The 139,125-nt window shown below is 46.7% G+C and overlaps 9 protein-coding genes and 1 long non-coding RNA gene across 18 annotated transcripts in view; 7 read left to right on the forward strand and 3 right to left on the reverse strand.

Moving 5' to 3' along the window:
* The first annotated feature begins 8,622 nt into the window (after positions 1–8,622).
* On the forward strand, positions 8,623–13,575 carry ZNF428 (zinc finger protein 428). 2 transcript variants are annotated; one of them, XM_081016363.1, is made up of 4 exons: positions 8,623–8,778; positions 9,232–9,345; positions 11,626–11,724; positions 12,211–13,575. In XM_081016363.1, the coding sequence occupies exons 2-4, from the start codon at positions 9,258–9,260 to the stop codon at positions 12,774–12,776; spliced, it is 753 nt and encodes a 250-aa protein (XP_080872489.1). In that variant the 5' UTR covers positions 8,623–8,778; positions 9,232–9,257; the 3' UTR covers positions 12,777–13,575. The 2 variants fall into 2 exon arrangements, with proteins under 2 accessions (XP_080872489.1, XP_080872490.1); XM_081016364.1 differs by lacking the exon at positions 9,232–9,345 and having other exon boundaries at positions 8,625–8,778.
* Positions 13,576–16,017: 2,442 nt separating this feature from the next.
* On the forward strand, positions 16,018–24,591 carry ZNF576 (zinc finger protein 576). Of its 4 annotated transcripts, none has more exons than XR_013989906.1 (4): positions 16,018–16,241; positions 17,148–17,373; positions 18,269–22,355; positions 22,876–24,591. XR_013989906.1 is itself a non-coding variant. In XM_081019309.1 (3 exons), the coding sequence occupies exons 2-3, from the start codon at positions 17,154–17,156 to the stop codon at positions 18,784–18,786; spliced, it is 738 nt and encodes a 245-aa protein (XP_080875435.1). In that variant the 5' UTR covers positions 16,018–16,241; positions 17,148–17,153; the 3' UTR covers positions 18,787–24,591. The 4 variants fall into 4 exon arrangements, 2 of the variants coding, with proteins under 2 accessions (XP_080875435.1, XP_080875436.1); XR_013989907.1 differs by having other exon boundaries at positions 18,269–19,662; positions 19,703–24,591; XM_081019309.1 differs by having other exon boundaries at positions 18,269–24,591.
* LOC308484178 (interferon-gamma-inducible GTPase 10-like) lies at positions 22,953–31,963 on the reverse strand. The gene is made up of 3 exons (XM_081018877.1): positions 31,773–31,963; positions 26,862–27,564; positions 22,953–26,131 (listed from the first exon to the last, which is right to left on the reverse strand). The coding sequence occupies exons 2-3, from the start codon at positions 27,554–27,556 to the stop codon at positions 24,964–24,966; spliced, it is 1,863 nt and encodes a 620-aa protein (XP_080875003.1). The 5' UTR covers positions 27,557–27,564; positions 31,773–31,963; the 3' UTR covers positions 22,953–24,963.
* Positions 31,952–37,315, forward strand: LOC308484168 (interferon-inducible GTPase 5-like). The gene is made up of 3 exons (XM_081018860.1): positions 31,952–32,080; positions 32,831–33,458; positions 35,054–37,315. Exons 1-3 carry the CDS (start codon positions 31,966–31,968, stop codon positions 36,255–36,257), a joined length of 1,947 nt encoding a protein of 648 aa, XP_080874986.1. The 5' UTR covers positions 31,952–31,965; the 3' UTR covers positions 36,258–37,315.
* A 5,628-nt stretch (positions 37,316–42,943) lies between these two features.
* Positions 42,944–54,482, forward strand: LOC308484333 (phospholipase A2 inhibitor NAI-like). Of its 2 annotated transcripts, XM_081019186.1 has the most exons (7): positions 42,944–43,173; positions 44,545–44,664; positions 46,369–46,503; positions 48,501–48,641; positions 49,662–49,805; positions 50,824–50,961; positions 53,632–54,482. In XM_081019186.1, exons 1-7 carry the CDS (start codon positions 43,125–43,127, stop codon positions 53,835–53,837), a joined length of 933 nt encoding a protein of 310 aa, XP_080875312.1. In that variant the 5' UTR covers positions 42,944–43,124; the 3' UTR covers positions 53,838–54,482. The 2 variants fall into 2 exon arrangements, with proteins under 2 accessions (XP_080875312.1, XP_080875313.1); XM_081019187.1 differs by lacking the exon at positions 46,369–46,503.
* Positions 54,483–57,266: 2,784 nt separating this feature from the next.
* On the forward strand, positions 57,267–87,395 carry LOC308484305 (urokinase plasminogen activator surface receptor-like). 3 transcript variants are annotated; one of them, XM_081019124.1, is made up of 9 exons: positions 57,267–57,558; positions 74,949–75,405; positions 77,169–77,282; positions 77,992–78,027; positions 78,326–78,472; positions 79,504–79,641; positions 80,790–80,966; positions 81,895–82,026; positions 85,968–87,395. In XM_081019124.1, the coding sequence occupies exons 2-9, from the start codon at positions 75,315–75,317 to the stop codon at positions 86,168–86,170; spliced, it is 1,038 nt and encodes a 345-aa protein (XP_080875250.1). In that variant the 5' UTR covers positions 57,267–57,558; positions 74,949–75,314; the 3' UTR covers positions 86,171–87,395. The 3 variants fall into 3 exon arrangements, with proteins under 3 accessions (XP_080875250.1, XP_080875251.1, XP_080875252.1); XM_081019125.1 differs by lacking the exon at positions 57,267–57,558 and adding an exon at positions 70,260–70,378; XM_081019126.1 differs by lacking the exon at positions 57,267–57,558 and adding an exon at positions 73,202–73,223.
* Positions 60,606–73,184, reverse strand: LOC308484326 (urokinase plasminogen activator surface receptor-like). The gene is made up of 7 exons (XM_081019173.1): positions 72,044–73,184; positions 68,828–68,956; positions 66,575–66,712; positions 65,365–65,508; positions 64,013–64,159; positions 63,008–63,139; positions 60,606–60,889 (listed from the first exon to the last, which is right to left on the reverse strand). The coding sequence occupies exons 1-7, from the start codon at positions 72,090–72,092 to the stop codon at positions 60,672–60,674; spliced, it is 957 nt and encodes a 318-aa protein (XP_080875299.1). The 5' UTR covers positions 72,093–73,184; the 3' UTR covers positions 60,606–60,671.
* A 4,440-nt stretch (positions 87,396–91,835) lies between the features above and the next one.
* LOC308484364 (protein RoBo-1-like) lies at positions 91,836–108,856 on the forward strand. 2 transcript variants are annotated; one of them, XM_081019259.1, is made up of 5 exons: positions 91,836–92,370; positions 103,186–103,305; positions 103,958–104,113; positions 105,636–105,779; positions 106,859–108,856. In XM_081019259.1, the coding sequence occupies exons 1-5, from the start codon at positions 92,181–92,183 to the stop codon at positions 107,059–107,061; spliced, it is 813 nt and encodes a 270-aa protein (XP_080875385.1). In that variant the 5' UTR covers positions 91,836–92,180; the 3' UTR covers positions 107,062–108,856. The 2 variants fall into 2 exon arrangements, with proteins under 2 accessions (XP_080875385.1, XP_080875386.1); XM_081019260.1 differs by lacking the exon at positions 91,836–92,370 and adding an exon at positions 96,241–96,620.
* An 11,721-nt stretch (positions 108,857–120,577) lies between these two features.
* Positions 120,578–128,367, forward strand: LOC308484582. The gene is made up of 3 exons (XR_013990010.1): positions 120,578–120,684; positions 127,277–127,430; positions 128,136–128,367. It is a non-coding gene; the product is annotated as an uncharacterized lncRNA (long non-coding RNA).
* Positions 128,368–136,535: 8,168 nt separating this feature from the next.
* Positions 136,536–139,125, reverse strand: part of LOC308484504 (phospholipase A2 inhibitor and Ly6/PLAUR domain-containing protein-like) — a 6,108-nt gene continuing 3,518 nt past the window's right edge. Inside the window, exons 2-3 of the mRNA XM_081019524.1 lie at positions 139,040–139,125; positions 136,536–136,904 (exon numbers count right to left, since the gene is read on the reverse strand). The exon at positions 139,040–139,125 is cut by the window's right edge and continues 61 nt beyond it. Coding sequence (XP_080875650.1) covers positions 136,753–136,904; positions 139,040–139,125 — 238 coding nt within the window. The 3' untranslated portion in view covers positions 136,536–136,752. The remainder of the gene's footprint in view (positions 136,905–139,039) is intronic.

The following is a 139,125-nucleotide window of genomic DNA, read 5'->3' on the forward strand; positions in this document are numbered from 1 at the left end:
CCCCCCCCACAAGTCACAAGTTAGTAATGCCGTGCAAATGACTTAAGCTGCGGATTTATGACTGTGTGGAGATAATTTTCTAACCAAAGCATGTTTCAAGAAGATCATGGAAAGTATAAGAGCTTTGGAATGACGCAGTAAAAAATACCGTTGCCATGTTGGCAAGTTCTGTCGGAAGACTTAAGTCTGGGAGGAGGAACAGAGCTGTTTTTATATTGTGGGAGAGACTCCTCAGAGGGACTTAAGAGCGACAGTTTTGTGAGATTAATGATGGAAAGAGTGATGTTATTTATGAAAGCGATGATATATGGAAACCATCGTGATATGAGGACTGGACGAACGGAAAATTCACACAGGATTATAATCGGTGTTTATCTGCTTAAGGAGATTATCAGAAGAGATCATAAAGGAAAAAAAGAAAAAATATAAGATGAGATGTGGAAACAGCAAGATAAGACTGGATAGAATTATGAACATTATTTGGACTGATTTGTGGATATTAACGCAGTAGCAAGAAGATGATCGGAATCCCCCTTCGGAACTTGAAATATGGGTCCCCTCAACAAAAACTTAAAATTCGGCTTTGTAATTCAGAATTTATGTGATGTGATTTGATTTGATTGGTCGGTTAATAAAAATTATTTTTTAAAAAAGTGGCTATCTCGCACCTGGGGGGGCACCATCCGTGCCCCCCGCCCCCCTTGGGAGTGCGTCCGCCCTGGGTAGCATGGGCATAAGCTCTGCCCCACTTTCTTGTTCTTTCTGTACATCTTCTCTGGAGTGGCCCCAGGAGCCAATCCCCAGTGGCTAACTCACCTCCTTTCACTCTGATTGGCTCTGATCAGATGATGAGAATACCACTTCTTCAGTGGCTAAAAATGCTCCCCTTTCATGATGATTGGGTGACTCTAGGATGCTGGAGGCAGGGACCATGCTGCAGATGCTGGACCACTGTAGCTCTTGAGTGGGAGTCTGGGCTCATCACAGTCTTTTAGCCTAACCTACCTTGCAATATTGTTCTGAAAATGAAGCACATTAAAAACCCCAACCAGTTTAGTGTATGTTTGTAACAGTTCCATCATCCCATTGTTTTGGAAGAAGCTGGATCTTGTACGTCAGAAAAACCCATTTGCGGTGAAAGGTGAACGATAGTGCGTTTGACACAACACTAGCAGTATGCAGAGTATGGCTCTGCCATTAACATCAGTCCATTGATTATAATGGATCTACTCTGAGTAGCGCTGAGTTGGATGCCACACGCTGTCAGCAGTGTGAAATCTTAGCTGGTCCCTAACAGCCTCTTGGGCAACATCAGCAGGAAAAGGCTGGAGATGCAATTCAAATTGTTTGAAGATTAAACTTCCCTGAGTCCTTCGGAATCCCCTCCCACGCCTTCTGCCTGCTTCATAGCAGAAATGTGAGTGGCCTATAGAAAACAATGAAAAGAAATCCAGGATCTGAGCACAAGCTGTGTTCGAGCTTCCGAGTATTCTTTGCCTCTTCCAAAACAAAACAAAAGTAGAATAAACCGAAACACTTCACAAAGACAGAATACAGAAATGTGAGCTTATGCTGGCAGGTATGATTTAAAGAAAGTTCTTAAGCAATTATCATCATCATCATCATCATCATCATTATTATTATCATCATCATTATTATTATCTGCTGTTCACCAGAAGGTCCTAGGGCAGGTTACAGCAATATAAAATGCAGCATTAAAAGAGGTGGTTTTTGTGTTTTTTTTAAATGACTGTCATTTAAAACTAGAACAGATCCTAAAAATGTATAATCTTAAGTGTCAAAGGCCAGGAGAAAGGCCTGTATCTTCAGGATACATCAAAAGCTGTACAATGAAGGTGCTGATAGACTTATTAGTCACTTGCTATTCTAGTCCATTTCCCCCACGATGCAGGTTAAAAAAGAAACTTGAGGCCAATAGCCCCACATGATGCGCCCTCTGTCTCTGCAGTGATTTGAATTTGGGGTCTAGCACTGATTCTGCCTTAGGTGCTGCTTACACTGGCCGATGCAGAGACCCAATTCTTACACACTGTAGTTTCACAAGCATGTATTTTAAAGCAACAAAACAAAGAGTCTTCTGGCACCTTAAAGACTGGGCTATAAGTAACAAAGCTGTTGTTGTTGTATCTGTGGCGCAATGAATCAGTGTGTCTGGCTGCCAACCAGAAGGTTGGTACTGTAGTTTGAGCCTGCTCAGGGATGGCTGTGGGCAGGATTCCCTCACTGCAGGAGGTTGAACTAGATGACCCTCTGGGTCCCTTCCAATTCTATGATTTTCTGAGTGTGCAATAATAGTGGGGTCAAATGGCCATGCCGAGTGAACTGCGGCAGTTCAATTAAACCTTAAATATTTGCAAAATAAACACAGTGACCATTCACAACAGCAGTGCTTGGTTGTTCTTGATTTGCCGTGTTAATTAATCTCTAATGGGATACAAAGCCATCGCCTCTATTCAAGCCCAAACAGATAGAATAAAACTCTGTGCTACATTCTAATTCGGCTCTTTTGCACTGGAATGTTTCCCTTTAAAATTCCTCCGGCAGACAAGGGCAATGTTCTAGTCTGCTGTGGAATGTCCTCTTGGGAAACTGAAATGCTCCCCCACTGATTTCTAAATGTAGACATTCCTTGTATCATTTTTGTGCCTGCCTGTCCTTTTTTGAACAGAGAGACCAACATGTTTTGTCATGAGCATTGCTGGCAGGTGACAGAGGAAGATGAGCAGCTGGACGAGTCCTTGATGTCATGGCTTTAGTTGCTGGGTCTTGTAATCATACTACCCAATATGGGGGGGGGGGGGAGGGCAAGGCAGGCTCCAGTTAGTTGAATCTTCCGTGGTTGCGTTTCTGTTGTTGCTGATAAGTAGCTGTTTTTGATTAGGACAAAATCTGTAGACAAGGACAGATCTCCTAATCCCTCTCCAGTCTCCACCACAAGGCCTATAAGAGAGAATTATTGTTGAGGGTGGGCAAAGATGTCCACTGGAATGCATTTAACTGGGATGTGGACTTAAGAACAAATGATGTTTTGTCACACCCCCACAAAGCCCCATCTGCACTTTACGCTTCAAGTACAGTGGTACCTCGGGTTACATACTTAATTCGTTCCAGAGGTCCGTTCTTAACCTGAAACTGTTCTTAACCTGAAGCACCACTTTAGCTAATGGGGCCTCCTGCTGCTGCCACGCTGCCGGAGCACGATTTCTGTTCTCATCCTGAAGCAAAGTTCTTAACCTGAGGTACTATTTCTGGGTTAGCGGAGTCTGTAACCTGAAACATATGTAACCTGAAGCATATGTAACCCGAGGTACCACTGTTTCATACCACTTTAAACCGTCACAGCTCCCCCCCCAAAGAATCCTGGGGACCATAGTTTTTTTTAAGGGGGCTGAGAGTTAGTTAGGAGACTCCCCACCCCTCACAGACTACCATTCCCAGATTTCCCTGGAAAGAGGGACTGAATAATAGAGCTGGAAGTGACCACAAGTCCAGCACTCTGCAATGCAGAAATCTTTCACGCAATGTGGAACTCGAACCCTGGACCCTGAGATTAAGAGTCTCGTGCTCTACTGAGCTATCCCTCAAGGGGATTGTCAAACCACTCTGGAATTTATAACAGGGATGGCAATACACTGGTCTCCTAACAACGCCCTTAACAAATTACAGTTCCCGAGATTAATTGGGGAACAGCTATGATTATTTATAGTAATATAATACTACTTCGTCGGTATAGTGCATATGGGATCACAAAGCCGGTTCCTGGTACTTTTCATGTTATGTTATAAAATAATACCCTTTTCTGATTATAGGGCAGCTGAGAATTGTTAGGAGACCCTTTATCCCCGCACAGAGCTATAGTACCCACAGTTTCCTAAGAAGACGAAGTGATTGTTAAACCGCTCCGATAGCTAGTAAATTAGCACATGCGAAGTGTATGCAAATTCCAGCCCCGGGCCTGTGCCCCTCCTCCCTCCCAGCCCTTGAAGGACCTAGGACTAGGTAAAGAAGGAGCTGCTTGGATCTTAACCTTACACCGAAAAGTGAAAAGCGCGCTGGAGAAAACTCCCCGGGCGGACCTGGGTCAGCGCGAACCAAAGCGCCTGCTCGGGGCCGGCACTGTCAGCTCTGAACTCGGCTTGTTAAGAGATCAATGGCTTCGGCCGGCTCGCAGGCAAAGTGCCCGGGGAAGCGCGCAGGAGCTCCTTGGAGAGGCCGGGCGGGACAAGCGTGGACAAGACGGGATGAAAGCGCTGGAGACGCGGTGCAGGTGTGAGCGCGCGTCGGAGAGCCTTTTGCACGCACCGCTGGCTGTTCCTTTGGCACGGAGGCGCAAAGCTCTCCTGGCTGGGCTGGGGCAAGTCGTAACTCTGGGCCCGCGCGCGTCACTGGGTAGCCAATTTTAAGGCGTCCCTTTTCCTGTTCCTGGCGGAAAGGAGCGCTTCTAAAGAATGCTTTGCTTCTGTGTCGCATGGTTCAATTCTTCAAAGCGCTTCACAGCTCTTGTATAAATCATTCACCTCGGCTTTTTCTTCATCTTCTTTCATTAAAAAAACACAAAAACTCAAACGGATCCCTGGAAGACGGATGGGCTGGTGTCAATGGCAGATGGGTGCCAGTGAGAAACGAGAGTTCACGTGGAGGAGATGACGCAGAAGGGATGTGTGTTTGTGTGTGTGTGTGGTGCCCGTCACCCCGCACCCCATATGCAATTCAAAATAAAAATAATTCTAAACTGTAAAATAACTTTTTGTTTTTTGAAATGATGCAAAACTTAAAGATATGCTGATATTAATATAACTTCTTTCCGGATGTCTACTTGGATGCTTAGAAAATAATAATCAAGCGTCGTTCTTTTTTTATTAAAAAAACCCTTTTTTGTGTACATGCCTTTTTGTGTGTGTGTGTGTGTACATGCCTTTGCTTTCTGGGTGCCCTAAGCACGTGCTTCAACTGCCTACTGAGTAGTCCTGTTGGTGCTGATGTAGTGAAGGCCACCGATGACTTGGAAGGTGGAAAAGGCAAATTCAAGATGCAACATGCCTTCCTCCTCTAAAAAGGAATTATTTTGAGGCCCGAGTTTATCTGTGATGAGGAGGAATAGCCAAATTTCGGGGACTGTACTGCAAAAATTTTGCTCATTGCAAAAATGCTGCTATCGCTAAGAAGCAACCAGCTATATCACGGCCTCCTGCCCTCTCCCCGCCATCTGTTGTAATAAATGTCAGACATATCAATTAGGCACCCACAGCGTACATTTAAAGGACTCTTATACCGCTTTAAAAGTCATGGAGAGAATTCTGGGCATTGTAGTTTAAGGATACTTGGAACTGTAGGCGTGTAAGCTCAACACCAGGCTTCCTCAACTTGGCCCTCCAGATGTTTTGAGACTACAATTCCCATCACCCCTGATCACTGGTCCTGCTAGCTAGGGATCATGGGAGTTGTAGGCCAAAAACATCCGGAAGGCTGAGTTTGAGGAAGCCTGCTCAACACCCTTCACAAACTGCATCTCCCAGGATTCTTTGGGGGGAAGTCAGGATTGTTAAAGTGGTAGAAGAATGCTTTAAATGTATGGTGTAAATGTGGAGTTATACCTAGCCGGATGGGTGGGGTATAAACAATAAATGTTGTTGTTGTTGTTGTTGTTGTTGTTGTTGTTGTTGTTGTATTTGCGCAGCAGGGGAGAGAGCGCAACTCCATGGAAAATAGGGATGGGAAGCTGCTAAAAATAAAAGAAAAGACGAAATTCTCTTTCGCTTGTATATGTTAAAAATGTTAAAACTTAATAAAACGTAATGGGGGGGGGGGGGAGAGAAAACATCGCTCGACATGTCAGAGCATGTGGGTGCTGCCCTCCCAGATCAGGGAACAAGATCTAGCTCAGGCTCTGTGACCCTAAATGATGTTGGAACTGTTGGTACCATCACCGCAGACCGGCATTGGCTCCCTGCGCCTGATCTAGCTCCTCCCGGTCCATCACTGGATCACCTTCCCCACCATCTAGCAGCTGGCTGGAACTCTGCGCAGTCCTGCAAAACCTTCCCTCCGCCCAGAGGACTCGCTCCAGTGAGACGTTGCATGAGCCCTGACAGTTTTAAAGTATCTGCAACACGAGAGAGACGCAGCAGCCCAAGCGGAAAGCTCCCATAGGTGGATTGCATTCCATGCCTCCGCTGGGGGGATAAAATAAAAATAAATCTGACTTCATTCAGTAGCAATCAGCAGCCCCACGTGACCCCCCCAGGAAGATGACATCACCCTCATTCTAACCGCTCTCTCTCCCCACTTCCCCGTTATTTTAAAGGGGCAGCGGGAAATTGCGTCCTCCTCTCTGTTTACTTTAGGAGGTATTTTGCTGCTATTTCACGGGCTGGATTCAGTCACATACCGGCAAACTCCAGGCGAAGAACTACAGTGGATTTAGTGCTCCTGAGAAGCGAAGTCGCTTCCCTCCAACAGATCAGACTTTTTATTTTGGCGATAAGGAGTGCCATGAGAAAAATGCACTGGAAAGCGATGTCCTATTATAATATATAGTCTCCCTGAATGAATGTTTCAATAAACGTCGTCGGGACAGCGGGTGGCATCCAACTAAGCTCGCCTCAGAGTAGATCCATAATAATTAAGGTCCCATTTCAGACACAACCCCCGCCCCAGGCCACGCACCTGCCTACTGCAAGCCCCAACGCGCTTACCAGTGGTGCGCGCTGCCTCCCTTGAAGCGTAAAAGCAGCGCCATGCAGCCGCGCTCCCCCCCCCCCCCCAAGGCTGGATTTCTCATTCAGCTGTCTTAATACACGAGCTCCCTCTCGTGGCTGCTGCCTGCCTTTTCTAACCCACCATGAGCCCCTTACTATCTCGATTTTTGCCCGCAAAACCCAGGCAGGAGAGCGTCTCACTAAGCACCCCCATTGCAAACCTCTAGCAAAAGGGACCAGAGAGGGGCTCGTCGTCCTGCGCTTTTGACAAATATACCCGACTGGGAGAGCAATAAACAGGTGATGGAGGCGACCTGTGGCTTTCTGTTGATCTCCAACTCCCATTTCCCTCTGCCGATATGGACACCACAACCACCAGGGGCAATTGCTTTGAATAATAGAGGTGGCTTCACAGCAATTCTGGGGAGCTGAGAATGACAGGCCCCGCCTTCCACCCCCTTTCTTTTCTACATTGCTTTCCTCCCTCTCATGCAGACGTTGCAACTACAACTCCATCGTCCCTGGCTGTTGTCAGTGTTAGTTGGGGCTGATGGGAGTTGTAGGTCTAATAACACCTGGAAGGCTGCAGGTTTCTCATCCTTCAAATTATTGCTAGATGCAGCCTCGAGGACTCCCGAGTTTCATACCGTTAAAAAAGCTGAGCGCCACCCGCACTCTCTGCCGAGTGGTAGCAAAAATCCCAGGTGGTTCCAGGGGTCTGTGCTCCTTCGGAGAACTGAAGATGCAGCGGAGGTGTCGTAGTTTAAAGAAATATGATTTATTCACGTATTTTGACTTTCAGTCTGCATGGAGGGAGTCTAGAACTTACAGCATGGTCGTCTCAAGAGGAGCTTGCAATGCAGGGATCTTTTGCCCAATGTGGTCAACACCTCCGTACCATTCCGTTGTCAGCTGGGCGGAGAAAACGCAGGATGGTTGGGATCACGGATGGGGAAAATCTGTGGTCCCTCCAGATGTTAAGGGGAGGAAAGCAACGTTGAAAGGAAAGTATCCTTAACAAATGAGGGAAGACAGGCGACCTCTATTAGTGATGAATAGAGCGAACAACCTTGGAGGCGGGGAAGGAAGGAGATGGTCCTTAGGGTCTGTGGCCTCACTGGTATTCCTCGCGGTTGCAAAACGCTAAAGTAGCCCTGGCTGTCGACCCTCCAGGTGTTGTTGGACTACAACTCCCATCAGCCCCAGCAGGCGGTTGGTCAAAGCTCACGGATGATGGGATTGTAGATTGTAGATAAAACCACATGGGGCGGTTTGCAAAAAAGCTAAACCAATAAAATCATCACGCACAAAAAATTGCAACCATAATTTAAAAACCGTACAGAAAGTTTAAAACCACAATAAAATTAGACCAAAACGAATGAAAACTCGTGCAATTTTTCTAAGCATCCGGGCACGCTTTATTAAATAAGAATATTTTCGGCATGCGCCGAAAAATGTGCAGTAGAGGAGCCTGCCTCCTATCAATGGGCAGGGAGTTCCAAAGTCCAGGTGCTTGGAGCCTTACCGCACATCTGGAGGGCTGGGTAAGGCTGCGCCAAGACAAGTAGGAAAGTTCACTTAGTCCTATGTAAGTAATCCTACATTGCGCATGGGCCATTGAATTTCATGGGGCCTTGAACCTCAGTGCGCACGTTCAGGGCTGCGCTGCAAAATCCACATTTATTTACTTATTTCTTCCTCCTTCCCCTTCCCCGCATCGAATGGGTTAATTACTACGCGCATGCGCAAGGCCTCCCCACGGCGCGGCAGCTGCCTTTCTTACGCAAGCGCGGCAACACGACTGGGAAAAGCCGCCCAGGCCGCGGCTTGCTAGACGGGCATGCGCGGCGCGCCGGCCGCCGAGCCCCTTCTCCGTCACCCGCCCATGCGCAGAGCCCATGCGCAGAGCCTTCGCTGTCGAGGCCCTAACGGCGCACGCGCAAGGGGGGACGAGCGCTGAGCGGGCAGGCCCCGCCTGCTTTCCCTGTCTGCGCTTGCGCAGCGAGGGTCCTGTGGCTAGAGGGGACCGGGCTGCCCCTCCCCAAATCCGGAGGAACCGGTGAGTGTTAGGTGTGCGTGTGTGCGCCCGCCCGGTGCATTATGGGAAAGGGGCAGATTTTTTTGCTTGTTTGCCTGCCCTCCCCCCATGGTCCTTAATACCCCCCCACCCCACTAGTCGCAGTGCAGCATGGGATTGTGGGCTCCTCTTGAGGTCCATGAAGCCCCAGAGCATTATGGGGACTGAACTCAGCTCTGTTCCATACCTGGGGCGAGGGGCTGACCTCTGCTCTCCCAGAGCATTATGGGAGCGGTCCATACAGTGTCAGCCCCAGGGCATTGTGGGATGAAGTCTCCCCTTGATCCTCCACTCTTTCCCTCCTCCTCCTGTGCTCTCTGGGGGTCTCTCTTTCTCCCCACCCCACAAATCCCCCAGGCCCCCAGTGCCTCCATCCATGTTGCAAGCCGAGGAGCCTGTGCCAGACATTTATAACTAGTTCTGCTCCTCTTCCAGGTTTGGGCTGCTGGCGTTAAGGGGTGATGTCTGAAGTACCCAAGCATGTGGAAGCTGGGAGCTCAGAGGACATTGGCTTTGAGGAGGAGAAGGAGGAGGAGGGGACTTCGACCGGTGAGCAAAGTGTAGTGAGCTGCAAGGGAGAACTCCCGTTTGCTTTGAGGGGGTGGGAGGGTAGGGTATGGGGGTGCTTGAGTTTCCCTCCCTCCTGCCAGTAGGCCTGTGTGGTCAGGTAGAGGGCGCCTTGGTTTGTACGTAGGTGCTAGACCCACTGCGCTAGGGGGATTGGGAGCATAATATAATTCTTCCCTGCCAACTCGCAGATCTGCTGGCCCGCCTAAGCAGAGCAACAGTTGATTTACGTCCAAGGGCTGCCCTGAGAGTAGTAAGTCTCCGTTCGCATGAGAGGGCTGGATGTTAGCATCCTGTAGAGCTAGGCTGCATAGGGTTTGGTGTTACCGTTAACTTTCCCACTGGCTGCAGTTGTTTCAGCAGGGCACTAGGGGGTGGTATCCTACAAGAAAGGGCGCAGGCAGCTGCAGAACTTTTAGGAGAACATTTGTCCCACTCTCCTAACCACAGTACTGCTGAGGACTAAGCATTGGTTTGTTTTCATCGTAGGTATGATCCACACACACACACACGCACACCCCACCTGTTGTTAGTGGGCTATTCTTGGATTGGCTCCCAAGAGCTGAGTAGCACAGCTGTTTAAATAAGCCCATTGAAGCTACTAGTATTTTGTTAGTAATCTACTGGAGTGCTTTGTGTCTCCATTCTGGCTGTAGAGCAGAGGAGGTGCCTTCTTTTGCAGGCAGCATGGAAAGTGCAGAATAGTAGCTTCTTAGCAGACTGCGGGGCATGGGGGGGGGCTGCGGGGGAAAGAAAAGCCTTCTACCAAGTGGGTTCGTGGAGAAGGGGCAGAGTATAAGGCTGTCAGAGGTAGTATCCATCCCACTTGCAAGAAACCTTGGAAGGGGAGAGTGCTCTTGTGCTTGGATCCTTCTCCCTGGTTTCCCATAGCCATGTGGTAGGCCATTGTGAGAACAGGATATTGGGCTAGATGGGCTCTCTGTATATTATATTCTCTCAGTCTATAGACCTCATGGCCTTGAAATCCCAGTTCCCAGTTGAAAGGTGACATTTGTGGAGCAGGAGTAGGCACTGAGGAGGAGATACTTGTCTTTATGGTGATCTCTTCTGGATGGCTGGCAGTGGTGCCATGTGTTCATGGCAGTGCTCAATTTGTGGCCAGCCTCTATAGCATACAGATGTATGATCTGCTTCGTTCATTGTGAGCTCTCTTTGACCAAAATCATCATTTTGATTCATTATTTAGGCATATTATATTACCATGGAGCTTAGGGTGGGCTTAGAAAAGAAATGTATGCAATAACCCAACAACAAACTTGCAAAGGAAAGTGTAAGTGAATGAAGTTTCACAGATGATGAGGGTTTTGAACTTGGGTCTCTCTCTCTCTCTTCCCCCCTTCTCCTCCCATTCTAAACACAGCAGTTGAGCCACACTGTCTGCTCATCCATCCTATGTCAGGGACCCAGTTCAGACACCTAGAACTTGTAAAAAGGCAGTTGCAGAATATACATTTTTCTCCTGGAAACTTGTGCAAGCCTGAGCATCATTCAGAAGCGGAAAACTCTTGTGAGACCTTTTGATGGGCTTTCATTTATGATGGCTAGCCTTTTAGTGGAATGAGAGTTCAGGCAAGGTTGTGTGTCTTTCTTAGTTCTGCACAAGCACATGGAAAGTGTGACAATGGGAACTAGATACAGATTTTAGTGTTCTCAGTCTTGGCTTTATTCTTTCCATTTTTAAAAAGAAGAAGAGGAACAAATATCTAGTCCCTTAGGTTGAGAACATGGCCTTGGAAGTGTCTTTTGTCCTGGGGAGCCCTGCCTTAAAATCTCAGCTCACAAAATGGTCTCAGCCTCAGTTTGCCACCTGCAAAATAGGCATGGGTGTAGCCAGAGTTGATTCAAGGGCTGTTGAGTATCTTGACTACTTACTTATTTTGGTCAATATCCTACTTCATTGTAAAGGTGGGCAATGTGTTACACAAAGGAGCTGCATTTTTAAGAATATATTTTGAAGGTACAGCATTTCAAATGAGACCTTTGGTGGATAAAGGTGCATTATATCTATATAAATAGGTGCATGAAACATATTTGAGGTTTCAAAAGAGTAGTTATTCATGAGGGATGTGGAGCTATGTGTGTGGAAAGGAGAGGGAAGGTGGAGATAGAAAATCATTAATGGATTGGGATATTTGGGATGAGTCCTTACTTTTGAATGCATCTGTATTCAAGCCTCCTCCTCTGATGAACTAGCCTAGAGCTGTCTGAGGCTCTGCCAGTTATGGACTGTGATTCTTCTAGGTGTCTCTACCATGCACGAGGAAGAGGATGAATCTGAAGCTACATCCGTATCTTCTGGAGACAGCAGCCCCCCTACCCCATCAGCCCAAAGCCTTCCAGGTACAAGGACATGAAAACGTCATATCACAAAGCAAGCTTTCCCTGTAGCAAAATGGCTAGACTGTTAAAGGGGGGGTCTTGTGTTGGAGCTGGGGCTCAATTTGACTCTGGATTTAGCCACCCATTCGCCGTGCCAGGGATTCAGCTCAGCAGCCTCATGTTAGTCATGAAGAAAGCACCTCTGAGCATTTCAGGAGTGCATTTCCAACACCGCTAACTGTAGCCCTTGCCATCCTTCCACATTTTAGAGGAGTTAGCAGAATTTCTGGATTACAGGGTGCGGCTTTCAGGCTGCCTTTGAGCCCCAGAACTTCCCCAGCCCCAGGATTTGACTTCCCCCACCCGCTTTGAATGACAGAAGCTGATATGCAAAATAAATAAAATAAATATTAGGCAGATGGGAAGAACTTGCTGTAACTCCGAAACCTGGAGGTGTTGTTGTTTGTACCTCACTGCATTTCCCCCTTCCTCTGCCTCTTTTATTAGGCCCCCGGAGCAAAGAGCCGCAGGCGACAGTTGGGGAACTGGTGGAAGATGGCGGAGAGGCTGGGCAGGATCAGCTGAGCTCCTCGCTGGCTCCCAGCCCTGAGTGGCATGAATGCCCCGAATGCGGCCGTGGCTTCGGCACTTCACGCGCCCTGAAGGTGCACCGCAGCTACCACGAGGGGCGCAAGCGGCCACACAGCGGCTCCTCTTCCTCCAAACAGCCACCGCCTCTGATCCTGCCCAGTAACCCCAACAACCAGGAAGGGCGAGCAGCCCCCACCTCTGGCCGGGGCAGAGTTTTTCACTACATATGTGCCGAGTGTGGCCTGGGCTTTGCCTCCCCGGCCACCCTGGAGGGCCATCGCTGCGAACACGGCTGGTGCTGGAGCCCCCCGCCCGCTCCCCATAACAAGCTCCCCCCCTCCCCCACCCTGAGGGAGGCCAACGGGGACCAGGACACAGATGGGGCCGACGGACCGTACCACTGCACCGAGTGCCCGGGGGAGTTTGGCTTGGTGTCAGAACTTCACGAGCACTACATGCTCCATGCCCGAGGAGAGCTGTAGATCACATCTTTTCTGCCCCTCCCCAATCCCACTTCCTAATCTAATCAGTGGCGCCCGCCAGGACTCTGGGAGAGAAGTGAAGCCTCCTTCATTTTTTTATTTTTTGAGGTCCTCTTTTAGTTTCATTCTATTTTTCTAAAATGAATTTAGCAGGAGGGGAGGAGAGTTGGGAGGGTACGCGGTTGCTTCGGAGCAATCCCTCCTGCATGCCCTGCCTCCTCAGAGTAAGTGTAGCAAACGCAGGAGCCCCCTGCCCACCTGCAGGGAAGGGAGCTGTTGCCTTCTCCCTGCCCCCAGAGAGAGGAGCTATCTACGGGTCTGGCGCCTGTAGGTCCTAGCTAATTATTCCCCAAAGGGAGCCCATGTCAATGGGCTTTTTGCAATGGAAGCACGAAGCAGTATTGGGCGTGTTGCTCATCTTTAAACAATTGAACCAGGAGAGATTTTATTCCAGGCCTATCTCAAGGTTGAGGGAGGAGGAAGGGGCTGGGTTAGAACGGCATGTCCTGTGCACGAGGGTCCTGCATCCCTGCTGCCCACCCTCTTACTGTGTAGACAGTCCCCTTCCCAATTTAGGTGCCCATCCTCTCGCTTGTCACCATCTTTGGCACCTGGGTGGTCCATGCTGAACCGAAGCTGTGTTCCGTCTGTCTCTGTGTGTGCGTGTGCGTGTGTTTGGCTTTTTAAAGAGAGCGGCTTCTAGAGACGGCATCCATTCAGCATCAATCATGAATATTAACAACCTCTCTTCGCAGTAGCTGGGAGAGTCGGTTTAATAAAAGTGATTCTGTATGTGTGACTTCTCACTGTGCCCATCTCTCTCTTCGTGAATGGGGGAAGCTCAATGGCACTGGATTTGGCTGGCTGCAGAGATGGATGAGGGGCTATTTCAGTTGCAGGGGAACTCTTTGACCCTCCAGGTGTTGGCTGAATGGCAACTCTCATCAGCCCCAGCAAGCATAGCCAGGGATGAAGATAGTTGTAATCATCCCTTTCCACTGGCCATTCTGGCTGGGGCTGATGGGAATTGGAGTCCAACACTATTTAGAGGTCCCCAGTCCCTGCTAGAGAAACAACTAGAGCACCATGCAGCCTTAACATCCAGTTCCTGTTTGAAAGCTGCTTTTGGAGTAGCCAAAAGTACAGGGAGAAGACACAGAAGCAAAGGGAAGTTTACATACCACCAGTAAAAATGCTACCATCAATGCATGGAATCTAAGTGACAGAACACAAAAAGGAAAAGAGATGGGGACAGAAGAGGAACAATTTCAACTCACACACCAATTATTAAGTTAAATAGCTGGAATTGGGAACAGAAGAGCCAAATGGAACTGGTCTCCCAGCAGAGCTGATGGAGGAGCCCTCATTCCCTTTATTCCATCTGCTGCAGCCTGATGGCATAGCTGCTGCCAGGTGACAGTTGAGGGAGAAGCTAAATAGATCTGTAGTATAGCTTAGGAGCTACAATTCTGCCATATGTGTGGTGGTTTAGCTCTGTTAGGAAAGATGAACGCACTTGTCTCATGCACTTGAAGCACATATTAGGAAATAGCTGTGTTGCTTTGGCATAGTTCCCAGGTAGCTCTTGATACAGAATGAACGTACTCCTTTATTTTTAAGTTTTAAAAAAAGCACTGAAACTGTTGGGCAAACATTTCCTTCTGTCAGAATCTGTTAATTCAGATGCACATATTTACAGCTCTGTTGGGTGGCAAATCCCTTCACTAAATGCTATATCCTTAAATACTTTAATACTATATCCTATATACTTCCTGTCAAGCAAGTCCCAGTATGTGGGATTTCACAAGTAAATTTGCATAGCTAGGGATGATGGGAGTTGTAGGCTTTCCTCCTCCCTGCTCTATAGCTATACCTTGAAAGTTTGCAAGGCTGTCTCAAGAGTGATTTGTTTCTCCTGATTACCCAGATTTTCATGAGACTTCCATCATTCCAGTTCCTTATTCTAGACAGCAACTTCAGTTTTCAGGATAGGTATGACAAACAAAATACCACTCACAATATTAGTTTTTATTGTTTAAAAAACATTGCTTTTTGGAGCTGCCTCCAATTGTTTTTAACAAAGAACCAAACCATGTGTTGTTAAACGTGAACCAAAACGGATTTAAATCTGCTCAGTTCTGCCTTCATTATAAAACATGTTCTGGTTTCACCCATTGCTGGGTAGAACAAACAGCTAGCTGCAGGCTTACATGAAGAGCCACGCGGTTGACCACAGTGAGAACAGGATGCTGGGCTCCGATGGACCATTTGCCTGATCCAGCAGAGCTCTTCTGTTAGGAAGTGGACTCTGGCTCCTGGAAGCTCATGCCACAATAAAAAAACACTTGTTGGTCTTTTAAGGCACAACAAGACTTGTTGATTTTGGTGCCAACAGTCCTAACACATCTAACCCCTCTGGAAATTGTTTACCATGTAAGAAGGGGTATAATGATGAGGACGACTATTAAATACTTTTCTACTTGCTCCCGAAACGAGCAATCATGCAATTTGTGGAAAGTATGAGAACCCTCATCATGATCTCACGGTCCGCCCCCCCTGTGTGTGTGTGTGAATGAAAACAAGGAAAACGGGGGCTAAAATAAGAGAAAGTTGCATGGTAGAGCTTGCCCTGGCTTTGGCACGGCAGTAGGAACAACCAGGCAGAATTTCAGCCGGTGAAGATTTCCTTCCTATCCGCAGCTTTGGGCAAAGCTTCACCTGCTGAACATCTTCCCGTTATGCTTGCTATTAAAAGCGCAGAGCTGGCCTCGGCTGATCAAGCCAGCGCATGCGCCCCGCCATCTCAGCCCTCCACTTCGCGGCTGGGATCGGAAGCAGCAAAGAGCATGCGCATAAGCCCCCTTTTTCAACAAAGCGACGAAATCTATGGTCGTCACCATAGACTGTCTTAGACGAATCGGAGGCGACCTCATTGAGGAGGCTGCGCTTGCCCCATAACTCTATGGTAAAAGAGCCTTTCCACCTATCGTCAACGTCTTATTTGGACGCATCGCGCCCCTTACGTCACATCAGGGCTGCCTAAAATATTGCCTGAAAAAATAATCACGGAGTGTGCCCGTCTAGGGACCACAGAGGGGTAAACGCTTGAAGACTCCCCAGTCCCAGTCTATTCCTGTATCAATGCTACGAATAAAAAGCTGCGGCGGCAACGAGATAAAAGTATGCGCATGGGTAGTAGTCAGGCGGATGTGTAGACATCACTCTACAGGAAATTGGCGAGGAGGAGGAAGGGCCAACACAGTGTGGGGGAAAAAAATGTAGAGAAAGGTGACGGTTGAGATGTGTATTTTTATTTTTTTGCGTTGACAGGGATTGACAGGGGAGCCGAGCGTGCCTTTTCGAGAAAGGCTTTTCGTTGTTTCTTAAGGGCCGGGAGTGGAGAGATGGCAGAGGGAAGTGCCTGAGGAGGAGCTGGAACAGTCGAGGGACTGGCGAGAGGCGAAGGTGGGAGACCTGACCGCGGGCGGAGGGAGGAAGAGAGGCTGCTCTAGGCCGAGCCGCCGCGTAGGGGGGGAGGGGGCGCCGCTAGCCTAGAGGAGGGGCTCGGAGCCTATGGTTCCCACAGCAGGCCATTCGGGGACTCTAGCTCCCGGCGGCGGCAGCCAGCGGGACCCATGGCTGGGGATTGTGGGAGTTGTAGTCCCACGAGGGCTCTCCTCCTCCCGGCTTGGTGGAGGTGATATTGTGGGGCTAGAGGTGAGGTGGGCGGGAGGGAGGGAGGAGGCTCTTCTTAGGAAACGGTCAGCGAGGAGGAAATGTTGGGGGGCGGGCCCAGATGTATAGCACTTTATTAGTTAAAACAACCTTTCAAGCCACGTTGGGTGGTGGTGGTTGTGTTTATTAGCATGTTATATATTTTCACATTTTCGGTTCGTAAAGCACCATGTGATCCTTGGATGTTATAGAAATATAATAAATAATACAATGGTGATGATGATTACCAAAAATCTGGTAAGCTGGTCCATAAAACAAGTGGTAATAGCTTCTTAGAATGTCCGCATATACTTTTGCTAGCACAACAGCGGTCTTAAAAAAGCAACAACTGTATGCTTGTGCATGTATTTTTCCTTGGAAGACAACACTTTGAGTAACGTTTGCACAGAAACAGCAACAACAAGAGTCCGCCTGTCTTCTGGTTTACAGGTGCCTCTTCACTTGGTTGACCTGAAACAGTATGTTGAAAAAAGCTGCTTCGCTAACTGCTCTTTACATTTCCTGGAAGCAGAAGCTATGAGGAGCATCTCCTTTAAAAAGGAGTGCATCACACATGGGCATAACCTGAGTTGTGTATGAGGAAGGGAGCCAAGCGGGATTGGGGTTTTTGCTCACAACTTGGTTTCATTCTTACAGGTAGCAATGGCTGACTCTTCTGCAGTCGGTACGCCACTGTTGACTGAGCATCTTCTTACAAAGGTGTCGGACTGCAATGGGCTTGATGTTTCAATAGCCCAGGAGCATCCAACAATCTGTAAGCCAGAGCCTATCTGTGTAGAGGAGGTGAGCTCCACAATGCTGCCCCCTGTCTGCCCAGGCACAAATGACAGAGAAAAAGGACCCCCTAGCAATAGTACAATCTGTGAGTACTGTGGTTTTGTTCTTGCTTTTAGAATTTAAACAATTCTCCAGCTGGTGAAAGAGAGGTTCTAGCACCCTGTTATAAACAATTATTAAAAATTTGCATTAGAAGTCATAATCTTCTTCCTTTTATCATGTTTCTCTGCCAGCATTCTGAAATATGAACAAGGATGTGACTGCATGGCATCATGAAACACAGGTTTTCTGAATGGCACCATTTGCAGTGCAGACAGCCAGCTCTAGGTCTATGCATGCAACCCAATGTATTGCCCAGGTTCTGCAGTTTCCTAGCTTTCATTAAAAAACGAGGGGAAAGCTTCTAGCTCTCATGACTATAGAGGAAAATCTTAAAAACTGCTACTTAATTTAATGCTCACTTTCAGGTAAGTAACCACCGCCTCTAGGTGAGGAATGCCTGTCCACTTTTATTGCCATGTCACTTGCATCCTGATAGTTTGCATGTGAGTCCCTTCTCCTGATCAACTTTTCATTCTCCCTTTATCCCTGCCGGGGAACAGCCAAAGTGTTCCACAGTGATTACTTGACTGGAGAAACACAACAGTGTGTGAAGGCAGCTGCTGCTTGGTATCTCCCGTCTTCCCACTTCTGCTATCAGATGTCACACTTCATCAACAGCTGATGAAGGAGAGTGTAGCTTATGCAACCACCTCCTCAGTAGTTTGTGTACAATGCTGACTTAAGCCCACATAGCTTGCGTAGTCCAAAGGTTGTGAGAATGAATAGTGTCCTGCTGATGAAAAACTGATTGCCAGAAAGGCAGACTTTTCATGACATTCTCTCCACCTGTTTCTCCTTCTCTTCAGGGAGGTTCTGCAAAGTAAGCTGCAGGTTCTGCCAGGCCCTGCTTGATTCCCTCTGTTTCTCTTCATCTCCAGACAGCCTGGGTGCCAATCAGTGTTTTCACTGCCTGATCACCTTCCCAGATGAGAAATTCAAGGAGCGGCACATGAAGCGGGAACACCCGGAGGACTTCGTTCAGGCCAATCTGCGTGATGCTCTTTTTGTCTGCTTCATATGTAACAAGGCCTTTGAGAGTTCACGTGCGCTCATCTGCCACCAGCGGGGCCATGCGCCAGCCCCGCCCTCCGACCCAACTGACTCCTTGCGCCCTACCTTTGACTGCCATGATTGTGGCTGCCGCTTCAGCCAGTTGGCCAACTACCAGCGTCACCGCCTGGGCCATGCCGCGGGCCACAGCTTGCCTCACCAGTGTCCGGACTGTGGCAAGAGCTTCCGACAGCTTTCAAACTTGCGTCGGCACCAGGCTTTCCACCAGCAGACCCAGGAGTTGCTGCCCTCCCTCCCCTATTCCTGCATGGACTGCGGGGAGAGCTTTAACCAGGAGGCTGGGCTGCATGAACACTACATCCGCCATGCCCGCGGGGAGCTCTAATATAAGCTATAGCTTTGTATCTATTCCCTGGATCCAGATGGAGACAGGAAGATGACAGGCATTGCAGTGTGAGATGCAGAGCCAGAATGAGACAAAGAACAGGATTAATGGGTCCTTTCTGGTTCAGAAACAGAAGGGGGAAGCCGCTATTTTCAGGAGGTGTCACATCTGGTTTTGCTGCAGTCAGGAAGAATAGTTGGTACAGGGATATATGCAAAGCTGTATTTTCCTTAGAGGAAATGCTGTCTCCACAGAGTGAGGATAACTGAAGGACCGAGGATGGGAATAGTCTCTTTTAGGAGATGCTGACTTCCACCTAGTTCATGGCAAGATTTGCTACTGGTCAAAGGGGAGGGAAGCTTCCATCAGTATTTTGCCTTTTCTAGATGCTCGGCTGTCATGAAGGGCACACTTTTTGCACTCCCACCTGCCCAAGCTTGGAATTTCTGGGTAGCCTTGCAGAGAACCTGCTTGCTTCCTGCAGAAGGTTGGGAAAAGTTAAATGTTTGAGGGTGCAGAGTAGAAGTTAAGTCAGCTGATTAAACCCTACAAGTGCTTTTTTATAGGGAAAGGAGAATTCAAGTGAGAATATTCTCTTGCTTTTTAAACCTGAACTACACACAGCTTTGGATTTGAGCCAACCCCTTCAGCTGTGAGTATCCTGATTGGATTCTCTACTTGTGAGAGTAAGGCTGATTGGGAGGCAGAATACCAGTGCTTTTCTTCCCTGGGGGTACTTGAGGGTACACAGTACCGGCACCTTTTCTTTTCCTAGAAGAAAAGCAGTGGTTAAAAACATGGCACTTACTGTAACAACTTCATGGTGAATACTGACACCTTAAGAGGAAAAGCACTGCAGAAGACAATATAAATTACGTTCCACAGCTCTGTGTACAATGCCAGAAGCACCTCTTAGGCTCTCAGTAGGCCATCAGTGGAGAATCTTTTTCCTGTTGATGGCTGCATTCCCTTGAGGGAGGGAGGCAGAGTCAAAAGTGGGCAGGGCCACCTCTCTTCTCTCCTTCCTTTTCCTTCCCCACCCAGCAGGCTGCTGGGGGAAGTACATTGTGCTTCCCAGAGATCTGAGCCAGTGTCTTGCAGAGTCTCTCTGCTACCTCCATCCATTTCAGCCTTCCTTCTGTATTTTTCCCCTTCCTGCCCTCTTTCCCCAGACATTAGGCTGCATGATACTCTGCTGAAGTCCGCCGATTACCCACTCTGGCAGGAAGGTAAACGGCGTTTCTGTGCGCTGCTCAGGTTCACCAGAAGCGGCTTAGTCATGCTGGCCACATGACCTGGAAGCTGTACGCCGGTTCCCTTGGCCAGTAAAGCAAGATGAGCGCCGCAACCCCAGAGTCATCCGTGACTGGACCTAATGGTCAGAGGTCCCTTTACCTTTTACCCTTTCTCCATCCCCCTCCTTGTCCCTTGTTACAGACTCCGCTAACCCAGAAATAGTACCTCGGGTTAAGAACTTTGCTTCAGGATGAGAACAGAAATCGTGCTCCGGCGGCGCGGCGGCAGCAGCGGGAGGCCCCATTAGCTAAAGTGGTGCTTCAGGTTAAGAACAGTTTCAGGTTAAGAACAGACCTCCGGAACGAATTAAGTACTTAACCTGAGGTACCACTGTAGTTCTTACACTCCAGTTTGTTTGCTACTCAAGCATGGAACAGATTACGCTGGCTCTTCTGGCCAGTGCGATGTGTTAGAAATGTGACAGCCCTATGCTGTCCACTTGGTGGCACTGCCAGCTAGAAATTGAAAGCATAGTCTCCATTCCAAGGCACCTAACACTAACAAATAAATCTACTTTGTACTGAGTCACTATATATACTGAGTCATTGGTCTGCTTGGTCCAGTACTGTTTTTGCCACCTGACATTTGAGAACATTCTCAAATCCCAGATCCTTTTAAACTGGTGATGTTGCAGATGGAACATGAGACCTTGCGTTCTCCCAAAACTGAGCTGTGAACACTGCTAAACCATGCTGGATCACATGGAATGGCTTTTGCTTGCCCAAATAGGCACTTAGGCCCCTCCTGCACTACAACCTGCTGTGTTATACAGCTTTAAATTGTCATGGCTTTACCCCAAAGGATCCTGGGAACTGTTGTTTGTTATGGGTGCTGTGAGTTGTCAGGAGATCTCTAATCCCGTCACAGAGCTACATTTCCTAGAGTTGACTAGGGAAAGGGATTGATTGTTAAACCACTCTGGGAACTATAGCTTTGTGAAGGGAATAGGGGTCTCCTCACAGCTCTCGGAATCCTTAACCAAGTAGGATGTTTTGGAGAAGAGCTATGACCGTTTATAGTAGTATAATACTGCTTATGGCACCTCAGATTCAGCTCCTGGCCCTTTTCATTTTATAATTTCCACCCTGGATAATAAAAGCAGCCCACGATTTCTTTCTTTCCTCACTAATGCAACTCTAGTAGTAGTAGTAATAGTAGTAGTAGTAGTAGTAGTTAAAAATGGCTCTTCCCATTAAAATTAATTGTGTGGCTGTCTTGAGAGAGCTGTATCCCCATTTACAGCTTGTCATTGTCATTATTCATATATTGCTACAGGGCTATACAAGTACTGCTGTGCTAGAGGAGCACAGCAGAAAGCTCAGCATCTGAATTCACAAAATAAAACTGAAAAACGTTAACAATGATTTGCGTTCACATGTCTAATGTGGGATAATGAGTTGTTGCTCTTTACTCATTGATAACACAGGCACTAGCCAATAGGTGCCTGCCATACTCGCTCAGCCACATTCCACCCAGCACACAATGGATATTTTAGCGGAAGGAGGAAAATTGCTTAGCAATGAAATGTGTCTTAAAAGCAGGGAAGTATGCTGTACCCATAAATAGTAGGGCTACTAGAAGTGTCTGGGTGCATGTCCCAGGTTCTGTCTTCATCCATCTTCAGGTAGGGCTTGGAGAAAGCCCTGTCTGAAATCCTGGAGAGCTGTTTCCCATCCATCTAGGCAAGACTTAACCGAGATGGGCCATTGGTTCTGACTCTGTAGAAGGCAGCTTCCTATGCTCTCCATATTTGCCTGCGTGGGACTGTTTTGTTCTCCTTCCGCATGAACGAACAAGCCAGGAAGTCACAGTTAGACACACACACACACACACACACACACACACACATTCCTTTCCAGATCAAAGCACACACAACCTGTTTTTTAACGTGCTTCCTTGATGGCACGCATAGCTAATCACAAGTATTTAAATAGAACCTAGATCTTCTCTGGAAATAAATAATTTATGTTCGCCAACAAGAAAATAATGTTTGGATTTGTGTTGTGTCACATTAGTGTTGTAGGAAAAGAAGAGTCTAGCATGCTTTGGGAGGGAGATGGATGGGTAGAAAGTCACCAATATCCTGCTCCTATCTGAGCCAAGAGTTACAGTAAGTTTCCGCAAAGTCTTATGGCAATATTGTGAACTTTTAAATAATAGTGGCTTCTGAGATGTATAAATATAGCTACTGGTTTTTTTAAGTTAAGGGGGCAGAAACATTACTCAGGACAACAATGGATTTGTTCTGGAAGTAATCCAAAGTTGACCGGGGGGTGGGGCGTCCCTTCCAATTCTACAATTCTATGATTTGCTATCTCAATACAGTGGTACCTCTAGTTGTGGACACGATCCGTTTTGGGGTGCCATTCGCATCCCTAAAAGTCCACAACTAGAGTGGAGTTTCTGTGCAAGCACAGAGCGCGATAGAGTGGTTCTGCGCATGCATGTGGGGAGAAACCTGCAAGTATACACTTCCGGGTTTGCTGCGTTCACAAGCCGAAAAGACACAACATGAACCTAACGCAACACGAGGTATAACTGTACAGCAATGAAAATGTTGCCCGGATTGGTCAGCAAGGCAGGGATGGGGAACCTGGGACTAGACTACATCTCCCATAATTACACACCAGTGGCCATGGCAGGTCAAAGGTAGATACCACCCTGTATATAGTAGGTGGAGAACAAGGTTTCCCAAACTTGGGTCTCTAGCTATTTTTGGACTACAACTACATCCCTAGCTAGCAGGACCAGTGGTTAGGGATGATGGGAATTGCCATCCAAAAACAGCTGGAGACCCAAGTTTGGGAAACCCTGGTGTAAGATTAATAACCAAGTAAAGATTTCAATCTCACCTTCATATAACGTCAACATTTCCCACCATTTCACAACTTTATTTATCATATAGGTAACAGCAAGCGATGCCACATAAACAACAGTTCTTGCATTGAGCTGAGCAAGTGCCGGATGAGAGACTTGCGAATAAACAGCTGTTTGGGCTCCACCCCAGCATCAGCATCCTATTACTGAGCAAGCAATTAATAAGGAATGGCAGGCTGTTCTAGCAGCATCTTGCAGCATGACTTAACAAATACATAACATGCCATAGATAATGAGTGGCTGACTAATAACTCTTCCTTGTGCCCATCAACAACTTGTGTTTGCCTTTTAAAAAAAACCAGTTAGTTTGAACAACACAAAGCCTCTGAGGCTCCATTCCCAATACAGGCACAGTGGCTCTTCGGTTCCTTGAAAGAACAAATACTTCTGAAAAGAAAGAGCACATGTCAATCCCTCTGGGTGCATAGATCAGGGTCCCAGAAGAAAAGAAAAGATGCACACCTAGTTTTGTGCAAACAAAGAGGCTTTGCACTTTCATTCTCCCTCCCACCTCCACTCCCTGTCTGCCATTCAAAGCCAAGCAAGGGTTGGGCTGTGATTTAAGGTATTTGTTTGTTTCTAAACCAAGGGTTTCTAAACCAAGGCCAAGCAGTGCTCCTAAGGCAACTTGCTTTTTGCATGTTGAAAGTTACTCTCAATCAGAACAATTAGTCAAAAGTTGCTCTTCGGAGGGTTCTTGAATTCACAAGTAAGTTGTGGCTGATGGTGCCCACTGGGGATGGAAGGCAGCGAGACCAGCAGTAGATGGAGCCTGAGCCAATGAGCACCAAATAAAATTGTCTTCCTCCTCCTCCCTTTGTTGTGTTACGCAAAGCCAACACTGAAACTGAGGAGAAGGAAGCTGGCAGCCATGGACCGCTTGAAAAGGAGGTGGCAGGCAGGTGGGTGCACTCAACGTTGGTGAGGCAGTGCTCCCACCTGTGCCAGCCTCCACTGTAATAAGATTATTGAAACAAGATCACACAATAAGCAACCAAAGACAAGGAAATACAAGGAGAGGTGGTAGGGAGGGAACAGGAACCCAGCTGGCTCTGCCCTGTGGCTGAGGCTAATATGTGCAACATTTCTGCCTACTTGGTTTGAACTGGGCAGCAAGGAGCGTTTGGACAATCTTACCCTCTTCCATTCATTTCAGTCCTAAAACGAGAACCGGCACCCTTTCAGGGGGACATTTTCAAGGTGAGACCAGTGTGAGCCCAATGGATCGGTAGGCACTGCAAAAGGGCAATGAATGACTCTCACAGGCAATGCTTAACAATGCATGAGCTGAGTTCAAAAAGGATCTGTTTTGAACTGGCTCCGTTAAAAAAAAAATCATGTAAGATGGTAAAGTTGTCCTTGTGCTAGGCTTGCCATATGTCACGAACATTCCAGACATGTCCTGGTTTTCAGGTGTAAAAGTGGCAAAAATCTTGAATCTGCAAAATGTCAGGGAAAACCTGGATGTATGACAATGCAACGCAATAAACAGCAAAAACAGCTCAAAAAGCATAAAATTGCTATCTTCGGGGGAGGTTTCCCCAAAGAAGCTCAACAATTCTGGGGTCTCAACAACTTTGTGCACACTATACCACTGGGGGCTTACAGAACTGACTCTTCATCCCCACCCCTCCCAACAGAAGGCTGGTGTTGTCAAGAAATTAGCATAGCTGCCTCAGCAGATAGTTGCGGTGAATCGTGTGACACCCCTGTCTTCCCTGGCTAAAGTGATGCAACCCAGTGTGTCTCTTCTCATCTCAGCGACAAATAGACCCCCCCCCCCCTCATAGCCAAGTTCTGCCACAAGTCTTGGTCTCAGATGGTCATGATGGTATATAACCAAGACAGTTGGACGCTTTACTTTTTAAAATCCATCATAATGCCACTCTCCTTGGAGAGCCTTGGTCTTGTTCCATCTCGTCCTCCTTATGGTCTACGTTGATAGGTTATATTGTTAAGGGTGGTGTTCAGCGTCGCACCCTCTAAATCAGTTCCTACCCAGTTCTATTTCTCTGTGTAGGCCAGTAGCAGCACCGCCTCTGCATTCTCAGACAGTTCCACCACAGCTCGCCTCAACATCTGGTAGGTGGACTCAAAGGAGATTTCGGGCTCCATCTTGACACCCCGCCCCAAATAGGGCACATAGCTCCATGCCCAGCTGGTCAGGGAGGTCGGCTTGGTGATGAGGCTGAGCACGTACGCAGGGTCCAGTGGTTTAGCAAAGGGGCTTTGGATCACTGCCTGAAGCAGCCGGCGGGTTGTGCCGGTAGCCTGGGCAGTGTACTCTAAGGAGGCCTCATCCAGGCCAAACTCTATGCAGAAGCTGGCAATGGTGGTGGTGAGGCTGTCGACCACGTCCGGTTGGGGATGCTCCACACAGAAGAGGCAGCTCTGAAGGGCCTTCCCCCACACATCTTTCATCAACATTTTGGCTTTCCGCCTAACCACTCGGGACAGGACGGTTGGCAGGGCTTTCCTCAGAGCTTTCTTCTTCAAGTCCGGAGCGTTGCTGCTGAGGGCTCCCAGGAGGAGCGGCAAGTCGAAGGCATCTGGCTTGAGGCAGGAGACCAGGAAGACCTGTGGGGAGTCCACGCCGTCCTTCTTCAGAGCTTCCTCGCAGCTCTTCCGCACCTGACTCTGCACTTCCTCTTTGGCGACAGGTTGGCTCCCAGGCCGGGTCTCCACATCCACATCTATCTTGCTCCTCACAAAGAAGAACTGCTTCCCTGCTGAGGTGATGGCTCTGGCCAGGCAGCTGTGGGTGTGCTTATAGCGCTCAGAGGCCACCAGCAGGAAGAAGTCGTAGCGGCTGAGATCCAGGTGGCTCACGTCTTCCTCTGTCAGCCCCACTCCTGGCAAGTCCCAAAGGTAAAGGTTGGGGACAGCTGGGAGCAGGTAGGGCACGGCTTTCTTCGTCATCTCGGTCACCCCAGTGGGGGCCGCATCTGGTTCCCCACAGCCCACCCCTCTCAGAACATTAACCAGCGAGGACTTCCCTGAGCCAACTTCACCTATCACGGCGACGTCCAGTCGTATTTGTGTGGGGTCCGTCAAAACGGATGAGATCACAGTTGGGACTTCTGACAAGGTGCCGTCCTGGCAGATCGCGTACAGCTCCTTGATCTTCTTCTGGCTCACTTTGTTCAAATCTTCCAGGCTTCCATCGTGAGTTCTAGAGAGAACAGAATAATAAATATCCACAGTCTGGGGCTGCATTTCCTCAGGAGTTGCACGTTGGCAGTTGGCAAGGCCGAAGCCAGTGGTGTAGTGGTCTGGGGTCAGAGGGGATGGCCGACCCATTGGTATTTCTGCAGCAGAGTCCCAGCACTCTCCCTGTCTCCAGCTTCCTAGGGCCACCCAATGAGAAGGAAAGGGGAGCTTTTTAGCTACGGTATGCTCCAAAGCGAAGCACTTAGGAACACTGAAAAGGTAAGGTGCTCCCATTTCAAGAGAATGGGCTGCAAGTACAATGGGACTTTGAGGAAAACACAACTCCAAAAGAAGATATTGGAGGACTCCAAATCACTGCCCGTGTAAATAGTGGATCTAGCTAAAAGGCAACACATAGGAGTTCTGCATTGATTGTTGCAATGCATCCCTAATTATGATTATTATTGTAAAATAATTATAAGATGGGGGCATAGTCTTAGAAGAGAGCATGGCTGTGAGGGGCCATCTTCAAATATCTAATGGCTGTGACATAGAAGAAGATGGAGCAAGCTTGTTTGGAGCAAGTTAAATAAAAAAAAATCATTTTTTGAAAAAACCCATACTTGGTTGTTCTTGCACTCTTTTTATTTTAGCTGTTTTTAAGGATATCTCTGTAAATTGCTTTGGAGCGTAGATATTGGTGGCAACTCACAAATAAATAAGTGAATCAAGAGATTCACTTCCCGACTCACCTCTTCAAATTGAGCACCTCTCCTTCCAGGCTGTCTTCAAAGCGTGCAAACTCATATCTGTCCGTCTCCAGCCCTGACACCAGGAATACCTTCTTGGGGTCCATCCCATGCTTGGTCAAAACACCTGCCAGTTCCTTCCGGATTAGCCCCAGCTGCTCGGACGGATTGTACCTGGATCTGAGCCGCCGCTCGGCTGTGTGCAGGTCCAAGTCCACCTTGGTGCGTGCCAGGATGAGGCCTTTCCCCTTCTGCTTGATGGCCTTGAGGACTTGGAGGTGGCTGTCCCTCAAGCCTCCAGCCCCGACCACCACCACAAAGCAGCTGAATTTGCTCAGGTCGCCCAAGCGTTTGAGGTAGGCAGACGGCTTCTCCGATGCCTCAAAGCCCGGCAGGTCGTGCAGGGTGAGGTCGGGGTAGATGGGGTGAGCATGGACAACCGGCTGCTTCGTGGTCTCAGGGGCCTCTCGGAGATAAGCCCATGGATCCGTCACCCGGCGGGGCTTGTCCAGGAGAGCCCCGACCAGAGTGCTCACCCCTGAGCCACGCTCTCCCAGGATCCCGACCTGGATCTTGAGGGTGTTCACACAGTCCACCAGAGCCTGGATTTGGGAAGCGGCACCGCTGGCGCTCTGGGCCTCATACTGGGCCTTCAGGATCTTCAGGTGCGATTCGTCCAGGACGGAGGAACCGGCCATGGCTGGAGCTGCAAAGAGGACGTGGGAGATTACAAGGGGTCAAAAAAAATGGATGTACTGTGCTATATTAGAAGCAAAAAAAAATGTTTTGGTGAATTGGAAGAGCCGCAAAAAGATTCCTTTGAGCACATGGATTGATAATATGGACAGATTACCATATTTTTCGCTCTATAGGACGCACCTTGTTTTGGGGGGGAGAACAAGAAAAAAAATTCTCCCCCCTCTGCTCAGCGCCCCTTCAGCGAAGCGGCAGGAGAAACGGAGCCCCTTCCATTTCTCCTCCCGCTTGGCTGAAGGGGCGCTGCGCAGCTCTCCCTCTCTGCTGAAGCCAGGAGAGTCTTGCTCTCCCGGCTTCAGCGAAAGGAACCTGAAGCCTGCGGAGCGCAGCGGGAACTCGCGCTGTGCTCCGAAGGCTTCAGGCAGCTATCCCTGAAGCCTCCAGAGCGCAGAGGGGTCGGTGCACACCGACCCCTCTCGCTCTCCAGGCTTCAGCGAAAGCAACGCGAAGCCTCCAGAGCGCAGAGGGAGCGATCCCTCTGCGCTTCGGAGGCTTCGCGTTGCTATCGCTGAATCCAAGGAGCCTGTTTTTGCTCCATAGGACGTACACACATTTCCCCTTAATTTTTTGGAGGGGATAGAAGCTACAAACATGAGTCCGACCAAACTGCGGGAGGCAGTGGAAGACAGGAGTGCCTGGCGTGCTCTGGTCCATGGGGTCACGAAGAGTCGGACACAACTAAACAACTAAACAACAAATAGAGCGAAAAATACAGTAGCTACATACGAACGAATTGCATGTCGACGCAAATTAAAAATGGATAAATATGAAGAAATCTGGAAGGAATATTTTAGCGATAAGGCGGATAGTGGTGGGAAGTAGGGGGAGGAGAGAGTGGTGGGAAAATATTGTTTAAAAGGTTTAGTCATAGGTATATCAGTGTATTCAAATCTGAATTGTCAAATTGTGTTATTAGTATTATTATGGTTTTTGTTGTATGTGTCTTTTGCGTTTGTTGTTTGTATTGAAAAATGATTAAATAATATTTTTTTAAAAAAGAGGATGGAGGGAAAAAAAGAGAATGCTAACTGCAGTTCTCAGTGTGCTCTTTAGGGATGCATGGGCAGATGCTTATCTCTGCCTGCCTCCCTCCTTCCTTCCCTCTCTCACATATATATGTATTGACCATCCATACAGTGAGTTGAGGAAGTGGGGGGCCATCCATTTGTGATCTATCTCAGAGCCACTTCCTTGGTTACCTTAATGGCCCATGCTTTGAGGGCCATTACCTCACCAGGAAACTAGCCTGGGCTATTCCAGGAAATGAATGCCGTGCTGGATCCAGGAATTAGGAGGGCGCTCAAGCACATATCCTACCCTACGCCCCCAAAGGAAAAAATCATAATATATGCTTATGTTTGTAGTATGGTTAGATTCCTCTTTGTAGAGTGCTCTCCCCAAGGAGGCTCACCTGGCACCTTCGTTCCATATCTTTAGGTGCCAAGCAAATAACGTTCCTGTACAAGGTAAAGGACTCCTGGATGGTTAAGTCCAGTCAAAGGCGGCTATGGGGTTGCGGTGCTCATCTTGCTTTCAGGCCGAGGGAGCCGGTGTTTGTCCACAGACCGTTTTCTGGGTCATGTGGCCAGCATGACTAAACTGCTTCTGGCACAACAGGACACCGTGACGGAAACCAGAGTGCATGGAAACGCCATTTACCTTCCCGCCACAGCAGTACCTATTTATCTACTTGCACTGGTGTGCTTTCGAACTGCTAGGTTGGCAAGAGGTGGGACAGAGCAACAGGAGCTCACACCATCACGGGGATTTGAACCGCCAACCTTCTGATCAGCAAGCCCTAGGCTCTGTGGTTTAGACCACAGCGCCACCTACGTCCCTGTACAACCAGGCCTTTGGCTAATTAAACAATCTATGGTCTTTAAAACTGTGAGGGGAATCTATTGTTTTTGCTTGTTGCTATGTTATGTATTTGTTGGTGTTTTCATATTGTAAGCTGCCCTGTAGTCCTCGGATGAAGGAGAGGAAGAAAGGCAAATTTATATAAGTGACAATAACAACAACAACAACAACAACAACAACAACAGAGAGTTGCTAGGCACTGTCTGCAGTTAAAAGCTCTGCCAGCAAGCTTATAATCTAATAGCAACCAGAGTCAAAAGGGAGGAAACTGGATAGTAAGGGATGCACCAGTCCCCAAACGACAGGGGAAAAGTGCCTAGAAAAAGAACCCAGTAAGTCAGCCTATATAAAGAAAGACGACTTTGGCTCCAGCATCAGACCACTAAAAATATGTCCCAGTCAGGAGTCCTGTTTCCAAAGCAAAGCCACCTCTGTCCACTTTAAACAAACAAAGCCAGCCCACGAGCCCAACAGAGAAAAATCAAATATTTGGTTTCTTTCTTCCTGTCAAAAACTAAGGGCTGCATCCAACCTCTACGCAGAGCAGTTCCGATGAAATCAGTGGGCCTCAGTTAGCCACATCCCATTAATTTCAATGGGTCTCCTTCTGAGCAAACCAGCACTGGATAGAACTCTAAATTTTGTTAAAGGAACACTCCTTAGCCCCTGGGGGAAACCTAGAGGTTGTAAGAGAAGAACTAAGAACCACTCTCCTGGATCAGACCATGAAAGGCCTACCTTGTCCAGAAGCCTGTTCCCACATTGGCCAACCAGACACCAAAGGGAAGTGTGCAAGAGTGAAGTGAGAGCAATAAGAATGGACCTTCTCAGTTGTGGCTCCCCAGTTATGGAACACTCTCCCCATCATTACCTATATTTAGGCAACAGGCCACAAACCTTTCTTTTCTGCCTGGTCTTCAGCTTTTAATTATCCGATGCATATTATATATAATATGTACGTGTTTTCAGCTTAAAGGGGGTTAATCAAATTAATGGAGGAGAAAACTCTCAGTGGTCACAATAGTTATATGCAACTTTCAGGATCAGCAGCAGAATATCAGTTCTATGAGGGATTATTATTATTAATCCTTTATTTAGTTATCGAACTTATCGGTCACTTAAAAAACAACAAATGAAAAGCAACTCAAAAAGCCACTTAAACATTAAACCAAAACAGCCCCTAAAAGCCTGATTTCTTAACTAGTGCAAACAGAGTGTTATGTCACTTGGCACCTGCAAGAGTGCCAGTTCTGCAGATCAAAGCATTTATGGGATGAGGTTGATCCTGCAGGTAAACTGGCCCCAAGCAGTTATGGGGCTTTATGTGCTAACAGTAACATGTCAAAACTAACCAGTAGCAAACTGGCCGCCAGTGCAGATCACAGAGCAGAGGAGTTATAGGCTGACAGGGTCTCACTCCTGTCAGGAAACATGTCACAACTTTCTGAGTTGGTGGCCAAATCACGCTCCGAGCTGTTGGTTCATAGCTCTGAAGCGCCTACACTGACTGGCAGCAGCTATCTAGAGGACATTCCCAGGCCTACCTGAAGATGTTGCCAGGCATTGAACCTAGGAATTTCTGCCTGCAAAGCAGATGCTCTACCAGCTGAGCTACAAGCCCTTCCCCGTGACAGCAAATGCCATAAGAACAGGTGTGTTTTGCTGGAGGCAGATCCGGGGAATTGCTAGACTTTCCCAAACATGGGGGTCAGCCGACGGCTTCTTTGTCACAGAATCCTGGTTGTAACCCAAGACCTTCAAAGAGACGTTTAATAATCAAAACAAGCCTGCCGGCCTCCATCTTGATAGATGAGGGCCTTTCTGAGCACAACACACCGTCAGTAATTGCCCTTGTTCTTTAACTGCTCTCTTTCCGTTTGTTTTTGAACATCAAGCCTGATGCGGAAGAACGCCGAAGAGCTCAAAAGCTTGCTCACTATTTTGTGATCTTTTGCGGGATTGGTCCTAATACAAATAAAGTAAAATCCAAGTGAGGATTTTGGATCCTGGAGAAACGTGGCTAAGATTTTTATATTTTAATTTATTTTTTAAAAAACAGCTTTAATTAGGCGCTGTGTGCATAAATATGCTCTCTTTTGCGTGTCCCGGATCCCCACCCCCGACTCCGGTTCTGGTCTTACAGGACAGCCTACTACAAAAGCAAAAACACCAACTTCTCCGTTTCCCCGTTTCCCTCCGACAAAAGGAACCCAGGAGTCCTGGATGGCTGCCAGCCAGCCAACCCCACCCGGCCGCCCCCCGAAATGAAAAGGGAGGCGTCCCAGGGGCAAGACCTACCCGTTCGTCTCCGCCTCTCCGGGTCTTCCGTGCGCGGCGAGGCTTTGGATGCTTCTGCGCCCCTGCGCCCTGGCTCCAGATGACGCGCAAAGCAAAAGCTGGGAAATAGAAACCTATTGGAGGGGGCGGAGACGGCGGATCCTCCCGGCTGGCTGTGCTTGTCAGGCGGAAAGGCTCGTCTGACGTCTCTGGGATGCGCAGGGAAAACAGATCAGAGCAACGGCAGGCGGGTGGGAAGAGGAAGCAGCCAAAGGGGGACAACGCCAGGGAAGCCGAGCGAGCGGTCCCGGGGCGCAGCCTTGTAGCGGGTAAGCAAGCCCAGGCCGGCGGGTGTCTCCCCATCTTCTTCAGCTTCCAAAAAACGAAGTGTCAGACGGCGGGTCGTTCTGGCTGCCTGAAGATCTTCTCCCCGGCCTGGTGGAAAAGGCAAAAATACTCTCCGGCCTCTTTCCGTATTAGTGCGCCACTGTGTCCGCCAGATCGCTTAATCAACCTATTTTCTTGCCTAAGAACCAGCAGCCCTCTTATGCCATAGGCTCAACCCTTACACCAAAACTAGGATAGGAGAAGGGTCGCGTCTTTTGCTGGCGGGGGGTGACCGATTTAAGGGGCTGGTGATTTCAAGGCTGGATTACTGCAATGCTCTTTTTGTGGGGCTTCTCTTGCAACTTGATCTGGAAGCTGCAGAATTCTCCAGGAGTGAGGCCCTGTTAGCATATAGCACTCCTGCTCAGAGATCTGCACCGGCTGCCCGTTTGGGGTGAAACCGCCCCCCCCCGCCAGCATATAACACCTTGCTTGCGGGGGTTGTACTGCTTGCCGATCTGCTACCCAGGTTCAAGATTATACCAGCTCATACCATTCAGGTCCAGGTTACCTGGGAGATAACACCATGGCTGTGGTCCTCAGCTTGAGGCCAGGCTCATTCCATTTTGGTGGTTTATGTGTGTGTGGACTTAAATTATATACAGCCAAGTTCCTTGTGTTTAATCACAGCCTCTGAGTAACGTTGTTTTTCTCTCTCCTTCCATCTCTCCCCTTTCCTTATGTTTCCACAGCATCCCTCAAGAAGCCCTGTTTCCCTGCACCCAACATGGCTCTAAAGACCCCCCAGGGCTCTGCGCTGAGCTCCCCAGAGCAAGGGGATGTCTCTGTGGTCCTTGTGGGAAAATCCGGCATAGGAAAATCGGCCCTCCTCAATGCCTTGCGTGGGGTGACCGAAAACGATGTCGGATGTGCCCCGCTGGAGGCCCCGCCTAAATCCGGGGGGCCTGTCATGTACCCCGACCCATCCCACCCCAATTTACTGATATGGGAACTAGCTCTGGATTGTGAGGGGCAGGCCGACCGGTGGCTGAAGGAGGCTGACGTTTTTGTTGTGGCGACAGATGGCAAGTTTGACGAGACTCATGCCCACCTGGCCGGGGAGGCCCGGGCGGCTGGCAAGAAGGTCTATTTTGCCCGCACCAAGGCTGATTTGGATCTTCATACCCTCAAGCGGTTGATGGGGGAGCGCTACAACCGACCCGAGGCCCTGCAGGCCTTGCGGGGTGTCTGTGCTGAGTCGCTGGGGGCCCACGGTCTCGGGGAGCCCTTTGTCTTCCTGATCTCTGCTTTTGAACCCTACGCTCTGGACTGCCCCCAGCTGCGAAAAGTGTTGCTGGAGGACGTCCACACATATGAGAGGTAAGTCAGGCAAACCAGCTTAAGCGAACCGTAGGAACATAGAATCATTATCAATAAATGAACATGACTAAGATTCATGACGATGATAATAATATTGCGGAGCTAGAAAAGGGTTGCCGAAGCGATCAAGGGGACGAAGCCACTCCGCTATGAGGGTCGGGGCTTTTCAGTTTAGAAAAAAAGGTGATTAAAGGGAGAGGACATGATAGAGGTGAGTAAAATTAAGTGTGACACAGATAAAGTGGATAGTCATAATACAGTCGTATCTTGGTTGTCAAACGCCTTGGTACTCGGACGTTTTGGCTCCTGAACGCCGCAAGTGTTCCATTTTGCGAGCGTTTTTTGGAAGCCGAACGTCCGTTTCGACTTTTGGCATTGTTTCCGGGGCCAATCAGCCAATCGGATCCAGCAAGGCTCTTAGGTTCTTAAGTTTAATGGAAGAAGACCTAGAGAGACTTCGTGAACAGAGTTTTGAGGCCAGGTGCCTGCGGGGATGGGCACGTCGCTCATAAGGACAAGGGCCTCTGGCTGATGTTCTTGTAGTGTGACAGGCAATGTAAATTACAGCCACAGGCCGATATTTATATCCTGGCGGCCTTTGCTTGAGTGTCATCAGGACTTTTGCTCGGAGCAAAGCAACCAGAGAAGTGGCCTTGTTGGTCTCTGTTTGTGCCTCCCCTGTGGAGAAAACAGTGTTTGTTTACAAGCAACAACCCCCACCCCCAAGATGCTCCTGTTACCCAGAGTTGTAATCGAACGAAGCTGTGCAAATCCGGTGTAGTGTAGTGTTAACTTTCTCGGAATTAGAAAGGCGTCCACTGGTCCAAAAAGGGTGGCAACTTTTTACAAGTCCACCACATGTGAAATAACATTCCCTCTACCTTTTTGGACCTGTAAAATGGTAAAAGAGTATTGGGAAAGGATCCATAATGAATTTTAAAAAATGTTTCAAAGTATTTCCCCCCCCCAACCCCCCCCCCCAATTATCCTGTCGGGGATAATTCAGACTGAAATTCCCAGATTTATTAAGGTTATTTATGGATGCAACAACTGCGGCCCATGTTTTGTTAGCTCCCAAGTGGCAAATGAGTGAGGTCCCAGCCAAAGAAGAATGGCAACTTAAGTTGGCAGAATATGCACAACTTGTGTAGCTGAAAATGCTGACAGCATTAAGATAAATTCAACAGTGTAAATAAGTTTCAATGGATGCAATAATGGAATACTGAATGGTATAGTTTTTGTAAAATATGCAGGGATTTATGATATGTAAAATGAACCAGGGAAGAAGGGAAGTCATTGATATCTTAAGGATGTAAAAATGAGTGTTTAAAATTGTAAAATGGAAAATTTAACAAAAATTATATACCCAAAACAAAAAGGATGGCAACCTCTAATGAGCTTAATTGCTGTGGAATTCCTGCTGACCAATGGGAAATGGAATGGAGCACTCCACAATACAACATTAATTTCATATGATATTAATTCTAGTCATTGGATACTGATGATGTTAATATAATAGGAGATCAATTACAGTTAACAGTATTAATCCCAGTTCTTCCTCCCTATCCCTTGCCATGTCCTGTTTACCCCCACAGGGTCCTAAAGCCCACTCGCTTGGACTACGAGGTGATCAGCGAGCAGGAGATTGCAGAGATCCAGGAGGCCTATGAGCTGGGAGGCCTCTCGGAAGTGGTGACCCGCATTCAGTGCAGCTTGGAGACCCTCTGGAATGCCCAACTTGACATTGGCGTCACGGGGGAGTCGGGTGCTGGGAAATCCACCTTTGTCAACGCCTTGAGGGGTGTGGGCGATGAGGAGGAGGGAGCCGCGGAGACGGGCGTGACGGAGACCACAGCCCAGCCTACGCCATATCCTTACCCCGGCCACCCCAACGTCATCCTGTGGGATCTCCCTGGCATTGGCACGCCCAACTTCCAGGCTGAAAGCTACCTAGAAGCGGTGGAGTTTTCTCGCTACGACTTCTTCATCATCCTGGCCTCGGAGAGGTTTAAGGAGAACCACGTCCATTTGGCCAAGGCCATTGTCAAAGAAGGCAAGCGGTTCTATTTTGTGCGCACAAAGCTGGACAACGACCTGGAGTCCATGAAGAGGCGGAAGAACCCTCCAACTGAAGAGGAAGTCCTGGAGGAGATACGGACTGACTGCCGGGAGAAGCTTGCCAAGGCCGGGCTGGCAGACACCAAGGTTTTCTTGCTCAGCAGCTTCGAGATTGACAAGTTTGACTTCCAAGTCTTCGAGGAAACCCTGGAGCAAGAACTTCCGAGCCACAAGCGCCACGCCTTCCTGCTGTCGCTGCCCAATGTCTCCTCGCTCATCATTGATAAGAAGAGGCAGCTCCTTCACCAGGAGGTTTGGAAGGTAGCTCTGATCTCCAGCTTGGTGGCCGCCGTCCCTTTGCCAGGCCTGGCCTTCACCTGTGATGTCTCCATTTTGCTGAGGAAGCTGTCCACCTACCGCCAGGACTTTGGCCTCGACGCAGCGTCCTTGACCCGTCTGGCCGAGCGGTCGGGGAAACCGCTGGAGGTCCTGAGGGCCGAAGTCCACAGCACTCTAGGCCGGAGCATCAACAGGGATGTGGTCATTGGGCTGCTGGGGAAGGCCACCGGGACAGGCTTGGTGGTGGCCAATTTCTTCATCCACCGGATCCCGATTTACGGAGCCCTGGCTTCCGGCGGGATTTCCTTCCACACCACTTACTACATGTTGAGCCAGTGCTTGGAAGAGCTGGCCAATGACTCCCAAAGGGTCCTCATGAAGGCCTTTGAAAGCGAAGTCTGAGGCAGCTGGAATAAGGCGGCAGTCCCTAGGCGCCTCTGTGACTCCTCTTCAGATGCCTTAGCACTGTTACGTTCCTGCTTTAGCTTCATCATGGCTGATCTACTTGTTGATGTTTATGGAGTCATGGGACCATGATCTTGTTTTGGAACCTGGTTTTGACGAATGGGAGTTGCATGAGGCCACCATCCCTCATTGCAACGAGAGCAAGATTTAGACGAACAATTTCTGTGCAGTGTCCCAGAAGGTTCCACAGTTCCCTGTTACTCAGGGGCGGCCAACCCTTCCAAATGTTGCTGATCACCGCTGCATGTAAGCCAGGGTTTCCCAAACTTGGGCCTCCTGCTGTTTTTGGACTACAACACCCATCATCCCTTGCCAGCAGGACCAGTGGTCAGGCATAATGGGAATTGTAGTCCAACACTGCTGGAGACCCAGGTTTGGGAAACCCTGGTGTAAGCCATGATGACTTGGGCTGATGGGAGCTGTAACCCAACGCCTGGAAGGCAATTGGTTCCCCGTCCTGTTTTATGATAAATGTTACATGACTAACCTGTGGCCTTCTGGATGCTGCTGAACCACAACTCCCATCTTCCCTTTCTATTGGCCATGTTGACTTGGGGTGATGTAAGTTATAGTCCTTTAACACTGTAGTCCACCAACATCTGGAGGACCAAAGACTTGACTGTTCTGTGCTGTTAAGCATTCAGTGGCAGGTTTAGTAAGAGATGTGGTAGCTTCAGCTTTTGGAAACCATAGCTCACTTTGCCTCAGATACGTGACATAATTTGGAATGTTTCCTAGAGATATATCCACGGACATAGGTGGAGAAGGGCGTGTAGGAAAGGAAACTAACGTATTATCAAACTTTCTACACCGTCTCATGCAGCTGATGGAATCGGACTCTGGCCCTCACATGCATTTTTCCTGGCCACAATAAAACGTGTTAAGTGCTGTGATGCTGCTATGTTTTTAGCTATTCTTACTTTTGTCTGTAAGCTGCCTTGAGTCCCCGTCAGGGGAAAAGGTGGAGTATAAATAAACATACAACAAAAACGATACTTTTTGCAGGTTTCAAAAGCGGCAAACGTCACACTGCTAACGCTTTTGGGATTTTCCCACGCGGTTGTCCTTATAAATGCGCATGATTGAAACAGGGGCAGAAGTTAAGCCTGGTGGAGTTGGAGGGATGCGGCCTGGCCCTTTAAGAACAAAGGGCTGGTGTCTTATGTTCTTTGCTTCCTTTGAAGCAGTGGAGTCAGAGCGCCACCTGGTGGAGGGGAGCTCCGTGGCACTTGAGACAATGTGGTGTATTTCAGCAGCCCAGTCCACTTGCTGGTGGAATCGAAAGAGCGGCTTGATGCAAGTATCGAACCTCATGAAGCCTGGTCAGTTAGGGTGACTGGCACACTGCCCTGCTCACCTCAAATCAGCACCCTGCTGGTCACCTCCTTACTTATTATTTATTTATTTATTTATTAAATTTGTTCACCGTCGATCTCAGGGCAGTTCACAGCACAGTCTATCAGGTGACGCTGGCTGTCAGCTGCCTCCCCTTTAGTTTTCAGGGGTTCCCTGGTGCAACTCAGCAGAGAGGTTGGTGTGGGTCAGACCTGGGATTAGTTGGCTCCACCTCATCTGGATAGCTCAGTTGGTTAGAGCGTGGTGCCGATAACACCGAGGTTGCAGGTTTGATTCCCCGTAAGGGACAGCTGCCTATTCCTGCATTGCAGGGGGATGGACCTCGGGGGTCCCTTCGAGCTCTGTGATTCTATGAAAATAAGCTGTGCACATGTTTCTTATTAGGAACCTGCTACAGGCTCTGGCTTTGCCTCCTGTTGGGTTCCCTTCCTCCTGCCCTACCAATCCCAGTCACTACTGGATGGATCAATCTGTCTCTCCTCCATCTGCCTGGTCACTCGATCTGCATGGAATTCCCGGTCACTTGCGGCAACCAGGCTAGCACTGAATTATAAGGCTGGGCTAGAAGATCCTGGGAAGCGGAGCTTCCAGTGGCCTCTGTCTTAAGACCTTGCAAAGGAGCTACCCATTGGGGTAGCTAGTGGCCCATATGGTTGGAGTCCAGCTCTCATTATCCCTGACCACTTAACTGGGGTCGCAAGTCTAACAATGAAGTCATCTTAGCTCGGTAGAGCACGCGACTCTTAACCTCGGGGCTGAGGGTTTGAGCCCCACGTTGGGTGAAAGATTCCTGCATCGCAGTGGGTTGGACTAGATGATCCTGTTGATATTTCCATTCCACCTTAAGGAGCAGACGTGTGGCATTGTTGCGTGTCACATGTCTGTTTACATTCCAGTACAGCTTGCTTGGAACTTCCCTTGCGTATAGCTTTTGCTTTTTTCTCTGAGATGACGAGAGAGAGAGACGACATGTTTCTTTGTCCTGATCTATGATTAATAAATCTGTAGTTTTGTATGCTTCCACAAGCCTCACACCTATTCTGTTTTCACAGTTCGATCCGCTGATAGTGTGCCCTGGCTCAGAAGCCCGGGTCGCTGATTTACGTCGGAGCAGAGGTGATGGCAGCAGGACGGCTGGAAGGAGATGGCCCAGCCGGGGCTTGCCAGCTGGCCTCCCGGCCCTCTGCATGCCGACAGATCCTCGTGGTCCCTTCCAAATCTACCCTTATGATTCTATGATCTTGGTGGGCCCACAGACCGCTGGCTGCAAGTGATGGACATCGTCGGAAAGCAGTTCATTTTACAGTGTGCAAGGAGGTGAGGGAAAGGGAGGGCAAAATACTTACCTGGACCATGAGGGAAAATCCCATATGATCATTTCAGAATCCAATCCAAGGCATGGGCTGGAGGTTGGGGAGGAATGTTGTGCCTCTAACAGCAGTTTCCCCAGCGTGCCACTAGAGGGCAGGGCCATGCAGTTTCTGGAATAACACCTGCAAAATTTGTACTTGCAATCCTTTTGCTTCATTGGAAGGAGAGGGAAAGGGGAGAGTGTGTTTGTACGTGAGAAAATGCATGTTGAGGAAATTGCCAAATCAGGCAGTTTCTAATTACGTAGCTCCCCCTTCCCCATTTTCTCCCGTGGTGTAACACTCATATTTCCCTGCTACCATTAATAAAGTTGTTAAGGCATTATCTGTTGTCCTCATGCTTATTTGTGAAGTCTCTTGACTATTTCTTTGGAGCTGTTTAGGTGTGCAAAGCTTTTCTAAAACCCTCAGTTACGAATAGCCATTTATAACCAAGCAACACACTTTAGCCTGTGAATAAGTCCGTGAAAGTTAGTAGCTGACAGCAAAACATAATGCTTAGAATTGAGCCAGTTTGGGGTGTGCTGATTTCAAGGAGGGGGGGGGGAATCCAATGAGAATCACATCAGCCATAAACTGGGAGGGTTGCAGATCAGTGTGAAAATGTTCACCTATTCAAAGTGTGGATAGAAAGCATGGCTTGCTCTTCTGATCTGATTTGGTGATGCTGTCATATTGCAAACCCTAATGGGTTACATGATTCCTGACTTAGTAAAGAAGAATTTTTCTTTTAAAAAATGTACACAAAGCAATTATTGAGAGAGGCAGCCAAACGAGTGAAAATGAAATAAATGCAGGACTTTTTTTTTTGTTCAGGGAGAGCATTCAAGGTTCCTGTAACACCCTATTCTGGCATTGAAAACGCCCCTGGAAACTTGGCTAGGCTCCAGTTATTTACCTGCCTATGCTGAATCAGTGGCCTCAAAGAATCACCTACAATTTCCATAGTTCCCTTCATGGAGGAATTCATGGTTAAACTGCTTGGGGCATGGGAAACGGGTATCTCCTGACAACTCTTGGCACTCATAACAAACTACAAGTCCCATGATTCTTTGGGGAAAGCCATGTCTGCTTAAAAGTGGTGTGATAATGCTTTAACTGTAAGATGTGGATGTGGGCTGAGATTCAACTGCCAGCCCACTCTGCTTCAGTCTGAGGAATTCAGGCAAGGCACTATTTTGTCCTTCACCTCAGATACCAAATAGTTCTGCAAAGGCCCTGTTCATCGCAGATGAGCTAAACACACTACTTTTTGCTGTAATTTATTTGTAGATGATGTAGGACACACAAACCAAAAGTTATTAAGAACGTCTTTCACAAATTGATTTATTGGTGTTACGTGATCTGCGCTACCTGCACCAGGGGCCTCCTTCCCAGCTTACATTTTTTGGGGACTTTACTTCTGCCTCTGCTTTAGTACCGTCGGCACTGACGAGGCCCTAATTTTAGACACAATTAACCACTAGAGCAAAAACTGTGATGGTGATACAAGCACTTATATGGCCACCTTGCCCCAATTTCCTTGCTCTGAGGAACCCATTGCTCCTACCTAGAGCAGGGGAGGAGCTGGAGGTGGAGGGCCTCACCTCTGGATTAAATTTTCTGTTTTTCAATTTCAAATACTCATTTTACATGCTTAAGATATCAATGGCATCGCTTCTTTTCGTTCCATGGTTCATTTTACATATCTTAAATCCTTGCATAATTTACAAACACTATACCAATCAGTTTTCCATTACTGCATCCATCAAAACTTATTTACACTGTTTAATTTATCTTAATGCTGCCAGCAATTTCAGCTGTACACAATTATTTTCCATATATTCAATAAATGTTTTTCAATCTTCTCTAAACGCATGTTCCTCTTGTTCTCTTATTCTATATGTTAAGTCTGCAAGTTGTGCATATTCTGTCAACTTAAGTTGCCATTCTTCTTTGGTTGGGACCTCACTCGTTTTCCATTTTGGGGCTAACAAACACAGGACACAGTTGTTGCATCCATAAATAACCTTTTTTGACACCTAGGGGATTTTAGTCTGAATTATCCCCAAAGTATTATTTTTTTTGGGAAAGTACTTTTAAACATTTTCCCCAATTCATTATAGATCATTTCCCAATACCCTTTTACCCTTTTACATGTCCACCCCACTGCCTGAGGTCTTTGGCTCAGTCTGCCTAATAGAAGGGCCGGCCAGCTTCTGTAATCCTGCAACACCATGAGGGCCAAACTGGGCCCCTGACCTGAGTTTACATTTTAAGGCTGCTAGAAAGAGAGTTGGATAATTAGTGACTGTTAGTCTGTGGCTGCTAAACAGAAACTGTTCTGATGAGGTTTTTCAAGATTGCCCAGACTTCCCAATCCTCTTGTGTTGGCCAAGTGGCGGCACATGTCGCAACAATCCAGTTCCTCAGAAATGACATGTTCCAACTTGGTGCAGTGAACTCGGTCATATTTGGATATGATAAACGTTCTTGATTCATGGAAGTGCAGGAGTGGCATTGATGACGGGGAGGAAGGGGTGTGGGCCAGATGGCCAGGCCCCTGTGTGGATGGGAGGCAGAAGATAAGGCAAGGAGATGGGTTTGGGATAAGCACTTAACAGCATATGAACCACAAGGTAATGAGACTGACCTGCAGGGAGATCCATTTGTGCCTCTGCAAAAATCAACCAATCAAACTGGTAAGTGTTGGGGTGGAGCTGATCAGCGATTAAGTCATTTTCAGTAGCATTGGGTGGTATCCTGTTAAGTTTTACTCAGAGCAGACCACTGAAATTAATTTGCATGATTATATTAAGCCCATTAATTTCAATGGGTCTGTTCTGGATAAAACTTAGAAGAAATCACCTTCTTCATTTAATTTAAACTGTGTAAGTGGGGATAGGCAAGCTGGCCAATTACAGTTTCCCGTTTCCCCACTCTTAAATTCAGTTCTCCGTATTTCTACAACAGTCTGCAATTAGAAAACCCAGCAGCATTTTAGTATGTTAGCTTCACTAATAAGCGCATTAGTGAATGTACACTTTAGCATATGCATTGTAAAATTAGAATGTGGAAGGGTGATTGGTTTTTGGAATGCATATTGTTTCAAAGGGCGTGATTAGTTTTGCCTTCAGATGCAAACTGAATCCAATTTTCTCCTCTTCCCAAAGTCTTAAGTGAACAGGTACCACCTGAGTCTGAAACGGAAGGTGTTGCTCAATGTCTCTTATATGAGATAGCAACTGCTGGGAACTTTCTCTACCCCAAGTTCTGTAAGGAGGGTGAGGAAAATTAGCTGGGAAACTGGATTTCCCTGTTGGGGGTGCTGTTAGAGGGTGACCCCCTGGGTCACTTCCATGGACCCTCCCTGTTGTAAAATGTAAAAAATAGAAAGCTTTATTTTGCTTACAGAGTGTCTGGGGGCACTGCAGATATGCAAGACCTCAGCAATCCGGCACCTTAATTTGCCCAGATGCATCTATGCATCTAAAAGGCCCTTTACAGTGGTGGTTCCTCAGTTGTGGAATGACCCCCCTAGTGCAGTGTACCTTGTCTCCATTATTACTGACTTCCAGGAGGAATCTGAAAACAGTCCTGTTTACCCAGGCATTTGGTGGCTGAAGAATACTATTCCTGGCAACCTTGAGATCATTGATTGGAAGCATGTTTTTAATTGTAACTGCTTTGATATATTTTTAACTGCAGTTGTTTTTAGAATGTCACCCACTGTTCTAAAATGTTTTTTGCATTGTTTTTAAATTGTATATCTGTTTGCCACCCTGGGCTCCTTGGATTGGAAGAGCAGGATATAATTGCACTCAGTAAATCGGTGCTTGAATGCAAATTTGTATCATTCGCTTACGGACAGAGTCATCTGTGCATCTTTGCAGCGCTCTTCCTTCCCACAATAAAAGACCTAAAGTGCCGGTTTCCCCCTGTTCTTTCCAGCTCTTCCCTTCATCATCTCCTGTTCTGAAGGTTTCAAACACATCCTTGCCCAAGCTTCATTCTATGTTCCTGAAGTGAGCTCCCTGACAAGCCCTCACCTCTGAAGCAAGCCAGGTTTGCTCCTCCTCATCTGAACATCAAAGCTGCCATGAAGTTTCAGGTGTCCCTTGTGATCTTCATATTCTGCCTTGGCGCAGGTAAGTCTCAGATGCACCTGGCTGCATGTGCACATTGTGTGATGTGGGAACTGAGTGGGTTGATCTATTGATCTATTGGGCCAAGCCCTGCTAACTTCAGCCAGGCTTGCATAGAGGGCAATTCAGGTGGATGGGGACTAAAATCTCTGAAAGATAATGCAGCTATGCAATATATTGCAATTAATTCTCTAGCCCTCTAGAAGTGGACTTTTGTGGTACCTAGATTACAAGGGAAGGGGCAGAATAGCTTCATCCGCCTTACCTTTTGTGTTGTCTCGCTTAGGTTGAAATCCTATATACACTGAAATGAGTGTATGTCCCATTGAACTCAATAGGACTTCCTGTGTCACCAGCTATAGGAGGGGGTCATAAATATGGCTAAAACTTATGGGCTGGAGAAAGGGGCCATTGGATTTTATTAAGGGCTCCTCTATTCCGGCTCTCCCCACCCCCCACAAAATTTGATCTTTCAACTTTAGTTTGCAAAAGCCACAGTAAATTTGTTCGACCGCTATATAGCTAACTTTACAATGCAATCATATGCATGTTACTTTTTTCTTTTCCAGAAGCAGCACTTACAGTGCTTACTCTCAGATGGTGCATAAGACTGAAGCCGTCAATGAGCCCAGATCCCACCAAGATCAGAGGGGCGGGGTTGAAACATTAGCCAAAGCAGAAGTGGTGGTTGGTTTGCATTGGACTGGTAGGGCAGAAGGCAAGGAGCCCAACAGTAGGTGGCACTAGAGCCCAATACAGGAAGACTCAGAGGCAATGACAGGCAGGGGCAACTAAGCCAGCTTTTGCCCATACCTTTCTTCTTTCTTAGAGGAATTTGAGACTAAGGAGGAAGAAACTGACAAGCAGTTCTTACCCAGAGCCCTGAAACTGTCCTCCCTTCCTCCTTACATCCCATTCCTCCAAATGCCACTTTTAACCCAATTCCACCTGCCTCTTCCCCAGTTCCTCCCTTCGCTTTCCCCCCTGTCCACAGAAGACTACAACTGTCACACACGCAGGGACCTTTCTTCCTCTCCAAGTCACTTAATACAGATATGGATCCCCCTACTTTTTCTTCCTGCCCCTCTTTCTTTCCCCCACCTTTAGAACCTTGGGAGACAGCCCATGAAAACAGGGTGAAGACAGACCGGTGCAAATATAGTATAAAGAGAAATATGTCCGTTCAGATGGCACAAGCTTATTCTGCGATGAAATCAGTTAATTATATGAACAAGCTACTACTAGCTGTTCTTATGACTTAGCATCTCAAAAGCTGGAAGTGGCCTCTCTGGGCCCCTGAGAGGGCCTGTGCATCCCCAGCGCAGGTTAACGTAGCATGGAAAAAGCAGACATTATCTTTGTGTCTTTCTCCAGCTGACAGCTTGACATGCCAGAAGTGCTTGAGCAAGAACGGGAAGTGTGCAAAGAACGAAGTGGAGGTTTGTGACCAGTCTCAAGACGCTTGCTTCATTGAGACCAAGGACTACGCTGGTTGTAAGTGCATACCCTCCAACATTCCTCCAAAATAGGGATGTCCCATTCAATAATAATAATAATAATAATAATAATAATAATAATAATAATATTTATACCCCACCCACCTGACTGGGTTGCTCCAGCAGCTCTGAGCAACTTTCAATATATAAACATAATAAAACGTTAAACATTAAAAAAAACCTACCCTAGACAGGGCTGCCTTCTAAAGGTTGTATAAAAGAGTTTGGATTTGATATCCTGCTTTATACCCAAAGGAGTCTCAAAGCGGCTAACATTCTCCTTTCCCTTCCTCCCCCACAACAAACACTCTGTGAGGTGAGTGGGGCTGAGAAACTTCAGAGAAGTGTGACCAGCCCAAGGTCACCCAACAGCTGCATGTGGAGGAGCGGAGACGCGAACCCGGTTCCCCAGACTACGAGTCCACCACTCTTAACCACTACACCACACTGGCTCTTGGCTTGCGGATTGCATAACCCCATATCCTCCATCATTTCTCCGATGAAAATATTTACATCCTAAGAAAAAGAGGGGCATTCGGGTACCAAATCGGAAACCGGGATGGCTTCTATAAATCTAGGACTGTCCCTGGAAAATAGGGACAGGTGGACACTGTTATTCAGACAGTGGCAGGAGATCAGAAGTACATTAGCGACCATTTGATTGGGGCTCATGCCTCTCTATGGACATTCCTCAAAATTTAACAAGAGGCAGCAGCTGGCCAACGTCTGGTGAGGAAATGGGGTTGGGCAAGATGCTCTGCATTGCTCCAGGATCATTGATGGTTGGAAGCAGCAGGCCTCTGAGCATCTGTCATGGAAGGCTATAGAGCAGCAGTAGGGAATCTCAGCCCCAGGAGGTGAATGTGAGTCTCCTACTCTCTCTTTGGCTCTTGCAACTGTTCTCAAGCCACAGCCCTTCCAGACTATGCTTGAGTGTGTCTGCCTTGCTGGAATGTGTCCTTGAACCCTGATAATGCTTCCTTGGGTGGAGGACAACGAAGGGTGTGTGAATGCATGCAGAAACTTGCCTACTGTACAAAGGTGAAAGTTGCCTTTGCTTCTGCACTCACTTTTGCCTTTCGCCCGATCCACCGCTGGCATGTGACCTGTGGAAGGTTACCCAGAATGTGGTCCTCTGGCTGAGACAGCTTAGTCCCGTAATTCAAATATTTCCCATAATTTTAATACTTGCTATAACGTAAAAAATCCCTGTACAGTGGTACCTCAGGTTAAGAACTTAATTCGTTCTGGAGGTCCGTTCTTAACCCGAAACTGTTCTTAACCTGAGGTACCACTTTAGCTAATGGGGCTTCCTGCTGCTGCCGTTCCGCCACCGTGCAATTTCTGTCCTCATCCTGAAGCAAAGTTCTTAACCCAAGGTACTATTTCTGGGTTAGCGGAGTCTGTCACCTGAATCGTCTGTAACCTGAAGCGTCTGTAACCTGAGGCAGCACTGTACTTTCATTAAAGTACATCTCACCACAGAGGTGAAAACTGACCAGAGGACCTGTGTACCTGTCAGTCTGCTGACTAGCAGTGGGGAAGTTCAAGGCCCCATTTCTTCTTCTTTGAGTTTATTTACAAAATTATTTACACTGGACCTGGACCAGACATAACATCCTTTGCAAATCAAAAATGACGCTTCCAATAATGCCCTATGTTGGCAATGGGTTAACTCCTTTGTTTGATCTTCTGTTTGCAGTGGATGCAGGAACGGTGAAACTGGGCTGCGGCGACTCGAATTTGTGCCGCCGCTATCAGAAAGGGAACACGGGATCTTTAAGCTGGTCGATGTTTTGTTGCTCCTTCGATCTATGCCAGCCTCTGACACGTGATGGTATGTGGTACAGAAATGGTGCATGCCCATGTTGATGTGCTCTGAATTTAGCTGTGAGGCTATGTTGGGGGCAGTGATAAACACTTTCATGAAAACATCACTTCAGTGCTTTGCCAGTAATAAATAATAATAATAATAATAATAATAATAATAATAATAAGCCTGTTCAACTAATGAATGAATGAATTTATTATTTCGGTCACAGACCAGTTCCAGCCCACATACAATATCAAGGAAGTCATAAAACATGATAGGGATACATTTGAATTTGCAATTAGGTATAACAGGGACAATACAGATATAGCAACAGTTAAAACTGTTGTTGTTGTTTAGTTGTGTCTGACTCTTCGTGACCCCATGGACCAGAGCACGCCAGGCAGTCCTGTCTTCCACTGCCTCCTGCAGTTTGGTCAAACTCATGCTGGCAGCTTCGAGAACACTGTCCAACCATCTTGTCCTCTGTTGCCCCCTTCTCCTTGTGCCCTCAATCTTTCCCAACATCAGAGTCTTTTCCAGGGAGTCTTCTCTTCTCATGAGGTGGCCAAAGTATTGGAGCCTCAGCTTCAGGATCTGTCCTTCCAGTGAGCACTCAGGGCTGATTTCCTTCAGAATGGATAGGTTTGATCTTCTTGCAGTCCATGGGTCTCTCAAGAGTCTCCTCCAGCACCATAATTCAAAAGCATCAATTCTTTGGCGATCAGTCTTCTTTATGGTCCAGCTCTCACTTCCATACATCACTACTGGGAAAACCATAGCTTTAACTATACGGACCTTTGTTGGCAAGGTGATGTCTCTGCTTTATAAAAAGTATATATATATATATATATATATATATATATATATATATATATACTTAGTCACCTATTCAACTAATTAGTCCCACTAGTGGATGTCCATGCAAGGACTTCTGCTAGCAGAGTGGGGCTTGCCCCTCCCTTCCCTTGATGCGCTCCCTGGAATTGGCTTGCAATCTGTGGGGGGTACAATAGTATTCAGGGGCAGGAGAGGGAATAATGTTCTGTCAGAGCAAGCTGGAATACTTGCGCCGATGGAACATTTTCCTTAATGAATTCCTAATAATAAAACAACTTCTCCTCCTCCTCCTCCTCCTCCTCCTCCTCCTCCTCCTTCTTCTTCTTCGGCATGTTCTCCTCTTTGCACAAGTGTCTCAAAGTGACAGAGTAAAGCAAGCTATACAGAACATGAAAAACAAAACAATTGAAAGCCAAAACCTATTGCGTTGCATCCAAAGCCAGTCCTACTCTGAGTAGACATGCTAAAATCAATGGAGAACTTGCGACCCAACCCCTCCATCCCCCTAACGTAGGTCTGGCCACCACAGAACAGCTCCCCAAGGAAAAAGAAACCAATCACCAACTGCTTCAAAGAAAAAGGTTAACACTGAAAAGTTATCAGTGTTGGTGCCCAGCAAGCCTTCATGGAGATAGTATTCCACATACTACAGAAAAGGCCCATTTTCTCATCCTCATACATCATCTGCCAGAGGGAAAACACAGAGAAGGGCCTCCAATTGGGGGATGTGACAGAGCCAGCCTGCCCATGAGGTAGGGTGAAGAGTCCACCTCAGGTGGCAGAAGTGCAAGAGGCGGCATTCTGCCCGCCCCACCTCTTCTGCTGCCAAGAGGGAGGTGTTACAGCGCACAGTGTTGCTGCTTATCTTCCCCAGGTGGAAGGCTTTGAGGAGCACCCTGCCTCCTGCTGAGTTTGGTGACAGCCAGGGTGTTCCTGCATGCCATGTTTCTGATCAGGTGACCCCTGCCTGGGGCGGGGAGGGAGGAGCCGAATGGCAATGCTCTGAGGAGTGCTCTGGCTTTTGCCAAATTTGCTGAGAGCTGGGAGGAGGCGGCAGAAATGGCAGGCCTGTGGGTGAGAGTGGGGTGGTAGGTGGCAATTTCCATTTTGCCTCAGGTGGCGAAATGGGCTGGAATCTGATGATCTCTGTCTCTCCCCCTGCTGCTCACTGTTGCTTCCAACAGTTCACGGAAACGGATCAAAAAATGGTGTGCAGTGTCAAACCTGCATCGGGAGCGCAGCTGAATGTGGCCACAATGCGCCCACAGAGCCATGCTATGGGAGTGAAGACCAGTGTGTGCAGATTTCCCAGCGCCTCCTGCCAGGTATTGCCAAGTGGGTACCAAAGCATTCAAAGCGCACAGACACAGGGATAGGAGAGGCTAAGGCATCGCTAAGGATGTGATGGTCACTAGCCAATAGGTGCAGCGAAAACTCTGCAACCACAACCTGCTGCGTAGTCACCATTGCAAATGATGCACATGGTGTTGGAAAAACATATTTCAAGGTTTTCTGAGTTGCTGTCCTATGTTTTTAAGACTGTGTGTGTTTTGCAATAAAATGCATTTGCAGAGCTGGTCTTTCTAGGCTGGACAGGCAAAGCACTATGAAAACCTTTAGAGGCAACTGTTCCTTTAATTAAAGGCTTTCTGTTTTTTTGTTCTCACCATTTTACTTCTTCCTGCTGGATTCATGATAAAATGCCCCTTGTTAGAGGGCTTCTGTTTCCTGCTTGGTGTGTCAGTAGTTTAATTACCAATTTATTTGCATATTTTTATACTCCTTTTATAGTGAAAGAGAGCTATTTAGCCATAAAAGAAAGGAAAGAAAAAACAGGAAGCAAATAATTTGTACTCTCCTCTGCTACAGTGAGGAACGGAAACTGACAAATATGGGGCAATTAAGGGGCAATGCACCACCAACCCATATCCGTGCAATGAAATGAGTGGAGCCAGCTAACTGGAAACTTCAAATTACAAGAGACCATTGCTGAAAGGGGCTTACTTTTGAGTAGACATAGATGGATCTTGGCCATTGGCATTGCTGGATAATATAGAACTATATCAAGTTCTGTGTGAAATCTGTTTTTATTGCACTTCCAGCTAATTGCAAAAAAGGAACAGTGCCTCAGTGCAGTGGATACTGTGGAAGCTGTTCCACGGAACAGCAAAATAACACCCACCATGCAAATTTAAACATACGCAGTATATGGAGAAGCTTATTAGTGAGATAATAGATGGAGTTAAAAGTGGAGTGTCCATTGGAAAACTATCTACTAGCTGCATTTCTTAAATCCAAAAATGGTCCTGTTCTGTGTGGACATCACCTGATGATTGCTTCTGCAGGTGAAGAAACAGAACCCATCATAAAGGGATGTGGAGGCAGTTCCTTTAAGGACACACTGGTGGCGTACCAGATCGGGAGAGATTTTGCCTTTGTTGAGCAAAAGGTCTGCAGCAGTTCCAACTGCAACAACAGGAGCTTCCCAGGTAAATGACAGTTGCCGTGCTCTGATAACCTTCTGTCAGGTAGGTACCGCCTGGGTGTAGGATCCTGCCTATATGCCAAATAATAACAATCTAGGACACAGTCTGCAGGAAAGTCCCCCAGCACAAGCCCCATGGCAATGAACAGGAGAGTTGCAGGAGAGTCGTCGCGCCTCTTCCAAATTAATATTTTGAAAAATCGGAAATCCACGGAATGTTTAATTTAGGTAAAAATTGTACTCATTTTTCAGAAGATAGAGGTGCTGTCTTGTGCCCAAGATTGAGGGGGTCCAGCACATATCACACACTGGTGTGCATTGCATGCACTATTCTGTAAGGGATGCTTTAGATGAGATTCCTGCATTGCAGGGGGTTGGGCTAGATGACCCATGGCGTCCTTTCCAACTCTACGATTCTGTGACTTCATATGTATGATGTTGCATCATCGGGGGGGGGGTTGAGTGTTGAGCCCAGCGCAAAGGAGGGGGCCAGCAGAACCCCGCTGGTGCAGCATTACATAAAACCCATCATTTCTGTAAGTCGCCTTGAGGCACTTTGGAGAAAGGTTCCAGTTACAGATAGGTAGCCGTGTTGGTCTGCCATAGTCAAAATAAAAAAATCAAAAAATCAAAAAAATCATGTATAATTCCCATTATACATGACTAATTCCCATTATACATGACTAAGCCATTTCTCACCTTCTCACCCCTTGCCTTTTCCTGTTAGACCTATTACAGTCGTTAAGAGTCGTCAGCAGGCTCATCTCAGCTATCTGCCAATCTCCCATTCCCACCACCCTTCTGAGTAATACCCCTCCCCACCTTCTCACTATATAGAAGGATCTGGCAACTTCTGTTTCAGTGTATCTGAAGAAGTGTGCTTGCACATGAAAGCTCATACCAAGAACTAACTTAGTTGGTCTTAAAGGTGCTACTGGAAGGATTTTTTTATTTTGGAGAAAGGTTATTTAAGAAATTGAATAGATCATCACTAAAGTCCCCCCCCCCTTTTTACTCTACAGTCATAACTTCCGGACAGCCCAATGGGCTGCAGTGCTATACCTGCCAGGAGTCCGGGCATGGGGAGTGTGCTCAGGACAGACTGCAAGTTTTAAATTGCACAGGAGTCATGGATCAATGTGTACGCGTCATCGACAGAGGTAAGAAAGCGGCAAGGGTGCGTATACAGAGGACTGGGAAGCATGCCATCATGGTTGCCATCAATTTGATTTGAATTAATTTTACAATGAAATGATTTTAGAATGTTGTATTATTTTATTGTTGTTAGCCGCCCTGAGCCCGCTGGGGAGGGCGGGATATAAATAAAATTTTATTATTATTATTATTATTATTATTATTATTATTATTATTATTATTCCTGTTGGCCTGATCAGATGCTAAAGAGGGGGCAGCTTCTTATCTCAAAGAGTTAGAGAGAAGCATGGATCAGAAAAACTGCTGCTACAGGAATCCATCCTTTGGGATACACTGCTTGAGGGCCATGTGAAATTACCTTAAACAAGGAGAGTCTCCATACACAGAGGAGGTTATTTGTTACATCTTTGTTCCGGCTCTGATCCCTCCCAATCAGTATCTACAGTGGTACCTCAGTTTTTGATCGTCTCGGAACCTGAACGTTTTGGTTTTGAACGCCGAAAACCCAAAAACCCAGAAGTAAATGCTTCCGTTTTCGAACATGCCTCGGAAGTCGAACGGCTTCTGCTGAGCTTTTTTCTCCATTGAATTTGCAGAATGCCCTTTGTGCCTCGGTTTTCAAACGCTTTGGAAGTCAAACGGTCTTCCGGAATGGATTACGTTCCAAAACCGAGGTAACACTGTGCCAGGAGCAATTAATTCTGCAACACCTCTCCATCAGGTAGGAAATAACTCCTGACAGAGAGGATACAGCCAAGTGACCTGTTCTCAGGGGAGGTGCCCCATCGCTTCTCTGTGTGAGTCACTGTTCTTGGTGTCCCTTCTTTTATCCACATCTGAACTCGGTTATTCATGCAGAGACACAAGGAGCCGGGTTCCTTTGAGGACAGGAGATTCTTGCTTTTGTACCATCCACGCCATGGATTTAAAAGTGGTTTTAACAACCAACCCTTTTACTCGGGCCACTCTGGGAATTGTAGTCCTGTGAGGGTGATTGGAGGGGGTCTCCTAAAAATTCTCAGTACCCTTAACAAACTACAGTTCCCTGGATTCTCGGCGGGCGAGGGGGAAACCTTAACAGTTAATGTGTTATAAAAGTGTGGGTAAACAAACATTCTGGAGTCTTCCTTTTTGGATGGATTTGGTGTGCCTCTCCAACATCAGAAGTGTAGAAAGCACCAAAGCAAAGGGTTTAGGTCGCCCTGATCCCAAATAAGCCTTCCACAGTGAAGCATGGTCAATTCTGGTCAATTTCACGGCCCCTGAAGACATCCTTTTAATGTTACCTCCGTATTGATTTGTGCTCCTGATGCTATCAAGGCGTTTGCACACGTTATTCCATTTTCAAAAGATTGAGCATGTATCTGTTTTGGGGACACCACACTGCTTCACTTCCAATGAGTGCCTATCTCTGTAACTATTTATGCCACAAACGTTCTGGTTTATTTTTGTCCTGCTTTGGTTGAGTTTTAAAGCCCCTCCGGACGGCAAGGATATGGCAGCATTGGGGAGGCATCACAGAGCAAATCCACCACAGATTCACCATCCTTGTGTTAAGAACATGTTGCAGAATACACCTGCAATAAAACATCATTTCTTGGAGGGCCCCTCAATTTTTCACTCATTCTTTACTTGTAGGATATGTCTTAGTATAAGAGGACCATTTCGCCCTCTAGTGTCCATAGGTGGAATGTGATGCAGGCTTTACGCTGCTCTAAAAATCTCCAATTTAGGAGTGGGGAGCCACCAGGTACAGTTGTACCTTGGTTTTCAGACAGCTTAGTTCCTGAATGTTTTGGCTCCCGAATGTCGCAAACCCGGAAGTGACTGTTCTGGTTTGCGAACTATTTTTGGCAGTGCTTTTTTCCTAAAAAAATGTTTAGGGGTACTCTACTTTTCCTACTCATATTGAAATACTTCTTAAGTTATAGATGTAAGAAGAATTTATCGAGATCTGATATAACATATATTACTGTTTTTACTTTTTGGATGAATTTTTGTTCGTTCTTTCTTTTTAATTTCAATAAAGCATTTAAAAAAGAAAGAAAGAAAGAGAAAGAAAGAAAGACAGCCCCTCAATGAGGCCAAAGTTAGATTCACAAAATGTTTAGGGGGATGCGTCCCCCCGCATCCCCCCAGAAAAAAGCACTGATTTTTGGGAGCCGAACATCCGTCGGGGCTTCCGATTGGCTGCAGAAGATTCAGAAGCTGCACTTTGGTATTTGAATGTTTTGGAATTCGAACGGACTTCCAGAACGGATTCTGTTCGACTTCCAAGGTACGACTGTATCTCTATTTGGCCTTCATAGAATCATAGAATTGTAGAGATGGAAGGGACCACAAGGGTCATATAGTCCAACCCCACCACAATGCAGAAATCTTTCTCCTTGTGGGACTCAAACCCACGACCCTGAGGTAAAGAGTTCATGCTCTACAGAACTCTCCATACGCCACGTCTCTCTTTTTTTTTGCCTGTCCTTGAACTTCGATAATGGAGAGGGTTGTTTAAGTGTGGGTAGAAACTAGCCTACACTACAAGGTGAAGCTTCCATTAGTTGCCCCGCCCACTTTCCCCTCTGGCTCCACTCACTGCTGCCATGCGGCCCTCAGAAGATTGCCCAGAAGGGAATGTGGCCCTTGAAAAATCCAAAAAACCTGTCTTCTTTCTTTCCCAGAGAACAGAACTGTGACCCTTCAGAAAGGCTGTGCCACCGAGACCATGTGCAGCAGCTACGAGGATATCTATTCCAAACTGATGGGACCGGATTCCTTTGTTGAGTGTTGCAAAACGTCCTTCTGCAACCAAGCTGGAGAGCATTCTGGTCCACAGATGCTACTGATGGTGGCTGCTTCTGCCTGGTGGCTGGCATGGATGGCTTGACCATAATGGCGGCTGTCTGGGTGAGCCTTCAAGAAAGGATCGGGCCAGTCTTTGAAAGTTGGTTGCATACATGGGAATAGGTGCTTGTCGTCTACAGGGGCTCCTTTATCTGCCTGGAAGGAGGTGGCACTGAAGCACTGCTCCCCTACTGTCTATATGCCATGCCAAGACTGGATTACTGCAATGTGCAGCATGCAGGGCTTTCCTTGTGCTTGATCCGGAAGCTGCAGTTAGTGCAGAATGCTGCGGCAAAAGATTAAGACCCCGGTCAACAGAGGACACCTTTGTTTAGAGGCCTGTAGTAGTTACCAATTTGCTGCTGGACCACGTTCAAAGAGTTACTATTGGTATATAAAGCCCTTAACAACCTGGGACCAGTTTACCTGCGAACCGTCTCACCCCACATATTGTATGCCTGCTTGACCGCTTCGATTACAGATGCCACAAAATATTTGTAAGAAATTGACCTTTTCCTGTGGCAGCATCCCTGCCTATTGACATCAGCCAGCAGCCTTCATTGTACTCTTTTCAGTGCCTGCCAAGACCCTGTTTGCTTAGACAAGGCTACCCAGATATGTAGAATGTCGAAGTATATTTTAATCATCTTCTTTTTTAGCTCATTGTTGTTGTTGGTTTTTTTTTTGGGGGGGGAATATTTTAAGTAGCTGTTTTTACTGATAATTTTGTCATTTTATTCTTTTTTTTTTACGATCAAGAGGTATGGAAATTTTATGAACTAAATAAACAATAAACAAAACACACAATGTCGAAATCGGGTGTTTTTGGAGGGGCAGTTCCCATACCTACTGTTCACATGCAATGCCCTTTCTTGGCTAGAGTGGGCATTTGATTTTTAAGAGTCTCATCTTCTCACTGCCTGCATGAGGGACATCTGTGCAAGCTCACGAACACAAGTCTCAAACGTGGTTGTGTTAAGGGACACCTCAACAAAAACCAAATCCTATAGGTTGAGAAGACAAAATATTACCTTTCCCAGGTTCACAATCATTCTCATGATTTCTATTGGATGCTTCTACACTATGGAAAGGACGGTTTGCTTAACTCCGGATTATTAGAAATCTGGAAAGCTGCTATTCCACAGGGCAAAAGCAGAACAGCAGTGATTGTGTCATCCACATCTAGAAGCACCCACTGTTCAATATTGCCAACAATTAAGAGATTTAGATCCTGATAAAAAAAACCTTCAAGTTGTCAGAGAGGGCCATTCTGAGTGCAGCGTTGCTTGCCATCATGTCCCGTTTTTGGAGGTGCTTCAACCATCCCCACCCTGAACTGAAGGCCACTTGAAAGAAGGATCACTGCTGGCAGTGTGTACTTTTGCCTCTTATTAAACGGGTTGCGTTAGTTTTTAATTTTGCAGCTCCAAAACCCTGCAAAACCAGTTTCGCCAGAGTGACAGCGAGCCTAAGGAATTATGCATATATATTATGGCAAGCGAAACCTGACGGAGACGCCAGCCCAAGAAATTAGTTCTGCAAGTGTTTCTGTGTATGAGGTAATATATAAGTGTGTGTGTGTGTGTGCTCACACACACAGAGAGAGACAGGGGTGTGTGTAGAACATGAGAGGTTGCTTATGCCAAGAGACAAACCATTGACCCATCTAACTCAGTGTTTTCTATGGCTCTGACTGGCAGCAGTTATCTAGGGCTTCAGTTAAGTGACTTTCCCAGCTCCACCTGGAGATGCCAGGAATTGAATTTTGTATGCAAAGTGGATGCTCAGTCACTGAGCTGCAGCCCTTAAATTTCTTAAACATGTGCGTGTGTGTTCATGCACGCGCACACACACACACAGAGGTCTGCACCATCCCTACTAACATTTGGCAATGGAAAATAATTACGACTTGTTTGTGTTATGTTAGCAAGCCAAGAGAAGGCTGTGTTCCCATGGGATCCGATGCCAGCTTTTGCCAAAGACCTTCGGAAGTATGAATTTCAAAATAGGCTCACCTACAGCTATGAATGCACACCTTCCTCCTGTTTAGCATCTGCTTTGCATGCAGAAGGTCTCAGGTTCAGTCCTTGCCATTTCTCTGGAGGCCTGGGAGAGAATCTTGTCTGAGATCCTGGACAGCTGCTGCAGAATCATCAAGTTACAGAACTGCAGAGTTGGAAGGGACCACGAGGGTCATCTGGTCCAACCGCCTGCAATGCAGGAATCTTTTGCCCAACATGGGGCTTGAACCCACGACGCTGAGATTAAGAGTCTCATGCTCAACTGGCTGAGCTATTCCAACATACTAAGCTAGATGGATCAGGAACTTGACTCAATATAAAGCAGCTTCCTATACAGTCATACCTCAGGTTACAGACGCTTCAGGTTGCGTTTTTTTGGGTTGCGGACCGCCGAAACCTGGAAGTACTGGAGTGGGTTACTTACGGGTTTCGGCGGTCACACATGCGCAGAAGTGCTAAATTGCACTTTGCACATGTGCAGACGCGCCGAATTGCAACCCGTTCTTGTGCAAATGCACCACTGCGAGTTGCAAATGTGCATCCCGCACAGATCATGTTTGCAACCTGAGCGTCCACTGTATTCCTATTTTATTAAATGATGTCTCTCTCCCCCACTCCCACCAAAAGGGCATGTTTTTGGATTTTCAAAACCCAAAGCGCACAAGGACTCTCCTAAATCTCTGGCGGAGCTTTTTCACTGCCTTGTCTCTTGGGATCCTTTCTAGCTGGCCGGGAGAGAAGAATGATGGTGGGGAGAGAGACCCAAGGGCCAGAAAGAGAGACATGGCAGGTTGCATTCTACACACACCCTGGGCGTGAGGTTCTCCACCCCAGCAATAGGACATAAAGAGAGTTCTGCTGGATCAAACCAAAGGCCCATCTAACCTCACAGCGGCCAACCAGATGCCTATGGGAAGCCGAGAAGCTGGGTCTGAGCACAACTGCAATCTCCACACCCGTGCATCTCAGAAGCTGGCGTTCAGAGGCATACTGTGGGTGTAGAACAGTCACCTTTGCTAGCAGCCATTCTTAAAAGGGCGAGAGAAGTTGATTGGGAGGTCCTGCATAACAAACCCGCTTTGGGTTGTGCAAGAAGGAAAGTGATGGGAAGATGTGCTGGAAAGTGACTGACACTTCCTGTGATGCAAGGGCATCACACCTCCACACAGAAAGGATGCTCGTTAAGGAGCCAACACAGTCTCCAACCTCCCCATAAACAAATCAGGGTGGATGATTGACAAACAACTTCTCTGGAAGCACCCGGCATCTAACCACGGCGTAGTCTTTGCACAAGCAAGTCAGGAGGAGCCTTAATGCACTGTCTCCCAACCTCTGGAAGCTGCTCCTTCGCTTACGGATGTGAATTAAAACCATCAGGGCTGAGCTGTAGCCAAACAGCATGTTTCATAAAAAGGCTGTACCATCCCGTGATGCAAGGTAATTAGGATAATAATGAGGCACAGCAACCTGCTGGCTTTGGGGAGGGCCCTCGTGGACTCTGGAAGATGAAAAATGACTGTGGGAACCATGCCGAGAGCTTGGAATCGGAGTGGTGTTTTCTGGCAAAGCAGAGCGCAGTTGGCTCCGGAACAGTCGCTGGCATCTGCTTATTTTTAGGGCGGTTTCAGCCTTTCCTCCTCAAAGGAGGAAGGAACGCAGGGAAGTGGGAAACTGAGTCACTCCTGAAGAGAAGAGGATGGTATCTCCAGCCAGAAAGCCTTGCATCTCAAAGCAGAGTCCAAGGTAAGAGGGAGACCTTGGATAGGGAGGAACCTAGGGCGCTGCTTCCCCCAAAGAATTGTGGGAGCTGTAGTTCGTTAAGGGTTCCGAGAGCTGCTAGGAGGCCCTCTATTCCTCTCGCAGAGCTACAATTCCCAGAGTCCTCTGTGAAGATGGATTGTTAAACCACTCTGGGTATGGTCTCTTTGGGAGGGGAGCAGCTCTCAGTACCCTTAACTGACAACGGCTCCCAGAATGCTTTGAGGGAAGCCATGGTTATTTAAAGCTGTATCAAAGTACTTTAAATGTATGGTGGCTTGACAACCATATGTCAGGAGTGCTCTGATGGTGTTTCCTGCTTGGCAGGGGGTTGGACTCGATGGCCCTTGTGGTCTCTTCCAACTCTACGATTCTATGAATGTGACCCTTGTTTGGCCTTAACAAGGAACTACTGACAAGGACCCCCTTATGAGGACCCCCCCCCAACCCCAGTTCTGAGGAACAGACACAGAAAACTCTAAAGCATCAGGCTTCAAAGTCAAGATCCACCCATCAACCTGCAATATAGCAACTGCTTTAAATATTGTTATTCTATGTGCTGTTTTGGGCTTAACCGGTCACCTCCACCCCCCCCTTCTCTCTGGGTGCTTCCAGATAGGTATCTACCATGGGCGCTCCTCATGTGTGCAACATTTTTTTAAAAACAGCATCTGCAGGGCATTGTTGGCAATTTAATCTGAATTTACCCTTTCCAGGAGAAATCAAGCAAGGGACCCTTGAGGCTGGCGTTTTACTGCAGATGCATTCTGCAACTCAGTCTTGACACAACAATAGTGCATTTGTGGTGAATTTATTATTGCTGTCCAAAAGGGCTATGGCACAACAAAAAGCAGAAGGAAAGCAAACCAGAACATTTGTGGTGTAAAAAGTTACGGGATTTCATTAGGAAATGAAATTTCCTAAGCAATAGGCACTGCTTAGAAAGGAAGCAGTATGATCACCCCAAAACCTTTGTGGGCAAAACCAGTGTTGAAAGCATGACTGCGTATGACCACCCTGATAGCAGCATGAGCGCAAATCGCCATGCATGTGCATGGATCTCCTGAGGCCCTCAGTTAAAAACAATCAAACTGTTGTCAACATCCCCCTTGCAATATGTGAATGGCCCTTTTACTGTAAGTTGTCTTAAGCCATTTTTAATTTTGCATGTTAAATTATTGCAAATCATCATCATCCCCTGCCTGGCAGTGACCTCTGCACTCATCCAGATTTCTGCTTGTTGTGTTGCATTCCCCCCCCCCCCGGGAAAAACCACCATTTACTGCTTGACATTTGATCTGATTCTGTGCTAAAGGGCTTTCCTGGGAAAGCAGCAGGGCAAACAGAAAACTGCTCAGATCCATGCCTATAAAGCACAGGACAATTGGAGAACTACTTGAACCCAAGCTTTCGAGGCATGGGACAAGCAGGAGTGTGGATGTGCCCTTAGTCAGCTTCCTCTCTGTATTTCTCCATTCATCTCCATTCATTTATGCAGTTATATTTTTCTCCTGTCCTCCCTCTATGGAGCACAGAGCACTGTTCATGGTCTACCTCCTGTTTTATCATTTCAGCAACCCTATGGGGTAGGCTGGATTGATAGGGAGAATCTGGCCCAACATCACCAGATTTGCTTTCAGGATGAGCAGGAATTTGAACCTGGACTGCCCTCGGACTCCCCAATCCTCCCCACTTTTCCTTTGTTCCAAAGATGCTTTTATGATGTACAGTCGTAACTTGGTTCGTGAACGCCTTGCGCGTCAAACATTTTGGCTCCCAAATGCCGCAAACCCGGAAGTGAGTGTTCCGGTTTGTGAACGTTCTTTGGAACCTGAACACCCAACGTGGCTTCTGCGGCTTCCAATTGGCTGCAGGAGCTTCCTGCAGCCAATTGGAAGCCGCGCCTTGGTTTCAGAACATTTTGGAAGTCGAACGGACTTCTGGAACAGATTCCATTCGACTTCTAAGGTACCACTGTATTGTGATGACCCATCTTCAGTCAGATTGCAGTTCATTTACCTGTGCAACCCCTCAACAGAATAATTCTAATTCTAATTCTTTATTATTTCTACCCCGCCCATCTGGGGTTATAACGAATGTTATAAAGTTTTTTTGGGGTGTGTGTGTGGGGAGAAGTAGGGGAAAAATCCTCCAGGAAGAGTACAGTGATACCTCAGTTTACAAAAACCCCGGGTTACCAACACTTCAGGTTACAGACTCCGCTAAGCCCAAAGTAGTACCTCAGGTTAAGAACTTTACCACAGGCTGAGAACAGAAATCGTGTGGCTGCGGTGCGGCGGCAGCGGGAGGCCCCATTAGCTAAAGTGGTACTTCAGGTTAAGAACGGTTTCAGGTTAAGAATGGACCTCCGGAACAAATTCAATTCGTAACCAGAGGTAACCACTGTATATCGAAAGCCTTGCCTTCGATACTACAGGGTTGGAAATTGCAACCTGCTACAGTTGAAGATCGTTCTGCCAACAAACAGACCAGCCACTGGCGTGAAATCTGCAGAAATGAACTAGAAATTAATCTCCCTGGATCCGAGGCTGGAACTAACCCAGCTGCGCCACTGCTTTCCAAGCCATTTATTTGGTTTTCCGCCTGCTTATTCCCCCTCCCTCCCTCCCAACCTTCTGAGATGAGTTGAGAGAGGCAGCCGCTACAAAAAAAGGGAAATACAAAACATGATGTTAAAAGGCCTTTTCACACTCAAGGGGGTGGCTCAGGGGCCATGAGAGATGGCCTGGTTTTTCCATTATATAATCTTATTAAAGCTCCCGGAGCAAGTAATCCCGAGTGGCTTCACCGGACGTGGGTGGAAAGTTAAAGAAGCAAACAGCTTGCCCTCTTGCGGGCTGCGTCTTTTTGAGTTGTTGTGGGAGGGTTGGTAAAGTTCAGTGAAACCTGGCAGGGCTAAGAAAGAGGGCCTTGTGTGTAGGAAGACTTCCAGAAGTCCTGCTCCCATTACGTTCCCAAAGAAAGACACACCTTGGTGACGCAGGTGGGGCACTGCCAGACCTGGGATAGAGGGCAGCTGATCTACAGGAGTTTTGCATTTGGAATGGGGGCAGATGGGTGAAGAAGGCATTTGTGGTTCAGTTCAGGGCTATGAGCAGTGGGGCTGCCAGCAGGGCGAAGAGGATGCCCTCGCCTCTCCTTCCACCCTGGCCCGGCCCTCCGTTGCAGAAGGGGCCCTGGCAGCAGGTCACGTAGCTGACGGGAAGCTTGGGCAGCAGTGTTCCATAGAAGACCGTATCCTGGCAGAGCTGCTGGTTGGCGCAGCCAGCTCGGAGGGTGGCACCGCGGACGTAATCTGCGTTGGAAGAGAGGAGAGGAGGGAAGGGAGTTGCATATCTTCCCAGGACAAGGGATCAGATCATATGAGTAGGGATAGGAGCGTTGGTCAATTTCATTTCTCTCCATTACTCATTTCCCCAATCTTGAATTCAGCTCTTCACATTTCTGCTGCAAACACCCACACCCACCCACCCACCCACGGAAATTCACCAGCATTTCTCCTAACAAAGACATAATTCCAGGTACTTTTGACTAATGTGACACATTTTTGGCAAGCGATTCCCTACAATCTAATGCATTTTTGTATCCAATGCATTTTATAGCTTCATTTCGATGCACACTCTTCCCTAATATCTGTACTCTTATGAACATTGCTTGATTAGAGAACTGCATTGAAAAATTCAGATAAGTGTGAATTTTGTAGGATCGCTGTGTTTCGGTTTGCGTATTGTTTCAGAAAGTGCGAATTTTATTGATTCGGCTTTAAATGCATCCTGAATCAAATTTCTCATCCATCCTTCGTTTGAATCCTAATCATGCATTCCTTGTGTTTGGGGCAAATCAACTTACTCATAGTTTCCTGTAACCAGAAGCTGGAAGGGCCAGGATGTGACAGGACTGTAAGGAAGGGCCATACCTCATCTGCTTTACTTGCAGAAGGTCTCAGGTTCAGTCTCTGACATCTTCAGGTAGAGCTGGGAATGTCTCTTGGCTGCCCTATGGGCTCTCCTGGGCTCTGCACCTGCCTGGCATGATTCAGAATGGGCCCTTTTCCCCACTGTGAAAGTCTTTGACTCCCACATCCCCCACTGGATAAGGCTGATTTGTCTCCCCGATTGCTCCTGATGTAGATCTTCACTCACACTTCCTTCCCTGGGCAGGGCGTGGGGGGTACCATTTTGTGGTTTGCTTCAGGTGCCAAAATGTCTTGGGCCGGCCCTGACTGTAGGATCATCAACATCATCATAATTTATTATTTATACCCTGTCCATCTGGCTGGGTTTCCCCAGCCGCTCTGGGTGGCTTCCAACAGAATATTAAAAACACACAAAAAATCAAACATTAAAAACTTCCTGATACAGGGCTACCTTCAGATGTCTTCTAAAAGTCAGATACAGTGGTGCCTCGCAAGACGAAATTAATTCGTTCCGCGAGTTTAGTCGTCCTGCGATTTTTTTCGTCTTGCGAAGCACGGTGTCGGGAAAGTTTTGGAAAAGCTTCAAAAATCACCAAAGTCTTTAAAAACCTCAAAAAAGGCTACCACACCACGTTCTATGAGTTGCTCCTCGAAGTCAAGTTGCAACTGTATTAACGGTGTTAAGAAAAAGGAAACAAACTTGCAAGACGTTTCCGTCTTGCGAAGCAAGCCCATAGGGAAAATTGTCTTGCAAAGCAGCTCAAAAAACAAAAAAACCCTTTCGTCTAGCGAGTTTTTTGTCTTGCGAGGCATTCGTCTTGCGAGGTACCACTGTAGTTGTTTATTTCCTTGACATCTGATGGGAGGGCATTCCACAGGGCGCGTACCACTACCGAGAAGGCCCTCTGCCTGGTTCTCTGTAAGCTCACATCTCGCAGTGAGGGAACTGCCAGAAGGCCCTCGGAGCTGGACCTCAGAGTCCAGGCTGAACGATGGGGGTGGAGACACTCCTTCAGGTATACTGGGCCAAGGCCGTTTATTATCATGCTGTGTATTAATTGGTGTGCATGTATGCTTTGTGTTCTTAAACCATTTGGGCTTTCCAGTGCTGCAAGTAAGCCATCTGTAGGCCTTAGGAACAGGAACTGACCTTGGCTAGTACCGTGACTGGTACATGTGAGTTGGACCTAAGAAGGTATTTTAGGATCACAACAAAGAGGAAACCAGCCTGGCCTAATCAACTGGTGAGTGAAGGCACACCTGCGCTGATGCTTGCTTTCCTTTACCCTCCCCATTCCCTTTTCCTTTTGTATCATGCCTATCAGATTGTGTGCCTGTGGGCAGGGACAGCCCTATCTTTTAGTATAGGTACAACACTTAGAAAATGTAAGGCACTTTAAAATGGTAAGATAATAATCATTACTATCACCTGAGGAGGCACCGCCTATTCAAAAGCCTCCATCCACCTTTTGCCATAAATCTTGCACCATCTCTTACCTATGACATTCATGCAATGGTCCATGTTTCCCACGCAGTTCATGAGTTGCAGATTCCCTGCGCTGCATTCATCATTTCCTGTATCTAGGCAGCTGTAACACACCAGCCCGTTGAGTTCTCTCACAGAAAACTCTGAAAGGTAGGAGACAAAAGTCTTTTTCAGTAAGGGCCAAATTAGGTGTGACAAGTACCATGCTTTTGTTTGTTTGTTCTGCAAACAGCAGCTGTTAGGAGAGCTGAGCAGCCTCTGGACTGTGGGAATGAGGAGTTTAACTCTTTCTCTTCCAGCCCCAACACAAACCTCATCTCCCCAAAGCTGCTATTTGCATTTTTTGAGGCCAGAATGACATGTGGGACAAAATTTGGAATCAGAAATTCCTGGATTCGATTTCTGACACAGTCATACAGAGACAGTGAGAGTGGAGGAGCTTTGATGTAATGCAGGACTTTAAAAAAGACGGGACAAATTCATGACTATTATTCAGGGATGACCATATACTATTTCCAAGATCAGAGATGTTGGGGAAATGAGAGCGAAAGCTATTGTGTTGGATTCTTGCCTGTGTGCCTACTTGTAGGAGGGTAGTTAACTCACATTTGGGGGAACTGCTTTGCCCCCCCTCAGTTTTCTGGCCCTTGTGGGATATAAATGTATTATTATTAAATATAATAATAAATATTGCCCAGTCTTGTTCACAGATATTTACTGCCTAATAATGCTGCTTTTTGTGGGTGGGATATTTTTATATGGGGGGGGGGGACATGTGAGCCAAAAGGACTTTAAAAATACATCTATGCAATCCAGAGATATTTTTAAAAACCGGACTTCTGAGTTTTTGCAATTTTCAAATTTTGGTTTTCAAGTCCTCAGTGGGGACAAAATTTTAAACACAAAGCACCCAAAGTTTTATTTTAATTTTGGCATGCACATTTGAGTCGAAATTGGCTCAGGACTCCTGCTGTTCCAATTTGGGTCATCCCAAGAAACCTGCAACCCAGAGTTACCTGTGAAAGAGCTGTTGTTGCACCTGGAACCTTCACAGACACGAATGGCCACGTAGCTGATTTTGCCTCCTGTGCTGTATGCCAAGAGTGTTTCCTCTTTGGGGTAATTCCCGCAGCCTTTGATGATGGGCTCCACCAGACCTGTTCCTGTAGAAACAGAGGAGGGTGTCAAAGATCCTTGCCAATGGTTGTTGGGGAATGTATTTGAGCGAAGGGCTGGATTATTCTGTATGCCAAGCACACTACAGAGGAGCTCAATGGCATTCGGGCTGCGTTCGCAGAGAGTAGACAACCATGTAGGACTCCTTGATCTTCTGTTGCAGTGCAATGTGTACTTATGTACAACCAGGCAGGGGATGCCTCCGCCTCTCAATGGCTCTGGCTCCACTTTCCATTGGTCTCCTCTCCCTCTGCTCCTCCAGTTCCAATGGGCATCAGGCACTACCAGCACAGTGCCAGTTCTCACGGGACACTGGAGAGGCCAGGCCATTGCCCCACATGAACTGAGAGTGCTCCCTAGAATCCAACATGTGACCTTTTGCAAGGCACACATGGCTTCTGCCACAAAAACCAGCAGGGGTTCCTCAGCAGATACACCTCTGTTTTTATCAGGGGTGGCTAATCATTTTTGGGGTCAACGGCTGTGGCCCGCTGTCCCCATGCCAAGGTGAGCAGGGGCAACATACCAAAGTGCAAAGTGAGTGTGGCTTTTCTTTTCTTTTACACTCTGGGGAGTTGGGGAATCTCAAAATCCTTTTGGCATCCCAGAACCTCAGCCTAGGATCTACAGAAGTGATTGGTAAAACACGTACACGCACACAACTTTTAAACTGTTTTTTTAAAGGGCAAATTCTGGGGTCCCCCCCCCAAAGCCTTTTGGCATCACAGTGGGAGCAGTTTAGTAATTATTATTATTACTATGGTGGAACCTTGGTTCTTGAATGTAATCCATTCCGGAAGTCCGTTCAACTCCCAAAAGGTTTGAAAACCAAGGCACGGCTTCTGATTGGTGCAGGTGCCCTGGAAACAATAGCTGACAGCCGTATCGGACATTCGACTTCTGAAAAACGTTCGAAAACCGGAACACTTCTTCCGGGTTTTCAGTGTCCGGGAGCCGATTTGTTCGTCAACTAAGCCGTTTGAGAACCAAGGTTCCACTGTATTATTATTTTAAATGGATTTTTTTTTCCAGCAGGGCTTGCGGAGGTACAAAATGCCTTTTGACATCAAAGCGGGGGAACCATAGATGCAGTCATAGCTTTGGGGCAACTGTGCCAGGGGTGGGGTGGGGCCTGAATCTTGAAAGAAGTGACAAATTGGAAGGGCACAAAAACACCTCTCAGATAGATTACCTGGCAGCCACTGGCGAGAAATTTCCACGCAGCGGTTCTCTTTGCCTCTGCACTGGGCTGTGGGAATGCTGGTCCCATTACACTCCTCCAAACTGCCGATGCAACTGTAACACTCCACTCCGTTGCGTTTGGTGCTGTACGTGACTGCGGGAAGGCAAGAAAAAAAAGGGCTCACCAATTCTGAGGCCCACGAGCACTGCTTGGGGAAGGCTTCAGTAAATAGCACCTCAAAAATCCACATTCTAAGAGGCCCTCTTGGTGGTTCCACCTCCCTCAGGAGCTTGGGTGGCAGCAGTAGTCCAGAAGGTGGTCAAGGAGCCCGTGCCAATGTTTAAAGCCCTAAAAACAATGTAGACCCCAAATATCTAAAAGGCCACTTCCTTTTGCACAGACCCTCTTGGTGGTTCCACCTTCCATTTGGGGTGAGTGTGACCCGGTAGAGGGCATTCTCTGCAGCAGTCCCTAAGTTGTGGAATTCCCTCACCAGAGAGGTACGTCTGGTACCTTCATTATACATATTTTGGTAATTTGCAGAGGACACACCTGTTTGCATTGGCCTTTGACACTTGACAGATATATATATTTGGGACCCACCCTACTCTTGCAATTGTAATTTCTTTCAAACTGTTTTCAGTGTTGTTGTTTTAAATGGTTGTGACCCATTTGGGGACTCCTGATCAAGGATGGGTAATAAACCAAAATAACAACAATAAATATTGTTTATCACTGTCAAATTTGACATCACTGAAATATTTGACATCACGTACAGAGAGCAGGAGATTGGCCACATTCACACCATAAATTTAAAGCATGATGATACCAGTTTAAGCAGTCAAGGCTTCCCCCACAGAATTCTGGGAGTTGTCGTTTGTTAAGGGTGCTGAGAGTTGTTAGGAGACCCCTATTTCCCTCCCTGAGCTACAGTTCCCAAAGTTCCCTGTGAAGAGGGAATGATGGTAGCTCTGTGAGGGAAACAAGGGTCTCCTCTTGGCACTTTTAAATCATAGCTCCCAGAATTCTTTGGGGGAAGCCATGACAGCGTAGAGCAGTATCATAGTGCTTTAAATGTATGGTGTGAATGTGGCCATAGTTAGTGGCTCATGAAAGTAAGCAAGTCAGCTCTTTTTCCAGTGTGTCACACATGTCTCTGGAGAGCGTAGAGGCCTGATCATTTCCACTTCAGGGTTGACCATACTCCGGGGACTCTTACCATTGTAGGGGACATCATTGCAAAGGTCTTCGGAACAGCAGTAGATGCTTCGTGATATGAAGCCCCTGCGAGTGGAGAAGTAGGACTGGCAGTACTGGGATGTGGTGCACCCTCTCTTCAGGGTCTCACTTATGGGGCCTAGAGAAGGGAAGGCACAGCAAGATGGTAGCTAAGGTGCATGATGAGGCTTACAAACAGCAAGTAACTCACTGATCACTAGGGAGGGGGGAGTAATTTGCTTCAGTTCATGTTTAAATGTGAGGTTATGAAATCCACACTTTAAAAAAAAGGAGACGAAACACAGCCATCCTTCAGAATTTGCAGTTATCCGAATTTTGCAATGCAGTTACCTAACGAAGCAATACTTATTAAAAGGCATATATTAGGTAGGGTTGCCATACATCCATTTTCCTCCAGACACGTCCAGGATTGCAATGGCAAAATTACCATCTGGGGGGAATTTTCAAAAATAGGCAAAATGTCTGGGTTTTTTGAAAACAGAACCAGGAGTGTTTTTGGGCGATTTCCCTCAAACAACTTTTGGGCGATTTCCCCCAAAAAACCCTCAACAACTTTTTGTGTCCAGATTTTTGCTTTTTGAAATACAGTTGTACCTCGGCTCCCGAATACCTTGGGAGTCGAATGTTCCGGCTCCTGAACGATTGAAAACCAGAAGTGACTGTTCTCGTCTTCGAATGTTGTTTTGGAAGCCGAATATCTGACGGGGCTTCCACAGCTTCCGATTGACTGCAGGAGCTTCCTGCAGCCAATCAGAAGCTGTGCTTTGGAACCCAAACGTTTTGGAAGTTGGACGGATTTCCAGAACGGATTCTGTTTGACTTCAAGGTACAACTGTATGGCAACCGTATATTAGGGGTAAGTACGCATAGCAGTAAGTCGCAAAACAAGATGTGCCACCCCAGCAGGGAATCCAACAATAGGCGAGGCCAGAGCCAATGGCAGGCAGAGCCAGCTGATTCTGGTTTTGAACCCATCTTCCTCCTCCCTGATGAGTTCTGCAAAGAGAAAAGTTCCAAAAGGTAGTGAACTAGGCCTCTAGGCTTCTCAGAACTGACCTCTGTTTTCCTGCCCGATGTTAACCTACAGCAGCGCCTTCTCCTACTTAGTCATATGCTTCCTTTAAACAAACACATAAACCTCTGAAGCAGCAAATTGAATGTTAAATGCCAGGCCAGAAAGCCCTTAAACGGGCAGCTAATGACCCTCCTTGCCTGGAGACAAAGCTAACCAGCCAAGGTCACACATTGATTTTTTTTTTTTAAGTGATAGAGATCTGAGATAAGGCTATTCCAAATCGGGCCTGCAGAAATTGTGACGCACCGGGCAAAACACAGCCCAAACACAGGCTCGACGAACCCGTTCATTAAGGCGAGTGGGGCACCTAGAGGGAATGATGACCAACTTTTCTTGTTGGGACAGCGAAGGGCTACTACCTTTTCAGTGTGTCACTGTGCCTGTGCAAAGGCTGGATTTATTTTGTATATTATTGCATTTATAAAGAGCTCTAGGTGGTCTCATGCCTCCTCCCCTTCTCCGCATTATCCTTACAACAGCCCTGTGTGAGGTACTTTCGTTAGGGTGAGAATTGGGGTGACTACTAGCTCAAGGTCACCCAGTGAGCTTCATGGCTGGGTGGAGATTTGAACTCAGGTCTCGCAGGTCCCAGTCCCACACTCTGACCACTACATTGCAGGTAGGTGGTGATGCACAACTCTCTGCAAAATTGTTTCTTTTTTAAAGCATCAAATTCTGCAGGTCAGTGCCGTCTTAAGCATATGCGGCATTGGGGTGCAAAGATCTGTCTAGTGCCCCCCTCCAGGTTGCTCAGAGTTGTCAACCTTTTTTTAGGGTGGGCTGGAGAGGCATGCATGGCAGATCTGGCCTGGCCAGCCACCTCAGCAGCAACAGAGGAGCCTGAGGCGGTGGTGGCAGCGACTGAGCGAAGCCGGGCGTGCAGAAGGGTGGAGCCGTCCGGCTGCCTCAGCGCCTTGCTCGCCCGCAGCAGAAGAGGTGCAGTGCTCCAATGGGCTCTGCTCCACTCGGCAATGGCTGTTGGCTCTTCCCAATCCCCGGACTCCAAATCTCGGCCCTGGACTCTCGGCCTGGCACCCCTGAGAGCCCGGCGCCCGGGTGCCCCACACCCCTAGCGCCTATGGGTAAGATGGCCCTGCTGCAGATCAAGGGACATGCGCAGGCCAGGTCAGTTGGCAACCCCTTCCCTGGGCCACATACCGTAGGTAGCTCGGGTTTCCTCCATGCAAAGGGTCTCGTTGCTGCCACAGAGTTGCTGCTGGTTCGTGCAATTCTCACGTGTCCCCAGGCACTTGTGGCAAGACAGGCCACAAGCTTCAGGAAGCAAAGCTGAAATGACATTTTGCAAAGGAGTCTTTCCCCATCAGGACATATTTCCCTATCAGAGTGCTTGGATAAGATGTCCCTGTGGAACTGGGCACCCCTTAAATCTGGCAATGGGGAACCTTCCTGAAGCAACATTGGAAGGGACCTCAGGGGCCATCTAGCCTAGCCCCCTGCAAAAGCAGGAATTGCAGCTGAAAAAATCCCTGATGGATGGGCACCTAACCCTTGATGAAAGCCCTTCTTCAGATCAGCTACCAGCCAAGAGGTTGCCTTTCTTTGGGATACTTTGCCTTCCCTTTTAGAAAATCAAAGATGAATATAAAAAACCCACATGCCAGTGGTGGGTGAGGCCAGAGGCAAAAGAGGGTGAAGCAATAAATGTAAAAAAAATATGCCTTTGTATAGAAGGTGGATTTGCACACACACAAACATACTCCCACCCCGCTCCCTCAAGCCAAGCAAGAAGCGTGATCAGAGTTCAAGGAGAGATTCCAACCAGAAAAAAATATTCAAGGAGGGTGTGAAGCAGGGACAGTGAGGGTGCGGCTGGGGAGGGAGGGAGGTTTGGAGAGTGTTGTGAGGGCCAGACCGAAAGTGCTTCAAGTGCCACATTTGGAACCCAGGCCTCAGTTCCCCCAGCTCTGCCTTAAATGTACAGGGGCCTTCTCAATGTCTGGACATGCCTACTATACAACATTTTTTTTAAAAAAAGGAACAAGGATTTCCTCATCTCTCTGTGTTTTATTGAGGGCAAGGATTAGGCTGTTTTTAAATTAATTTAAAAAAACACATTTGATTAACTTTTAAATTTTTATTTAAAAAGAGCATATGCTCCTCTTCATAGAAGAAGTTTCACAAAGGAGTTTGGAACGATACGCACCAGCAAATAAATCACAACTCAGTTTTAAAGCAAAAAGGGAAGGAAGCACTCCAAACAGCACCAAAAGTGCTATTAGAACTAGTACCTAGTAGAATGATGGGACTGTAGCAAAAAAACCAAGCAATACCTGTGGAATAGGCACTTTGAGCAACAATAAAAAGCAAGTTGTTCTTTAACAGCATGATCCTAGCTATGTCCACTCAGAATTAAATTGGCTTTGCTGCCTGGCATGCGGGGCTCGTATTACAGCCTAAGGCCCACTGAAAAAGTGTTGATGGACTTTGTGGAAACCAAGAACCCATGTATATTAAATAAGCACCAAGCTGACCAATAAGCCCATTTCAGCCCAGGGCAGTGGAGGAACGGAGGAGGAAGAGTTAATTATCTTTCACTTCAAGTTTTCCCACTGACTTGTGTGGGTAGGTTGGTGTTTCTGAGGTTGTACGGCGATGTGTTCATATGCTGGTCTCTGCAGGGCAGGATGCAGGCTGAGATTCCTGAGTTGCCTCCCTGAAACCATTCGGCAAGAGAAGCGATTGGAGCAGGTAAAGCCAGGGATCCTGGATTTTAATTCCATGGTGGTACCATCTGAAAGTTTGGTGTGTGTCTGTTTGTGGCAGGGGGGGGTGACTCTGTGGCAAGGCATCTGCAGGGAGTCCTGCAGAGGGTTTCTTTCCACCTGGTCTATTGTTGTGCGTTTGTATGTGTTCTGCAACACGTCGTTCATGCAACAATAACAGTTGCGTGAATGGTGGATTTATCCTGGACTGTCCGCACATCATTCTGCTTTAGACGTCGTCCAGTATTATTGCATTATTTCTATCTGGAGGGCTGCTTTTGCAGTGTAGAGCAACAAAAGTGGGATGGAGAAACAAATCAGAGCAATTACTGTACAAACGTACCTTGGAAGCTGAATGGAATCCATTCCAGAAGTCAATTTGACTTCTGAAAAGTTTGCCCTTTCTGATTGCTCAGGCATACCGGAAGCAATAGTGGAAGCCACGCCAGACGTTCAGCTTCCAAAACAATGTTCGGAAACTGGAACACTCACTTCAGGAGCCAGAACATTTGACTCCCAAGGCATTCGGGAGCCAAGGTACGACTGTATGAAGAGTTTCAGGATAACAGAAGGAAGTTCTGGTACATGTCCTGGTTTGGAAGCCATGCTGCGTGTCTGCCCTGAAAACTCTGAAGGCACAACCTGTATTGAAAACTGCATGGAAAACTACATTGTTGATACCTTCATGAGCACAAATAATTTTGAATGCACAATGAATAGGATATCTGGAATAGGCAGGAGTGAAAATTCAGAATTTTCACACACCTATTTTGAATGCTCTATGTCAAAAGAGAGAATGCGAATGAAGATGGGGGTAGTGACCCTTTGCTAATTTTGGCACCCCTTGGCAAGTGCCTGACCTTACCAAGCTCCGGAGCTGGCCTTATTCCCCACCTGCTTTTGAGGGAAAGAACTGTGGGTCAGAACCAATTTGGGTCCACTTTCCACCTGGAGGAAAGGAGCAGTAGAATCGAATGGTGCGAACAGGTTCAATTACGGGTGTTGCTAAAAGCCAGGGATACACATTACTTTTTCCAGTTTGGAAAGGGACCGGTAGATGATAATTAGAAGATGAGCCTGTGGCTGGTCGGATTCCAGTACATGATTTGGGAGAGGAACCGTGTGGTTAAAATTGGAGGGATGGGAGCCACGGGTTGCTGTATTTCTAGTTGAGAATTAGGCGAAGGAATAAGTAAGGCACTGATACAAAGAAGGTCCCTTACTAAGGGTGGAACCATTAATATTGGAATGGAAGAGGGAATTTTGTGGGGGACAGCTTTTCTCCACTCTGTAGCACTGTGAGAGGACAAGCTAATGCCCACCGAAATTCCATCTTCAGTGCAATTGTTTTAGGTGCAGAAGCTGTTGTCCCTGTTGCTCTCAAGCTGCACATGTGCCATACTTTTAAAGCATACCTGCCCCAAAGAATCCTGGAAACTGTAGTTTGTTAAGGGTGCCGAGAAGAGGTAAGCTACAGTTCCCAGGATTCTTGGAAGGGGGGAGGAGAGAATGCTTTAAGTCCGTGGTGTGTACGAAGCCTTGGTTACTCTACCTGAGGGAGCCGGGAGTCAGAACAACTGCCTTCTCTCTTGGGTGTAAGGGGAAGAAAGGTTATTCGCAGCAGCAGGGAGTTCCCCTGGTGGCAACCCACCTGTGGCCAACAAGGCAATCGGGATGGTGAGCTCTATGGCCGCCTTCATTGTCTTCCCCCCCTTTTTAATCACTTCTCCGGTCTGTCCTGTTCTCCGGCTTGGCTTGGCGAGGTGTACACTCCCAGCTCTCTGTCCTGATTGCCTCTGGTTGGGAAAGGCAGCTTGGTCCTAAAACCTGCTCGGCAGGGGAGAGGACAGGGTGATGCAACCCATCCATTCATCAAGATGCTGCCCTGGGAACCTTGGCCAGTTCCCTCTGGACCAGATGAAATCAGCACTCTCGGGGATGGGACAGAATGGACGAGCCGAAGTGTGAAAAGGGGGAAGAGCAGATCTCAAGATGGGCTGCAGGGCCCCTAGGGAAGTGGTTCAGAAGAGAGGGAAAGATGGAAGGTGCAGCCAGACCTCAGTGTTAGAGCATCTGCTTGGCATGGAGAAGGTCCCAGGTTTGATTCCCCACCCACCATCTCCAGGGAACACCTGAAATCTTGGAGAGATGTTGAAAGCAGTGGAGGCTGGTCTACAATGTCCCCTTAGCCAGCCCCACATCTGCCTACATATCTACTTACAACCTGGCCAGAAGATGGCCCTGGCTGTCAGTTGCCTCCTCCTCTCCTCCTTCTTTAGCCTCCTTGTTGCCCTCGTAGGACTCAGCAGGGAGAAGGATGGCTCCAGAACTGGAGCCTGCCATTGGCTCTGGCTACCCTTACTGTTTGAGCTCCCAATGGGCAACAGCCAACACTGGTTGCCACTCAGTGTAAACAGTGTAGACCAGGGTTTCAGAAACTTGGGTCTCCAGCTGTTTCTGGACTACAACCCCCATCATCCCTGACTACTGGTCCTGCTAGCTAGGGATGATGGGAGTTGTAGTCCAAAAACAGCTGGAGACCCAAGTTTGGGAAACCCTGGAATGCTGAACTAGATGGTCCAATAGCTAAAAGTATTCTGACTTTCCAGGTTGGCGGCAGTGCAAGGGGCTTCTAAGGCCAGTGTTTAAAAAAAGAAGGCTGGAATCATAGTTCGTGAGCATAGGAAATCTGTAGCCATTGCATAATGCAATGCACTCCAGTTGCAGAATGATTTGTTTCCCTGTCACACAGTTGCAGAATTTCGGCTTCCCGGTGGCATGGATTGCAGTAGCAAATAACAACAACATAGCTCTTGGAAAACACCAGGCAGGTGGGTACAGCAATAGCAGCAAGCAGACTGAGTGGAAAATTTTGGTCACCGAAGGTTAGGGAGTGCAGCCTCAGTGTGGGAGCTGGCTGTTTTCCAACTGAAGCTTGTTAAAATTTATGAGGCATAACTTCAGAAATATACTGTGAAACACCTAAGGTAATGTCTCGCTTCATCACCCACATGGCTTCCTCATAAATGGAGTGTTTTTCACCCCCTGGATGGCATTGCCCAATTTTGCTCAGGCTTCCAGGGAGGTGTGTTGTGTTGGGAGGCAGTTTTTTTTAAAAAAAAATTGCTACAAACAGTTATATTTGCTTTAATTGTTAATAACATACAGTCCAGTGGCCCATCTAGTCTAGCATCCTGTTCCCACAGTGGCTAACCTATTTGCTTGTGAGCTCACAAGCAGGACTAGAATGCAACAACACTTCCCCTACTAGTGAATCCCAGCAACTTTTATTCAGGGGCATATTTTCATTTTCCATTGTTGTTGTGTGCTAGCCTTAATAAACAGCCTCTTGTTCTGGGTCGACAAAGTGAGTAACCTTGCCATATCTATCTATATAATGAATTGTAAGGATGCCGTCACGCTGAGGACTGCATAGTTGCCGACTGGTGAATGAAGCAAGGACAGGTAGCAGCCCCTAGTATTAAATAAGAACTTAACAGGGAACTCTCCTTCCTTGGAAGAATTTAAGCAGAAATTGGATATCCATCTGTTGGGAGTTCAGGGGTGGGGAAACTTTTTCAACCTGGGGTCAGCCCTGGAGGTCTGGGAACCCTATGTTGTATCTTTGATGTGAGAATAGGGTGTTACAAACATGCTTCTGTTTTTGTTTTGTGAAATGTCGGAGGTCATGTGCTTGTGTGTACAGCAGTATTTCTTAAATGGGAGGCTGACCAACCCCAGAGGTGGAGCATGAGAGACCTTCATGGAAGGTCAGGTGTGAATAATTTTCAGTTGGACTGTCAGTGGCTAGGGAGCTGCAGTTTTCTTTGCCTGGGCGGCTAGCTTGGGGGTGTGCTGGCCTTCTTGGCTTGGGAGCAGAAGGAGAAGGGCAAAAAAGCTTTCTTTGTTGCAGCCTCCAGTGCGGTCTGGCAGCATTTCCATTTGCCCCCAGACTCCAGTACTACAGATCTGATACTTTGATCCCAGTGAAAACCCATTCCAGAGCACTCTTTGGAGGACAGCAGTGGGAAAGGTGTCCCCAGAAGCCTCAGTGCACTGTGGTTCTCTGAACCCACTTTTTGACTTTTTCCCTATGGTTGGGTACCCAGAAATTAGACTGTGTTCAGAAGGGGCCAGCAAGTCAGGAGAACCGAAATCCTGAAGAGCAGCGGTGCGTTGCATGGAAAGTTAATGGGCTCAATGTGCCCCTTATGTTTCTGCCATATCTTGTCAGGGAGATTCACAACTGTAAGTTTTTTCTTATGCTTTCATTCATGTACGTTTTACCTAATTCCATTCAGGTTTGCATTAATTCCTTTTTTTATTTCATCCCATTTTTCTTTAACATTTTCATTTGAAATATCTTTGTTTAAAGGGACATGCTACGATCAGCCAGGGAACATTAGCACTTTAAGCTCATTTACATCACAGCCTGTTTGGATCTGAGTTGACTTCCATTGATGTCACCTTTGTGTTACTTTTGCACTGTCAAAATCTTTTGCCCTGATGACTACATATACAGATATCTAAATCTTACGTTTCTGTTGATTTTCCAGGGGATGAAAGGAGGCTGCTTGGGGAATATCTCTGGAGTCTGAAGTCCACAGAAATAACCCTTCTGTTTGCTATGCAGTTAAAAAACCCCCAAAGGTTGTGTTAAGCTGGAATCTCCAAACAAGCCTCCTGTTTGTACTCTGGAAATCAAATGGTGGTGAATTTCCCAAGAGAAACATACTGTATCTTGCACCTTGTCTTCTGCCAAACCCAGCCTCTTTGGCTTTTGGAGAGTGGGTTGCAGGAGTTCCCAGAAACCTCCAGCTGGCTTGAGGTTACAGGACGCATCTTCCGGTTAAACCTAGCCAGACGCGGCTGTTGCAAACACACTTTTCACTGGAAAGGGAAAACAGCCACTTGCCTAACCCATGAAGACGATGGGAGAACGGGAGATGTTCCGGCACAGGAGCCAGGCTGTGCTGGCGATAGCTACGGTCTTCTTCTCCATGTTGGCTGCAGGTAAGATCTCTTCATTAAGTTGCTTAATGGTGGATTTTTTGCTGTGGAATAAGGCAGAGCAAAGCAGGGCTTGAGGGGGGGAAAGGCTTCTATTCTTTTCCTCCCCCCTCTCCCACAGAATATTTCTTGCAGGAACACAGAAAGAGTTTTTATACTGAGTCAGACAAATGGTCCATCTATCTCAGGATTGCCTACACTGACTAACACCAAAGGCTCTCCAAGGTTTCTGGCAGAGGGACATTCCTAGCCCTACCTGGAGAAGCCAAATAATTGAAACCAGGATATTCTGCCTCCATAGCAGATCCTCTTTGGCTGATCTGCCAGGCAACCCAACCCGCCCAGGACCAGTGCAAGCAATGAAAAATAATGCCATTGCCATTGTCTCCCTCCTGCATCTTGTACTGGGGGTGGAGGAAGGTTGTGTGGGGATTTTGATCTCCTCCACTCCGTTCTATAGGTGAACGGATGGAAGGAAAAACCTGTGCACCACCAGGCAGTACCTTTGTTTTACTATTTTCGGTGTTTGCTAAAAACATTTTCGTTCCGGCAAGTCTATCCAGGCATACAGAAGTAGATGTGTGTTTTAAGCTCTTTTAAAGCTCAACTGTTGATTTGAATTACATTTTGAATTTTCCAAACACCTCTTTTTTAACTTTAATTGATAATTTTAATGTTTGTTTCATTATTTGCAAACCACGTAAAGGTTCTGCTTACAATCAAAAGGTATATAAATGTTGTAAAAATGAACAAACAGATGACTTGCGCTCGCTGTGGTATCACGGTGGGTATATGCAATCCCACGCTCATTACTATTGGCTCCTGCAAAAGTTTCAGGGCGAGGCAATTAGTAAGGGGGAGTCAGAGCCAATGGCCGGCAAAGCCAATCAATTTTAGTTTTGGCCCCACCCTCCTTCCTGCCAAATTCTACCTAAGTTAGTCATGCCCATTAATTTCAATGAGTTTACTCTGGGCTGACCCACAATTCCTCTTGTTCTGCAGCTTTCCCTCGAGGGGAACCACTCTTTAGTGCATAATCGAAGCAAATGTCAATGGATTTTCTCCAGACTGACATTTGCTCCAATTTAGCACTAGAGAGCGGGTTTTCCCTGGGAAAGGAGTGGGGCAAGGGGAAAACTGCTTAGACTCGTGCTTTCCAGGCATGGGACAAGGGTGGATAAGCCCTCTGAGTTGAACTAGCATTGGACACAACCCCCACAGGCCACTCCTACAATGTAAATTCAAAATAAAAACAACGGTAAACCATAAAATAAAGTTTTAAAATACAAAAAAATAGATTTATTGCAGAACATAACAGGATCATTATTTCAATAAACATTAGTAGGACGCCCCTTGGTTAATTTGGGTAGGAGTAATAAAAAATGAGGAAAGAGTGTGAGGAAGTCAAACAAAGTTCTGTTTTCTTCCCTATCATGGCTACTTTTAATGCTTTTTTAGATTAAAAAATGTCAAATGTAACCCCCCCTCCCATATCGTTTTTGTTAGCCCTAAGCACAAGCTTAGTCTGCCTGCTGAGTCATCCAGCGCTGAACACTGTTAAAACACTGGAATATAGAAAAGCAATTATAAATCTACAAGCAGTTTGAAAGCAACCAGCAACTGCTTCTCCCTCCCCAGAGAGGAAATAACATGGAAGTCTTGGGGTCACATCCTGTGTGCTGCCTTAGCAGTGGCAGAACCCCACCTTTCCTACCATCAGTGTTCATGGTTTTTGTTTGGCTAATCTATTGTTTTCACCCTTTCAGCCAACAGCCTGCGGTGCTACCAGTGCGTGGGGATGTTCCATGAATGCGTACAGTCTGAGCAGCTCTGTACGCCCAGAGATCGCTCCTGCTTCTCATCCACCATCAAGCTCTTCTGTAAGAGAACAAAAAAGCACGGGTCTCCTCCCAGACCTAGAGTTCTCAGAGTGCTCTGTGAAGAGGGATTGACTGTTAAACCACTCTGGGAATTGTAGTTCTAGGAGGGGAACCAATGGTCTTCCTAACAGCTCTTAGCACCCTTGACAAACTACAGTTCCCAGAATTCCTTGGGGGAGGACTGCTTAAGTGGTATAATAGTGCTTAAACTGTATAGTGCGAATGTGACCTACAGGCCCCATCATGCCTGGCCATTGGCCATGGTGTCTGGGACTGATGGGAGTTGGAGTCCAGGAAGTTATGGAGGGACATAGGTTCTCCATCTCTGGTGAAGACGTTGGGTTGCCCCCAAGATTGGGGGGGGGGGCTGGCACATGAGGTGTACGTGTGATGTCACACATGTTGCACATGTGTTATGACGCATTTGCAAGGTACGCTTGACACAGGAGGCTGAGTGCTCTGGAGGAGCCGACTGCTGTGCCTGTGACACATGTTGTGTGCCACGCATGTGGTGCATGCAGGGGCACCTTAAGACTGAGGGGGTTCGGTCCCCTCAAAACAAATATTGAGGGGGCCAAGGTGTCTTTGGCTCCCTAGAGTTGGCACGCCTGGTGTGAAACGTTCTGGTAGAACAAACAAAAGAAGCAACTCTGCCTCATTTGAGCCTCAGACCGCTTTACTGATCATCTGCCTCCCAATTGTCTTCCAGATACAAACAACTACGCTGGAGTTTTTATGCTGCCAGGTGAGTCACACTGTTTGCATGCTTGCTTGTTTACTTAATGAAAGACACCGAGGCTCAAACCTGAGTGTTGCGCTTTCCTGGCAGGATGTTTACACGACTGTTTAAAGTGGTATCATAGTGCTTCAAATGTTATCGTGCGGATGGGATACCTAAGTAAACATCCTGACATGGTGAGGAGCAGATGCTTCAAGAACTTTCATGCTATGGTGCCTTATTTCCTCCAGGGCTAATGGCTCTAAATGCACTGATCTGGCTGTTTCTCTCTGTATTTCCAATTCCATGCATTTTATGTCCCCAGACCTGGAAATAGCTGAATACGTCATGAAAGGCTGCTCTGGGGAGGGCGTGTCCAACCGCACAGCCAATGTGTACTCTGAAGATGACCGAGAGGTGCACAATACTTACTACTGTGACTCAGACCTCTGCAACATCCGTTTCACAGGCGGTGAGTGGGGAGAAGCAAAACCCTTTGGGGAGTTTTCTTGTGGGGGATAGCAGGTCCCGAACTCAGGACCGCAATACCTGGCGGACTGCCTCTCCCCATATAAACCAACCCAGACTCTGTGCTCATCACTTGAGGCCCTTCTTCATGTGCCTCCTCCATGTGAGGTCAAATATTGAGTCACAACGTCTGGGGTCGTATCCTGAAACATCTGGAGGTGTAGCCCCAAACATCTGGAGTCGAAACAACTCACATCCTCCTCAATGAGATCCACTGTTGTTATTGACCTCTAGACTGATGCAGTAGTGCTTGGATCTGAGAAAGTGAGGAAAATTGAATAATAGAGAGGAGGGAAATTTGTTTAAAGCATTCTGTTTTCACTTATAAGTGCTAGGAGACAGAATATCATGCAGAAAGAGACCCAAAGCATTAGCTTAGAGGTGATGAAATCATGGCTATTGAAGGAAAATGAGATTTTTTTTAAAGACATGACATACCAGCAAAAGTGGGGCTTACTTAGTCCAGGGCACAGATTTGAGTTTTATCTAGCTACAAATTTATTTCCTGATGTACAGAGTTAATTGGCTACTGTTGGGTTATTCACAGTGGTTTCATGAGAGAGAAACCCTACTAGGACTGGAACATGATTTATTTCTCAAGTAAGTTTCATTTGTACGATGTGCAACAACTTGCTTCCTGTGCCCTCGCTAAAAAATACGTACATTAAAAGCAGTCAGCTGTTTAGGGAAGTTTTTAATGTTTGATGTTTTATTGTGTTTTTAATATTCTGTTGGGAGCCGCCCAGACTGGCTGGGGAAACACAGCCAGATGGGTGGGGTATAAATAATAAAATTATTATTATTATTATTATTATTATTATTATTAATATTATGCTTTCATTTTGATTGGGTGTTTTACTTAAAGATATTGAAAACCGAGTTGCATTGTATGTTGGAATATGACCTGGGATTACAAATACAATACAATACAATACAAATCACACAGTAAACTCCCGCCCTTCTCTGCCTTTTCAGTTCCGGCCAGTTCTCCCCAGGTGCCGAATGGCATGGAGTGTTACAGCTGCTTCGATCGAGGCACTGGAGAGTGTGCTCCAGGGAATGCCACCCGGATCAAGTGTTTGGGGGACATGAACCAGTGCATGGATTTTACTGGTAAGCTGGGGCCTCTTTTGGAATACGTATATCAGAGGCTATTGAAAGGACAGAGTGTGAATGGGAGGCTGTTGGGGGCGGGGAGGAAAAAAGGAATGTGAAAGTGGTTTGGGAAGAAGGAAGCCCTGCTTACAATACATATTGAAAGTGCACCAAGTTGGTCAAATCCTGCTTACTCCCTGCACCTTTCAGATCTTTGCACAATCCAAGGCGGTCTGTTGGCAGAAGTGTGCCCCCCCCCCCCGCTTTATAGTAAACATGGGTGTATGTTTGTGTGTGCAGACTTTCAAAGTTTTGATATAGTGTTAAGGAATTAGCCCCCCCCCCTCCTCAAAAAGGATGTTGCATTTATTAGCAGCAGGGGTTAAGGGATGCGCTTTGAGGGTGTGGGGAGAATTTGTCATAGGGTGAGAGGATCATGAATATGCAAAACAGGAGTCCCACAACCTTTTGGTACCTGGTGATGGGGGCACATTTGTAACTGTTGTGTGCACCACAAAATACACATTTTGCAGAAGCAAAATGGACAACACTCAAGAGCAAGGGCCTAGGAATGGCAATTGGCTATGCTGCTATACTGTCACAGAAGGTATGTGGCTGGCAGACAGGTCTCTGGCCTCCACTAGCAGAGCTGCTCTGCACTGAAGACTTAGGCAGGTGAGGAAGGCGTTTGGGAAGCAAAGGTAGAAGCAGCTGGGCCCTAGGAAATGAAGAGGCAGTGGACTGAGGAGGAAGCAGCAGTGCCTAATAATAGAGGGATGGAAGAATGAGTGGTTCAGAGAAAGGAGGGGAAGAGGCAAAGGCTGGAGGGAGGAGGGGAAGTGAGAACTGGGGAAGATGATGGGCAAAAAAGGAAGAAACAAACCACACACAATGGCCAGGAGAGCCTTTGTCAGCCTGGTGTCCTCCTGATTTTTTTTGGACTATAACTCCCAGCAGGCTGGGGCTCTTGGGAGTTGTATGTAGTCCAAAGCATTTGGAGGTCACTTGGTTGGAGAAGGCAGGCCAAGAGCCTAAAGGAAGGCTGAAATTTGTACATTGGCTTGTAGCAGGCAGGTAATGAAGCCATAGCCAGTTCTGAGACCCCCTGTTCTAAGATGTTTGCAGGCTGCAATGTGCTATCCTTATAAATGAATGTTGCTTCCCAGTGACCGATGGTGCCTGGAAAATGACCTACCGGACGTGCGGCCTTGAGACACTGTGCCGCCGCCAGTACGTACTCCCGGAGCTCTCGGGAAGGCTGGACATCAGCTGCTGTTCCACCCCACTGTGTAATGATGGCCGGCCAGGACAGAAGAGCATCTGCAGCCACTTTTCAGAGCAAGGTAACATTTGTGCCTTTGCTGGATATATTGCAGATATTAACAGTGTGCAGCTTGAAGCAACTGGATACATAAAAACCAACCCCATTTGAACATGAAGCATTGTCCAGACCCATTAGATATTAATCAAACCTTTCCTTGCAGAACTTTCTTCTAAACAGAACAGAAACACCAAACGATACATCCAAACAGTTCCATAAGGCGTATGTCTGTCCAAGGCATAGGCTCAGCACCTTCCAAAATATGACTAATTTCAACAGACCTAAAAGCAGAGGTCTGTCTCTCCCCGCAGCCTGCAGTTTGCTGGAGGCTGCTTACCTGGAAAGCTTCATTTGCACCCTTACTCTCGCAGAGTCTGAGAGCAAAATACTTCAGCCACCACCCTTCCAAGATGGCGAATTTGCAATTCAACACCTCTAGTGTGATCTTAGGTTAAACACTCACATGTTAGCTAGCAGAAAACAACAGTGGTTAATAATCCACTCATCAAGGCAGCAGAGAGCCCCTTTTGCTCTTAATTTAGCCTAGCATACTTCAATGGCATCTTCCACTTAACTTTTTCACCAATACACACAGCCATTCCCATTTCAGTGTGAATTAAATCAATTATACTTAACAGGATAGTGACAGCAAACTGGCTAGAACAGGAGGCTTGCTCTTTGCATCCATGCAGACTGGCCCTGCTGTCCTGAAATTGGCTTCTAGGATGGACTGGTGGTGGTGCTCAGACCTAGGTTTGGAGGGGTGGTCCTCAGGCACAGAGGCCCCGTAACTTGGAAGGAACTTAAGGACACAGGAACCTCTAGATATTGTTGGACTCCTACCAACCCCCACCAGCATGGGATGATGGGAGTTGTAGTCCAACAACATTTGAATGGTCAGTGAGTTCCCCTGCTCTAAGTCAAAGCCCAGTTTCCTCTTTGTTTCCCAGGAGTCAAGCGGAAGCCTGAAAATGGCCTGGAATGCGCCAGCTGCTGTGACTCTGGACAAGGGGAATGTGCCACAGGGAACTGGACTCATGTCAAGTGCGTTGGGGACCAGAACATGTGTGTGAATGTCACAGGTGAGCTTTATGTGTGTGTAGGTACTAGGAAGCGGGTGGAATTGAGGTGATGCCATTAGAGATCTTATAGTTATGCAATAATAATACAGTGGTACCTCGGGTTACATACGCTTCAGGTTACAGACTCTGCTAACCCAGAAATAGTACCTCGGGTTAAGAACTTTGCTTCAGGATGAGAACAGAAATCGTACTCCGGCGGCATGGCTGCAGCAGGAGGCCCCATTAGCTAAAGTGGTGCTTCAGGTTAAGAACAGTTTCAGGTGAAGAACGGACCTCCGGAACAAATTAAGTACTTAACCTGAGGTACCACTGTAATAATAATCTGGGATGCACTGCAACAATCAGTGCAGGTTTCCTTTATGAGATTTTCATTAAAGTTTTTCATAATACAATAAAATAGCATTCTCCTCCTCTGCCTCTCGTCCTGGGAGACCAACCTTTCCCTATCTCTCAGTCAAGGCCCTCCATCGGAGACCTACCACCCCCAGGAGTATGCTATCTCAGGACCTTAATAAGGGCCCCAGATATACAGTAGGAATCAGTCCAGATTTCCATGCATTGCCTTTCTGATAGATCTACTATTTTTGGTGCACATAAATGGGCAAATGATTCAGAGGGCTGCTCTAATGTCTTCTTTCAGAGCAATCTTAAGTTGTGTTTTCCCTGAAGTTCCACTGTACGCAACGTAAATTCTCTTGAAACGGAAGCACCTTGTTTTTTTTCAGTGTTCCTAAATGGTCAGCTTTGGTGCAGACAGTGGGTACAGAGCTTCCTCGTTGTGCTGTTTGGGTGGCGGCAGTCTGCTGGAGACTGGGACTCAGTTGCATAAATAGCAACGGGTTTCCAACTCACCGCAAGTCCTGGGCTGCTACACCACTGACAGATTCCAGCCAGATAAAACCACTAGACGAGAGTTTAAGCAGGACCAGTGAGAGGTGTGGATTTTGCAAGTGGCATTGCCCTAGGGCCATATAGAGAGGCCCAGGGGGCCACAATCAACCTGTGGGCTTGAGGTTCTCCACCCCTGCAATAGAGGATCCTAATAAAGACTTCCGGGGTGGCGCCACCGGCAATGGAGGACTCCCTCTGAACTGGAGGGACTAGCTCCGTGGGAAACGGGTCTTCTCAGCTACGGCGAAGTGGGGACCCTTTTAAAAATCACAGGCGGATGAAGCCTGTGACCATGGGACTCGGCGGGCGCCATTAGCGCCCCCCCAACCCGCTAAGGAACCCACTAACGGGCTCCGAAGTGAAGAGGGGGAAGTGGCACGGTGCTGTGAGTCAACTGCTATTTCCGTGGAGCGAAGCCGCATAGCCGTTGCCAGAGAGCGCTGCCTTTTTCCTGGGACAATTTGGACTTTAAAATAAGCACCCGTGAGTACTTAGACTTTGAACAATTGGACATCAAATAAGGACTAGCGAGCAGAAAAGAATTGGATTTTAAAAACTTACTCTAATTTGGTACGGAGCAGGAAGGTCTAAACAGGAAGTCAGCCTTCCGTTCTTTTGTAAACAGAATAAAGCAAAGACAATTTAAACTAGAGCTCAGAAAATCGTCTTTAAAGGATTGGATTTCACCATTTAAAATTGTGGAACCCCCCCCTTCGACAGCAGGAGAAGGGGGGGGGTGGATCTTTTTGGACTGTTTAAAGTGACTTTAAAGTAAAGTAACTTTCCTCCGTCCTGATCCTGGAGCGGGGTGTCAGGACTGACTTTTGAAGTTCATTGACCAAAGACAAGTGTTTTTGACAGATAGCTAAAAGAAGAGAAACATAGTGATTCCACTGTTCCCCTTCGCATTTTAAAGGAATATATATTGACAAAGTATCTCAAAAAGGGAAACTTTGTTGCAAGAACAAATAGAAGTTTTCCCCCTAGAGGGAGTCTGTGAAACTGTAACCAACTCCAGGGAGCCGGCAGCTGTTATAGATTACAACCGTGGGAACAGGCATCTGACCTTGCAGGACAATGTATTCAGAAGCTTTGTTGTGTGCTCTCTATAAAACAAATGCCCTACTGGAACAATTACATGAGAAGGTGAATTGGATGGCGACTTCGACTAGAAATTTTGGACAGGCAGTGGGAAATTTTGAACAGACAGTGGGAAAATATGTGGAGCCCACTCAGGAATTAAATCAGGAGTGTGTTTTGACAGAACAGGCCCAACAGGAATATGAGTTTTTGGATTTGACAAATGAACTTGGAAAAAGCCAGATTTGGAAAGGAAAAGTTTGGTTTGGCTTGGAAATGGGGGGCTGGATTGACCCCCCTATGCTGGGACGTTTGGACTTTTCAAATATGGCAATGGGCCGTGAGATGTTTGGGTTTGTGGGGGCTCTTAATTTTGGAGGGTCTTTGAAACATGCTTTTAAATACTACATGGAATTCAGTGTTGAATATGGAAAAGGGGCTGATCTGTCGAGAAGGGTTAAGAACATTGTGAAGCTGGAGTTACCACGAGCAGGAGACAAGGGAAAATACAGTTACAAATATGAAAAAGAGCTGTGGAAGGGACATGGAAGAGACTTGAGGGCCTCGGATATAAGGTTGCCAGGTTAATGGGCTAGATCAACGGGATAATAAGGACTGACAAAACCCGGAACCAGGAGGAAGGGACGTTGGATGAAGATTGGATTTGTTTGTATCTCTTTTCTCTACCATTAGAACTGTTTTATAAAATTGATGAATGTTAGAAAAATGTTGGAATGAAATTACTTGGCTTTAGCAAAGATGTTTAAAGAATTATGAAAGAATATTATGGTTATGAGAAGTTGGTAAGGATAAGATTTAAGTTTTAAGCTTTAAGGTTTATTTTATTATAGAAAGATAAGATTAAAACAGTTTAGGGTAATGTAATGACAGAATATTATGAAACATGGAAAGGATTTGCTGGGATAATTAATAATTAGGATACAAAGAAAGGGAGGAGGAGGTCTAAGAAAGAAGGCAATGACAGTTAAGGATTTGAAAATAATGAATTTGTTTTTAAATGTTTTTAATGGTTTGTGATGTATTTTTGTATTTTTCTTTTTTTTCTGTCACTTTTTTATTTTGAATTTTTACTCATATGGTGGGAAGGGGTTTGTTTTTTTTCTTTTTCTACTTTGTCAACTATTTTTATTTGTACTTTCTTTTGCTTCTATTTTATTTTTTATTTTTTGTAACACTTTGAAAATTTCAATAAATATCTTTAAAAAACAAACAAACCAGAGGATCCTCATATAACACCAATCCTGAAAGACCTACATTGGCTCCCAGTACATTTCTGAGCACAACTCAAAGTGTTGGTGCTGACCTTTAAAGCCCTAAACAGCCTCGGCTGTGTATACCTGAAGGAGCGACTCCATCCCCATCGTTCGGCCCAGACACTGAGGTCCAGCTCCGAGGGCCTTCTGGCGGTTCCCTCACTGTGAGAAGTAAGGTTACAGGGAGCCAGGCAGAGGGCCTTCTCAGTGGTGGCGCCCGCCCTGTGGAACGCCCTCCCACCAGATGTCAATGAAATAAACAACTACAGTGGTACCTTGGGTTAAGAACTTAATTTGTTCCGGAGGTTGGTTCTTAACCTGAAACTGTTCTTAACCTGAGACACCATTTTAGCTAATGGGGCCTCCCGCTGCTGCCACTGAAGCAAAGTTCTTAACCCAAGGTACTATTTCTGGGTTAGCGGAGTCTGTAACCTGAAGCGTCTGTAACCTGAAGCATCTGTAACCCGTATCTGTAACCTGTATCTGACTTTTAGAAGACATCTGAAGGCAGCCCTGTTTAGGGAAGTTTTTAATGTTTGATGTTTGATTGTGTTTTTAATATTCTGTTGGGAGCTGTCCAGGGTGGCTGGGGAAACCCAGCTACATGGGCAGGGTATAACTTACTACTACTACTACATGATCTGCCAGTCCCTCTTGTGCCTCTATACTGGACGTCTCACCTGTGTTTGTTTCTAGAGGAAGGCCAGACGTTGCTGCGTGGCTGCAGCTTGGAGAAGCTTTGCTGGGAGAAGCCACAACTGCTGGGCCTGAGCCGGAACGCCTCCATCCGATGCTGCTCTGGCTCCCTCTGCAACCGCAGCACGGAGCTGACCTCGGGGACTATGCTGCTGCGCTTGCTGCTGCCCGCTCTCCTGATGACGATGATGCGGCTGCTCTGACGGACACCTAAGGATGTGTGGACTCCACCGAAAGGGCCAAAGACAGGAGAAGGGCAGAAAGCACTTGACCAGCACTGCATGTGCAGTTGCATTCTTGCAGCCAATGCGGCATTTTTGTCACCTGCAACGTTGCTCTGGTCTGCCATGCATCGCGGGTGCCTGCGCATTGCGGCATCTGGTCCAAGAATGTGGCAGTGTTGCATGCAAGGCTGGATTCCATGGCACCCTCTGTGACTTCTGCTTCCTACTTCCCAGACTGGAACTTTCAGGGAAGGGTCAGTTTCCTTGCGAGGGAAGAGAGATCTGTTTACAAACGATGCCAGGATGGTGGCAATAGGTTGGCAGAGACAGCCAGACTCGTAGTACCAGTCCTGAAATAATGTCAGTCTTCCCCAAAGCGACCACACACCCTCGCAACTGCTTCTCGTCTGCCAACCTCAGAAGCCCTGGCTTCCTTCTCTCTCACTGCCCTGATTGAAACTAGAGAACTGTTTCCTTCATTCCAGGTGTGGTGGCAGGACACAAACAACAGCGACTTGGCATGGCTACTGTCCATGGAAGACCTTTAAGAGTCACCTCCATCTCTTGCCTGCTGCACCAAAGCCTAAGAAGAGTGGAGTGGTTATTGAGCACCTATCCTGATTTGCTTGCGCAAAGCTTAATGCAGAAGTTAGACTACGGGTGTCATACTCCCTGGGGATCTGGGTGCCTGAGCTCTCACAAAATTCCCCATGAAAGGGCTGGGCACCCACAAATTTCTGTGCCAGGGCCATGCACACTGCATGGCACCCACTGCCCCAGGTATCCACAGACACGGGGTCAAGTTGGCACTCCTGATGAGTGTGTTCACATTAGCTCCTTAGAGTGTGGTGAAGTTGTCCCCTGCAGTGTATTCAGCTGTTCTCTCCCACCAGGCATTGTCCACATCAGCATAGCTTCATTAATGTCAGATTCGTTTCTGTTTCTGTACACATCTGGGGGTATTGACAGGGCAAAGTTTGTCTTTACACTATGCAAAGGTGGTCCCACCTTGACTAGAGGTGAATAAGGACCAGATTAAGGACTCCAGTCGGCATGAAGCTCATTTGAGAAGTAACACATCACACAGTAGTGTTTTATTACAAAGTACAGGGTATGTATTTTGGACAAGGGAGTGTGAAATCCATTAAAAAACCGGCCCTGGAAATGCAGCAAGTGCACAGTAAACTGGGGCGTCTTCATTGAACATTTGTTCTGATTTGCTCATGGGGAGCTGTTTGACAGTGGAATTTGCTGCCAAGGAGTGTGGTGGAGTCTCCTTCTTTGGAGGTCTTTAAGCAGAGGCTTGACAACCATATGTCAGGAGTGCTCTGATGGTGTTTCCTGCTTGGCAGGGGGTTGGACTCGATGGCCCTTGTGGTCTCTTCCAACTCTATGATTCTATGATTCTATGAGGTTAGACAACAAACAGCAATCTATCCTGATTTGCTTGGCTATGTGCCTTCTTATTTATCTTTTCCTCATGTCACGCTTGAAGTTTGCTTTTCCCGTCATATTCCTAACCACAGAAAGTGTTTTCATTTTTAATTGGATCTCGCTGCCCGAGGACAGCGGTGTTTTAATACTCGCACAAACCTAAATGTCCTGTCTGGAATGCCTCCCACAACATACCGACAGTCTGGAGGCGACCTTGCACCACCAAGCAGCATGCTTTTGCAGCCTCCTACGCATGACTGTTGTTGTGGATGTTATTTCACTCACTGCTTCAGGGTTGCGGGCATTGTTCCATGCCACTGCTGCTGCAATATTTCACCTGTGCAGCAGGATTCCATTGCACACCTGAGAGCACCAGCAGGGACTGATCAAGTTGCAGTGGAGGCTGCCCATAGCAGCAGCAGTGAAGAGGTATTGGGATTAATAATAGGGGATTAAAAGGGAAAACCCTCCACCTGGGTACTGGACTTCAATTTTGGGCAAACCGGGCTGGTGAAGCCTTTTGGCTCCAAAGCGTTGAATCTGATGGCTTCACAGTTTCACTTCAAACTGTTGTAAGCCAAAAATAGCATATCTCCTGAATTTATGCCAATAAAACTCGGCAACGTGAGGAGTTAGGAGTCCAACGTTGTTTATTGCAAACCAATAGGTTACAGTTGGATCGTTCCGCAAAACTGCAACGCCGCCCGGTGTTCCAGGCAGTGGTATTTATAAAATTTCAAACAAAGTATTTCAATTTCCACCAATCATATACATCATTACCTCATTTCATGTTTAATACACATGCGCAATAAGCACTGGCGATTTCTGCTGATTAAGTTCTGATTCCCACTGTGTTCTGTTACATTGCGTTAGTGTACATGTTGGGAACCTGTGTTACGTGTAGCCATTTGCATCATGTAGCAACTTATGTTCTAGTTTTGAGCTGTATCTTTGTGATTCACATATTAGCTGTATTTCTGCCCCAATGGGAGGGCAACTTGCAAAACCACCAATTTAATAAGGTAACAGGCCACCATAACTTCTCTAATAGAAGTATACTCAAGGATTCACAGGAATACACATTATCACATTTATTGTGGCCCTCTGCGCCACTGCCACAAAATGACAAGGGAGTTTTGACTCAACATTAGGAAGAAAATCGTGACAGTATTATGTGACACTGGAACCAGTTTCCCTAAGAAGGTGGTAGATTGGAGTTGCCACCTTTGGTCTGCCCAAATACAGGACAGGACTGGGTGGTGGATTGCACAGCCCACAAGTGTCTTAGACTGGGACATCCCACATTTTAATCATGAGAGCATGGTGGTCATTTTAGTTGCCATGATCTCATGCAATTTTGCGGTGCATTTCACCCCCCCGAAAAAGGTTTTTTCTCAGGGCTGCAATTTCATGCAGTGCCCCCAAAACGCACATTTGTGGGCACCGTACATGAAAAAGCACTTTTTTGGGGAATGAAATTGCACATGATCATGGCAACCAAAATGGCCGGCATGCTCTCACCTAAAAAAACAGCAGAATGGCACCCCGGATTTTGGCTTCAAAGCGTTGGAGGCTGTGAGGCGGAAAGAGAGAAAATACAGGACAAACTGCTTCCTATATTGAATCAATACAGGACATGGCATTTTATGTCGAAATACGGGACAATTCTGTATTATATGGGATGGGTGACAACTCTGTGGTGGATTCTCCTTTATTAGAAGTCTTTAATGTGGATGGCCACCTAGCAAGAATTCTGTAGTAGATTTCCTGCACCAGAAGAGGGTTGGTCTGGATGACCTTTGAGGCTTCCTTTTCCCCAGCTCTATGATTCTGATTTGCATCATATATCCCCTTTGAAATTTGTTGCTTAATGCGCCTGGACATGGGCTACTCTGATGGAACTTCTCTGCCCCCTTGTGGTGGGTAAGGTAAGTTGCTACAAGAGGAGAAAGAAGATTTTAAAATTCTGTCTCTCTTTCTTGCTATTGTCGCAGGACTAGCCTGCCACCCACACAACAGGAAGGATTCAGGTTTTACTTTTTTCTTATTTCTTTGACTAAGGAAGGGAAATCTTGCTGAATCTGTAGGAAGAGCAATGCATAGGAATAGTTACGAGCTGTAGGGAGTGTGTGTGTGTTTGCATCATATTTAAGGAGTCACAGGATTCAGCAAAGAATTACGCAGAACATCAGACTCTACTCCTAAGCCATAACCAGAGAGCAGAGTGGGGAACTTCAGGCCTTGGCCCCAAATGCAGCCCCCCCAGGCCTCTCTGTCTTGGCCATTGGGTCTCTCCCAGAGCCGGATTAAGACCTTTAGAGTCCCTAAGCACTTAAAAGATTTTGGTGCCTCCATCTATATCTAATTCAAAATATAAAACATTGATAAACCTTAAAATAAAATTTTATTTTTTAGAAATGAAACAAAATCTACAGCATGATGGAAAATAATGTTTGTTTTGGTATACTCCCATTTTCTTTATACTTGAATTTTTCCTCTCCTACTTTTTCTAATTGCAAAGCCTTTGGTCAGATCCTCAAAGCTAATCTTATAAAACACACCTGCTTCTATACTGAGTAGAGATAAGGCACCAAGCCTGCCTTGCTGCATAGTTGTTCTGTTGGGATTTTCTTTAAATATACTTCAACTGAGAAAATGAACAATTTGTGACCATTGATGTTAAAAATCTGGCAATGGAAAATTTCTATGGTGCCTCCCCTTCCCTTGATGCCCTAAGCACAGGCTTATTTTGCTTAATCATTAATCCAGCCCTGGTCTTTCCCCAGGCCACATCCCTCACTGGTTTAATTCACACCCTGCTTGAGTGCTTTTTTTACCTGGTCAGAGTATACTGTATTTTCCGTGTATAAGACTATGTTTTTTAATTCCAACATCATGTTCAAGATTAGGGTTTGTCTTATACATGGGTAGTGCACTGTGGGGCTGTGGGATAGGTTACTGCCATGAGTTGGAGATTGTTACTGGTGGCTGCTGCAAAGGCTGTTTTCTTTCTTTTTTAAAAATTTACATTTTTATTAGTTTTTACATATATTTTCCTAACAGAACATCTCATCTCATCTCATTTCATCTTATACAACATTTTGGCTATTTTAGCCTGAGACTTCCATCAACCGCCTCTAATGATTTTCAAACCTCATCTCTTAATCTTACATTTATTATCCTATTACTTTTAATAATCCATAACTTAAAACCCATTCTCATAAATCTTTTCTGCAATATTTCATATAGTTCTCCTTACAAAACTTCTTGTAGTCCTCCAAGCGTAGTCAGTTGGTTACAATTGTCTTTCAAATAACTCGTATATTTATTCCAATCTTTCAAGAATTTCTGGTCCCACTGGTTTCAAATTCTCTCTGTCATCTTATCCAATTCTGCATAGTCCATCAATTTAATCTGCCGGGGCTGTTTTTGATTGGGTGGTTGATTTGCCCCCCCTAAAAAAAGCTCAACAACTGCTGGCAAAAAAAGCTAAAAGCTCAACAATTCTGTGCAATCCTCCCCAAAAAAGCTCAACAACTTTGGGGAATCTCCTCCCCCCATTTTCTTAATTTTGAGTCCCCCAAAATCGTATGTGTGTGTGTGTATGATACACAGGCATATTATACACAGAAAAGTACGGTATCCTTGAACTTTTGCTTTCTTGGATGCAGGGTAGAGAGGGGTGTTAGAAGGAAACTAGCCTAATGTAGGCACCCAAAGGCAACATTGCAGACACCCAAAGGTGTCATTGTCTCAGTGATCAAATGAGGGAAGAGTGCAAAGTTAAACTGCAGAACTCACCCCCACAGGAGGGAGCTGTAGGGATACTAGGCTGGAATCTAGCAAAGGTAAAGGTACCCCTGACCGTTAGGTCTAGTCATGGACGACTATGGGGTTGCGTGCTCATCTCGCTCTATAGGCTGAGGGAGCCGGCGTTTGTCTGCAGACAGCTTCCGGATCATGTGGCCAGCATGACGAAGCAGCTTCTGGCGAACCAGAGCAGCGCACGGAAACGCCGTTTACCTTCCCGTCGGAGCGGTACCTATTTATCTACTTGCACTTGACATGCTTTTGAACTGCTAGGTGGGCAGGAGCTGGGACCAAGCAATAGGAGCTCACCCCGTCGTGGGGATTCAAACTGCCGACCTTTTGATCGGCAAGCCCTAGGCTTTGTGGTTTAGACCACAGTGCCACCTGCATCACATAAAAAAATGCGGATGAAAATGCTTCTGAATACCAGTTGCTGGAAACCGCAGGAAGGGAGAGGGCTCTTCTGCTCAGGTCCAGCTTGTGGGATTCCCAGAACAGGATGCTGGACTTTGATGCTCCATGGCCTCATCCAGCATCGCTAGCCTTAGGTTCTTATTAGAGGGCGACTTCTCAGCTGCCCAGAGGAAAATATACCTGAGCAACTCAAGCTGATGTCACAGGTGTATATAGCTTGCATCTCCCAAGCCAGGAAAACGATGGGCTCTTTTTTTGCCCAAAGGTTAACCCAGCCTCATCAACAGCTGCTAGCCAAAACGGGTGAGAGAAGGTTCGTAATGCATGTGAGATGAGAAAGGTGGATTGGGCTGAATTATATTCTTGCATGCTGGGAGTTTCTGCTGGAACTAATCTACTTTCTGAGCGTATGGGAGAAACTCACCTCCAACTCACAGTTTCCTGCCAAGCTCTGGTGAGCACAGACTACTCCAAATGCATGGGAAAGCAGGGCTGCATGTTCAAAAGCCTACCAAGGTTCTGTAAGTCTCTTTTTTCTGTTATGTACCAGCATATGGGAGTCTGCTCTAACTTTTAAAAGCGGATTGCACTCCCCCGCTTTCCACTGAAGCCCCACGTAGAACATAGGAACCCCAAGGAATCAGATTCTTCCACCCACCTTACAGACTCGACCTTGATTTGCCCAGACTGGTATAGAATAATCTTTCTGGTTGGACTGGTCCACCCAGATTCTCGGTTATCTTCTGCACCGCTGCTTTATTGGGGAGGGGTGGCTTCATCTGGAGCTGTCAGAGACGAAAGGCTTATGTTTCATCATCTGAAAAAGAACTCAGACTTCTCTTGAGCCCTGATGGAACAGTCTGTTCACTGGGTCACGTTGCAGGGCAGCCTTCGAATTTGGGAGCACCGATTTGCTGTCTTGTGCCCTTTGAAATGGCTCATGCTTACCTTTCCTCTGCTCTTTCCAGGCAAAGATTTAAAGCTCAGTGCCCAAGCACCCCCCTTTCTTTGCTCTGGAGCTTTCCCCATGAAAACGCGCTCTTTAAAGCTCAGTTGGAGCAAATGGCAGTCCACACAAAACCCGAATAAATGTTTGCATCAATTCAGCTTTAAAGAACAGGTTTTTGTGGGGGAAAGCATGTTCTCCTTAACAGAGAGCACGTGTTGCGGTGGGGTCTAACAGGCCACCCCCTGTTGCCGGGCAGGAACGTTTAGTTAGCCCTAGGCAGTGATTGGATGTATGGGTTGCTGGGGTAAATTTGATGTTGCCAATTGTGGGGGAGGGACCAGAGGTTTTATATTGTGGGGCTCGCAGCTTGGAGCTTTCTCTTTCGCTGTAACCACCGGATCACCTGCCCACCCTCCCTATTTGCATTGCGGTTGCGTTGACCTTGCTATGCCTGTCATGGGGTTGTCTGCTGTTGGGGCAGGGGCCTGGTAGGAATTTTGTCCATCTGGCTGATTGGCTGGTGCCATTTGGTTTTTGCCTACTGTGTAGCAAATCATCACAACTTGTAAGGTTGCGGTTAGGCATTGGTTAAAAAATTGGTGGGTGGAAGGGTAAGGATTGGCTGTGGGTAAGGATGCTGCTGCTGCTGCAAGGGAATTCCGTTAAAGGAATCCAGGGGCTCGCCATGCTTTCGTCCAAATCCCTGGAATGGGAATTGGGCTGAGCAAGCCCCTGGGAGCATGTGGGGAGAAGTGAGGGCCTGGGGTTCAGCTCCGTCTTCTCCCCAATATTGTTTTCCCTTACTGGCTTTCGCTGGAATCCGGAAGTCAGTTCTGTCCCAGGTCAGGGGACAGATAGTCTTAACCACTGCCTAAGCAACCACTCACATTTGTGTATTTTAATAAAGTTGTGGCCAAAATTATGCCAAAAACCTTAAACAAAAATTATGTGTGAATTGTGTTTTAATGGGGGGTGACCTGGGGACTTCGACACACAAAGCTCTGGGGCAAAACCAAAAGGAAACAAACCAACAATGCCACTTGGACATGGAAATATTAAAGCACAGAAAGAGTGGGGATAAGCTCTAAGACTATGTAACAAAACAAAACTGGGTTGACCAAGGCAGACATTATGCCTTCATTAGAAAACCAGACCCCACCCACTCAATATCTCCACCCCATCTGCTGGCTTCATCCAGCCTGATGAAGAGAGTTCAGGTGGTCTCAAAAAGCTTGCTCAGTATTTTGTGATGTTTTGATTGGCCATGAAGTTATTTTTTTATTAAATCAAAGGGCCAATCACTTTGGTGAATCAGATGCCTTTGAGATACCGGCAAGCGGAACTTGAGCACAACAGTATTCATACCCTCCAACGCGACATGATCCAAATCTGGCACACCGTCTTCCAGGTCCAAAATCTTACGTGTCACATGACCTGCACAAAATTGTGGACCCAGAAAAAGTTTTTTGGGGGTGCGGTATGGTGCGCTAAAGCACATGTGCTGGGGTGCCATGTAAGATCGTGGACCCAAAAAATGCTTTCTTCGGGGTGAGATCTCGGCTTGAAATCGTGCGAGAGTAAGGCACCCCCAGTGGCCATTGTACTCTCGCACAAAAATGGGATGTTTAGTTTTTTCTGGGGCAGTTGATGGCTTTGCAGCACTCTGCCTACCTGCAATTCCCAGGAACTGGTATTCAGAAAAATTACAGCCTCTGACCGTGAAGGCAGAGAATAGCCATTGTGGCTAGTAGCCACTGATAACATTATCCTCCCCATGTCAAACTTGCAGGAGTGCATTCCATTGTTTAGCTGTGCACTCTCTAATCCAAGCTCTTTGCAGTGAGCTGGCATAAACAGTGCAGTGAAGAATGTGAGTCTCAGAAAGGAGTGGTGCCAGCTTTGGGGGACTCTGATTCAGCGCCTTGTCAGTGGATTAAAAGAGATTAATATGTTGGGTGATGGGAACATGATTTGGTTGTTTTGGCTCATGACTCCGTGCAGTGCATGGAATTTGTAAGATTTATTTTCCCTAGAGAAGAACTGGGTGTATGAAATGCAGCTTGGCAATGACTGCCCATCTGTGTCTGCAATGTTGAAAATGAGAGGGGCCATGCTACAATCTCAGGGAAAACACAATAAAAATGATGTATAGATGGCATCAAACTCCAGAAAAACTTGCTAAAGTGTATAAGAACAGATCACCTATATGTTGGAGATGTAATAAAGAAATTGGGTCTTATTTGCATATGTGGTGGAAATGTACAGATATTTGTGTTTTTTGGAATAATATATAGGAAGAACTTAAAAAAATTATTTAAATTAACATTCAAAAAGAGGCCAGAAATATTTTTATTAAGCATTTTGCCATAAGAAATAGGGAAATTGAAAAGAACATTGTTCATGTACGGAATAATGGCTGCCAGAATTTTAGTAGCAAGAAATTGGAAAAACACAACAATACCCAATACGGAAGATTGGCAAATCCTGATGGTAGAATATCTGCAGCTAGCGAAAGCGACAGGAAGAGTAAGAGGCCAACCAAAACAAAAAGTCTATAAGGATTGGGGAATCTTTAAAGAATATTTAGAAAACTATGGAATAAAAGGAAACATCTTGGCAGAATTAGATTGATCCCTGTATTGTATAAATATGAGTTTGTAGGGAGGTAAAAAGAAATTATATAAGAAATATGTAACTGTGTGGTATAAAGTAATGGGTAGATAAAATACAGTGAGGTTAATTGGAAGTCAGTTTTAAATTTCTTCTCTATAAGTTTTATAATTGTGTTCAGTATCAGGAGTATATATGATGATATTTATATTAATCTTGTATCTTATAGTGTGGTGGTTTGTTTGATTTTTCTTTTATTTGTTTGTTTGATTGTATGTTTGTTTACTTGTATGTACATCTGTTTTCTCATAAATGTATTTATTTTAAATTAATAAAGATATATATATATATTTTAAAAAAATGAAAATGAGAGGGGCCAAACAAACTCAAGCGGCTCAGAGAAATCACAAAACTACGACTATTGCAGGCCAATGGCTCCTGCTAAGATCTGTACGCCAAGCTGCTTTTAGAGGCACATCTACAGAGGCCTGCTGAAAAAAGCAAGCAACCCTAACACGTTCTATGTCATACTCTCCAACATTCCTCTGATGTAAATTGGGACATCCATCTTTTGGTGCTGTGCTGTCTCAGGAACCCGCTGATTTGTGTGAGAGTGTGGCACTGCTGCAAACACCAGCACTCATTTTGGAAAGTCTCAGAAGGAAGATTTCTTTCTACTCACTTGCAACAGCTTGTCTAATAAGACAATAATGAAAAAGGCATTCCTTGGGTGTTACACAACAGCATTATGCAGCAAAGGACAAGCATTAAGCATACATTCTGTTTTAATCTGTGACTTTTTGAAGGGGGGCGGGAAGCAGATAGTAAATGTGACCTCCTTAGAGTGACGCATTATGAGGGTGGCTGTAAAGGATTTAAGAAGGGAGGTACGATTTACAGAAATTACATTGGATGCTGGCATCTAAAAGAAGAGAAGCCTTCAGGGAAGTGAAGAGGAAAGATGGGAGGGGCAGCTTGACAACTTGAAAGGCCAAGGCTGGTTTTGCCCAGGGCATCACAAAAGCGCACTGTTGCTCAACCCAGCTCTCTGCCCTCGGAGTAACACAACCCTGTCCCTCCCAGTCCCAGCTGTATAAACTCCCCAGAGGACAGGTGGCTTCTGGCTCAGGTTCCTGAAAGCAGAGGCGATTCCACTTTGCGGCATGATGTCTCTCTTGGCTCTTCCCTTCCTGTTGGCTCTGTTGGCTACAGGTAAGTCACGGTCCGGATTGATCTTTGCAGAGTGTCTCCCCTAGCGGTGAAGGGGTTACTACTGGCCCCTCAAAATAAAAGGACCCCAGTTTCCTCCAAGTGTGAATTCTCTGGGTGGTAAATTGACTATTGCAGGACTCCTGCACCGTTAAGAGTTCAGTAGCATGCAATTTGATCATGCAAGTTTCTGTTACAGCTGCAGGTGGGTTCCAGATTTCCATCTCCAGTTTCTCAAAATGTGTGCCTGCACTGTACCTGCCTACAGAGTGCCTAGCTAGGGTTGCCTATTTTTGGACTGGCTCCCCCTTTAGTGATTAGAAGGTGTTGAATGTTTGTGGGGAGTGGGGAACTTCACTTCCCCCTGAAGGCATAGGAGCAAGCCGTAGTCATTTTCCCCAGCCAGTTGGCAACTCTAGTTGAGAAAGGTTGTACTTTGACCCTGTCCTTTTGATGCAGGCTTAGTGAGTGAAGGTATTAATCTGCTTGAAGGATTGTGGGAATGGAACAGAATGGGCGATAGCAGTGGTAATTCTCTGCTGTGGCTCAACACAGTTAGCCATAAGGAAGCTGTCTAAGGCAGCTGTCTAGGAGTGTGGAAGAGTCCATGCTCTCAGTTCCATTTCAGTATGGGCATAATGACCCACAGAAAAGGAAAGGGTTGCCATCTTTTTAATCTGGCTTTCTGCCATGCCTTATAGAATCATCAGGGACCTTGTGGGTAATTTGTTTCAACCCCCTGCAATGCAGGAATCTCCACATGCAGTCCCCCATCCAATCTGAAATCCTACTGGACCCTGATTAGCTTTGCAAATGTGCTAGCAAGGTGTAGTAACAGCCTGACATGCAGACATTTACTAAGTGAAGTTTATTTCCTGGCACAGAGCCAAACAAGTAGGAAAGACTTCGTTTGTTTAATTTATCAGTGTCAGGCTACTGTTGAAAGGGACAGGAGCAGCGCTGGGGAAAAATCTGGCAGCTGTCCCATGCAGGGGTGTTTTAAGGACATTTACAATAATAGTTGTGAAACATTTTAAACACTCCAGTGCTGCAAAAAAGAAAAGAAAAAAAGAACCTAACCATTCTTGTTTTATTTAAGTTACATTGGGGTCCCGTCTGCACTGTACATTCAAAGCAGTATCATGCCACATTAAACAGCCATTGCTTCGCCACAAAGAATCCTGGGAATTGTAGGGGTGACTCCTATTTCACTCACAGAAATACAGTACTCAGAGTAGTTTAACAATCAGTCCCTTTCTCCAGGAAGCTCTGGAAATTGTAGTTCTGTGAGGGAAATAGGGGTCCCCTGGCAACTCTTGGCACCTGTAACAAACTGCAGTTCCCAGGTTTCTTAGGTTTAGAGTTGTTCAGCATTTGTTTGCAAGAAATGAGATCTCATTTCTAAGCGAATGGGGGGGGGGCACACCAACATTTTAAAAAATTGTGAAGATTCAAGAGAGAGGGTTGCCAACTAACCAGGGAGAATACACTGTGTCATGCTCCTGTGTCATTAACAGCTACCTGCTCAACAGAATCCAGCAGGTGCTTTTGAAGGCAAAGGGATAAGGCTTATCAGCTGCTATTGCCTGCAGACCAAGGAGCTATTAAAGGCACAGAAGGAGGGACTGGTAACTTTCCAACACTAGGGCCTTATTCATGTGTTCGCCTTTAGCATATGGTGGGAGAAGTGTTGTAATGCAGGTTACCTTTGTGCATTGAACAGGGATGTTTGAAGGTGGATTTCCTGTATGCACGATGGATTGCACATTTATCAGGATGTGCAAAGGACTCCTCTAAGATGACCCAGAAATTTTGCCTTCATCCTCATTTGCTTGCACAAAGTTTAAGCAATGCTTTGACCATGGCCACATTTATACCACACATTCAAAGCACTATGATGCTACTTTAAACAGTTGTGGATCCCCCCAAATAATTCAGGGAGTTGTAGTTTGTTAAGGGTGTTGTAAGGGGACCCCTATTTCCTTCCCTGAGCTACAGTTCCCAGCTTTCCCTGTGGAGTAGGATTGATTAAAAGTGGATTTGTTGTGATAGGGTGACAGAGCACTTTATTCCTCTTCAGTTGCTCGGCTCTAAACATCAAACATAAAAAAACTTCCCTAAACAGGGCTGCTCTCAGTGCTGGACCTCTGTGTCTGGGCTGAATGATGGGGGTGGAGATGCTCGTTCAAGTATACTGGGCCGAGGTTGTTTAGAGCTTTAAAGGTCAGCACCAACACTTTGAATTGTGCTTGGAAACATACTGGAAGCCAATGTAGGTCTTTCAGGACTTGTGTTATGTGGTCTCGGCGGCCACTCCCAGTCACCAGTCTAGCTGCCACATTCTGGATTAGTTGTAGTTTCTGGGTCACCTTCAAAGGTAGCCCCACGTAGAGAGCATTGCAGTAATCCAAGGGAGGTAACCAGAGCATGCACCACTCCGGCGAGACAGTCTGTGGGCAGGTAGGGTCTCAGCCTGCGTACTAGATGGAGCTGGTAGACAGCTGCCCTGGTCACAGAATTGACCTGTGCCTCCATGGACAGCTGTGAGTCCAAAATGACTCCCAAGCTGTGCACCTGGTCCTTCAGGGGCACAGTTACCCCATTCATACCCCATGCGTTTGCATATCTCCTGCAAAATATTGGCAGTCTGTAGGCGCCCAAAGATTCCCCTACCAGATCTTCCTGCTTTATGGGCAAACGTCAAGAGTGCTGCCAGCTGGGATGGAGGCATTTGGGGCATGGCTAGCATGTAGGGTCCCCCTTCTTCTTCCCTGCATCCTGGGAAGTAATCCACCTTAACATATGAGTCAGACCATTGGCAGAGGCTCGCCAGGATTTCAGACAGGGTTCTCTGCCAGCCCTGCCTGGAGATACCAGGGATTGAACCTGCAACCTTGGTTCAAGTGAACCTTGAGGAAAGCCCATAGCTCAGTGACAATTGCTTGACCACTGAGCTATGGCCCTTCCTCAAGGCGACAGACCGACAAGGGCTTATGCATAGACATTTCAGCCACAAATCAGCTCAATTCACATAGAAGTCAGTGGTGGTGCTGGTGGTGCTGGCTCCACTATTTTTATGACATGGAGCATATGGTGGCACCCTATCCTCTTTCTTACCTCTCTGTGCATTTACTGTTGTGTAAAGAGCAGGCCTTCCCTTGCTTTCTACGTGCTCTTTTTCTAACCTCCATCCCGGTTCAGTTGCAGGGTAGAAGAATTTCTAAAACTAAGAACAGATAAGATCTGCTATACACATGCAGGTACAAAGATTGCCATGTTTCAGCCTCTGGCTTCATGGACTTTTCCACCGAAGCAAAACTTTTTGCTCCCAGCCAAAGTAACGCTGCACCTTATCAGAGTTTAGATGGGGAGCAGCGTTAAACTGTTGCAGCAAATGCAATGAAGACTCTCAAGTGTGGCTGATGGTCAGGCATCTGCTGAGGGTCCATGCCTCAGTAACGGGCCTCACTGGTGTACTTCCTGCAGCAAGGAGGGCCACATGGGTGGGTGTCAGAGGTGGTTTTAGGGTGTTACGACTTTTTCGGCCACACTGGGTGCTACAGGGAGTGCCACAACAATGCTGTAGAATGCGAGAGGCAGTGGGGTGGGTGCATGCTGAATTTTAGCACCACACAGGGCACTGCTGAAATTTGAGAGCCTGTGAAGTCCTCCACAGTATGTCTTTTGCCGAAGGAGCCTCCAAAACCTGGAGCCAACACTGACCTTGCAGCTCCTTAAAGGCAACTGCATTTTGTGTGGCATAAACTTCTGTGGGTCCAATACACCATATGTGGGTTGGGCCCTCCAGTCCACTTACGAAAGAGGGCACAGATTTGCATAAAATTTGCGCAGGCTGCAAATCGGCATCCTCTTATTCGGGTGGAGTGGAGGGCACCAAAACCAAATCAGTGGCCTTACAGGTAACAAAGTGTCTGACAGGCAGAATGTAAATGGGTGAAACTTCCCACACAGTTTGTATTTCCGAACTAGAAAAGGCTGAACCTGTTGAATTTTGGCCTGCCACGCAGCTGCTAAAAGCAGTAAGCTCCTTGCCATCCCTCAGTGCCAACCTGCATTTGCAGGTGTGAGAATAGGAGGAGCAGGAAACTTTGGGGGCAGTGCTACTTCTTGCAGGACTACTCTTTGCTCTCATGTTGATATTAGAGCTGTGCAAGTTCTCCAGCCAAAGCTTGGATCCTGAATCAAATTGAGCTGATTCAGGTTGACCCAGAATTCAGTGGATTATCCCGGGTCTCGATCATCACCTTGTCATGGTGAGTGGCCTTGCACGTTCCTATGGCCCATGTGAGCGAAGCTGTCGGGAATCTCGTACTCCCAACAGGGTCACCCAAGGTGGCAAGGTCAAAAGGGAGGAGCTAGACAAAGAATGATCCAAGAAGTCCTCAACGGCAGAACAGGCGAAAGATAGCAAGCGGCATGTTACAACGGCTGTGAAGGTGGATGAAGGCTACAGCAGATAAGAATCTACCGGTCCTTGTGACACTCATACCATCAGAATAGAGCCTTACTGCTGGGCTTGATGGGAGAGGAAATTGCAAAGGCAAATCAAAATTATTTATGTATGCAACAACTGCGGCGAGAACTTTATTAGCCCAAAATTGGAAATTACAGGAGTTACCAACATTGGAGGAGTGGCAGACGAAGATGATGGATTATGCGGAACTGGCAAAACTGACCTGCAAGATCCAAAACCAGGAAGAAACAAAATTCCAAAGAGATTGGAGTAAATTTATTGACTATATAAGTAATAGCTGTAGAAGTTTGAAGACATTAGCAGGACTGAAATAAATCTTACGACGTGAATTTCTGGAAAGGACAGGAAACTTTGAGATCTAGATTGAAAAAGAAAGCCTGTGGCCGGGAGGGAGGGAAGTCATTGCTCGGCAGAGCAGTGGAAAAGGAGTTGCATAGCTGAATGTGGAAATTTATTGTTTGTTGTTTAAAGTGGAAATTTAATAAAAATGTATTTGAAAAAAAGGAATAGAGCCTTACAGCAAAGACTGTGCGTTGGTCAGCGCACACTGATCTTCACACATAAAACAAATTCATGCACAGGCGTCTTCCAAAAACCCATCCCGGGTCAGAATGGGGCCAATCCCAAGAATCAGATCAGGCCCTGAATTAGATATGCAACCCAAGTTGATCTATACAAGGACTAATACTGACCGAATACAGCTTCTTTTCATCTTCAGATGTGCATATAACCAGGTAGCCGTGCCCTGCACTCTTGGTTGTATGGCTTAGTGCTGCAAAGGACAGCACTGTAAAAGATGAAGAGAAGGTTGCATGGGACCTTCTGCCATTGTGTCCTTTGAACTTTTCAATCCAGAATGAGTCGTCTAATCCTTGGTTCAGCCATGGGGGCTGGTGAGCCAGCCTGGTACAGGGCTTGACCAAGTTCCTGAGCAGCAAAGGAATGGGTGTGTGCTTGCTTAATTAGTGTGATTAACCTCTCTGACAAGTCATCCATTCAGGCATATCCTATTTTTCAAAAAAGAATAAAAGGGAGGACACTTCTTTCTTCTGCCAAAGTCCATGATCCTTTAATAGCTGGATGAATGAGCAGAAATTCAGCACATAAAGCTTTTCCTGGTGTGTGGAGCCAAGTGAGTGAGAGAGAGAGAGAGAGAGAGAGAATGAAAGAGAGAGAGAGAAGCCAAGTGTTCTATGGTGAGAAGGCTTGGTTTGGAATGTCAATTTCAGTTCTGGATACTGTGAAACAATGTGGAAGAGAATGCTTCTGAATATGTCAAAAGTGCATATTTCAAAGCCATCACATAATTGTGCCGTATATATCTCCCATATGTATTTGATCTCAGAGCTGTCTTTTCCATTGGTGTTAGTGGTTCATTGCGCCAGGGCGCTGGCCTCTCAGGGTCGCCCTAGCGAGTGGAAGAGCTGCACGGCTTTGCTGGCAGCCTCCCCTTTCCCTGCACGCCCACCAGCTGTGCCCTGCCAAGTATATGGCTGGCGGGTGTGCAGCTTCCTTCCCAAGCCTCCGCAGGAGGAGAGAAATCCCCGCAGAGGCTTAGGAGGGAAGCTGCTTCCCTCCCAAGCCTCTGCATCTGCTAAAGACGGCCCTGCTCCCGGTCGTTGTCCTCCTCCTGCTTCCTGGTGAAAGGCGGCGCACAGCCTTCCCGGGCGCCCCGACTCTGGAGAGCATGTCCACCAGCACGTTTTCCTGCTTGATAACCGCCACAGCCGGGGATCAGGGCGGTGGGGAAGGCAGAGGACATTTTCTACCGCCCTCTCCCTTGTTTTGGAGTTGCCGGGGGGGGGGCGCCGGAGAGATCTTTAGCCACGGCGCCGTATATGCTTAAGATGGCCCTGTTTGATCTAATATAATATCTCCCATATATTTTGGATCTAAGAAAGGAAAGGCTTTGGGATTTGTGAGGGTGTGATTTTCAGACGAACTTGAGCTCTACCCCAGTTTCACTTCTGGTTTATAGTTTTTGGTTCAGGGGGAAGTTGGCATGTGATTGAACGGTTCTGCTGTCAGCCTCAGCCCTAATGGCTGCACTTTCCCCTCTCTGTTGTTCCACAGGTGATGCTATCTACTGCTTCAACTGCACCAGCACTGAAGGTTACAACTGCAGTACAACCCCACAAAAATGCACTGACGCAGTCAACAGCTGCATCACCATTGCCCGGGATGAAGACACAGGTAGGGTGGTTGTGAGTTTGCGCCTTAACCTTTCTCTGCTGCCAGGCTTCTGAGATCTACAAACCATTAAAGTTTACATCTAGTCCCTCTGTTGTTTTTAACATGCAGATAGGCTGATTCTCCTGTGTTTAAAATGTATCATGATCCGCACCCCAATTACGTCCCAGTATTTATTGTCTAAAGTTAAACACTCTGAGATTCTGCTCTGCTCCAGCAGTATACCATTACCGACAATGTGCAGGGTCTTTAGGAACATCTGTGGGGCTTTGAAGCAGGTGTGAAGAAATTTAGGCCCTCCAGATGCTGCTGAACTACAATCCCCACCACCCCTGGTCATTGGCCATGCTGGGCGTTGTGGTTCAGAAACATCTGGAGGTCCAAATATTCCCGACCCACTTTTTAAAGAAAGTTTTGGGTTGCATCCAACTAAATTCTACTCAAAACACACCTACTGAAATTAACGGATCTGATTAAGCCATGTCCATTGATTTCAACAGCTCTACTTTGAGTAGGACTAGTATCGACTACCACACGCAACTATTTCCCCATGTCCAGTTGTTACAGTAAGGGGCTATATCCTTCTCTGCCTCAGAGAAGCAGATGCACAGATAAGGGGATGGCTTCTCAGTCTAACAGACTTTCCCATTCTTAGGGTCCCAGGACATAGAAAACCCAACTTATGAAAAGAAATGCAACTCGGACGATCGCCTCTGCAACAAGTTCTATGGGCTGGTGGCGGGGGATTTTCGCATGCGCTGGAACTCCAGCTGCTGCCGGGCCGACCGCTGTAATGTCAACAATGTAATTGGTAAGGAACTGGGGTTGTCTCGTGTAAAAGGAACTGGTCAGGACTTCCGTGTGGGGCTGGTTTAATCAGTATGCTCACTAAACCTTGGAGCAGAGTTCTAGTACAGTTGGAAAGCCTTCTAGGCTATGAATATCTTGAGTCCTTTTGTGTATAATGTGGTCATGTTCAGGGTCCAGATGTAGGCGCACACCCTTGCAAAGAAAACCACAAGGAGGTTCTCTAAAACCATTCCAAGGATGTTTGTCCCACCTCAGAAAGGATATTGGACAAGGTTAAGAAAAGGTAAATGATAAAGGGGATGGAATGACTCCTCTGGGAAGAATGGTTGCAGCATTTGGGACTTTTCCATTAACAAATAGCATGGAGAAAGTTGATGGAAAAAAGATTTTAATCTCTCCCACAGTCAGAGGCAGCAATGCTTCTGAGTACCAGTTGCTGGAAACCACAGGAGAAGAGAGTGCTCTTGTGCTCGAATCCATAGCTTGGCCACTGTGAGAACAGGACTCGATGGGTCACTGGCCCAATCCAACAGACTCCTCTTATGTTCTTATGTTAACTTTAGAGATGTTGACCAAAATGGTGAAAGCACGGGCAAGGCAAAGGTCCTTTCCAATTGCTTTTTAATAAATAATGTTTTTTTTTTATTTTTTTTAAGGGAAATATGAAAGTATTTGCAATACATATCTGCAATACGTATTTGCAGTATATACGTGTCCAAATCTGAAAGGCATGTGGATTGTGGACAGAGCTAGGCACAATCTGAAATTCACTGGCTTTGAAGAGTTACTGGGCAAGAACACAGTTTTACATATTAAGACTGACAACATACTGACTGTGGTAACATTAATGCATGTACTGTCTTACGCTTTCTCTGCCCCTTTTCATGAAGTGTGGCCAATATATATGTAAGGTAAAGGGACCCCTGACCATTAGGTTCAGTCATGGCCGACTCTGGGGTTGTGGCGCTCATCTCGCTTTATTGGCCGAGGGAGCCGGCGTACAGCTTCTGGGTCATGTGGTCAGCATGACTAAGCCGCTTCTGGTGAACCAGAGCAGCGCATGGAAATGCCGTTTACCTTCCCGCCGGAGCGGTACCTATTTATCTACTTGCACTTAGACGTGCTTTTGAACTGCTAGGTTGGCAGGAGCTGGGACCAAGCAATGGGAGCTCACCCCATCGTGGGGATTCGAACCACTGACCTTCTGATTGGCAAGTCCTAGGCTCTGTGGTTTAACCCACAGCGCCACTATATGTAGAACCTAATTAAACCTAATGTTTCTGTGTGTGGAGAAGGGTGCCATGAACTCCATCCTTCCTCAACCTGGCACCCTCCAGATGTTTTGGACCACAACTCCCATCGGCTGTATGAGCCTTAGGCAGCGCAACTGATGGGAATTGTATTCCAAAACATCCTGAGCTTGAGGAAGGCTTCCCTCTACTCTATCATATGTAAGGAAACTAGATTTTAGAGATGTTGAACATGGCAGGAGATCACATCCCTTTTTTCTCCTCCATCCACAGTACAAAAAGCGTCACAGCAGCCTAACGGCGTTCGTTGCAATTCTTGCTTTGTCTTTGGCTCTGATATTTGTCTGAACAACACGGAGCTGGCCTGCACTGGGACTCTGACACAGTGCATGCACTTTGCCACCACTGCCAAAAACGGTAAGTGGAGAAGTAATACTGGAGGGGTAATCGGTATTGGGCTAGATCGGGGCAGCCAATGCGATGGCCTCCAAATGTCAGTAGTCTACAACTTCCATAATCTCTGACTGATGGCCACGATGGCAAGAGCTATTGGGAGTTGGAGTCCAACCTTGGGAGGGCACCCTATTGGCTACCCCAGTATCCCATGGTTAGATGACGACAGAAAGGTTAGCTCCATCCTAATTGCAGAGTAATTGGTTGGCAGGGTGACACAAGGCAGGGCAGTGTTGCTTACCTGGCTTCCCAATGCTGAGTGTTGCTGCTGATTCCTGAGAGGGAGCTCAACGCAGGGTAGGTGTGTTGCTGCTGTCATTGTATCCGCACTGCGCTGAGCTCCTTGTGCCTCACATGAAGTTGCCCATCAACAAAATTAGCACCAGGACAGCAGACTTAGTGGAACCTAGAGGTCACCTGGGGACAGTTTACCCCACAACAGTGATATTGTATTTCTATTTCAGTTTGAGGCTGTGTACACACTTAGCTGTTTGTAGCGCAAAAATACAGTTTTTCTCAGTACAGGGTCATTCATGCTCATCCCCAAAATGCTGCTTTCAGTCTAGATTGAGTGTAGATCCTGCTCTCCACGCAGGTGGGTATGGTTACTTGGTATGTGTTTGAAAACCCTCCCCTTGCAATCTTTGCATACTCCCGCCCACAGTGCCATTGGGCAAGTGTGAATACCCTCTCCAATTTGCTGGGACCGCCTATGTCTGTTTTCAAACATACACGTCGTGGGGCAACAGAGTCAATTGCAGCAAGCTTTCATTTTTGGAATGAAACCAGTTTCTCAGGAAGCTCTTTTCAGGAGCAAGCAATATGTGTTGACCAGGTTGGGGGGGGGGAAGAGAGAGAACTTGCTCCCCATTGATTCTGGAACAAAATGTTGCACGTACATAGCCATAGGAATGATTTCTAAATAGGCATTACCTATAAATTAGCAGGTGGAAGTTCTATGCAAATCTGCTCCCTCCTTTTTGCTCAGGCAATGCAGCCATTATATGATCACGACCACTCTACTTTTCTGTCCCTTGTTACAGAGGAATCCAAGCACCAACAGGTTGCCTTCACAGGATGCGCCACCAAGACCATGTGCGAAATGGGAGCCGACGTGCTGTTTGTTGCTGGCCGCAATGTCAAAGTCAAGGTCAACCTGTGCAGCAGTGCACCAGGAGTCCCCTCCCAATATAATCTGGCCCTGTCTGTCTTGGCAGGGTTACTCTTTCTTGCCCGTTGGTCTTGATTCTTTTTATATCTTCCCTCCCACAACTTTCTTCTGTTGGTCCTCTCCTGCTTTTTCTTCCTCTCCTGTAAGTTTTCCTTCAGTTCTCCACCCCAGATATCCATTCTAGCCAGGAATGGGAGAGGAATTCAATCCATTTTGCATTTAGAGGCGAACCTACTTGATCTGCAAATTCCAAAACAATAAGCAAACCAAAACAGCCATTCCGCAAGCTTTTGCACTTCTTTGAATTTTGCAATGAAGTTCTCCAGCCCAGTAATGTGACCGAGATGCATGCGCTCAGGTAAAATGTGCATAAAATGCACCTATTCGTAAAAACAGCAGTCAAAATGCATCACGTAAAGGAAAATTGCTTTGCAAAAATGTGTACGTTATGCAGAATTGCAGACAAATGGGTGTCTATTTGGATGGAATTTGCAATAAAATGCAGCTGAATTTTCACAAGGCCTTTTTATAAACAACAACAACAATGAACTGATGTGGAGAACTAAACTTAAGGCTGGAAAAATGAGAAATGAAGAGAAACTGAAGCCAACATATTTGCTCACTCCTACTTATATTTCCCCTCTCGGAATATTTCTGCATGTTGCCCTACATCTTTCACTGATGCTATGGACTGAGTACGGTCAGAAGCTCTTCGCAGCCCCACAACATCTGCCAATGTTCACTTCAACCTAAGCCCAGCACACCTTGAAGGAAGGAGCTTTGTGTTGTGTCCAGGCCTTCTCCACCTATCCCCTGTATGTAGGGTGCATTGCTAATGACTATTGGGGAGGGGAGACCTTAGTTCTACGGAAGGTCAACAAACTCATCTCATATATCAGAGCCATCACCAGTGTGATGAACAGAGCATAGGACATGGACCAAGGTTACCCATAGGCACCTGACTGGCCACTGTGAGAAAAGGACGCTGGAGTAGATGACCCTTTGTCCTGACCCAGCAGGGGCTTTTCTTATGAGACCTGGGTTCAAATCCCTGCACAGCCATGGAACTCACAATGTGACTTTGGGCCAGTCACTTGCTCTCAGGGTTGCTATTCCAATAACATGAAGGGGAAAAGGGCCTCTTGAGAAACCTTTGGAGGGAGGGTAGAATCTCTGGTTGGTTCAGTTTGGATTTAATGGAAATGTGTATCATTTCACTCACCACATTTTAAAGCCAGTCAGTCTACTGTGTTTGGGGACTCTGCTGCTCATTTTACTGCATGAGGCCCTGGGCTTCTTCCCCAAATGTCTTGCCCTGATGACATCCCTGGGTGGGACAAGTATTGAAAATCAATGTGTGCAGCCAGTGAAGTGCAAAGCTAGAAAAGTGGGTTAGATTCCACTTAGTAGTAGATTCCCATGACAAAAGTGGTGCATGCTCTGTGCCTTTCCTTCCCCCAAACAAAATGTTAGTAACAAGGAAATAAAAGAAATTGGCCAATCAGGTGGAAATGTATATATCAGGCACACTTTTGCATCTGTTTGCTTCTTTTTCATAAACTCAGCTATCGGCAAAATATACACAAATATATATATATTTTCATTTTTTAAAAAGCAATGACTAAAAGAAGGGATGGCTATACAGAAGGTAGATTTATTGCAGCACAAGGGTGTGATATGCAGGAATGAAGGAACAGAATCCATATAAACCTCCTGCTACTGGCAGCCCATCATTTGCTCAAAGATCACACTCAGTACTGCAGAAATGCTGTCCTTCTCTTCTCTGTGTATGTCAAAGTTACATGTGTGTTAACTTTCATTTTTTTTAAGCAATAAAAGAAATACCAGCCAGATTCTGTTTTCTCGAAAATCTGTCAAATGTGCATTTTATGTATATGGTGGGGCACCGAGCAGGGATGAGGAACCTATGACTGGGACTATGTCGTTGGATAATACCTCATATTTGCCATACCAGGAGTGCCACTGATTCCTTACACCTGGTATTACACCGAGTGAAATCAGTCTGTAGGAAAGGAAAACCACCACTCACTAGAATGGCTTCACAGCCTGTCATAAATTTATTGGCCTAAGTTAATGTGTTTTGAAAGGCTGTGCATCTACTGGAAACATAGCAAACAATTTCCGCACCAGTAGCTTCTCAAACCTACAGAGCCAGTGTGTATTTCCTGATACACCAGCCTCCCAAAAGCATTGCAGAATACAAATAAAACAAGAAAGCTCACATTCTGTGAGACAGTTTAATTCTGCACCAGTTGGAAGTTAATGCACCCCCCCACTTTGGATGAACGGTGTGTTAATTGGTTGTTGTGCTCTACAGAATCTCTTTTGACATTGCCATTGTATGGAAGGGTAGTTTCAATGTACAATTGCACAGCCTTCTCTGTTGTCCATTCAGACAAGCAAGAGTCATTCTGAGAGGTTAAGGACCCCTGGACAGTTAAGTCCAGTCAAAGGCGACTATGGGGTTGTGGTGCTCATCTCACTTTCAGGCCGAGGGAGCTGGTGTTAGTATAAGGGCATATTCCAGCCAGGCCATAACATTCAAGTTGGAGGTGAACCAAGGCCATTGAGGGGTGTGGCTAGGGAAAGGTCTAGGGAGAATCCCAAGGGCCAGGCAAAGTGGGCTGCATTTGGTCCCTGGGCCTGAGGCTCCTCTTGTGCAGTGATCTGGAAGCCTGTGGTCCTCCAGATGTTGTTGAACTCCAACTCCCAGCAGCCCCAGCCAGCATGGCCGGTTGTGAGGGATGATGGGAATTGGGCCACCCATGATGATGTTGAAACCACAGGTTGGCCACCGCTCCACTCGTTCTTACAGATCTGAATATGTTGTTCTGCTTTTCTGGGAATGGACTAAGGGCTGTTCCCTACTTCCTTTGGAGCTGCTGCTTCCCCGCCTCTCCTGTGGGACAGCCATGATTGCCCAGTGTGGTGTAGTGGTTAAGAGCGGTAGACTCTTAATCTGGTGAACTGGGTTCGCGTCTCTGCTCCTCCACATGCAGCTGCTGGGTGACCTTGGACTAGTCACACTTCTTTGAAGTCTCTCAGCCCCACTCACCTTACAGACTGTTTGTTGTGGGGGAGGAAGGGAAAGGAGATTGTTAGCCGCTTTGAGACTCCTTAAGGGGAGTGAGAGGCAGGATATCAAGTCCAAACCCTTCTTCTTCTTCTCTTCTTCTTCTCTGTTCACCTGCTGGAACGTGACATTTGGCTGACATTTGCGAAAACCGATTGCTGCCTATGTCATAATTAATAACGTTCTTGGAGGGAAGCCATTTCCTGTCTGTTCCATTGGATTGGCTGGATTTTCTACAATGAAGCAGCAAATGGCCAACATTCTCTTGCATGGTGTTTCTTTGAGCTGTGGAGAAGGTGAGGCTGTTGTGGGGAAGGGTCAAAGCCAGGTGAAGCAACATAGAAATTTAAACAATTAACAGTGTGAAATTCAGAAAATTCATAACCGAAAAATTACACAGGAGTAAGGTGGGCCCTGAAAATACACCTCACAGGTGTCAAAGACACATTGAGACACCTCATGGGTCTCAAAGGCATAGAGAAGAGCGTTGTCAACATTTGCCCAAAGCTGTACAGCGGAACCTTGGCTCCTGAACGCCTTGGGAGCTGAAAGTTCCAGCTCCCGAACGATCGAAAACTGGAAGTGATTGTTCCGGTTTTCGACCGTTCTTTGGAAGCTGAATGTCCGGTGTGGCTTCCGCGGCTTCCCATTGGCTGCAGGAAGCTCTGCGGCCAATCGGAAGCCGCACCTTGGTTCCTGAACCGTTTCAGGAATCAAATGGACTCCCAGAACGGATTAAGTTCAGGAACCAAGGTTCCACTGTATAGTGATTGATTTGTAAGCCTTAAAAAAATAATTATGAACTGCCACCTCCAAGTGGTGTACAAATAAAATTATAGCTAAAACAAAGCTGTGGGTGAGAGGGACAAGAAGCTGAGGCAACTACAGCTAAACATCCCACCACCCAGCTGGATGTAAGACAAACCAGCGGCCATCTTGAAGTAAGAACAGCAACAGCAGAGCTCTTTTCAGTAGGAGCCATTTTCTCTTCCCAGAGGGTCCTTTGCCATATTATGTCATGCTCCCTAGGTGAAATGTACACCACTTTTTCTGCAGAATCCCCCCTCAGAATGATGCTATGCCATGTGACATGGCAATTCCAATGGGCATGGCGGTTATTATTATTATTTGTTGAATTTATATACGACCCTGTACCCGGTTGGACAGGTCAGATACCTCCGACAATTCCCCCTCCCCCCCCACTGAAATTTATTACCTCACAAAAATTATACTCCGCTTGATTGTAATAGAAACGCAAAGTGGTTTACAAAGAGTATAAAACAACAAATTTATCAGAAACTGCCCCCACCTTCAATATGTGGGCCTTGCTTTTCAGATTTCAAACCCAAAAAGTTCGTTAAGTCTGTGGGTGGGGAAGTTCCTTGGCACAGTGGTTAAGGACACAGTTTGCAGTGGGCAGTACCAGGTTCAGTTCCCAGCACCTCTAGGTAGGTCTGGGGAATATCTTTATCTGAAACCGTGGAAAGCTTATTGCCAAACAGCATTGACAGCGCTGAGCGAGATGGAGGAGCAGAGGTCTGACTCAAGAGAGAGCAGCTTCCCAAGTCATAAATTTATGCTGAGATCCTTCTGCTGATGCCAAAAGCCTGTTGACTGTGACCGAGGTGCATTAACTGTTGCTACAAGGCTCCCACACCCATTTTATCTTCTCTTGGCTTATTCAAAGGCAGCGGCCTTAGTTATTAAAAATTAAGATTTTATGTCCCTCCATAGCCAGGTCAGAGGAATCTCAAATGGTGCTCATAGCTTCCCTCTTCAAAGACAATCATGCTGTCTTAATTATAATACCCCTCAGTTGTTGCTATACAGATGATTGACAGGTGGGGACCCTGTATATTCTTATCTACATCACTTGGAGGTATTTTAAGGGTTGGGAGTTGCTTATTAAGCCGTTCTGTAACAAATGTTTTTATATCCATTTTTATCTCCGATCCTTCAAGCCTTTCCAGAGGTGTGTCAGCCACTGAGGATTGGCTCCAAGGGTCACTCTGGAGAAGGTATGTAGGAAGCATGAAGTTGTTGTTGTTCTGCACACTCCAAAACTAAGCATTTAATAACACTGACAATGCAAGGTGCTTCTGTTTGAAGACAATGACATGTAAATTTTGTCACGTTCAATGGTACTTCAAGGAAAATGCAACTTAAGTCACTCTGAAAGATGATATTGGAGCATATCAAACCATTTTCCCAGATAGGTGCACAGAAAAGAGAAGATCTAGCTGAAAGCTAACACATGGAGATCTGCATTGATTGTAATACATTCCTAATTATTATTATTACATAAGACTATTGTATAATAATAATAATAATAATAATAATAATAATAATATAATTATTAATACCCCGCCCATCTGGTTGGGTTCCCCCAGCCACTCTGGGTGCCTTCCAGCAAAACATTAACATACAACAATTCATCACATATTGAAAGTTTCCTTAAACAGGGCTACCGTCAGATGTCTTCTAAAAGTCAGATAGTTGTTTATTTCTTTGACATCTGGTGGGAGGGTGTTCCGCATGGCGGGCGCCACTACCGAGAAGGCCCTCTGCCTGGTTCCCTGTGGACGTGGCTATGACTATCATGGAGCGACCCTGCATTTCTGAATTTGCCACTATGCTACCGGTTCTGAATGTGTATTGAGATCACCCTATATACTTAAGCTCTACAAAGAAGAGTGATATCTCTTGTGATATCTCTTGGATTTCATAGTCATCCTGCCCACTCTTTCCATTCTCTCTCTCTCTCTCTCTCTCTCTCTCTCTCTCTCTCTGTGTGTGTGTGTGTGGAATGAGTTCAAAGCAGAATTAAAGTGCTGGCTACACTTAAAACATCCTATAAGTTATCCACTCATACCTTGGACAAGATCCTTTTGCAATGCTTACCTACAAAAGTAAGTTCCAATCAGCAAAATATCTTTCTAAGTGGCAGGTTATGTTCATTTTATTACTTCCTTAATCTGGGCTAGGGGATTAGCCTCTAAATTGTTCCTGCTACTTTCTCCTCCTGAGTGGAGTGGGGGCAGAGAAGAGAGAGAGGCTTAATTATGGGTTTTCTCTCTTTTGTTGTGTTTGAAAAGGCCAAGCAGCACCAAGAAAATAAAAAAGTGAGAGGAAATAAGTAGATAATACCAACCTCCCTGAGAGAAACTGACTCTGGGCCCATTCAGACAGGTTGATTTATTTACGATATTTATGGGATCTCAGAGCAGAAGACAATGAGCCTGTGTTAATTCTTAACATCGCTGACAATTGCACACAATTTTAAAATAATGCCTCAGCTCCATCCAATTCATTTTAATCAAGCCTATTTCACAAGGTCATGTTTTTAAATTAAAATGTGCTTAGTTTTTTCAACACAACCATCCTCCCAAGACATTCACTGGAGGGTGCTGTAGCACCATAAGAAACCAACTTGGTTTATTATTCTGGCTGGAAGTATTTTATGCATTTCAGCTTGTGTGCCTGGCAGCCTTGCTAGCAGTGATACCCAGCTAAAAACACAGCAGGCAGATAGAAATGTTTCTATCCTGACTCTGCAACCTCCCAAGTTGTAAAGAAAGGATGCAGGAGTCTTGGCTCTCACTTCCCAATCTTCTGAAACTCACTCCTTCTTTTAGAGGAGTCCTGGCTCTGTTCTCTTGCTCCAGCACCCCCCCCCCCCGAACCCTTCCTCCAAAAGAACCAAGGATCTCCAAGTCTTTAGGGCAGGGGTGTCCAAACTTTTTTAAAAGAGGGCCAGATTTGATGAAGTGAACATGCATGAGGGCCAACCATTTTGCCTGACATTCTTTGAACCATTAAAATTAAATGCAAATAAAAGGCAAATTAACTATTTTATGCAAAGTTTATTGCGAACGGCACACTGTATTTTTCGCTCTATAGGACACACCAGATGATAAGACGCACCTAGTTTGGGGGGGAGGAAAACAAGAAAAATAATATTTTGAATCCGAGAAGCCAGAACAGCAAGAGGGATCTGGCTTCTGGGATACCGTGTGGCTGTTCTGGCTTCTGGGGTAACCGTGCCAAGCCTCTTCAGGGCAGCGGGATGAAGGCTCCCCCTGCCCGAAGAGGCTGTGCGTGGCTAAGGCAGAAGCCAGGACAGGCACGTCACTGAAGGGGCACTGCGCAGCTCTACCTCTCTGTGCACTTCATAAGACGCACTCACATTCCCCCTTACTTTATAGGAGGAAAAAAGTGCGTCTTATGGAGCGATAAATATGGTACTTTTCCTTTCGTCACATGGATGACAAATCACTCTGCCTTTCATATCTGAAGGCCAGATGAAAAAAAATAATAATCCAGGAAGCTGTAATATATGTCAGAAACATTGTAAAGTACATTACATATTATTGGTAATAAAGGTTGTCTGTCAACTTTTAAGTTCAAAAAATATTAACAGGAACATAAAACCAGGTATACATGTTGTGTTCACAATATGTCATCAAGCAAGGTATTCCATTAGTTCTGGTTCTCTGTCCCACCTGCAAAATTGCACATTCCCTTAGACATGCATGGTTCTAGTGTTCAAAATTTGTACTGTTGTACCTTTCACAACAGTCCTGTGAAGTAGGCTGGGACAAATCCTAACCTACTTCACACGTCTGCTGTGAAGGATACTCTTGATAATTTTTGAACAATTGAAACATGCATGCATAAGAGAATATGCAATTTGTGCTGATGGTAGCAATCATTCCAGGGGATTATTCACAACTGCCTAATTTCTAACGAACCCTGCAAGTCAAATGAAAGCACCTTGTTGCTAAACAAAAAACAAAAAACATGCTATTGATTCTAAAGTTGCTCTCTTGCATTTCCTCTCTACTTCACCAGCGATCCATAAAAAAGAGACATCCCAACTCAAAGGCGTATCTCAGGGTCCTTTCTTGTGTAAATGTGCCTGCAGGGTGAAAATCTGGGCAGAAGACGGAACTATCCCCACTCGCTTCAAACAGAGGCATCTTAACTTTTCTCGTCTCCAGCATATTTTCTCAGGGTTCTTCCCCCCCCCCGTAAGAAACGAACCAAGTGGATCGAGAAGAGAGAAGCCGCCCATTCCCCCGCTCCTCCCCCTCCCCACCCCTCCAATTCTTGTCTCCTGCTGCTGCCACCTGCGGCAAGGGATACCATCCAGGGGAGCGCTCGACTTGGCAGCCACAGGTGTGTGTTTCTTTTGGGTGGTGTCATTTCTCCTCCACCACCCATCGACTTTCTCGCGCACAACCAGCTTGGCTCAAAGGAGAGAAGATGGCATGATTGGTTGCTGATTACCCAGTGCTGGGAATTTTGCACACATGCTGGAGACAAAACTCAGGCTAGGGCAGGGCCGTCTTAAGCATATCTGGTGCCGTGGTGCAAAGATCCCTCCAGTGCCCCCCTTGTTTCCCAGAATTGTTGACGTTTTTTAAGGGGGGGGACCCCAAAGTTGTTTACCTTTTTTAGGAAAGGCTGCTACTGCCCTCACACTGCTGCCCTGTGCTTCGGAATCACTTCCCAACGTGTTTAACAACCTGAGCCTTTGATAAGGCCTCAGGCACATTCTTCAGCAGAGTTTCCAGCACAGGTAAGAGACGAGAGGTTTGGGCTACATTGCAAAGAGTTTTATTACTAAGCTACGCAGACAAAAAACACATCCTCTCTCTATGAAAGCAGAGAGCAACTGAAACAAAGGAACAAAGGAAACAGGAAACCACTAACATCACATCCTGTCTCCCGTCTCCCGTGAGACTTCCAATAGCATGGAATGTGTCTGGAATGTAAACAGAGTCCTGTGACTCTAAGCAGCTGCTCAGTGGCAAACAGAAACTAACAGGATATTGGTGTGGGGCTGGGCAGCCCGGCGCGATGGGGGAGGCAGGTGGGGGTCTCGTCCGGGCAGGGACAGGCGAAGCGAGCTGGATCATCTGCGTCGCCGCAGCAGAGAAGCGCGCTCACTCAGCTGCAGTCTCACCATCCTTGCTTGGGGAGGAAGTGAGGGGAGGAGAGAGCCTGACTGGGAAGGGATTGGGCAGGGGAAGGAAATGAGTTTCATGTGAAGGAGTGCAGAGGTGGTGTGGGCAGCGGGAGGAGGCAGGCTCCGTGCAAGGCAGTGGAGAAGCTGGGGAAGGAGAGAGGGGTGCTGGGGGCAGCAGTTGCAGCATGTAGCCTCGAGCACGGGGATCTTTTGAGGTAGAGTGGACGGGAGGAGCGGTGGTAGAGGCACGTTTATTATGCGCAGAACTTGGGATGCAAGCACACACTACACAGCCGAGGAGGTGGTGTGTCTCGGAGTCAGCGGAAAGAGCTCCGGACTGCGGGAAAGCACCCAGAGCCTCCTGCCTCCGATGGGCACTGGAGACACGCAGGCACCAAGCCCCCACTCCGCCTCACTTACCTTCCTGCTCTCCCCTCCCAAGATTCTCCCCAGACTCTCCACCTGGTGCCCTACACTGCTTGGCGCCCTGGCTCGCCGCGCCACTATGCCCAAAGGTAAAGACGTCCCTGGCTTGCCTGCTTGCCTGCCTGCCTTCCTGCCCTCGGTCCTCACACCAGAATCAGCTCAGACAGGACACGCACGCATGGCAAGTGAAGCCTCCCCTCTTGCCAGCCTGCATGGGCCATTTTAAACCGGAACACGGGCTGCAGTTGGTCCGCGGGCCGGACTTTGGACATGCTTGACGGGAGGTGCCTCTTGCTGGAGTCCCGTAGAAAGCATCGGCACACATCCAAAAGACATGTGCACGATATAAAGCGTAGTAGCAGAGCCAGCAAAAGCAAAATTGTGTAGGAATTGTGGCATCAAGTATTTTATTATTTACAGCAAAAGAAACCAAAGAAACATGGCTTTTTGTGTGAGCTCCTTCTCACACATCCTCTCTAGCCCTTAGCTGGACAGAGAGCAAAAACGGAAGTTTGTCGGCTTGACTTCCGCTCACACACACGGTGATAAGAAATGAAATCATCCGATCACGTGACCCTCTGCAATAGTGGCAGTGGAAAATACTAACAATGCTTGCTCTAGGGCAGCTTCCAGGCAACTTGCTTGAGCATCCACTCTCATTTGGTTGCAGAATGTTTGCAGGGAGGTTAGACAACATTGGCTATTGACTGAGCATTTATTTTGATTTGTTTGTGGGGAAGTTAAAAAACATTGTGCAAAGCAATTGCTATGTCACACTTTGCAGTGCATTTCCTGTTTTGTTTTGTTCTTAGTAAGTGGGTTGGTTGTACATGAGCTCCAGATCAGCCTTAATTGTACAGCCTGAATTTGGCAGTGTGTGATTCAACACCAACTGAAAATAGTGACACTCTGTAAATTCCCCAAGGGAAAGACCCCTCCACTCCAGCATGATTATTTGGCAGTCTTGGCAATGCCAACGTCAGCTTTTTAGAGAAGAAGAATCCAAGAACCTTGAAGTCTTAATTTTCATGTCCTTCCTCCCTAATCTGCTCCAACTAAATGCAGTTTGGAACTGGTGTACTTTATGCCAACTTCTTATGAAGGCTTGCTTGAAACTGGTTCCTTATGTTTAGGATTCCCCACTTAATTGTATTTTGTAAATTATTCTTCACTAATAGATGCACTTCTATGCACACTTTCCTCTAATATAGTGCTGGCCCAGCCATGAGGAAAATAAAGAATGCTTAATTTTCATATGCAACTGACTGTCACCAGTATGTTCCTGGCAGCTGTCCGTCGACCCTGGAACACCCTAGACTTGCTAACACAGCTGTCTTTTCTGCCAGCTGCACTTCAGGTTTGAGTGGAACTCTATGGTCTAGTTCTTAGTTCAAGTTAAAGCGATGGAGAACTAGGATTGTGGATTACAAACTCCCAACCTTGGTCTGGCTTTGGGGGTGACAGCAGCAACGTGGGCCTGATTACAAGCTGCCAAAGCTTTGTGAGTCACAAGAGCTCGTCTTGCTCAGCAGAGTATCATTAACTATCCTTGCTTAGCTAAGCCTAATTCTCAGAGTGGTTTAACTATCAACCCCTCTTCCCAGAATTCATGGAAATGGTAGCTCTGGATTCCATTGGTGAACATACCAAGGGTACTCAACAAAATGTATGAGTTTGGACAGGTAGCAGGATTTAAGTTAAATAAAAATAAAATGAAATTATTGGTAGAAAATATAAATGAATTACAATTAGCAACACAACTAAAAATTGAAGAAAGGTGAAATATTTGGGTGTATGGCTAACTGTTAAAAACATAAATATATTTAAGGATAATTATGAAACAAATTGGAAAGAGATAAAGAACTTGGAAATTTGGGGAAGAATAAATTTATCACTTGGGAGAAGAATTTCTGTTATAAAGATGCATGTATTGCCAAGAATACATTCAGTTTTGTTTCAGACAATACCTGTGGCCAGTGGGGATGGACACTTCAAACAATGGCTAAAAGATATAACTAAATTTATCTGGCAGGGGAAGAAACCAAGGATTAAATATAAATTACTAATAGATGATAAAGATAGAGGGGGCTTCTCCTTGCCAGATTTAAAATTGTATTATGAGGCGTCTTCTCTCTGCTGGCTAAAGGAATGGATAATGCTAAAAAATACAGAGATATTAGACCTTGGGGGTCATGATAACAGATTTGGATGGCATGCATATTTGTGGTGTGAAAAGACCAAAGTACATACAGGTTTTTTGAATCATGTAATAAGAAAAGCAACCTATGGTGTATGGGGAAAGTATGAAAATTTGTTGGAAAAGAAAACCCCATGGTGGCTTTTCCCAATGGAAGCGATATCCTTGAAAAAGGTTAATGCGAAAGCGTATTGGGCAATTTATAAAGAGGGGGGGACAACAATTGCTCATTGAGGGGGAACAACAATTAAAATTAAAAAACATGGAAGATATAAGACAGTTAGTCACAGATTTGTTGCAGTATGATCAATTGAAGTGTTTAAAGCAGATAAGAAAAGAGGATTTAGTACAGAATATTCAAGGTTTGAAAAGGAATTATTGGGAAATAAGGAGAAGTTACTGTCTAGAATGTATAAATTGTTGCTAGAATGGCATACGAAGGATGAAGAAGTTAAATCAGTAATTGTTATGGCTTCGTCTCTTTCACAAACGCGAAATGACTCTGGCTGTTAATTAATTTATTGCTAAAACAACAAACTAGGATGGAGCTCCTCTACTCATCATCCTCCCCAGAAGATGGAGTTGCCCGGACTGAGCTCCTCCCCCTTCCCCAGCATCGAAGCCCCCACCTTCTCTTCCGGTATCTTTCGCAAGTCTCGGCCACTTTTGAGATCCTATGAGACTTGGGAGAGAATGCTTCCTGCATTCCAATGTCTGACTCACTACTGGAGCTCTCACACATCAGCCTGTCACTCTGGCCCTGTCTTTTGTCTCAGAGGTCAGATTACAGCTGCTCTCCCCCTCCTCTCTGTCTTCCACTGTTAACTGTTCTCTCTCTATGCCTGCTTCTTCTTCTCCTGTCAGCATCTGAGCTTCGTTGACAGTAATGATAAAATGGGCACAAGATATAGGGCACAATATTTAACTTGAGTCACGGGAAAAACTATGGAAAGAAAACCTGAAATTTACAGTGTGCTGTTCATTGAAGGAAAATTATATGAAAATGATGTATAGATGGTATTTAATACCAATAAAATTAGCAAAGATGTATAGAACTGCTTCTAATGTATGTTGGAAATGTAAAGAAAGAGAAGGGACATTCCAGCGTATGTGGTGGACGTGTAAGGTAACAAAAGCATTCAGGAAAATGGTATATAATGAATTGAAGAAAATGTTTAATATAAGATTTACAAAAAAACTAGGGACTTTTTTATTAGGTGCTTTAGGAGGCCTTTTTTATTAGGTGTTTATTGTGGTGGTGCAGAAAAGCCCAGCCCTGATCACATGATGCAGTGGACAATAGCAATGAACATTAACTTTGGGGGCGGGGCCCAGCATCCTCAAATATTTTATTGTGGGAGCCAAAGCCCCTTCCCCTGTAACCTTCACCCAACTCCTCTGTGCCTGTCTCCTCTGCCCACACATCACCCCCTTTGGGGTCCTGCCCATCCCTGACACTCTGTGAGGGTAATTGAGGTGGGTCTTCTAATAACTTTCAGCCCCCTTAATAATCTACATTTCCCACCGTTTTTGATGATACTGCTGTAAATGCTGCACCCCGTTATACAAGACTCACCAGTACTGATGCTGACTCCATAGTAGAAGCAGCGATCCTCCTTATTTTTATAGTTGAGCCACACAAGTATCTGACATGAGGGAGAAGCAACTTGGGCCCTTGAGCCCGTTGGGCATCCTCTGCTCATACTCAGGCAATGTCAAACAACCCTTGCCGTTAGTCTGCTCAGCGTATTTCTTTTGCAGATGCAATCCACCCCTCGTTGTAGGTGAGTGGCGGGAATTGTACCAGCTTCCAGCATTTCTCCAAGTGCAGCGCTTCGGCCTCGCTCCATTCATTCAGGGCTACATTCCAAGATACAAAATGGTAGCCACACACACACAAAATGGTGGACAATGTTCTACAAAACAGTCCTCTTTCTTAGGGAGATGTAATGATCTCAGGCAGGCAAACAAGCTCTGATACGAATTAATGAGCCTCTTGGAAGATTTATGGTAAGTTTATTAACAATTAACACACAGAGAGTGGCACGAGCCCGCCATTCTCGGCTAAGAATTGCCCAGTCTGTGTCCCTGCCGTGTACGCAACATGAAGGCCGACAATGTCCAGTCCTTCCCCTCTTGTCCTTCTGTTGCATCTTAACTCTTTCCTATCTCCTGCTTTGTGGAGAAAGTGGGCAGACTTCACCCCCACTCTCTAAAGAAGTGTACTCTGAATGCTGCTTTCCTCCAGGTTGCCTAGCAACTCCCTCCAAGGTCGTCTCCCCCTTCATTCCCAGACTGTGAGCTTCCTGGGTCTGCTGCTCTAAAATGTCTTGAAACTCTGAAGGGTGCAGGCTCAACTCACCCACTCTGGTGCTGCCTGTGTCTGCGTTCTCTCAGTCTCAGAGTCAGACCTTTCCCAGTCGTCTGACTCTACTACATCCCTGGCAAATGTTCCCCCCAACAAATGTTGCATTTGGAAAAAACACACACAGGATACAACACTCATTATTGGCTACATATATTTATTTTGGACATGCTTCAATGACCTCATTTGAACATGAAAGTCAAATACAGCCTTTCCTTGAGGAGGAGCTTCTAGACTTCTGGCAATAAAGGCTGGGAGGCTTCAGGCTGAGACCTCCGCTGATTCAAGCACAAGGCAGCCAATTTCCCTAAATTGTGGGTTCTTCTGGGAGTTGGAGATTTGTTCTCTCTCTCAACTACAGTTCACAGACAGAGTGATTTGCTTTGAAGCACTCTGCTCTAGTGATCCGGACTCCCAAATAATCACCCTTAATCTCTGTCAATCCATGAATGGAGCGACACATATTTGCCGTTGCACAGCCTCGGGTAGCAATCTTTACCGTATTATTCCCTGTTGAAAAAAACACACAGACATGTGTGTGTGTGTGGGAAATGGAATAAACAGCTACAGGGATCTAGGCAGGAATTCATCAAGGTTTATCAATGATCTTGCAGTTTTCAGAAGAGCACAATATGGAACACTAATTCCATATGCATCTGGCTGTCACCAGTATGTTCCTGGCAGCTGTCCACCACCATGGGGCACATCTAGACTTGCTAACAGAGCAGTCTATTCTGCCGGCTGCACTTCAGGTTCCACTGGAACTCTATGGTCCAGTTCTTAGTTTAAGTGATGGAGAACTAGGATCGTGGATTACAAACTCCCAACTTGGTCCAGCTTTGGGAGTGACAGCAGCAGCCTGGGCTTGATTACATGCTACTTAAGCTTTGTGAATCACAAGAGCTTGTCTTGCTCTGCCGCTTTCCCCTGGGGAAAGCCCTGTAATTCAGTGCAGAATCAGAACAATCAGCAATCAGGATTTTCTGCAGATTTCTTGGGAGGAAAGCAGTGGGGCAAGGCAAAACCAATCAGACCCGTGCCTAGAAAGGATGTTGCAAGTGGAAAACAACCGGGAACTGTGCTTTCTAGGTATGGGACAAGTGGAAGTGCAGGGAGGATCCAGAGGTTTCCAAAGCTATGACTCTCTCTGGGAGCACCACAAGCTCTCCAGACTCTGAGGGAGGGTGGATGAGTGGGAAGAAAAAGAGACGTCCAGCAACTCTTCTCCTCCCTCTTTTTCCTGCTTTGTATTTGGCTTCCTGGTCTCCTCCTCCTGACTCCTCTCTTCCACCACCACCAGGAGCTGCCTCACGGGTGGCACAGAAGCCCACAAATCACTAGCCCCTCCCCTGGATGCTCCTCTGCCTGCCTCCTCAGCTCACACATCCCTCCTCCTAGGGCTCCTGACTATCCCAGACACACTGTGAAGATAATGGGGGTCTCCTAATAACTTTCAACACCCATGCCAACATATTTTGGGAGAAGCCATGACTGTTCAAGGTGGAGAGATACTGCTTTAAATGCATAGGGGAAATGGGGCCCTAGCTGCACTCAGCGAATGCAGAAACTCACCGTAAGTGCCGCTACCCCCAAAGTAGAAGCAGTGGTCCTCGTCATTTCCGCAGCTGATGGTGTTTTTCATGTAGGTGCACCGATCTCCTCCTAAGTAGAGGCAACTTGGACACTTCAGCCCATTGAGCTCCCTCTTCTCAGGCTCAGGCACTGTAAAACAAACACCACCCAACCATCATCTTTCAGCCTGACCTGTTTCACAGGGTTTTTTGAGTCTAAAATGGTGAGCTCTTTGGAGCAAAGGGTAAATATTAAAAGCTGCTGCAGGAGAGGGACCCAGGTGAGGGGTGTTTCTTAGACTAAGGTAAAACTGTCAAGCTCTCTGGTTATTTTTGCTAATGGTTGCTGCAAGTGATTGTGTTATATTTATAGTATTTAAACACGAGTTTGGGGTTTTTTAATATTTGCTATTGTTTTACTATGTTATTATGTAATGCAGATATCCTCTTCGAATGCACAGATCCCTTGGCAAAGGCTGGAGCCCACGTTGCGGATGGTTGTAGAAGGCCTGGCCAATCCAGAGGCATCATAGTGCCTCACCAGTCACACCTGAGGAGGCCTCAATATGTAGTTCAGCCCAGCCTAACTTCAAGCTTTGGGGTTCTCAGTTCAAATCCCAACCCAAGTTTCTGTCTCTAATTTGGAAAAGGACTGGAGGCAGGAGGGAGGGAGAGAGAGAGAGGCAGACTCTGCTGAGAGGCCTGCCCTTCACGTCCATGGTGTCCCCACCTCTCTTCCTCTCCCCAAGGGGAAGGTGAGTTGCCCCTGCCCTGCCTGGAAATGGCTCCTGTCAGGGCTGGGTGGCAGTGATGTTGGTGGGGTCTGGGGAGGGGTCTTCCCAGCAGGGAGAGGGAAGCGAATGCACCCGGGGCAACCAGCCCTCTTGCACCCCTACTGCTGCTGCTGCTGCTGCTACGACTTACATTCAAAAGGTTCACTGTTGCACATATCTGTGTCACAGCAGTAGGTCTTGGTCACCATGTACATATTTGGCGTTACGGTGGCCCTGGAATAGCCTGTTTGGCAAAACTGTCCATTGGCGCAGGACCTGTAAACAAATTTCCTCCCAAAAGCCACTATAGAGGAAAGAAAAAACAAGACCTGGAGATATGGCTTGCCCACACAAGAGGAAATATCCCCCAGGGGCAGCCTCCTATGAAAGCATTGCAGGCTGCTGCCATGTTTGCAGCTGTGGTTTGTTCCTTGGAGGCCAGATCTGCCACCTCCTCAGCAGCCCCTCCAAATGCCGCCTCTGTAATGGCCTCTTGGCAATTAGGAGGTGCTTCTGGTCTCCTCCCAGCCTTGTTGCCAATGTACATCTTATTCCCACATAAAATTCCAGTGTAGATCCCCATTCCCACCCCCTTGTTCCTGATGTAGATCTTCAGTCCCCCCTTCTTCCCTGCCTGGCCGGTGGGCAGCATTTCATGGTTCGCCTGAGGTGTCACAATATCTTGGGCTGGCCTGGCCTGGAGTAGAGAGAGTTTTATCTATTTGTTGAACGTGAGGCAGGGATGGAGAACTTTTGAAAAGTCCTCATGAAAATTCACCAGCAGAGAATGCTGTTTCTATTCCAGTCAATACCAGTGATAGGAAGATAGGACACCTCAAGGAATGGCAAAAGGGTATTTCTAGATTCATCTGGCAGGGGAACAGACCTAGAATAAAATATAAATTACACGACTGGACAACTGGATTGCAAAAATGGGAGAAGTGTGGATGTGAAAGGAAGGCTTTGTTTGGCTTTCATATTGTTTTGGAAAGAGCCAAGTAGGTAAGCTCACCTTCAAATGTGAACTGACTTGAATTTCCCTCTGGTTCCTACATGTAATACAGGATCTAGAACACTGCATTATGAAAAGCCACACCCTGTGGTTTGTAGCTAAGATATGGCCTTAGAAAGTCTGGGGGTTTATGTCTGGTGGTCAAAAAGGCTGAAAGTTCTTCTCACTTACACCATTCGGCCTCTGAAACGGAAGAAATGCAGAGCTGACCTATGTCTTCATTACACTCCTGAATGGTGTTTTCGCAGTCGTTGTCTTTAGTCCAACAAAACTGACATTTCAGAGATGCCACTGCAGACATGGGGAAATGGGTTTAGAAAACCTTAGCACCATCCCCATATGGGAAATGGGTACATTAAGGCACATCAACCACAGTTCCTCCTACGAAGTCCATCTCATGAGAGGCAGTGAAGGCCACCAACTTGGATGGCTTAAGAAAAGGAATAGATAAATTCAAGGGGGTTAATAAGTCTGTTGCTGGCTTCCAGCCTCAAGAGATATTTTCTCTCTCTAACACTGTAGGCACTATTAGATCCTGCTTGTGAACTTCCCGTAGGCATCTGGTTCACCATGGTAACAACAAGATAGTGGAGCAAACGGGCCATTTTTCACTTATGCAGTGCTGTTTATATATATTTCCCCTGTAGTTCTTGAGCTGTGTGTGAATGGGGGCTGAGTCTTGGACAGACCAGTGAATGATTGTCCTAGGTGGCTCCTGCAGTCTGAGAGAGAGGACCTGTAGGGCAGGTGTGAGGAAACCTTTGACACTCCACAAGTAGCTGAACTACAACTCCCATCAGCTCCAGAAAGCATGACCAATGGCTCTGGATGATGGGCACTGGAGTTTGTCAAAAATGCTCCACATGTGCACTAGCAGAACTTAAAAAGGAAAGGTCTATTTATTTGAGAAGTGGTGAGGAGATAAAACCTAATGGAGGAAGTGGGGGGGCCCCTAAGCTTTAATGTGAGTACCTGTATGATGAGTTTCAACATATTGCCTATTGAATTGAAAATGAATTATGGGCAAGCAGCTCAGTGGAACTGGAATAACTACTTCGACTTGTCTTTAGTCTGTGTCTAGCCAATCTGAGGAGTTCAGTAATGAAATGGGAGTCAATATCCTTGGGGTGCATTTTGTATCACCAGGACACCCCTGAGTGGAGAAAAACCTCCTATTGTTGACATAACACTCTGCATAAGTTTTTCTGGAATCTTTCTCTTTCTTGGCACCGGGATATTCCCAGGGGAACTGAAGGAGGCAGTGGTGCGTCCGCTCTTAAAGAAAACATCATTAGATCCCTCAGATCTATCCAATTACCGCCCGGTCTCGAATCTTCCATTCCTGGGTAAGGTGATTGAGAGAGCGGTTGCTGAACAGCTTGGTAGGTTTCTGGATGAAACATCTGCTTTGGATCCATTCCAGTCCGGCTTCCGCGCTGGTCATGGGACCGAGACGGCTCTGGTCGCCCTAACAGATGATCTCCGCAGGCAGCTGGATCGAGGTGGGTCGGGGCTGCTGATTCTTCTAGATCTGTCAGCAGCCTTTGACATGGTCGATCACGAACTCCTGGACCACCGCCTTGCCGACGTGGGGATCCAGGGCACAGTCCTTCAATGGCTGCGCTCGTTTCTCTCTGGTCGGGGACAGAGGGTGGCGCTTGGGGGGGAATTGTCATCGCGCCACTCCTTGGTGTGTGGAGTGCCTCAGGGTGCGATTCTCTCCCCGATGCTTTTTAACATCTTTATGCGCCCCCTCGCCCAGCTTGTCCGGAGTTTTGGGCTGGGTTGCCATCAGTATGCTGATGACACCCAACTCTATCTGTTGATGGATGGCCATCCTGACTCGGCCCCAGACACACTGACCAGATGTCTGGAAGCTGTGGCTGGATGGTTACGTGGGAGCCGGTTGAAGTTAAATCCTTCGAAGACAGAGGTCCTCTGGCTGGGGCGGGACGATATGGGATTGAGGGGGCAACTCCCATCTCTTGTGGGGGTGCAATTAGTGCCAGCACCGTCCGTTAAGAGTTTGGGTGTAATCTTCGATACCTCCCTTTCTATGGAGGCGCAGATTACAGCTATAACAAAGGCAGCATTTTTTCATCTCCGCCAAGCTAAGCAGTTGGCCCCTTATCTCTCTCGCCCTGACCTAGCCACTGTGATCCATGCGACGGTCACCTCCAGACTGGATTATTGTAACTCGCTCTACGTGGGGCTGCCCTTGAGACTGACCCAGAAACTCCAGCGGGTGCAGAATGCCGCGGCGAGACTCCTTATGGGGTCTTCGCTGCGAGATCACATTCATCCGGTACTATACCAGCTGCACTGGCTCCCGGTGGAGTACAGGATCAGGTTTAAGGTGCTGGTTTTAACCTTTAAAGCCCTATACGGCCTAGGACCCTCGTACCTACGGGACCGCCTCTCCTGGTATGCCCCACAGAGAAACCTACGGTCTGCAAATAATAACATCCTCAAGGTCCCAGGCCTCAGAGAGGTTAGGCTGGCCTCAACTAGAGCCAGGGCCTTCTCGGCTGCGGCTCCAATCTGGTGGAATGCTCTGTCACAAGAGACTAGGGCCCTGCGGGACTTGACATCTTTCCGCAGGGCCTGCAAGACAGAGTTGTTCCGCCAGGCCTTTGATCAGGGCGCAGCCTGACTCCCTCCTCTGGCAACCTGCACAGAACTTTGCTTAATTGGTTGCCATCAATTTGATTTAATTAATTTTTATAATGAAATATTTTTAGATTGTGTGATTATTTGATTTTTTGATTATCTGATTGTTGTTAGCCGCCCTGAGCCCGGCTTCGGCTGGGGAGGGCGGGATATAAATAAAATTTATTATTATTATTATTATTATTACTCTCTTTTTCTCACTCTTATACAGACTCACCAATATGGACTTGAATCCGCCCTTCACTTATAACTGACTATACAGTACACTGAAAAGGGGAAGGGATGGCGGTGAAGGGAAGAAATTGAGGTTAATAGACACAGCACTGATAGCAGCAAAGGAGGAGAGTAATCCTGGGATTAATAAGGTGAGTGGTGTGAAGCAGTGGAAGAGGACAGAGGCTGGGCACCTACAGCAAATATTTTGGGGGTGTCAAGGCCCCCATGGCCCCCTAGAGTTGGTGCCACTGTCAGTAGAGCTAGCTGGATGGGGTCGTTGGAGGAACAAAAGGGTGATGATAGTCAGTCATTAACTCATTAAGAAGGCCATTAAGATAAACTCTTTGGGCTGGACAGAAAATGGGGAAAACACCTACCTGAAGTGAGAGATAGTTAGCAGAGACAAAAGGATAGAGTTTCAGAGGAAGCTGCAGAATCTGAGTGGACGATGAGGTAAACAAACAGAAAAAAGTGCAAGAAACATATTCTTTGTTGTAGATGAAAGCTAGGATTCTGGTTTATCCAAGAGTGGACAACTGCCTCCCTTACACCCCTAATGGACTTTGGGATACTAAACCTCTCAGTATGTATTTGGTTAAATAAAAACAAATATAAATATTGGGAACAAAAACAATCTATCATTGAGGTTCCTTTGTAGTCTGGCCTTGTGCTTTATTCCTCTACTTTTCAAAGGAACAACAAGTCCTTTCTTATCTTGCTTTAATGGCTGACCCCCCCCCCCGTTAGTTCCTTCTTGGAAACATGAGGAACAGCACAGCAGCTGTGGTTCTGCTCACCTGGATTCAGAAGGGTCAAGAGGAGGCAGGAGATCAGGGGTGTCTTCTTCATTCTAGAGAGCTGAAGAGCCAGGAAGGAGTTTGAGAACAGCACTGGGCCAAGCAAGGAACTGATGCAGGAAGAAGCTTCGTTGGAGGAATTTACAGATGATGTCAAGGAGCACTTTGCCAGCACCCAGGAACAACGGATTCAGGACAGTGTCATAAATTGCTAGAATTGTAATTGTGCTATACCATAATGTAAAGCACAGTGCTGAAAACAAATTAAATATCTTCCCCCTTCCAAGTACTCCAAGGACACGTCCCTCCTAATCTGTGCCAGCCTCAATTTCACATCCCTACTAATCTAGATTCTATTATCTGAGACAGGCTGGCTGGCAGGCAGGGAGAGAGAGAGAGAGAGAGAGAGAGAGAGAGAGAGAGAGAGAGAGAAAGACTGCTTGTGCTTTTGTAATTCAACAGCTGCAGACCCAAACTTGGGAAACACTGGCCTAGAGGACCACAGCTTCTCATTCCTGATATAGGAGCTCTTTAAAGTCTGCTCTGATTTTCATCATCCTGAGGAGAAGCAAAAACCCCATCAAACTTGGCCAGCTCATCAAAATTTTTGCACCTGTGAAACATTGGTAGAGTTAAAACAATACCCACCCACCCACACCCTATTAAAACCATGCCAATGATTGCAATAAAAACATCGTGGCACCCGCTCTTCATTTAAAGTAGTCAGTTCCCAAAAGCCCATTGGAACAAAAAAGTCTTCACCTGTGCACTGCCATCGTACTTTCTGACCCAGGTACACCTTCCTGGGGTCATGTCTAGTTTTGTCAAATGAGCAGTTATCACCTGACTTGTCAGACTAGGTGTCCATTGAGGTCCCCTTCCAGCTTTATGATTCTATGACTTCTGCAGGTCAGATTCCAGATCAAGTCTCCAGTCGCAGCGATGGACAGTACCAATCCTGGTGGTGATCGAACCCCCCACTACCCCTGGAAATTCCTGCTGTTGTTATTTACTGCTTGCTTCTCACCTTAAATTCTCATGATGGATTGTGGGATTAAAGCATAACATTCAGAACAGTTTAAAGCAATTTATAATCAGAGAAATAAGGTGGGTTCTAAAAATATTTTAGAAATTAATAAAGGTTTGCATTCCTTTCTCATAACAGTAGAATCTGTGAGGAGCCAATGAAACTGATTGTTGGAAGATTCCAGACAGATGGAAGAAAGTGCTGCACATGGTTAAACTCTGGAATTTGCTCACAGTATTCCTTTGAATATCAGCTGCTGGGAATCACAAGTGGGGAGAGTGGTGTTGCTGTCCAGTCCTGCTTTGAGGCTTTGCACAGGCATCTAGTTGGCCATTGCGACAGCGGGGTTCTGGAACAGCTGGCGTTCTAAAACCAAGGCATGCTTTCCCATAGAAAGTACTGCAAAATCGATTAATCCATTCCAGACTTTCAAAAACAACCCCTAAAATAGGGTTACCAGATTTTTTTCAATGAATCCGGGGACACTTTTAAAAAAATAAATAAATTACATGCTTTATTATCCCTAAGTACATCAGCTGTTTTGCTGTCTTGAAAAGTCTGGAGAGGGAGAGAAACCTGGGGGGGTAGAGTTGGAAGCAGAGTTTGAGAATACGACTGTGGGACGATCACAGAATCATAGATTTGGAAAGGACCTCTGAGGGGCATCTGGGCCAACCCCCTGCAACTGAGATACCTCAACTCAAGGAACCTCAACTTAAAAGAACATAAGGCTTCCCTGCTCCAATTTGACTTCTGCAGTTCCTGGCCATCAGGGACATGCTCTTGTTCATGCTGTCTCTCACACTCAACTGCCTGGCTCTGCGCCAGCTCCACTCCAGTTGGCCGAGGGGATAAAAATCATATCACCCCACCGCATCTTGCCCAGCAGAGAAACCGTGCACCTTGAGCCCCCTCCTGGACAATGGCGCACCACCTGTCCGTGACTCCTGAGCCTCCCCCGATCTCCTGCCCCCTTCCCCCTTCATTTTGAGAGTTTCACAGGCTGCGAAAGAAGAGCTTTGCACCTTGCCCAGCAGAGAAACCGCACACCTTGCGCCGCTCCTGGGCCACAGCTGCCCACCCGAGATCTCTCAAAATGAAGGGGAAAGGGGACAGGAGATCGGGGGAGGCTCAGGAATCATGGGCGGGTGGCTTGCTGTTGCCCAGGAGGGGAGCAAGGCACATAGTTTCTGTGCCGGGCAAGGTGCAAAGTCCTTCTTTCGCACTCTTTGATCCCCCCACCTCTGCCTCTGCCTGTGCAAAATCTTCCCACCCCTCCAGCTGCATATCACTCTAGGAGAACAGGGTGTCACGTTTCCTGGGGATATTTAATGAAATCCGGGGACATTCCAGGGACAGAATTTGTCTGGGGACAGATTTGCAAATCTGGGCACTGTCCCTGGGAAACGGGGACGTCTGGTAACCCGACCTTAAAACATCAATTTAAAATGAATTTTATAAAATTCTAATGAGACCATCGATCCATAAAATGAAAGCAATAATCAATGTACTGTACTATAAAACAAATAAGAGAGTATTATAGATGATAAAAAATTAAATTATTTTTTCCTTACGTGCACTGATGATAGAAATGGTTTGGATGGGGGGCTTTTATCCATTTCTGGAGTCACAATCATCAGTAGCTGAACAGGGTTCCACACACTCACAAAAACAAGTGACAAAAACGGAGTCACAAGCCACAGCACAAGCCAGTTCCATGAAATGAAGAACAAGTCACAGTCAAAATAACGAAAAAGCCACACAAACAAAAATAGCAAAAACAAAAGCTCCAAATGTCATCTCTGTGTTATGTGGGTGTTTGGGACTCAACAGCCAACAGACTCAACAGGAAGCCTCTGATAGGTGCAGAAGACTCAATGTACATACGGAACACAGTCAACAAGGAGTGGAACATGTTCAGCTTCTAAGGCAAAGTTCACAAAACAAAACACCAACTTCTGGGTTTGCAGCGTTCTATTTCCAAGTTGTTCATAAGCTAAGCTATCTAAAACCAAGGCACCACTGTATAAGAATGTACCAAATAAATGCTGGAAATGCTCAGAGGTAGAAAGTTTTGAGAATACCCTGAAAGGAAGAATGGATGATGAAAGCCTTAGAATACACAGAGTTGGCAAAGGTAAAGGAGGAGAGGCTGCTACAAGTGAGGCCCTTCCCCACATAATGCACTGGATCTGAGAGGCAGGTAGAGGGCAGGGCCTCCTGGGCAGGATGGAAGGGGGAGTGCAAGGATGTGGTTGTGGAACTTGCCATTCTTCTGATAGAAAATGCTGTGTGTGGGCATGGTGGTAGTGGGGAACAACAAAAATGGGGGGGGGGACACACACGACAAAAATGGGGGGAGTGTCAATTGTGGGGAGTGAGAAATGCCCCTGTTTTCTGAGGAATGTGGCTACTGAACATCAAGATGAAGCTGTTGGGAAGAGTCATTTGGAGTTTTGGAGTGAAGTGTCATCCATATGTCGAAGATACCCAATTCTAGAATCCCCAATACACAAAACCCCAGATAGGTGCCTGGATGCCATGGTGCAGGACAGCCAACAAACTGAGCTTGAACCATGAAAAACTGGAGGCCTTGTGAATGATTGATTTCTGGGTCTTGGAGTTAGGTCAATTGCTTGGCTGCCTGGACACAGTGGTTCATGCACTGGTAACTTCAAGACATTCAAGGTGCTTATGTTTATTTCCACAAATTCCAAAACAATGTGAGCCCAAGGTGTCTTGAGGAGTATGCAATCCCTTATGCTACACCTCAAGCATTGATATTCTTTGATTGGGGCAATTCTTGTAGCTCCTTGCACCCCCGAGGTTTAGTCAGCCTTCAATTCATAGGAAGCCTTTAGTGCAACAGGACAGAGAAAAGCTTTTATTCCTTTCTCACAGTACTAGAATTTGTGGGCAGCCAATGACAGTGAATGTTGGAAGATTTGAGAAAGATGGAAGAAAGTGCTGCTTGAAATAGCACATAGTTAAACTCTGGAATTTGCTCACAGGAAGTAACAATGGGCAGCAACATGGATGTGTTTGGTTAAGGATTAGAAGAAAATAATGGAGGATAAGGCTATCAATGGCTACTAACCAAGTTGGCCATGTTCTTCCTCAAGTGTTGGAGACAGTATTCCTCTGAATGTCAGTTGCTGGGAAGCATAAGGGGTTAGAGTGGTGTTGCTGTCCAGTCCTGCTTTGAGGCTTTGCACAGGCACCTGGCTGGCCATTGCGACAACAGGGTTCTGGAACAGCTGGCCTGGTTCAGCAGGCTGATGCAAGCTCTAGCCAGTGGAAGCTTGTGGGAAATATAACATTTGCCCAAATCTTGATTGCTCACCCAGTGTACCCACTGAAGGCGAGTGGATTCACAATGTACTTGCTGAAGAAACATGGTTTCACAATTTCTTTCTAAAATCACCAAGCTGTTCATTTGCCTGAGTAAGGGAAGCCAAAGGAGAGAGAGAATTGGGAAACTTTGGAGCCCTTTTGTAATCTATAGCAGGGGTGAGGAACCTCTGACCTGGGGGCCAAATGCACCTGGTGCCTGCCTCTCCACAGGGCCCAGGAGAAGGGTGTGCAGTCGGCACATTGTTCCTCTGCTTGGGGTCACAAGGGGGACCTCCAAAAATGTTTGCATATATTGTCTGAAGACTAGCACTTCCATTTTGTGTAAGACAACCTAAAATGCCATGACGCCTCTTCCTCCCTCTGCTTCCTCTTCTGCCAACATGCCCCGGCTTACTTGTCCCCATGGAAACAGAGAGGTGGCGCTGAAGTCCTGGTGAAAGATAGCGTGACTGGGCAAGGTGAGAGGTGAGTGAGAAGGCAGACATTCCTTGCTACTCCTGCAGGTGATGTGCTCTGCCTTCTGAGGGGACTGCCACCTGCCCGTGAAGTGTGAGATATTTACCATGCAGCCAAATCAACAATACATGTTTGCTAGATAGGCAAATGACAGGAGCTGAAGCCCTCGGAGTTTCTTCCTGAATGTTTCCCAGAACGAACTCTGAGAGACACTCCCACTGTGCCCTGCTCTGGGGAGGGTGTAGGCACTTCCTCTCCCTCTTTCTCTCTCCCCATCCATCCAGCAATGTAGAACCATCCGCTTGTCTGAGCTCTAAAGCTCAATCCCCATCATCATCTTGACCAAAGTATGTCTTTGTAACTGGATCACCATTTTAAGCCTGCCTGGACAAAGCTGCTGTATCTGTTACTCTTCAACAAGTATTCTGAGTGAGTGAATGTTATCTTTACCTTTTACAAGCAGTAATCTGCGTGATTATTAAGAGGAGAAAAGGGTAAAGACTTTTTCAGCTGCAAGGGGATGCACTCTGCTGAACTCACAAACATGAGGAAGGAAGGATAATATCTAATCAATACATTCTCTCCTAGCATCAATACACATCTTTACTTGAAGGGCAGCAGGTGATGGCATGATGTGATGTTGATGTCATGGCATCACATTGTGTGTGTGTGTGGGGGGGGGGCACCCACAATCTGGGGCCCAGGTTGGTGCCTCTGGTTACAGGTGTCTTCCCCTTCTGCTGCAACAGGCTCTTCCCCTTTGTCCTCCCACTGAAAAAAACCCAGGAGGGGCATAAAAAGGACAGAGGAAAGATTAGCTGCTCACAGTCTCAGTCTTGGAAAAAGCCCTGGAGAGGAGGAGATATAGGCAGATATGGGGCGTCGGGGACTTTTCATCTTGGCAGTTGATTTCATAGAGGAAGACCCAGTGGCGTAGCGTGGGGGGTGCAGGGGGGCCCGGCCGCACCGGGCGCAACATCTGGGGGGGGGGCGCGCGCTCGCACTCGCAGCTCTCTGCCCCTACCTGGCTCACTCTCTCTCTCTCACTGCAGTGCTGGCTGTGCGAATCCGATCCGAGCCGCTGGGTCGCTGCCCAGTGTGGAGGGGGTGGGTGCCAGGCGTGCGGTGCGGAGAGAGAGCGAGGGACTATCTGGGGGAGGGACAGTGCAGCGGCCGCCCAGCGCAGTGCTGAGCACGGGAGAGAACCACACCAGACCAGCCCAGGCAGCAGCAAGAAGAAGCTGGCAGCGGCGGCAGGTTAGGGGTTAGGGGGCGCAAATTACTTGCCTTGCCCCGGGTTAGGGGGCGCAAATTACTTGCCTTGCCCCGGGTGCTGACAACCCACGCTACGCCGCTGGGAAGACCCACAGGGAATGATCTGCTGTGCTCTTTAGGCCTGACACTCTTTGAAAATTGTGTTTTTCCTAAGAAAGAGTTTGAACACTACAATTTACTGACTATGACACAGACACATGTGGCAGTGGATTTGGAAGGTGAGAGATTTTTCTCTGTAGCTTATATACATGCAGTGGAAAACAAGGAATGCAAGAGTCAAGGCAGATGTTACTTCCTTGTGGAGCCAGTAGAAACTCGAAATGTGCCCCAGTATAGGACTGTGATTGATTAATCTCCCCCATGAACTTCAAATCGACACTTTAAAAAGTATCTGAACTTGTAAATGAGGGACAGGCAACAACAAACTTTAAAGAAAATATAATATTTACATGGATTGCAGAAGAAAATATGCTGTACTCGTTGATTGATTCTTAAAGAAATTACTGAAGTATTCGCTTACAAATTTGGTGCTTGTAGGATTTTCTTTTCTTATATTACCCCATTGGCCAAAAATATGGTAGAATGCATCATTTTGATAAGCAATGACAGGATTATTATTTTTTAGCAGATGTAGCTATTTCTTTCCAATTGTCTCTCACAGGTGCTTCTAGAAAATCCAAGTTTGAAATGGGATGCTCTACAAATTGACCCTAAGCAAATTATAAAAGGCTCCCATGCAGCACACCTTTGGGTCCCCTGCCTACCCCATCGCCTCCAACCGAGGGGCCAATTTTTGCTAACAGAGCAGTCTTTGTTGCCAGCTGAGAGAGAGCAATAAAAACTTTTAATGTAGGTAATGACAGCAGTGAGAATACTATGGGCCTGGAGATGGAAAGGGGATAAAGTTCCAACCAAAGAAGACTGGATGATGACTATGATGGACTATGCCGAAATGGCAAAAGTGACGGGGAGAATGAGAGATCAGGACGAGAAGAAGTTTGAGAGAGAATGGGAAAAATTTATAAAGTATTTAAGAGAACATTGTAAACAACTAAAAACTTTGGCAGGATTAGAGTAATATTTGTAAAGTACAAAATATAATGGAGAAGTTAATAATAGATATAGTAAATTGGAAAAAATAAAGATAAGCTGAAGAAAAGGATAGATATGGAAGCCAGAGAGGGGCGGGGGGAAGTCAAGGGATTCTGGGAATCCAAATGTGAAGGTGAATGATATGTTTAAATCAAAATGTGTTATGAAAAAATGAATTAAACAAATTTCAAAAGGAAAAAGGAAATGGTAGCTCTGTGTCCTGAACAGAGCCAGGGGTCACGCAAACCTCTGCACCACTTTCCCCTGTGAAAAATCCTGCGGTTTAGTGCTGAATTGGAACAAACAGCAATCAGGTTTTTCTGCAGATTTCCTGGGAGGAAAGCAGTGGGCACTGGCGGAGGAAGAGGCGTGAGGGGGGAGCACACTGCTCCTGGCAACTCGATCCCGGCTGCTCCTGGAAGCTCGATCCCTAGGGGTGGTGGGACACGCCCTCAGGACACGCGCCCCCACCCAAGGGCGGTGTGCCATGCCCTCGAGGTGCTCGCCAGCCCTGCACCTGCCTGCTCTCTGCCCCCTGGTGCCGGAGCATGAATCTCCGCCACTGGCAGTGGGGCAAGGCAAAACCAATCAAACCCGTGCCTGGAAAGGATGGTGCAGGTGGAAAACCACTTGGAACTCTGCTTTCCAGGCATGGGACAAGCGGAAGTGTGTGTGGGGGGGGGGATCCAGAGGTTTCCAAAATTATGACTGCCTGTGGGTGCACCACAAGCTCTCCAAACTATCTGAAGACGTGTGCATGCACACGAAAGCTCACACCAATAACGAACTTAGTTGGTCTGTAAGGAAGGAAGGAATTCTTCTGGAAGGAATTTTTTTATTTTGTTTCTCCAAACTATGTGTGTGGATGGGAGGAGAAAAAGAGACCCCTTGCAGCTCTTTTCCTCTCTCCTCCTTCTCCTGGTCTCCTCCTTCTGACTTCTCCAGGAACACCACTAGGAGAAGCCTCACGGGTGGCACAGAACCCCAGAATTCACTAGCCCCTTCCCTGCGATGTCTAGAATAAAATATTGTGGCCGCCCAGGCAAGCCCTGTCCTGCAGAACTGATCACATGATGCAGTGTAGAATAGCAAACCCATTAACGTGGGGGGGGGGGGCAGCCACCTCAAATATTTTATTGTGGGGGCCAAAGCCCACACAGCTCCTAGGAGTTAGCTCCTATGCCCCTACATCTCTGACAAATGTTCCCCCCAACAAATGTTGCATTTGGAAAAAACACACGATACAACACTCATTATTGGCCATATATATTTATTTTAGACATGCTTCAATGACCTCATTTGAACATGAAAGTCAAATACAGCCTTTCCTTGAGGAGGAGCTTCTAGAATTCTGGAAATAAAGCCTAGGAGGCTTCAGGCTGAGACCTCCCCTGATTCAAGCACAAGGCAGCCAATTTCCCTAAATTGTGGGTTCTTCTGGAAGTTGGAGATTTGCTTTCTCTCTCTCAGCTACAGTTCATAGACAGAGCGTTTTGCTAAGGTGCACTCTGCTCTAGCGGTCTGGATGCTGTAATTTGCAAACTCAATGTTTGCTCCACTGATGAAGTTACACATATATTCCGTTGTACAGCCTCGGGCAGCAGCCTTTAGCTTGGTATTCCCTGTTGGAATGAAACACACAGGTGCTTTTTGTGGGATATAAAGCTACAAGTCAAGTCCAACATTCCGCGAGAGGACTAACTGCCTCTATGTGGCAGGCAGTTTTGTCAGTTGGTCTGTTGGTCGGTTGCTGCAAGGAGTGTTAACTGGTAACTGCTCGGATGCAGTCTTCTCATGATTCACTACTATCTAGTATATAGTTTATCTGTTGTGTAACCTAAGCCTGCCTTCAGGAACAACTCTGTAAACCTGAATGAATCTGATAGTAAAGTAGTTTATGTTAATATGATCCAGATTCATGTTTGTTTTCTTTAAGAGGGACAGAAAGGGATTATCAACCAGGAAGGTATAATTATTGATAAAAAACCAGAAACGTGTGTGGGCAATCCAGTGAGGACAAAGCATTCAGGTAGGGTATAAAGTGGGGCTTGTGAGGGGTGTGGCCTAGGGAGAGGAGGTGTGGCTAAGTAGGATTCGAAGGGCCAGAGAGAGAGAGTCCTAGAGGGACGCCTTTGGTCCCTAGACATGAGGGGCCCTCCCCAATTAAGATCCAAATTTTAGGATGTATTTTTATTTAACAAAATCAATATACCATGTGACTGCAGTAAAAACCACTAGGGGTTTACAAGAAATATTAACATTAGCGATACAAGCAATTAAAACTATTAAAATATTTAAAACTCATTAGAATGAACAGCAAAAGGGAATAGAGTGCGTCCAATCTACATGTCTGGATAAAGTAAAGGTAAAGGGACCCCTGACAATCAGGTCCAGTCGTGACCGACTCTGGGGTTGTGGTGCTCATCTCGCTTTATTGGCCAAGGGAGCCGGCATACAGGTTCCAGGTCATGTGACCAGCATGTCTAAGCCACTTCTGGCGAACCAGAGCAGCGCACGGAAACGCCGTTTACCTTCCTGCTGGAAGGTAGACCTATTTATCTACTTGCACTTTGATGTGCTTTCGAACTGCTAGGTTTGCAGGAGCAGGGACCGAACAACAGGAGCTCACCCCATCGAGAGGATTCGAACCGCCGACCTTCTGATCGGCAAGTCCTAGGCTCTGTGGTTTAACCCACAGCTCCACCCACGTCCCACATGTCTGGATAGGCGTGTCTAAACAAAAATGTTTTAAGGAGTTGCTGGGGGAAAATGGAATAAACAGCTACAGGATTCCAGGTGGAAATTCATCAAGGTTTATCGACAATCTTGCAGTTTTCAGAACAACACAATATGGAACACTAGTTCCATATGCATCTGGCTGTCACCAGTATGTTCCTGGCAGCTGTCCACCACTCATAGAGCAGTCTATTCTGCCTGCTGCACTTCAGGTTCCAGTGGAACTCTATGGTCCAGTTCTTAGTTCAAGCTAAAGCGATGGAGAACTAAGATTGTGGATTACAAACTCCCAGCTCGGTCTGGTATTGGGGGTGACAGCAGCAGCCTGGGACTGATTACAAGCTACCTAAGTTTTGAGAGTCACAAGAGCTCGTCTTGCTCTGCAGAGTAGCATTAACCATCCTCCCTTGGCTAAGCCTAATTCCCAGAGTGGTTTAACAATCAACCCCTTTTCCAAGAAAATCATGAAATGGTAGCTCTGTGTCCTGAACACACCCAGGGGTCATCCATTCTGCTGGATGTGTAAGTGGAAAACCAATCGGAATTGTGCTTTCTAGGCATGGAACAAGTGGAAGTGCAGGGAGGATCCACAGTTTCCAAAGCTATGACTCTCTCAGGGAGCACCACAAGTTCTCCAGACTCTGAGGGAGGGTGGATGAATCGGAAGAAAAAGAGATGTCCTGCAATCTTCTCCTGCCTCTTTCTCCTGCTTTGTATTTGGCTTCCTGGTCTCCCCCTCCTGACTCCCCTCTTCCACCACCACCAGGAGCTGCCTCACGGGGGGCACAGAAATCCACAAATCACTAGCCCCTCCCCTGGATGCTCCTTCACCCAATTCCTCTGGTCACCAATCCCTCCTCCTTGGGCTCTTGACTATCCCAGACACACTGTGAGGGGAGCAGCGTCTCCGAATAACTTTCAGCACCCTTGCCAGCATGTTTTTTGGATAAGCCTGACTGTTCAAGGTGGCGTGATACTGCTTTAAATGCCCTAGCTGCACTCACCGGATGCAGAGACTCACCAAGACTGATGCTACCCCCATAGTAGAAGCAGTGGTCCTCGTTATTTCTGCAGCTGATGGTTTTCTTGGACTGGCACTGATCGCTT

Source organism: Podarcis pityusensis (assembly GCF_964106645.2).
Source record: "Podarcis pityusensis genome assembly, chromosome: 8".
NCBI classification, from domain to species: Eukaryota; Metazoa; Chordata; class Lepidosauria; order Squamata; family Lacertidae; genus Podarcis; species Podarcis pityusensis.

Excerpts from the sequence above, each read along its gene's own strand:
- LOC308484326 (XM_081019173.1), bottom strand. The coding sequence starts at position 72,092 with ATGAAGGCGGCCATAGAGCTCACCATCCCGATTGCCTTGTTGGCCACA. Across the intron at positions 66,713-68,827 it reads GGAAACCCGAGCTACCTACG|GCCCCATAAGTGAGACCCTG; the intron begins GTATGTGGCCCA and ends TCCCTTCTCTAG. Across the intron at positions 63,140-64,012 it reads CAACAACAGCTCTTTCACAG|AGTTTTCTGTGAGAGAACTC; the intron begins GTAACTCTGGGT and ends CCTACCTTTCAG.
- LOC308484178 (XM_081018877.1), bottom strand. The coding sequence starts at position 27,556 with ATGGCCGGTTCCTCCGTCCTGGACGAATCGCACCTGAAGATCCTGAAG. Across the intron at positions 26,132-26,861 it reads GAGGTGCTCAATTTGAAGAG|AACTCACGATGGAAGCCTGG; the intron begins GTGAGTCGGGAA and ends TGTTCTCTCTAG.
- ZNF428 (XM_081016363.1), top strand. The coding sequence starts at position 9,258 with ATGTCTGAAGTACCCAAGCATGTGGAAGCTGGGAGCTCAGAGGACATT. Across the intron at positions 9,346-11,625 it reads GGAGGAGGGGACTTCGACCG|GTGTCTCTACCATGCACGAG; the intron begins GTGAGCAAAGTG and ends TGATTCTTCTAG. Across the intron at positions 11,725-12,210 it reads ATCAGCCCAAAGCCTTCCAG|GCCCCCGGAGCAAAGAGCCG; the intron begins GTACAAGGACAT and ends CTCTTTTATTAG.
- LOC308484305 (XM_081019124.1), top strand. The coding sequence starts at position 75,315 with ATGAAGACGATGGGAGAACGGGAGATGTTCCGGCACAGGAGCCAGGCT. Across the intron at positions 77,283-77,991 it reads ATCCACCATCAAGCTCTTCT|ATACAAACAACTACGCTGGA; the intron begins GTAAGAGAACAA and ends ATTGTCTTCCAG. Across the intron at positions 78,473-79,503 it reads CAACATCCGTTTCACAGGCG|TTCCGGCCAGTTCTCCCCAG; the intron begins GTGAGTGGGGAG and ends CTGCCTTTTCAG.
- LOC308484168 (XM_081018860.1), top strand. The coding sequence starts at position 31,966 with ATGCGCAGGGAAAACAGATCAGAGCAACGGCAGGCGGGTGGGAAGAGG. Across the intron at positions 32,081-32,830 it reads GGGGCGCAGCCTTGTAGCGG|CATCCCTCAAGAAGCCCTGT; the intron begins GTAAGCAAGCCC and ends ATGTTTCCACAG. Across the intron at positions 33,459-35,053 it reads GACGTCCACACATATGAGAG|GGTCCTAAAGCCCACTCGCT; the intron begins GTAAGTCAGGCA and ends TTACCCCCACAG.
- LOC308484364 (XM_081019259.1), top strand. The coding sequence starts at position 92,181 with ATGAGAAAGGTGGATTGGGCTGAATTATATTCTTGCATGCTGGGAGTT. Across the intron at positions 104,114-105,635 it reads TAATGTCAACAATGTAATTG|TACAAAAAGCGTCACAGCAG; the intron begins GTAAGGAACTGG and ends CTCCATCCACAG. Across the intron at positions 105,780-106,858 it reads TGCCACCACTGCCAAAAACG|AGGAATCCAAGCACCAACAG; the intron begins GTAAGTGGAGAA and ends CCCTTGTTACAG.
- LOC308484333 (XM_081019186.1), top strand. The coding sequence starts at position 43,125 with ATGAAGTTTCAGGTGTCCCTTGTGATCTTCATATTCTGCCTTGGCGCA. Across the intron at positions 46,504-48,500 it reads CCAGCCTCTGACACGTGATG|TTCACGGAAACGGATCAAAA; the intron begins GTATGTGGTACA and ends TGCTTCCAACAG. Across the intron at positions 49,806-50,823 it reads CAACAACAGGAGCTTCCCAG|TCATAACTTCCGGACAGCCC; the intron begins GTAAATGACAGT and ends TTTACTCTACAG.
- ZNF576 (XM_081019309.1), top strand. The coding sequence starts at position 17,154 with ATGGCTGACTCTTCTGCAGTCGGTACGCCACTGTTGACTGAGCATCTT. Across the intron at positions 17,374-18,268 it reads CCCTAGCAATAGTACAATCT|ACAGCCTGGGTGCCAATCAG; the intron begins GTGAGTACTGTG and ends CTTCATCTCCAG.